Source organism: Spinacia oleracea, chromosome 1 (assembly GCF_020520425.1).
Source record: "Spinacia oleracea cultivar Varoflay chromosome 1, BTI_SOV_V1, whole genome shotgun sequence".
Taxonomy (NCBI): Eukaryota; Viridiplantae; Streptophyta; class Magnoliopsida; order Caryophyllales; family Amaranthaceae; genus Spinacia; species Spinacia oleracea.
In genome coordinates, this window is record NC_079487.1 from 39,477,763 (window position 1) to 39,621,941 (window position 144,179).

At 37.4% G+C, this 144,179-nt stretch overlaps 6 protein-coding genes across 13 annotated transcripts; 4 read left to right on the plus strand and 2 right to left on the minus strand.

Moving 5' to 3' along the window:
• Window positions 1-13,391: 13,391 nt before the first annotated feature.
• Window positions 13,392-14,979, plus strand: LOC110792991 (protein JINGUBANG-like). The gene has a single exon (XM_021997820.2). It carries the CDS (start codon window positions 13,433-13,435, stop codon window positions 14,807-14,809), a length of 1,377 nt encoding a protein of 458 aa, XP_021853512.2. The 5' UTR covers window positions 13,392-13,432; the 3' UTR covers window positions 14,810-14,979.
• Window positions 14,980-15,246: 267 nt separating this feature from the next.
• LOC110792988 (glycosyltransferase-like At2g41451) lies at window positions 15,247-19,935 on the minus strand. 2 transcript variants are annotated; one of them, XM_021997814.2, is made up of 11 exons: window positions 19,127-19,935; window positions 18,062-18,103; window positions 17,888-17,940; window positions 17,366-17,474; window positions 17,112-17,246; window positions 16,955-16,999; window positions 16,567-16,754; window positions 16,285-16,426; window positions 16,134-16,180; window positions 15,929-16,016; window positions 15,247-15,844 (listed from the first exon to the last, which is right to left on the minus strand). In XM_021997814.2, the coding sequence occupies exons 1-11, from the start codon at window positions 19,499-19,501 to the stop codon at window positions 15,545-15,547; spliced, it is 1,524 nt and encodes a 507-aa protein (XP_021853506.1). In that variant the 5' UTR covers window positions 19,502-19,935; the 3' UTR covers window positions 15,247-15,544. The 2 variants fall into 2 exon arrangements, with proteins under 2 accessions (XP_021853506.1, XP_021853505.1); XM_021997813.2 differs by having other exon boundaries at window positions 18,062-18,211; window positions 19,127-19,850.
• A 28,192-nt stretch (window positions 19,936-48,127) lies between these two features.
• LOC110792990 (folylpolyglutamate synthase) lies at window positions 48,128-77,318 on the minus strand. Of its 7 annotated transcripts, none has more exons than XM_021997816.2 (17): window positions 77,160-77,318; window positions 76,618-76,780; window positions 74,253-74,464; window positions 72,332-72,397; window positions 71,655-71,764; window positions 70,692-70,752; window positions 65,765-65,848; window positions 64,480-64,536; window positions 64,244-64,304; window positions 60,211-60,257; window positions 59,983-60,060; window positions 58,964-59,110; window positions 57,741-58,067; window positions 57,523-57,601; window positions 56,726-56,878; window positions 56,229-56,434; window positions 48,128-48,475 (listed from the first exon to the last, which is right to left on the minus strand). In XM_021997816.2, exons 2-17 carry the CDS (start codon window positions 76,766-76,768, stop codon window positions 48,416-48,418), a joined length of 1,899 nt encoding a protein of 632 aa, XP_021853508.1. In that variant the 5' UTR covers window positions 76,769-76,780; window positions 77,160-77,318; the 3' UTR covers window positions 48,128-48,415. The 7 variants fall into 7 exon arrangements, with proteins under 7 accessions (XP_021853508.1, XP_021853507.1, XP_056691277.1 ...); XM_021997815.2 differs by having other exon boundaries at window positions 58,952-59,110; XM_056835299.1 differs by lacking the exon at window positions 65,765-65,848 and having other exon boundaries at window positions 58,952-59,110.
• A 4,025-nt stretch (window positions 77,319-81,343) lies between these two features.
• On the plus strand, window positions 81,344-104,764 carry LOC110792992 (protein FAR1-RELATED SEQUENCE 5-like). Its single transcript, XM_056833234.1, has 5 exons — window positions 81,344-81,455; window positions 81,543-81,608; window positions 82,021-82,586; window positions 103,410-103,824; window positions 103,956-104,764. The coding sequence occupies exons 1-5, from the start codon at window positions 81,344-81,346 to the stop codon at window positions 104,762-104,764; spliced, it is 1,968 nt and encodes a 655-aa protein (XP_056689212.1).
• A 21,299-nt stretch (window positions 104,765-126,063) lies between these two features.
• On the plus strand, window positions 126,064-126,927 carry LOC110780154 (uncharacterized). Its single transcript, XM_021984576.2, has one exon. It carries the CDS (start codon window positions 126,064-126,066, stop codon window positions 126,925-126,927), a length of 864 nt encoding a protein of 287 aa, XP_021840268.2.
• A 76-nt stretch (window positions 126,928-127,003) lies between these two features.
• On the plus strand, window positions 127,004-127,510 carry LOC110780153 (uncharacterized). The gene has a single exon (XM_021984575.1). It carries the CDS (start codon window positions 127,004-127,006, stop codon window positions 127,508-127,510), a length of 507 nt encoding a protein of 168 aa, XP_021840267.1.
• Window positions 127,511-144,179: the final 16,669 nt, after the last annotated feature.

A 144,179-nucleotide genomic window follows, 5' to 3' on the forward strand; every position in this document is an offset into this window, starting at 1 on the left:
CTATGAAGAGAATGGAGGATGGTGTCTACAACCATTTCCTGAGAGAATTGCCGATCCAGCCGACTCATATTCTCAATGAGTCCAATCATTTTGAGAACATGTGGACTTACGGGCTCGCCTTTCTTAAGCTTAGTCTCAAGAATTTGCCTATGAGTCTCGAATCTTTCGACTCGAGCCAGATCTTGGAACATGTTCTTTAACTCACTGATGATCGTGAAAGAATCTGAGTTGATGAACGTTTTCTGTTTATCTGCACTCATGGTTGCAAGCATTAGACATTTTACATCCTTGTTGGCATCAATCCAACGATTGAGGGCTGCCTGAGTGACCCCGTCGCCTGCAACTTCGGGCATCGCCTCTTCCAGGACATACTCCTTTTCTTCCTGCATAAGAACAATTTGCAAGTTCCTTTGCCAGTCAAGGAAGTTTTTCCCGTTCAACTTCTCCTTTTCGAGAATTGATCGGATGTTGAATGAATTGTTGTTTGACATAGTTAAAACTACAATTGAAAAAGAATAAACAAATAAATAACGATTCACATTTACTCTTAATAAACTTAAATTCTAGCATACATGCATAATTTATCATTTATTAAGCATTTTATTCAAGTCATGTGTTTCGGCAGGTGTGAATAAAATGATTCCAAGATCCTTAAATCATTGAAGAATTAAGCACATTATGTATTTAGACTCAATTCTAAAATATTTTTGGTAAGCAAAGCCTTTGCTAATAGTCTAGAAACTACTCTTGGTTGATAGGTACGTCTAAGAACTTATTAGGTAAACCTATCTCATTTGCCACGACATAAAAGGACTCCTTACTTATATCGCTGAGTTTTACCAAAACTAACATGTACTCACAATTATTTGTGTACCTTACCACTTTAGGATCAATAAGTAACACTTCGCTTAGGCGGAAAACTATTACTAAGATTGATGTAAAGGTTTATCTAAGTAAGTGTTATTTTGGTATGGCACCTTTTAACTCAATTTTTAAAGTTTGGAACTTAAGGCTCTTACTATGTTGGTTAGATTTTAAGTGAACTAAAATCCTTAATCATGCAACATAATCAAGCCATAATCTCATGCATAATTAAGACATATTTAAAGCAATAAATAACTTAAAGTATGCATAAGATATAAATGTGATCTAGTATGGCCCGACTTCATCTTGAAGCTTCAACTTCAAACTCCGTCTTGAAAATGGATTGGAAACTCCGTCTTGAATTTCACCATGGGAGGCGCCATTTTCTTCAAATAGGATAAGCTATAATTTAAACTAATTACAACTATTTGATGGTACGCAGACCATATTTAAAGCAATAAAATTTGGTACTTTAGACCAATATTACATTCAAATTAATGGTACGCAGACCATATTTACTATCCTATTTGGGCCAAACTAGTCACTTTCAATAACCTGCAAAACATTACATATACAATATATACCATTCACCCATTCATTTATCAATGAATGACCCACATGGCTGGTTAGTAGAACATATTATGCATCACATTTGCAGCAATTAATCAAGGCTTCCAATAATCTACCAATTATTCAATCCTTATTAATTCTAATCAAGTTGTTTTAACCTTAAAAGAATGTAGACCTAATCAAGAGTTTATGACTAAAAGCTCCCACTTAAACCAATAAATTTACATGCTTTACTAATTTTAAACATAAATTGTATTTCCTAGTCTAACCGGAAACATACAAATTTAATTAAAATTTAAAGCTCATATAAATTAATATTTGAATCCTTTAATTTATTTTCAGTTTATTAAATTAATAAATTTAAATTTATTCAAGGTTTTAATTTTAGTAAAATAATTTATAAATAAAATATATAATAATTAGATTATTCAAAATTAAATTCCGAGAGAAAATTAAATTACGAATTTTAAAATTAATTAAAATCGTTTTCGAACTGAAAATTCAAAATTAAATTCAAAACGCATCAATCGGATCAAAACCAGGCCATGGGCTTGCGCCCATGCCCCGTCGAGTGCACGAGGCAGCAGCGCCCCTCGACTGATCACGCAGCAAGGCACGAGCAGCAGCCACGCCTAGACGCAGCAATCCGAGCCACGCCTAGGCGCAGCTGTAGCTCGTTCGCTGTGGCGCAGCAGCGCTCGCTGTGGCGAGGCAGCGCTCGCTGTGGCGCAACATCCCTCGCTGCCCACGCGCGCCTGCCTGCTCGGCTTGTGCCTTGCCTCATCGCCCCATCGCCCATGGCTCGCAGCACACCCGCCCAGGCAGCCCACTGCCTTGCACGCATGCCACGCTCGGCTCGTTGCTCGCTACATTCGTACCGCATGGGCAACGAGCTCCCTTGCTCGTCGTCGCATGCCTGCACTATACAACACCCCTTAAGGGTAACACGTAGCGTCCATTGCTTTTTGCGTGCAAAATTCATGAGCGAATTATATAAAAATTAAAACTTTTTAATTCAAATTTATAGACAAATTAATAAATCATATTAATTTCATAAATTTAGGGCGAAAAATCAAAATTTTATTATTCAATTAATCTCCGATTATCATGGATTCAAATCTAGGTCATAAAAATTCAAAATTTATCAAAAATTAACAATTTTTATGGTGGTTTTTTAATCATGGATACCTAATTAAATTGTCAATTAATTATGAAAATCAAATCAAATTCTAAATTATTCGAATTTCAACAAATTAATTACAATTACAAATTAGGTTGTATAATTAACAAGCTTAGGCATATAAATTTGTTAAACATATACAGTAGGTCAATCAAAAATTCAAGATTTACAAACAAGAATCGCAAATATTTAATTAACATCTTAAAAATTACAAATTTTGCGTTCAAAAAACTAAAACCTCCAAAAAGTCATAGTTAGGCTTCGAATTTGGGAATTCTGGGTTCGGCATTAAATATTTGATTTTAGTCAAAATTTTAAAACGTCGTTTACATGCGAAATACACTATAAAATTATACGATTCCGACCATTATTAACATATAATTAAATAATCGCACGAATTTGCAATTAATTACCAAAAATTGAAAATTTCGAATTAATCACCCCTTTAATTCATTGCAAATTTATAAATTTTAACCATGTTAACTAATTATTATGGAATTAATTAGAGGCTCATGATACCACTGTTAGGTTATGATACATATAATTGAATATAAATCATGCGGAAAAACCATAAAGCCAGAAATCCAAATTAATTGCCACATAACAATTAGCATAATTTAGGACACATACACTTTGTAGCGTGCCCTCCCTAGCTGCGCCCGAACCGAACAAGAACAAGTCTAGGACTCCAAATGTCGTCCCTCCGTAGATAGTCCACAACACGCTCGGATCCGCCTTAGATTTAATTAACTAGAATTGCACCTAAGGTTCTATGAATATGTTCGAATATTTTAGGCAAATATTAGACTTAGTTTTAATCCTTAAAACTAGGTGAATAATTGAAATTATGTTGTACATAAATTTGTGAATGCCATCACATATTTATAGAGTAGGAATATGGATTTAGAAGTCTACTAGGATCAAGTATTCTAAATCTAATAGAATTAGAGTTTACTTAAAACTAGTAACTTAGAAAATTAATCTTTTAATCTAATCCTAATCGCTTAAGGATTTGATGCATGCACAAACTCCAACACGCGCACGAGCACGGCCCACAAGCGAGCAGGCCATGCCCGCGCGCGCGAGAAGCCCGCAGCAGGCTTGCAGCCCACACGCAGCCTCGCAGCCCGCGTTGCTCGCAGCCCAAGGGCTTGCGCTGGGCCTTGCGTGCCTTTGGCTTGCTGCGTTGCCTGTGCCTTGCGCGTTGGGCTTGCTAGGCGTGGGCCTGGCTTCGTGTCGGGCCTTCGTCTAGCAATGCTCGTCTGATGCTTATTTCGTACGACGCGCTTCCGATTAATTTTCCGATTCCGGAATTCATTTCCGAACAATATTTAACATTTCCGATTCCGGAATTAATTTCCGTTTCGAACAAATATCTAATATTTCCGATTCCGGAATTATTTTCCGATTCCGATAATATTTTCGATTCCGGAATTATTTTCCGATTCCGATAATATTTCCGATTCTGACAATATTTTCGTTTCCGGCAATATTTCCGATTCCGGTAATATTTCCATTTCCGTTAATATTTTCCGATACGTACCATGTTTCCGTTTCCGGCAACATCTACGACTTGGATAATATTTATTTTTCCGATACGATCCATATTTCCGTTTCCGGCAATATCATCTTTTCCGGAGTATCCATAATTTGCCTTTGACGATTTCTGCTCCCACTGGAACCGAGATCCTTCGATTCCGAATATTCATAAATGGAGTATTTAATTCCATTAAATACTTGATCCGTTCACATACTATTTGTGTGACCCTACGGGTTCAGTCAAGAGTAAGCTGTGGATTAATATTATTAATTCCACTTGAACTGAAGCGGCCTCTAGTTAGGCATACAGTTCACTTGATCTCACTGAATTATTAACTTGTATAATTAACACTGAACCGCATTTATTAGACTTAGCATTAAATGCATACTTTGACCAAGGGCATTATTTCCTTCAGTACCTTACCAACATCATCATGTACATCATCAAGTACATCTTCAACATTCTCATTTGCTGGCTGAATAACAGGAGGAGTAGAAGTAGAACCATTAGTAGTATCAAAAGACAGATCTGAAGTAGAAGTGTACCTTATACTCAGAAGATTTGCACCCTTCTCGTGCTCGAATAATTCTACATCTCTGCTTCTCACTATCTTCTTATTTTCTGGATCATAGAGTCTAAAACCATACTCTTCATCCCCATACCCCAACAAATACACATGGATTAGATTTTGAATCAAGCTTTGACCTCTGCTCTTTAGGCACATGCATGTATGCCTTGCTGCCAAAGACTCTCAAATGCGAATAAGTGGGATCACGTCCCTTCCATGCTCTATCTGGAATGTCAAGACCAAGAGGAATCGATGGAGATCGATTAATCAAATACACGGCACATTGCACTGCTTCGGCCCAAAATGTCTTAGGAAGATCAGACATTTTAAGCATGCACCTCACCTTCTCTACAATGGTTATGTTCATCCTCTCAGAAACTCCATTGTGTAGTGTGCCGGGCTCTGTCTTCTCATGTCTACTGCCATGTTGTGAGCAATAATACTTGAACTCATTCGAAGTATACTCACCACCATTGTCAGATCGAAGACATTTCAACTTTCTTTCGGTCTTCCTTTCTACCATGGCATGAAACTTTTTTAAAATCTCGAACACTTGGCTTTTTGTCTTCAACATATACACCCTATTTCTTAGAGTAGCATCATCAATGAAAGTGACAAAATATCTATTGCCACCAAAAGACTCCACCTCAATAGGACCACAAACATCGGAGTGAACTAACTCCAACTTTTCTTGCCTTCTGGTGGACTTCCTAGAAAAGGAAGCTCTATGCTGCTTACCTGCCAAACAATGATCCCAGTGGTCAAGAGAAACTGATTTATCAACAGGAATAAGAGATTTACCTGCTAACAGTTTGATCCCCTTGTCACTCACATGCCCTAGCCTCCGATGCCACGAATTCGGAGAATTCTTTTCTTATCCAGCTCACCAGAACATACACTCAAGTATGTCTTATACAAAGAACAACACAACTCGCCACGAGCAACTGTCATCGAGCCCTTAGACAATTTCCACTTACCATCACCAAAGGTGTGTCGGTACCCTTCTAGATCAAGAACATTTGCAGACAATAAGTTAAGGCGTAAATCAGGAATATGGCGCACAAAATTCAATGTAAGAATGCACCCAACACTTGTCTTCACACAAATATCACCCAACCCAAAAATGCTAGATGAACTCTTGTTCCCCATCTTCACACTACCAAAATCACCAGATTGATAGTTCATGAAATACTCCCTTTTGGGAACACAATGATATGAAGCACCTGAATCTACAAGCCACTCTGTGTCTGAACTCCGTACATGATGACACTCACTAGTTGCACAAATCAAAGCGACACCATCATCATTCTTAGAAGCGGTTGCTGCAGTATTTTTATCATCTCCCTGCTTTTGTGAGTCTTGCTTCTTACCTTGTTCTCTCTTCCAACGGTAGCAAAATTTTTTGATATGGCCAGACTTGTTGCAGTAATGATATTTCCTAGTCTCTTTGTCTCTAGACTTGGACCTCCCCTTTGAGTTATCACGGCCTTTGGAACCCTTACTCTTGCTTCTTCCACGATTCTCAACAACAAGAGCATGTGAATTATCAACTCCCATCCACTTTCTTCTAATCTCTTCATTGAACATGCTTTCTTTGATCACGTCCAAAGATAGAACACCTTCTGGAGCAGAGTTACTAATAGTCACAACCAAGGTTTCCCAACTATCTGGTGATGTGGCCTAAACTAAAAAGTGACATATGGCCTTCTTATGTTAGCCCAAAAGGCAAGCCCCACTCAGGAAGGTCCCCTTAGCTCTAGAAGGCATCCTCTAAACAGACTCATGTCCTGATGTGGCCTTGGCGTATAACCATAATGAGCCATGCGACTTGCGTGGCCAACTGGAGCCTACCCCAAATTCATACAGGCCCAATGTTCTTATCTTGGTCCAAGAGGTTCACTTGCTTGGTAAAAGTCCCAAGTTATCCATGATTAAAGCCCAAGCTTAAGGGGTCCGTCAGGTTTAATCAAGCCTCCTACTATTGGACACATGTTCCAATCTCAGAGAACATACAATCATGCAGCCAGGGTTTAGGGATCAATTCCCAAGAAACCCTAGCACTATAAATAGTGAAGATCCCTAGGTAAAAGGGGCATTCAATTCATTCCCACCTACCTAAAACTATCTTTGCTTTGCCTTCTTTCTACAAATTACTTCTCTCTCTAGCCAATACTTACTTAAGCATCGGAGGGAATATTTCTACGGGAATATTCTTGTTTGGCAGGTTGCAGGAAGATCGTGCCAGCGCATACTTCATACCTCCGAGGAACGCGTGACAAGTCATCGCCACAAAAGATCCCACAACATTTGGCGCCGTGTGTGGGGAGGTATAGTATCATGGCCGAACCGCAATCTGAAGGTGAAGAGTACAATGGTGAATCAGAGGAGCGACGGCCCCGGGAAAGGAGTCAACACCATATAGATTGTGTCGCCAATGCTGGAAGAAAATCGAGTCTCCAATGCTGGAAGCACACCGCGCCGAGTCCAAGAGGTCGAGCTAATTGTTGAGGAGGAACCAGACGTCGAGGCACCTCCACCAGGCGGCCATCTAAGTCCCAGCGTCAGGGACGCCGTGCTGGATGAAAATTTGGACCTGCCTGTCTCGGTAGGATCGATGCGTGAAATTGTAGCAGGGTTCCAACAAATGAACCAAACTTTTCGACAGCAGATGAGCACCACGTTGCAGGATGAAATACGAAGGAACATGTTGATCTATAACACTGAAAGGACGGCTCTGCAAAGGCCTCTCAGCCTAGGCGTCAATCGGATAACAAGATGCCACTCAGATCCAACGTCTGGAGAGCAGGAGAAAGTTCCCGTCCTCAAGCTAGCCGAGGAGCCAGTCCTTTGGCAGAACGCTCAGAGATTGACCGCGACCATCAAGCTTTTCCGCCTCGGCGTGAGCAGGCCACACGGCAACCCTCCCGAGTAAATCCGCCGGCCATTCTGCGGCCACCCTCGAGACGGCAAGAGTACTATGAAGCCGAATCTGAATTATCTGACACTGGATCTACTCCGGTTATGGAAGATCCTCCACTCTACCCCTCTACTCGAGGACAAACTCAGATGACACCAAACAGAGTGAGCATGCGTCCTCGTATGGTCTCAAGCCGCCGTGAACCAACTTATCATATCCAACAAGGATTGAATAACTTGACGTTGAGACACTTGAGCACTCCCTTCTGTGAGGTCATAATGAACGCCACGAAAGAACCTAAAGTCAAAACTCCTACCATTGAAGCTTATGACGGTACTACAGACCCAGACATGCACCTAGTTGCATACCGTCACCACATGTATGTTCAAGGAACCAATGAATCCACATAGTGCAAATACTTCCCAGCTACCCTTAAAGGAGTAGCGTCCAAATGGTTTGAACGGCTGCCGCCAGGATCAATTGCTTCCTTTAACGAGCTGCAAACCTTGTTTTCCACCAGGTTCATGGAATACAAGAAAGAAAGGAAAACAAGCATGCACTTGGGACACATTAAACAAGGGAAAGACGAGTCTTTGTGAAGCTATGTTAAACGTTTCAATCTGGAAGCAGGACAGATCCCAAATCTGCCCGATGGCGTCTCCTTCGATAATTTTATCAGAGGACTGAAGAAGGGATCATTCAAGTTTGACTTGGTTAATAAAAGTGTGTGAACGATGGCAGAAGTCCTGGACGAGGTCGAAGCCTTTATTCATGCAACGGAGATATGCAGTGCGTCCAAGGATGGAAAGGATGGAGAGGAAACAGACTTCTCTGGGAAGAAACAGAAGATAGACAGGAAAGTCCCACGAGTAAATGGTACTTGGGCTCTTTCAAAAGAACATGATACCAATTCTCCCGGGCAAAAGAGAGGACGGACGCAAGAGAGGGAATATTTCGAATACAATACAAAGCTTCTCACAATCCTAGTGGACGTAGGGACCAGGTTTGACCTTGAACGGCCCTTTCCAATGAAGTCTCCTGCTGAGAGTCGAGATCCTAAGCTGTATTGCCAGTTCCACGAAGATATAGGTCATGACACCAAGGATTGTAGAAGCCTGAAGAGAGCCCTAGATGGCCTATCTTCCAAGGGGCACCTGGAGAACTATCTGCAAAGAAGCACTCACGGCACGGGAAAAAACCAGTACAAGAAAAACAAGTCATCTGTCTCAGCTACATAAGGAAATCACAGCGAAGGGGGATTTGTAGCCGTCATATCAGGAGGACCAGCTGCTGGAGGACCAACCATGAGGGGACAGAAAGATTATGCCCGCCGTCTAGGTCCGGTAATGTTATCAGGGAAATCACCAGTGGACCAATTCATATAAATGGCTTTGATGTCCTTATTTAATGTTTTAAAGTTTTAGAGTTTAATACTTTGTAAAACGTTATTGGTTAACAATTCATATAAATGAATAGAATTCATTTTCCATTTAATTTGTGGTTTATTAAATGATGAATCCCTTCAATTTGACGATATATTCAAGATATACTGTCAGGACCAGTCGTGTGACTAAGAAATGTCTATCAAGTGAACTTGAATGTCAAAAGTTGAAAAAGGTCCCTGGTCGGAAGTTTTCAATAAAGGTGGACGCATAGAAAACGCTAGACGACTAAAATTCAAGATGACTAGTAGTTCTGTTTCTTGAACTATGTGGACATGGCAATGTCGCAATTATCATAGATACTTACTTTGAGAAGACTAGTATCGGACATACCTATGAAACTTTACTGTAAGAGATGAAAATCTGTCATAAGTAAATTTCATTAAAATTATTAGACATTAATCCTCAATACCTGAGTGATTTGAGATTACTTGTTTGAGAACCAGTTACTTTGACGTTGTCAACCGTCGCACCGTAAAAGGAGGCTATAACGGCAACGCTCGGGTAATCACCTATCAAACGAAGTCTAATCTCAAAGATCGCAAGATTGGGATTGTCCTCTCATAAATCGGGATGAGATGCTGAAAGTTGTACAAGGCCACTCGAAGAGCTAGAAACTGTAAAATGCATGGCCGTGCTCAGATGAATCATAGGCTATGATTATCTGTTGATTTGATCAGTTGAACTCTGAAACCGAAAAATACCTCTGGATATAATAAGGATGACAACTCTTACCTTATGTTCATGAGCAAGCATCGAGCGACAAAGGAATTAGGCAATGCACACTTGTCCCTAAGGACAAGTGGGAGACTGAAGGAAATAATGCCCTTGGTCCAAGTATGCATTCAATGCTAAGTCTAATAAATGTGGTTTAGTATTAATTAATTATGCAACTTAATAATTCAGTGAGATCAAGTGAACTGTATGCCTAGCTAGAGGCCGCTTCAGTTCAAGTGGAATTAATCATATTAATCCACATCTTACTCTTGACTGAACCCATAGGGTCACACAAATAGTACGTGAACGGATCAAGTATTTAAGTGAATTAAATACTCCATTTATTGATATTCGGAATCGTCGGATCTCGGTTCCAGTGGGAGCTGAAATCGTCAAAAGGTAAATTATGATTACTCCGGACACGATGATATTGCCGAAAACGGAAATATGGATCGTATCGGAAATATAAATATTATCCAAGTCGTAGATGTTGCCGGAAACGGAAACATGGTACGTATCGGAAAATATTATCGGAAATGGAAATATTGCCGGAATCGAAAATGTTGCCGGAAACGGAAATATTACCGGAATCGGAAATATTATCGGAATCGGAAATAAATTCCGGAAACAGAAATATTAAATATTAGTTCGAAACGGAAATTAATTCCAGAATCGGAAATATTAATTATTTTTCGAATCGGAAATGAATTCCGGAATCGGAAAATGAATCGGAAGCGCGACGTACGAAATAAACATCGGACGAGCTTGCTAGACGCAAGGCCCAGCACGAAGCTAGGCTCACGCCTAGCGAAGCCCGCGCAAAGCGAGCAGCACAGAGCAAGCAGCCCGCCTCACCAAGGCAGGACCAGCCAAGCGCAAGGCAAGGCCAGGCCCAGCCAAGGCGAGGCAGCAGGCTGGCGCGCCCAGCATGGGCCGCGTACCAGCTGATGGGCCGTGCGCACGGACATCGCCCCTTGTGGGCTGTTCGTGTGTGTCGTTATGTTCGTGCATGCTTCGAATCCTTAGGCGTTTAGGATTTGTCCGGTTAGATTGTTTTCCTAAATTCACTAGAGTTAGTCATTTAACTAAACACTAAAAACAAAGGTTTAATTTAAGTCTAATTCTAATTGAATTAGATAAATTGAATCCTAGTGCACTACAAAATAATCATTTTATAGAGACGAGGAATTTCGTCTCTATATAGTCCAAATCCGTCTCAACATGATGCTTAGAGACGGATTTGAAACGAAAATAAGGCGTCTCTATAGAGAGCGTCTCAAAACAACTTGAGACGGAATTCTTGCAAATCCATTACAAATTTGAGACGGAATTTTTGAAACTCCATATACAATTTCATCTCAATTTTAATTTAGAGACGAAATTTAGTAATCCGTCTCTATTTTGAGACGTTTGTTGTATCCGTCTCAAAATCCATCTCTAATTGATGCATAATTTTGTAGTGGTGGATTTCTAAGTCCGATAATTCCACCCTATAAATAGGTGATGAATAATCACAATTTATGCATCATATTCTCAAGTATTCATATAGTTTTAAGATTAAACTACGCTTAATAATTTGCCAAATAATTAAGTACGAATAACATTAAACCTTAGACTATATTCTAGTTAATTGAATCTAAGGCGGATCCGAACGTGTTGTGGACTATCCACGGAGGGATGACACTGGAGTCCTAAACTTGTTCTTGTTCGGTTCGGGAGCAGCTAGGGAAGGCACGCAACACATGTATGTATCCTAGATTATGCTAATTGACTATGTGGCAATTAATTTGGATTCCTGGCTTTATGGTTTTTTCGCATGAAATATATGTTTTATATTTGTCATAACAATATATATATATATATATATATATAAGAAATTGTTATGCATTAAATTATAAGAAATTGCTGAAGTCAAAAATGGGTATTTGTAAATAATGTGGATATCATTTGAAAATAAGTAGTTCAGATAGAATCGAACTTCTGATTGATCCGGGTACTTGGAATCCAATGGATGACGATATGGTCTCTATGGATCCTATCGGATTTCAATCGGAGGAGGAAGATTATAAATGTCGTATTGATTCTTATCAAATAAAGACGAGTTTAACTAAAGTTGTTTAAACCGGTATAGTCAACTAAACAGTATTCCTGTAGCAATTGGGGTTATGGATTTTCAGTTTATGGGAGGTAGTATGGGATATGTAGTAGGGGAAAAAATAACCCGGTTGATTGAGTATGCTTCCAATACATTCATACCCCTTATTATAGTATGTGCTTTCGGAGGGGCACATACAATAAACTCTTTATTACTTTCCTATGAGGCCACTATTACAATAAACACTCTCTCTCTCTATTTTAATTATAATACTTTTCCTACCATCTATTTTGTATTTGTTAATTACTCATTCTGGTTACCAGCGGATTTTTTGCCCATACCCAGGGGCAAAATCATCTTTTCACTTAATTAGTTGAAAAGTCAAACAAAGTACTAAGTGTCCGAAATAAATGACAGTATTCAATATAACAATGACAATATTCAATACAACAATGACAATATTTATACAAACAATGACATAGTATATGTAACACGTTTATCCAGTCATTTAAGTGGTCCCTTTACTATTTTTGTTTCATTTCGTTTTCTTCTTTTTGGATGATTATGACAGAGAGTATATGTAACACGTTTATCCAGTCATTTAAGTGGTCCCTTTACTATTTTTGCTTCGTTTCGTTTTCTTCTTTTTGGATGATTATGACAAATTTTAATACAACAATGACAGTATATACACAATAATGACAGTATTTATCTAACCTTTGACAGTATATAGCAAGTTCGCAACATTTTTACCATTTATTTAAGGGGTGGGCCATCATTGCAATTTATTTTCTTTTCACTTTTTTTTTTTGGTGGGTATGGGGCAGATACATTGCTGGTGCCTCCCTCCTCATTTCCCACTTGCTTTATTATAATACATTCCAACTCTCCTTTCTTAATACTTGTGTTGGTCAACATGTAACCCCTAAAACATACAGAGGAGTATAATGGATTAGCTAACCGGAGTTGGTCTATCGTTTTTGTCATTATAAAAATAAAAAATAAAAAAACTAAAAACAAAATAGGAAAATTGTAAAAAGTAGTTTCCAATTTTCAAATTCAACCTGATTAATTATTAGAAAATAAATATGATTATTTTTTATTTCATAATTAAATTTAAATCATACGAGTAACCATAAAATCAAAAAATGAAAACTGACAGTAGGTGATACCAAACGGAGCACTTATAACTCAATATATTTTTTTTCAATTGTTTTGTTTTTGTACATGAATAGCTAGCTAATCACAATTGTCAACTTTTATAATGAATGCATCATTATAGATGCAATTTAACAAGTGGGAGCGTTATGATGTATAATGGTCCTTTAATCTAGGACCATATATTATACATCTCCTTAGGTATGATTATACTTAAAACTAGTTGTGCGTACACTCTAATTTTGACCGTTTACGTAACAATTACCTACCTCTTTTTATGGTAATTAAATGCATGGTTATAATAATACATGCTTAAATATCCCACCTGAAAAACTGAGTTTTCTTCATCATCTTCCTCCTTTTTCTCTTACAATACAAAAAATGAAGCGCCAATTTAGTACGAAGAAATCTCTTTCTATCTTATTAGATGAAGATAATAATAATAATAATAATAATAAGATAGAAGATCAATCACCTAGCTTTCATCACCTCTCTTTAAATTTACAACATAATGAAAGCCCTGAATCATTATGGAGTCGTTCTCCGATATCGAGCCCTTGTAATCCTTCCCTTCTCTATTGTTGTATCTCCTCTCTTCGACACGATGGAGATGTTTACTCCATCGCGGTATCAGGAGACCTAGTGTTAACCGGCTCGAGTAGTCGTCGAGTTCATGCATGGTATTCCCTTGACTGCCATTCAAAAGGTTGTTTACAAGCTAGCTCTGGCGATGTCCGAGCCATGGCGGCTCAAGGTAACATGCTCTTCACTTCCCATAAGGACCACAAGGTTAGGATATGGAACATGAAATCAAATAATAATGATTTTAAGCCTAAAAAACTCACTACCCTACCAATTTCAAACAATTTCAAGAATTTCATCTTAAGACCAATTACCCCACAACATAAGGACATTATATCTTGTATGGCTTATTACAATATTGAAGGGTTATTATATACAGGGTCATTTGATAAAACTGTTAAAGTTTGGAGGTTAAATGAGAGGAAATGTATTGATTCTTTTGTAGCTCATGCTGATAATATAAATGATATGGTAATTAACCAACAAAATGGCTATCTTTTTACTTGTTCTTCAGATGGGACAGTCAAAATGTGGATGAGGGTTTATGGGGAGACCTCTCATGTTTTAATTAAGGTCCTTTGTGTTAATAAATACCCTATTTACGCCTTGGCATTGAGTAATACTAGTATGTTATTACAATCACAAAATCAGATTAGCAGCTTCTTGTATTCAGGGTGTTTTGATGGGTGTATTAGTTTCTGGGAGCAAGAGGTTTCTTGCCAGTATAATATGGGAAGCAGGTCTTTACAGGGGCATCAGTTCGCGGTTCTCTGCCTCGTGGCTCTTGAGAATTTGGTGATTAGTGGGTCTGAGGACTCAACAATCAGGATATGGAGGAGGTCGGAGGAAACAAGAGTTGCGTGTACTCATGAGTGTATCGCGGTTCTAGAAGGACACAGAGGACCTGTCAAATGTTTGGCTGCTTTGTCCTGTAAGGACAAGTCTGTTGTAAGCTTTTTGGTGTTCAGTGCTAGCTTAGATCAAACATTTAAGGTGTGGAGAGTAAAACTCTTGCAGGAAATGAAGAATTCTTCCGCTGATTATTGTTGTATTAATGAAAATGATGATGATGACATGGAAGTAAGAAACACTAGAAAGTCTATGGAGGTTGAGCGAAGCACTGTGTTGTCACCTTCATGGGTGCGGAGGAAGCTTCACTGTCGTAGTATTCGCTAATTAGCTAGCTTAATCATGAGTTTTTTAATGTTTTGTTAACAACATTGTATGTTAAAATAGCTAAATATTATTCATGTTGTAACAATTTAACAAAACAGCTAATGCAAATTGTATAACTTTCTGATTTATTTTCATAATCGCCTAATTTGCTGTCAATTTTATGTACTGAACTATTTTAACTTTAAGATCAACTGGGACCAGAACCACTGAACCAGCCCATGGCATGGACCAGTTGATTTTAGTTGGCAGACTTGAACTACCAGTTGAAACTATTTTATGTACTGGACCAGTTGATTATGAGTCTGTCCATTTTAGTTGGCAGACTTGAACTACCTCGGCTTAGAGGTTAACTGGCAACCTCCTTCCCTGGTCTTGTCCCTGTACCAATGGCAATTTCTAAATCAAAATATTATGACCAAACATTTAAGAACATAAAGTAGTAAGAATACTCTATCATAATATCTCCTGTTCTGAAAAATGAGTTAGTTGTACAGGGTTATAATCTTTTTCTATGGTTACTGCTATGAACAAACTCTATTGTTATCAACTTTTGTATTTTTCATTTCCAACTTGTCTAAAATACTAGTACTGCACAGTAATGTATCATCTAACCTGAAATGTACATCTGGTTTCCTCACTATGACTCAAGTCAATGAGGTCAAAAGAATGTGAACCTGTCAAAATTTGTACTATGATTCTGAGACTATTTTTCTTTTTCTTAACATTTTTTCTACATCATTGTTGTCTGCAAAGTAATTGTTTCTGTTGGATTGAACGGTCTGGTGCTGATGTGATTGCATCTTGCATCAGGATTGGGGGTGACAAGGGTGGGATTGCTTGAAAGTTATCACGTCCTCCAGTTTCTTCCAGGATCCTTCGCTTGGTTTTTGGAAATTTCAGGCTATGCTTTCTTGTAAACATTTTTCCTACATCAAAATTGTCCTCAGAGTCATTGTTTCTTATGGATGGACCGGCCTGTGCTGATGCAATTACAGATGCAAAGACCCCAGATTCTCTTAATCCCTGAATTATATCCTGCCAAAATAATTTCTTTTTCTCTTGAGCTACAAATGGTTAAAATATGTTAGGAAGAAAATCATTTTTGGGTATTGGACTCACCATGGGAGCATATATGCGTAGAAAAAGGCCAAACTTCAACAGTTTGAGTTTCGCAGTTGCATCACTCCACACTACATGTTCCTGATACCTACATCAAAAAGTAAATTTTCTTTTTCAAGATTAGTAGTTTTATTTTATTTTTAAACACTGATAAATATGAAAAAAATGCAATCTTAAGTTGGAGTACTACAGGTTGAATTCTCACCATAGGAGCATTTCTTCTTCAGTAGCCGTTGAAGCAATAATGAATGCCTGAAATTTGGAAGTTCCATTTGTTAGACAACACCAAATCAATGGTATATATCAAGTTAAGAATAAGCAAAGAGGAAAATTATGAGATGCACCGTATAACTTACAGATCTATCAAATTCCAACATGAAGCATTTTTTCACATCCTCCTTTGTAGGTTTGCATCCACACCTATCACGTCTTGATGTCAAGTCAGAGAACTTAGAGTATGTGTAGTGCAAAACTGCAGCCTCTTCCATTTTCAGTTCTCTGCAACAATTGTCAGAAGTTTGATCATAAATTTTATATAGGACCATAACAGTTATTCAATAGTATGTGGCAACCATGTATCCATAAAACAAAACATGAATACATCAGTTTCTGTGAAAAAACAGGATAAAAAAGGCTACTTTGGTGTTTGATTGTAGTTATGCCATCGATGGGCACCATTAGGGCGAAGGTGATCTTGAATTCTTGCAGCTGCTTTTCCATTTCCGTAAGTTAGAAAATAGTTTGGGTTTCCTCGAGTTGCATCCTTGTAGAGTTCAAAGTAAGTTTCCTTAGGAAGATGGTCATAGTTCTTCTTGAATAGTGAAACCTGAATCAAACATTCAGAGAAAAGTGATTGGTAGAGGGTATGACTTCTAAAGGAAAGGAAAATAGTTAATCTTCGCAGCTGATAGTTAACAATAAAGAAACATCCGGTTTGTTAAAAGAAATGAAGTGAGAATCAGGTAGAAACACCCTGTAATTATGAGTACTAAAACAAACATGCACATCTTCAAGCAGAAAAATTACCTCACTGAAAGGTTCATTGATGTCATGTCGTTCAACAGCACTTTCCTGAAATTTAAAAGCAATAGTAAAATGGATGATCACGCGAAAACAACAATGACAGTAATAATAAAGCATGCCATCTACAGAATTAAAGTAATAACATTAACAAATCACTCACATAATTAGGAAAAACAACCATGTCAACATCTGTTGGAACTTCCGTAAGTAACTCACTCACAGTATACTCTCTAGTTCCGGCAGGATGCAGGAGCTCATCTGTGTCAAGATGGAAGATCCACTCCATGCCAGCATCCTAAATAATATCAAACCACAAGGCAAAGTAAGGCATTAGAGAAGAGGTTATGGACGAAGAACATGACATTGCATATCGTGAAATGAAATGATTCGATTGAATAAGTTGATGATCCATACTCTTGCCATGACAATAGCCATTTCCATGTTAAGGGTTTGTTTCACAAATAGCTCATTGTTGCACGGTTTGTAGAAGAAGCTTGAAAGCCATGTCTCACTCCATATTCGGCTGATTACCAAGATTAGAAGCAGTGTAAGCATCTGAATTTCTCGTACTTGATACATAACAGTGAAGATTGAAGAACATGGACTAGTAATTTCTCCTATGGTATCAGACTCTTCTTTTCCCCTCAAGTACCAAGAAATGATACTCCAGGATCGCTATGGGCAACTAACACTTCAGTTTGGACCAAATTCATGGAAAATTCTTTATAAACAGACAAATATGATACTTAAACATACACTCGTGTCTGAGTAACATAGTATTGAACCAGAGAACACGAGGATAAAGAAGGAAACGTTAACAGAAAAGAGCACTTTGGTCTTCCAGACAACACGCTCCCAGACTTGAAAACGAAAAAGGTTGTAAAATACAAAAGATCAAACTGCAATATTACCTATCTGATTTAAATCAAAACTAACCTCTTAGCTTGTTGTTCCTCTAATTCTTTTGTTCTGTAAATCACATGTACCCCCTGTGAGAACATGGGATAAAACGTCAGACTGTAATCCAGCAAGAGCAGAATGAACTAAGTGAAACAGCTTAGGAAATAGGAAGCCACATTTAGCCCTAGGTAAGATGATAAGTAAACTCACAGGAATCGACTCAAGGACTCTGGAGACATTGTGGCTCGCGGCCTTCCCTTCCACAAAGAGGAAAAAGTTTGTAAAGCCAATAACCTTATGATAAAAGATCCATGGTAGAATTTGTTCTAGGCCAGCTGAAGTGGTTGACGTAATACATACCTAATGCAATGCAGAGAATATTACTACTTGTTATATTGCATCATTTTTGTAGATAACAAGATAAACACATCATTTTTGTAAAATTACTCTCCATCGAATTATATAAAGAAGCTACTTAAGTACCAGGCTTAACACATTACACATTTACACATGTTATTGGCTATTGCAAAAATATGACACTCCTTTATCAGATCAAGAAGGACTCGAGGTGAGAACACTTTTTAGAGTCCCTAATTACCGGTACTTATACAATTCTACCAAATTAACACAAACAAATTACTCTTACAAAAGATTTGGTGTTAATCATCAGTAATGAATCTACCCAAACATAACAGCTATTCTTAATCTCCGTGCAAATCCGAGGTGTGAATGGAATATTATGGAACTAGCCAATTATCAACAACAAGGCATTCTTGTAATGCACAATACACCCTTGTTCTCCGCATTTTATAGTAATTATTATTATTTCTGACTTCAACTACCAGGAACCTTCTTATCTGACACCTTTACGCTGCAATCAAGATTCTTACCGATTACTCGGAACTGAAGAACTTATTTGAAAACGGCAAAAATCAGAAATTACTGAAAGAAGAACTAACATGAAGATTACTGTAATTTCACGAATGTTTAATTTATTTACAATTGAAAGAAATGTCATTAAACATATTAATAGGGGCAAAAATAAAACCCTTAAAAAAAACAAATTTGATCTAGAAACACAAAAACTGGCCAATATTTACGCAAGATTCAATAAACCCAGATAGACAAAAAAACCCAGAAATGAAAATCATCCACAATAGTTAACACAAACCCAGACAGAGAAATGATTGAAACTATGGGTTTTACGAAAAATAATTTTAAAAAAACCCAAAAAAATGACGTAAATTTGAATAAGAAATGTGTAGAAGAACTAACCTTGGGACTACGAGTAGAGTCATTATGATTAAATGTCCAACCTCTGAAGTATGGAAAAACAGGGGAAGTAGTAGTCTGACGCAACACATTATTGGAGCAATTATTTTTAGCATTAACAGAAGCTGATGATTTAATAACAGGGGAATCAATCATTCCAGGAAATTCGCCATGTCGATCGAAAGACCACCGAGTTATCGGGTCGATAACGCCACCTCCGCTGCCTCGCCATTGAAGGAAGAAGGCGAACAGAGCAAGAAAGATGGGGAGGAAAGTAAGGAAAAAGATGAGTTTGTAGAGGAAGTGTTGTTGAGAGGAGATAGAAATTATGGAAGAAAAAGATGAATTGGGTCTTAAAGATTGGGGAAACCCCGCCATTTTTGGAGGTTTTGAAGATCAGAAAAAGACAAGTGTTACGCCATTAGAGTGAGAGAAATCAAAGAGGGTATTTTGTTTTTGTTTTTGTTTTTGTTTTTGTTTTTGAAGGAGGGAAACGTAAAATATTGAATAGTAAAGTCGTTTTGTCGTTGGGACTTTATTTGATTTTATACTACTGTATTATATATTATCTGAATCCTGAATATGTAAAAAGTTGGATAAAAGCACTAGCATTGACATGGAAAAAATGGAAAATGACTAACATTTAAATCAAGTGCTTCTTGTAAGCTTAGTGGTGAAGGGATCATAATTTCCGTCTACAAGGATTGTTCTGCGAAATTAAATGTTGTACGTAGTTCTTACTTGTTACTCATCAATATGTAATAGTTGTGGTTGCAGTATTACGTACTAAGTAGATGCTGAAAATGAGTTATAAAAAAGGTTTAGTGTTTGTTATGTTCGATCTATTCGAATTAGATGTTGTTACATAGTATGGAGTAGTAATTCTTACTATATCCGTTTTAAAAATTTACATTTTTTCACTTATTTTATTTCATAATATTTTTTAAATTGTATTTTATTCTATTTTTTACATAAAAATTTACTTATCTTACCCCTCTTACCCAACAACATTTACACATTTTCACTCACTTTCTATTCTTTTATTTATTTATTTTCTTACCACCTACCTTTTTAAACAATTACTCCCTCCGTCTCTTTTTGTTCTTTACGTTTTCCTTTTTGGTATTTCAAAATGTTCTTTACATTTCTTTTTATATTATCACATAAATGACTTAGTATTCTATCAAAATTTGTGTCCAATTATTATTTTAACCAATTAAATTCATTGAGTCATTTAATATCTCACACTTTTACATTGGAACATTAAATTTTTCTCATATTCCCAATATCAGAATTTTGATAAAAGTGAAAACATTATAAATAAACGTAATTTATCTTGTTTAAATAAAAAAATTGAAGAATCTCGATGCAAATTAATTAATCGTTAAAGCGCGTGAAAAATGTCAAACGTAAAAAACAAAAAGAGACGGAAAACTTATTTTATTATATTCAATTACATTTTCACACACTTTCTCTATTTTATCTTAATATTTGTGCAAATAGTAACTGTAAATATCATTTTGAAACAAATGTAGTATTTGCTAATGGTGAATGAATGTTAAAAGAGAGCTATATGACGGATCCAAAACAATACATTAATAGGTGCAAAGTATTTTTTTGATAATTTAACTGGGTGGAAATTTTATAGAAAACTTACAAAAATTTTAAATTTTATTAAATAATTTTTTAAATACAAGCTGCAACTAATAGGTGCAAAATAACTCCATACTTCACATAGTAGCTTTATCCCTGTCTATAAAAAATGTTTAGCGTTTGTTATGTTGCGGTCAATCCAAACGCGTAAAACACCGATTATTTCACGCACAAATGACCACGCCATTTTGAAAATTTTGGAGTACTTTTGAGTGTTAATTAGTTACTTATGGCTTTCATCATTTAGGTTTAAAAATGTTTAGTGTTTGTTATGTTCCGCTCAATTCAAACGTGTAGAGCACCGATTATTTCACGCATAAATAACTACACCATTTTGAAAACTTTGGAGTACTTTTGAGTGTTTATTAGTAACTTATTGCTTTCATCATTTAGGTTTAAATAGTCAATGTCGTAAATTTGAACACAATTTGAATTATTATTTTTCTTCCTTAATTACTATACGTTGATTATAAGTTAGAAAAAAAAAATACATCAATTATAGCCAGTCATTAACTAGTGCACGTGATTACATTTAATAATACAAGTTTGGTCAAACAATGACTTGTTTGATAGTTTAGCTAAGTAAACTATGAATTATGAACTTTTATATAAAAGTAAGAAATAAGTAATCCAAGTGGCAGTTTGATGGATATTCATCAGCTTCGATTGACAAGATTAATATGCTTTATGATTCATTGTTTACTGTTTAATCTTTTCTTAAAGTCTTACACGTAGCATTTTTTTTATATCTATTACTATATACTAAAAGAGACACCAGGAATGACACGTGTCAATTCCTGGTGCGATTTTTTCCCGCCAAAATCACTTTCCCAAAAAAAGTGTATCTGTTTTATTTTATTTTTATTCTCTACCTTTTTTTATAAACTATTTATGTTGGAAATAAAATTTAGTTTATAAATTATGGCAATAATAGATACGACGTAATAATAATTATTCTAAATTGGTAACATTTTAGTCAAATCGCTATATTAATAATGGAAAATATATCACTCAATATTTTAGTCAAATTAACACATTAGCATTTTAAATATGCATATTAGATGAATAAACTTAAACGAGTATGTTAAATACGAAGTATGTTATAACTATGCAGTAATTTGGGGATATTCATTTAAATATTTTGTGAAATTATTTTATCAAAATCCGTGCGTGCACGGGATCTAATCTAGTAACAAATAATTGAAAGTGTTCAATCAATGTGTTTCTTAATACTTACTCGTAGCTTTCATTTGCACATGTGCCACTAAACCATTTTACTTTGCTTTCCCTTATGCTGAGATCAAGGAGAAGGACAAAAGTGACATCCATGGTAGAGCTGTCAAAACGGTTATTCGAGTCGGGTCCGGGTCTGGTCATCTCGGGTCTCGGGTCATGAACTGGTCTGGTCGTGTCGGGTCATTATATCACCGGGTGCAGGTCGGGTTCAGGTCAGGTTCGGTCAGGTTGAAAATTTGTCGGGTCATGTCGGGTTATTTTTCCATTTCGGTTTAGGTCGGGTTCGATTCGGGTTCGGTTCGGGTCTTTTTCTAGCCGGGTACAATTATGGGTTCGGGTCGTAACGAGTCGGGTCAAGTTCGGATCGGATAATTACCGGGTCGGTTAAAATTCAGGTCGGGTTAAGACCGGGTACGATAGCTATCATGATTAGCCAAGTTTTAACCTTATAATTAATTTTTATAAATTTGGTTTAACGCTTTTCACTTGTTCTAGATTAGGTAATTAAAAAAAAATATTAACTTGATTTAAGTTATTATTTAGTTAGGTCAATGACAAATCTGGTTGTCAACAGGTCGCGTAAATTCAGGTAACGGGTTGTCACGAATTGAGTCAATAACAGGTTTCATGGAATTATAATCGGTTTCGGGTTGATATCGGGTCGGGTCTTGAATCAGGTTCGGGTCATTTTTCGGTCGGGTAAGCTGACTCAGTTTTATTATCGGTTATATTTCGGTCGGGTATCAGGTTCGGGTTCGGGTCATGCATTAACGGGTCGAAATCGGTCGTCGATTTTAACGGGTTGGCTATGGTCGGGTTACGGGTTTCCTATTTTAACAAAATTTCGGATCTCGGGTCGGGTCCGGGTCCTTAAAAATACAGGTCGGTTCAGGTCGGTTTCTCTGGTCGGGTCAGTTTTTGACAGCTCTAATCCATGGCATGGTCCATATTCAGTGGCGGAGCTAGACCCCCCAAAAAAACTGGAAAAAAAAACTTATAGATGAGAGCTAAGAGACCTGGTATTATAGAGAACCGATCTCTTGGGTTATACAAGTATACTATAGAGATAATCCTAAGAGAACAGTCTTTAGAAACAACCGTTTCTTAGAATTTTGAATAACTACAGGGGGGGGATTGTCTTAAGAGAGCAGTCTTTAGAAACAATTGGTCTCTTAGAGTTTTGAATTTAAATACCCGCTCTCTTTAATTAAGTTATTCTTTTCCGTTTTCACCACACATATAAAAACCGTAGAGAATAATTGTAATAATTTTGTACGATTGTAATATGAATATTGATTAATTTAAGGACGATACATTTTTTTAGTAATATTGTGTGTTGTGGAGGATCACCCGACACAATACTCTAAAAATCCTGGGAACGTCACTGTCGAGTGTCGACACCCCAAAAAAAAATTCCTGGCTCCGCCACTGTCCATATTATTTGTTATTTATTTTTATTTGTGTACAAGAACTTAGAGCTAGTAAACTCTGACATAATATGACAATATGGCACTAACCGAACACGAAAAAGGCGGATTAACATACAAACCTTTTTATATATTATATATTTTGTATTACAATATGTAAGTAAAAAAAAGGAAAAGAAAGAGTTTACGACATTTTTAATTGAACGAGTTAACATAATACCATAAGTTTAATTAAATAGGTCAAGTTGGTGTTGAGATTCCCAATACGAAATTAACATGATTTAATCCGACTACAACAATCAATAATGTTAATGTAGTTGGCGATAACTTTATTGAACCAACATCGCACGGAAAAAAATGGGTTAGTGTCAAAGGTTTCAAATACATTTAATTAAACGTATCAACACAAGACTACACGACACATTTAATTCAGGCTAGATTAACTTTGAGATTTTTTTTCAATCAATTTACACTCGATTTGAACACAAACACAATCTGACACGAAACGTTTGCCTACTCTACGAGTAAGTCCGGGCTCCTATTTCAGCCATAAGAACATTCAATTCTTACCACTAGGATAAATTAAATTTGGTACATACTTTTACCGTGATGCTCCCTTGGACTAATTGGACGACTATCTAATGTCATGTGTTACTCTGGTATAGGATGTGCGGATGACAATGGATCGGATCAAATTATACTAATTCTATATCAGACCCACCAGTATCTAGACTCAATTCTTTTAAGTCGGATTCAGTCTCAGATTATATTTATCGGATTTGTGTCGGATTACTTTGCATCGGATTGAGTCGGGTTTGGATTACTTAGCAATTAAAATTGTATAAAATATTTTTAGGCATTTACTACCTTAAAAATACACCACTTTTGTATTTACTACCTTAAAAATACACCACTTTTGTATTTACTACCTTATGAAAATTTTGTTTTAATTTACTACCATAAATTATGTTTTTTGTTTGGAATCACTACCATTTTACATTTTTCTCATTTCAAAAGTAATATGTCTCTTTTGCTTCTTAATTGTTTAAAGTGATTTGAAACTCAATCTTCTCATTTATGGGTAAGGATCCCATACAGATCTTGCTTTCAAAATTTGGTAAAAGGTAAAACGAATATTTGTAAAATTTTAAAATATTTGTAAATTATCAAACGAATTGTTTGAAATGTCTTTTGCAATGAAATCCCTATAGAAAAAGAAAAATGATGACACTTGAACCACTTAAACGATTAAGAAACGAAAGATAATATCTTAAAATGAGAAAGTTGTAAAGTGTTAGTGAACTAGTGATTCTAAATAAAATAATAAATTAATTAAGGTAGTAAAATAAAATAAAATTTTCATAAAGTAGTAAATACAAAAATGGTATATTTTTAAGGTGGTAAATACCAAAATTTTCTTACATAAATAAGAGTCCTAACACATTATAATGTAATTTTAATATATTTGTTGATAAGGTGACAGTAGAATTCAGATTCTGGTCGAATTTTACACAAACTCTACCTCCTACAGGGTCCAGATCGATTTTCACTTTTTCGAATTCGAATCAATTTTATTTTTGCTGGATAATTCCCCGTACATTTATAAAGTTAATTAGTATAGTTTTACGTATAATTAATTATATTTAAATTATATTGGTGAATTTTAGTAGTAAATATACATATTTAATGTATATTTATTTATTCAAATGCATTTTAAATATTTTAAGAATTCGTGAAATCAAAAATAATTTTAGAATTTTATTTTGAAAAGAATTTGAATTACAAAAACGTTTTGATTTTGGAAAGCAATCCTAATGGGTTTGGATTCAAACATCAAAACCCAATCCTAATCATAGCCCAAGTAGTAAAGCCCAAGTAAATAAACCCCAAACCCCAAAGTTGCTCACAATAATTCTCTCTCCTCTCAACTCACAAACCCACAAAACAATTCACGTAAATCACTCTTTCCCTCACGTACTCATTCACGTGAACCTGTTGCTCGTCTCCTTGGTTGTTTCAGCGCCGCCGGACTACCATAGCTGCGCCACCAGTCCTCCTCCGCGTCGGTACTCCTCGTCGTCCTCCTCCTCCTTCTTCCCTTCCGTTTCTTTTTCTCTTTCTTTTGTTTTTCTTTTTCGCTCCTACTAACTTCGTTGTTTTGTTTCTCGGGTCAGCCACCACCGCACGACCAACGTGCCCTGGTGCCGACCATTATTCTCAACCACCGCGACCACCCACCACCGATGTGCTGCACAGTCGATTGCTGCTTTTCCCAGCCGACTCTCCTCCTCCTCTCCCCTTTCTTATTTTGAGTGCTACCACCACCAACGCACGCCCACCAACGCAGCCACCACCCTGCTCCACCATCGCGCCGCCACCCTCCGCGACCAGTCGTGTTGCTGCCGCGCAGTCCACTGCCGCCAACCTCTTCTTTCTCTTCTGTTTTTGGTAAATTTTTTACCCTTTTATTTAATTAATGTAATATTTATGTTTTAATAATTTAATTAAGGTTTTCATGATTTAAATTATTAGTTTTGAGAATTTATATTTAGAATTCAAATTATATGTTGATTTTATAAACTAATTTAATTTTCAGATTATATAATTGGATTGAAATAAGAATTTTAATTATTAAAGCATGAATTTTTAAGGTTTTAATAGTTTTAAAATCATAGTAGGATGATTATAAATTATAAAGTTATTATTTTGATGATTGTAAGCATGTTGGATATATTTTGCAGTAGTTGGAAACTATTTTATATTGCTGGAATTTGTAAATTGCGTGTTATATTGGGATTTGTGATAATTCGTGACCGTTAGTGAAGTAATCACTGTGCTAGGAGATTTAGTACTTTAGTTTGGATATTGAGGAATGTTCTAAATATGTTTATGATGTATTTAGAATACGTGATTATTGTTTTGAATATTGGAAGTTGATTGGGAACCTTTATTGGTTGTTTTAGGCGGAGAATTCTCTGTAGGCGACTTTTGAAAGTGTTAAAGTGGCCTATCAATTTGTTTACACAAGGTACGTACATACCTGTGTGTTTGTGGATGTGTATTATTGTTGAAACCATGTTGAAATGTATTTATGAACTTGTTTATGTTGGAATTTCCTGTTCAATGTCGTTGGATGAATGCGTTGAGCATATATTGTATTATAAGAATTATAACATGTTAGCATGGATGTTTGTTGCAAGCATGTCAGCTGGGAACTTTATATTATTTAATATATATATTGGTTTAGATCGATTGACTGTTGTTCCCTTTTAGCATTTCACTACTTTATGAGGGCCGGGGACCTTGTTTAGTAAGTTGATATTTTACACCTACATAAAGGTGGTTAACCATTATTAAAGAAAGGATTGAATTAATTGGAATAAATTCTTGATTGACAGCTTTGTGATCACTTATTTAATTCCAAGATTAAAACAGTTGTGAATACTTGTTGATTGTATGATTTATGTGATTGATGAGTCATAACATAGTATTAATCTGTAAATCATGTAAAGTGAAACTGAGTAGCAATAGCTTTAGACTGTGCACGTCTAAAGTGACGGACAATCAGGAGTTGGGGTCATGGGTCGCCTATGGCTTTTTCTGGGGCCAGATTGATCACCGGTTCTATTTTATTCAAAAGTTCCTCGATATCGCAGGTCATTGGGGTTACGGAGTCGCGCCTGTACCTCGTCTTCCTTAATAATGAAGACTTCTAGTAGACAACTCAGTCCATTGACTATTTCAATTAAAGTAATGTTAATGATACAAAGGTCTAGTCCAGTCAAATATAGTCTTCAAGCTAATATGTTTTGGTTATCCTTACTTATGTTTCATTAGTATCATGTTGGGGTTGTTCGTTTAATAAAATCATGTTATGATTATTATTGTTTTAGTATGTAGTACTCAACTTTGATGATTACGTGCTTTGTTTGTGTGTGTTGATCATGGCTATGCCTTATTGATTCTGTGATGACCCATTTGGTGAGCAATCTCTAAGGATCAATAAGCGTTGCCCATCTACAGGTTTGAAGATGATGCATCATTGGAATCGGGATTAGAGAGCTTGTATTTATTTTGATTTTCTAAGTGACTTGGGTTTGTTAAATTGGACTTTAAACTTGTCGTACTATCTACATTACTTTTATTTCGTTTATTGGTTTTGGGAATTAACTTTGTAATTGATTATTTATAAACCTAAAGTTAGTTTTATGTTTTCCGCTGCAAAATTCTGAATAAGCCATTACTTTGAGCTATAGGTTTATCGGTTTATAGATAATTCTCTATAGTTATATTTATAAAAAGGGTTATTCTAGAAAAAGGAGAATTGTCGGGGTGTTACCAAGTGGTATTTTCGAGCTATAGGTTTATCGACTTTTCATGTCTACTTTTTAAATTTTTAGGCGCCTAACTAATAAATTATTTATTTAAAACGAATTTCCTAGAATTGAGCTCCTACTCATTATATCATTCAAAAATGCATACTTTTTTTGGGGGGACCAAATTCATTTTATTTTGTTTGAAAGTATATTAATATTTATTATTTAAGTTCTAAATTAATTTATTTATTCGAAATTTTCGTTTATGTGAATTAAGTACGTTTTTTTTCTTTTCGAAATTAAATTATATATATTCGAAATATAAATTTAATTTTTTTTTTAAAAATCTTATTATGTTTATCATTTATTATTTATTCGTTTAACAAAAAAATTATTTCTTATTAATCGTTCTTGCTTTATTCCTTAAGTGTTTCAATGTTTTACTTATTTTGATTTATTACGAGAGATGGGTAATATAGGAAAGGGCATATAAGATAGAATTATATGTGCATTAGTAGTTAATTGCTAGCCTAAGAGGTTAATTGCTACGTGCATGTGTTAAATGTTTAAGTGTTGCATTTAAATGTGCATAGAAATTGTTTGATTCCACCAAACTTATTGTTTTATTGAATCCTAATTATGCTTTGGGTGGGAAATCGTTAGTAAGACCTTAAGTTGTCTCTTTCAGGAATAAAATGTTTCTTTCCAAGTACACCAACATAGGATCCCTTGAGAAGACCGACGAAGAGACCGCACGTCTTTTTGTGAAGAAGGTTGTGTTTGGATGTGAGTATTTTGCTAAGATACAAAACCAATCCATCTTAATGAAGGAAGACACCATAGCATCCACTATCGTTCATTGCTTACCTAACAAAATATCATACCTAGAGCTCAAGAATAGGTTTAAAGATATGCATTTTGAGGATGGAACACCAAATTTGGCCAAGTATAGGACTAGGAATGGTAGGTGGAGATACGACTCAGAGATTATGACCACCATTATTGAGGCAGTAGAAAGTGGTTTCAAGAAGGGTAAAGACATAGGGAGTCATGCTTGGGACACATTTATTGAGGAGCCTATGGGAGTTGGTGTAAACAACGATCTAGAAGGAAATGATGTAGCCGTTGAGAATGAGAATGTAGGGATTGAGGCAGAAAACCCTAACCCAGAGGTCCATGAGCCTGCCATTGAGATCTCTAGTGATTCAGATGTGGAGCCTGAAGCTGATGGTGAAATGACAAGTGAGCCTCATCAAGATGAAGGCATGGAAGAAGACTCAGACCCGGAGGAAGAGTTCGATGAATACCGAAGAACAAGTTTCCAAGGAAAGAACGATAGGCAAGATGCCTTAAACATTTGAAGTTGTAATAGTTAGTTAGTTCTTTTATATTTTAAAGAATACGTAGCAAAGCTACATCAGTTTAAAGTTAAAGCAATAGAAGTTTGATTATTCGTTATTCTTTTCAAGGATGTAATAAACCTTTATAGAGTTAACAATAAAAGTTAAATTATTCGTTTCCAATTTGAGAATTCCATAATTCGCCAATAATAGTTTATGTTTATATCATAGAACCTTTAGGTTATTTTGAGGACAAGTGCGTTATTATGGTTTAGAAATTGTTATTAACACTCTTTTGAGGAATAAAGGTTAAGATTATTGATTATCCAAAGGATCAAGAGTTTATTTTGGGACGCAAGGGGAATGTTTTCTTCCTTTTATTCTACCTTATTATTCGTGATGATTGGATTTTGTTCCTTGTTCCTCAATTGAATATCCTTTATGTGAATATCATTCATAAATGATCGAGGGGATTACCTTGGTAAATAATTGTTGCACATTCGTAAATGTTTGTTTATTTTACGTGAATTTTGGTTGTTAAGATGATATTACGTTGCTAGGACACTATTAAGTGAGGTTTCCAACCTAAAGTAGAATATATTCATTTCAGGTCGCACTCTAGGATGGCCAACAATAATGACCTAGCTGCTGCTATTCGCCTCTTGGCAGAAAGGTTAACCCAGGAAAGAACTGAGCGTCCCGATTCTGCAAGGTACATATTTGAAAGGCTTGCGAAAGTTAAACCCCCAAACTTTAAGGGGCAAGCAAATCCGACCTTCCTAGAAAACTGGATTAAGGAGTTCGAAAAACTATTTGAGGCGGTAAACTGTCCTAAAAACATGAAAGTAGGTCAAGTTGTCATTTACCTAAAAGATGAGGCTGATCTGTGGTGGAAAGAGAATGGAACTAGGCTAAGTGATGTTGAAGGCTTTAGTTGGGACTCGTTTTTTGTTGCATTGAGGGAAAATTTTTATCCTCCTTTCATGAGAAAACAAAAGGCACAGGAATTCATCAACCTTAGGATGGGGAGTATGACCATCGCTGATTACTATAGAAAATTTATAGCGTTGTCGAGGTTTGCACCTGAGGTTGTAGCCACAGAGGAGCTAAAGGCTCAGAGGTTTGAGCAAGGGTTGACCGATGAGATCCAGCTGGGATTAGGTGGAGAAAACTTTACATCTTTAGATATTGTGTATGGGAGAGATGCCCATATTTATGGTTTGCAATCCAGAAGGGATAAGAAAAATGTTGTTGGGGAGAAAAGAAAAGAGTTTAATGCGGGGGAAAATCAAGGGAATTTCAGAATGAATATGAATGAGAATAGGAATGGGAATGGAAATGGAAATGGAAACTTTCAAGGAAGGAACAATCAGGGGCACAACAATAGGAACCAATCTAAGAGAGTGCATCACTGTAAGATGTGCAGTAATAACCATCCTGGTAGAAACTGCAAGGGAGAATTAGTGACTTGTAACTATTGTCAGGAAAGGGGGCATAGGGAGTATGAGTGTTTCACTAAGAAGAAAAAGGAACAAAATAACAATGGGAGTCATAACCAAGGGAAGTCAGGGCATAACCAATCCGGAAAACAGAGTTTGAAGCCTGTAGGGTCAAAAAATAACCAGGGAAACCACAATAAGTCTGCCAATGAGAACAACAACCATAATAAGGCTCCGGGTAAACTGTTCGTGATGACTAGAAATGAAGCTAAACATTCTGCAGACGTAGTTCATGGTACTTTTTCTATTAACTCCATGATAGTTAAAACGTTGTTTGATTCAGGAGTAACTTATTCTTTTGTTTCGTCATCTGTTGTTAAGAGTCTGAATTTAGTAGATTTTGAGGTGATTGATTTACTTTTTAGTATACCTACTGGTGTAACCTTAAGGTGTACCAAGTTGTTTAAGAACTTGCCTTTGAAGATAAAAGGTTGTGTTTTTCCTTCTGATTTGATAAAGTTTAATCTGAGGGACCTAGATGTAATTCCGGGGATGGACTGGCTAAGTTTGTACAATGCTAAGGTAGACTGTGAAAATCAGAAAGTAAATTTAAGGAACCCTATTAGAAGGTTGACCTCATATAAACGTTTTGAGAAGTCCAAGAACCTTTAGTTATTTCTGTAATGCAAGTGAGGAAATTGATGAATAAGGAGTGTGAACTAATTTTCTGTAGTGTGTTAGAGGTGAGTAAAGAAGTTGGAGTAAAAATCGAGGATGTTCCCATTGTGAATGGATTCATTGCTGTGTTTCCGAGTGAAATTGCAAGTATGTCACCTGCTAGAGCCTTTGAGTTCACTATAGAGTTAAATCTTGAAACGACACCTATATCTAAAGCACCTTATAGCATGGCACCTCTTAAAATGAGCGAATTAAGACACAGTTGCAAGAGTTGTTTCGTTAAGGGGTATATTAGGCCTAGTGAATTACCGTGGGGAGCTCCTGTGTTGTTTGTTAAAGAGAAATATAAGAGTATGGAATCGTGCATCGATTTTAGGTAGCTAAACAATGTTACCATCAGGAACAAGTATCCTTTACCTAGGATAGATGACCTATTTGACCACTTGAATGGCGGGAGTGTGTTCTCGAAGATTGATTTGTGTTCGAAGTATCACCAATTTAGGATAGCTGATAAGGATATACCAAAGACATCAGTAAGACTCGTTATGGGTATTCTGGGTTTATAGTAATGCCTTTTGGGTTAACCAATGCACCTGCCATATTTATGGATTTGATGTTTCTATGAATTCCTAAATAAGTTCGTTGTTGTATTTATTGATGATATCCTGATTTATTCAAATAATGAAAAGGGCGTTGAAAGCTTGAGGATTATATTAGAGACACTTATAAAGAATCAATGGTATGCCAAGTTCTCTAAGAGAGAGTTTCGTTTGGAGAAAATAGCATTTTGGGGTCACTATGTGAGATCCAAGTCGTGAGTGAGTGACCTATTCCAAGAACGGATCCGATATTTGAAGTTTTCTAAGCCTAGATGAGTATTATAGGAGGTTGTGAAAGAATTTTCGAAGAAAGCAAAACCAGTGACCAACTTGTTGAAAAAGGAATCGAAATTCAAGTGGAGTGAGAAATGTGAGGAAGCTTTCCAGATTTTAAAGGAGCGTTTGACCTCCGCACCTGTTGTCGTGTCAATTGAAACCTTATGAGGCTAATTACCCTACCCATGACCTAGAGCTAGCTTGTATTGTGTTCGCTTTGAAGATTTGGAGACATTACCTTTATGGGGCAATTTGTAGGTCCTTACCGACAATAGAAGTATGAATCTTGAGGACAACATTGAAAGTGAGTACTGCCTTCAACCCTGCAACCGATAGTCAGCCTGGTAGGACTAACCAGACTACGGAAGATATGTTGAGAGCCTGTGCTATTGACTTTAAAGGTAGTCGGGAAAACCATCTAGATTTGATTGAATTTTCTTACAACAATAGTTACTATGCGAGCATTAAGATGACACCTTTTGAGGCATTGTTTGGAAAGAAGTGTAGAAATCCCATTTACTGGAATAATTTTCGTGAAAATGTTGTATTGGGAACAGATTTCGTTGAAGTAGAAATTAAAGGAAATAATGCCGTTGGTCCAAGTATACATTTAATGTTAACTCTAATAAATGCGGTTCAGTATTAATTAAACAAGTTAATAATTCAGTGAGATCAAGTGAGCTGAATGCCTAGCTAGAGGCCGCTTCAGTTCAAGCGGAATTAATGATATTAATCCACAGCTTACTCTTGACTGAACCCATAGGGTCACACAAATAGTACGTAAACGGATCAAGTATTTAATGGCATTAAATGCTCCATCTATGGATATTCGAAATCGACGGATCTTGGTTTCAGTGGGAGCTAAGATCGTCAAAGGCAAGTAAAAGAATACTCCGGAAATGATGATGTTGCCGGAAACGGAAATATGGATCATATCGGAAATATAAATATTATCCAAAGTCGTAGATGTTGCCGGAAACGGAAACATGGTACGTATCGGAAAATATTATCGGAAATGGAAATATTTCCGGAATCGGAAATATTGCCGGAAACGGAAATATTCTCAGAATCGGAAATATTATCGGAATCGGAAAATAATTCCAGAAACGGAAATATTAAATATTTGTTCGAACGGAAATTAATTCCGGATCGGAAATGATAAATATTGTTCGTATTGGAAATGAAATCCGGAATCGGGAATTTAATCGGAAGCGTATCGTACGAATTAGCATCGGACGAGGCTTACTAGACGAAGGCCCAGCATGAAGCCAGGCCGTCGCCCAGCAAGCCACACGCATCAACACACGCCAAAGCCTCGCCAGGCCTAGTGCAAGGCCAGGCCCAGCAAGGCATGGCGCACGCGCTCAGCGAATGGGCTGCGAGCATTGGGCCAAGGTGCCGTGCAGCTATCGTGGGCCGCGAGGCATGCGCGCGGGCTCTGCGGTGCTCGTGTGCGTGTTATACGAATCCTAAAGCTATCGGAATTCGTGCTATGATTAAATCCTAATCCTAAGAGATAAAAATTAATTATTTAGAGTTCTGAAAGGATTCTAATTAATTAATTAGTATTCTAACAGGATTCGAAATCCTTTTCCATGGTTCTATAAATATATGCCTAGGGTCATACATTTATACACGAGTTTTTTAACAAGTATTCATACAATAAAAAGCTGTGATTTTTTAGCAGAAAATTAGTCACATTACTTGCCCATATTAGTCGAAATGCATAGTACCTTAAGGGCGATTCTAGTTGGTCAATCTTGAGGCGGATCCGGACGTGCTGTGGACTATCTACGGAGGGACGACACTTGGAGTCCTAAAGACTTGTTCTTGTTCGGTTCGGGCGCAGCTAGGGAGGGCACGCTACAAAGTGTATGCATCTGAATTATGCTCACTGATTATGTATAAATAATATGTTTCCTGGCATTAAGGTTTTTCCGCATGATTTATGTTTTTCATATGTATCATAACCTAACAGTGGTATCACGAGCCTCTTATTATTTACATAATCTAAATTGCATGACATGGTTAAATTTTACAAATTTGCAAAGAATTAAAAGGGGTGATTAATTTTCGTAATTGTTAATTAATTGCAAATTGCGTTTATTTAATTATATGTACGCAGTTTTTCGGCAGTTTATTCCTTACTAATCCAAATCGAGTGATTTTTGTGTCAATTCCGCATGTAAAAGGCATTCTAAAATTTTGACAAAACCACTTTTTTCGGCCGAATCCAGAATTCCCAAATTCGAAGCCTAACTATGACTTTTCGGAGGTTTTAGTTTTTCGAACGCAAAATTTTGTAAATTTAAGATGTTAAATTGAATATTTGCGATTCTTGTTGATAAATCTTGAATTTTTGATTGACCTACTGTATATGTTTAACAAATTTGAATGCCTAGACTTGTTAATTATACAACCTAATTTGTAACTATGATTAATTTGTTGAAATTCGAATAATTTAGAATTGATTTGATTTTCATAATTAATTGATGATTTAATTAGGTATCCATGATTAAAAACCACCATAAAAATTGTTAATTTGTGATAAATTTTAAATTTTTATGACCTAGATTTGAATCCATGTTAATCGGAAATTAATTGATTAATAAATTTTCGATTTTTCGCCCTAAAATTATGAAATTAATATGATTTATTAATTTGTCATTAATTTTAAATTAAAAAGTTTTAGTTTTTATATAATTCGCTCATAAAAGTTGCACGCACAAAGCAAAGGACGCTATGTGTTACCCTTAAGGGGTGTTGTATAGTGCGGGCATGCGACGACGAGCAAGGGAGCTCGTCGCCCATGCGGTACGAATGTAGCGAGCAACGAGCGTGGCATGCACAAGGCAATGGCTGCCTAGGGGCTGTGTGCTACGCGTGTGGGGCGATAGGGCGATGGGCAAGCAAGTGCAGCGAGCAAGGCAAGCACGCGTGGGCAGCGATGGATGCTGCGCCACAACGTGCGTTGCCTCGCCCAGCAGCACGCCAAGGCTGTAGCCAAGGCAACGACAAGCGCAGCACAACGTGCACGCGGGCAGCGTTGGCTGGCCTGTCCAGCAAGCGTTGCCCAGCAGCGCGCCAAGGCGATGGACGAGTGGGCTGCGCGCAAGCGTGGCTCGCTGGGCCTGACGATTTGGTGCGTTGTTGCTTGGGCTTTGCGGTACGATCAATCGAGTGACAAGGGGTTTGTTGCTTGTTGGACTTGACGAGGCATGGGCGCAAGCCCATGGCCTTGTCTTGACCCGATTGGTTCGTTTTAATTTTAATTTGAAATTTTCAGTTCGGAAATAATTTTAATTAACTTTAAAATTAATAATTTAAATTGTTTTCTCGGATTTTAATTTTGAATATTATAATTACTATAAATTTTTATTTATACTAATTATTTTACTAAAATTAAACCTTGAATTCATTTAAATTCTTTTAATTCAACTGAAAATAAATTAAACGGATTCGATTATAATTTTATATGAGCTTTAAATTTTAATTAAAAATTTGTATGTTTCCGGTAAGACTAGAAATACATTTTTATGTTTAAAATTAGTAAAGCATATAAAGTTATTGGTTTAAGTGGGAGCCTTTAGTCATAAACTCTTGATTAGGTCTACAAATCCTTTAAGGTTAAAAACACTTGATTACAATTAATAAGGACTGAATAATTGGTAGATTATTGGTGCCCTTGATTAATTGCTGCAAATATTTATGTGCTGCATAACATGTTTTACTAACCAGCTATGTGGGCCATTCATGATAATGAATGGGTGATTGGTATATATTGTATATGTACTGTTTTGCAGGTTATGAAGTGACTAGTATGGCCCAAATAGGATAGAAAATATGGTCTGCGTACCATTAATTTGAATGTAATTGGTCTAATGCACCAAAGTTTGTTTTTCAATTCAAATATGGTCTGCGTACCATCAAATAGTTGTAATTACTTTAATTATAGCTTATCCTATTTGAAGAAAATGGCGCCTCCCACGGTGAAATTCAAGGCGGAGTTTCCAATCCATTTTCAAGACGGACTTTGAAGTTGAAGCTTCAAGATGAAGTCGGGCCATACTAGATCACATTTATCTTATGCATGCTTTAAGTTATTTATTGCTTTTAAATATGTCTTAAAAATGCATGATATTGTGGCTTGATTATGTTGCATGATTAAGGATTTTAGTTCACTTAAAATCTAACCAACATAGTAAGAGCCTTAAGTTCCAAACTTAAACATTGAGTTAAAAGGTGCCATGCCAAAATAACACTTACTTGAATAACCTTTTACATCAATCTTAGTAATAGTTTTCCGCCATAGCGAGGTGTTACTTATTGATTCTAAAGAGGTAAGGTACACAAACAATTGTGAGTACATGTTAGTTTTGGTGAAACTCAGCGATATAAGTAAGGAGTCCTTTTATGTCGTGGCAAAATCGATAGGTTTACCTAATAAGTTCTTAGACGTACCTATCAACCAAGAGTAGTTTCTAGACTATTAGCAAAAGGCTTTTGCTTACCTAAAAGATTTTAGAATTGAGTCAAAATACATTATGTGCTTAATTCTTCAATGGTTTTTAGGATCTTGGAATCATTTTATTCACACCTGCGGAACACATAACTTGAATAAAATGCTTAATGAACATTAAATTATGCATGCATGCTAGAATTTAAGTTTATTAAGAGAAACTGTGAATGATTATTTATTTATTCTTTTTCAATTGTAGTTTTAACTATGGCAAACAACCATTCATTCAACATTCGATCAATTCTCGAAAAGGAGAAGTTGAACGGGAAAAACTTCCTTGACTGGCAAAGGAACTTGCAAATATTTCTTATGCAGGAAGAAAAGGAGTATGTCCTGGAAGAGGCGATGCCCGAAGCCGCAGGCGACGGGGTCACTCAGGCAGCCCTCAATCGTTGGATTGATGCCAACAAGGATGTGAAATGTCTAATGCTTGCAACCATGAGTGCAGATCTACAGAAAACGTTCATCAACTCATATGCTTTCACGATCATCAGTGAGTTAAAGAACATGTTCCAAGATCTGGCTCGGGTCGAAATATTCGAGACTCATAGGCAAATTCTTGAGACCAAGCTTAAGAAAGGCGAGCCCGTAAGTCCACATGTTCTCAAAATGATTGGACTCATTGAGAATATGAGTCGGCTGGATCAGCAATTCTCTCAGGAAATGGATGTAGACATCATCCTCCATTCTCTTCAAAGCGGGTATGATCAGTTCAAACTGAACTACAGTATGAATAGTCTGGACAAAACGCTCATTGAGCTTCACGGTATGCTGGAGACCGCTGAAAAGACGCTCAAAAGTGATAAGCAAGATGTGCTTATGGTGCGTGGGGGCAAGTTCAAGAAATCTGGTAAGAAGAGGAATGCTAAGAAAGGTGGCAAGAAGGCCAGCCCGACTAAGCAAATTGGCGCCAAGTCTGAAAAGAGGAAGGTTAGTCAACCCACTTCTGAATCCGAATGCTTCTACTGCAAGAAGAAGGGGCATTGGAAGAGAGATTGCTTGAAGCTAAAGGAGGATCAGAAGAACGGAACAGTCGTTCCATCTTCAGGTATTTTCGTTATAGACTATATACTTGCTAATTCAACTTCTTGGGTATTAGATACAGATTGTGGCTCACACTTATGTTCCAATTCAAAGGGACTAAGAAGAAGTAGAAGGTTAAGCAAGGGTGAAGTCGACCTACGAGTGGGAAATGGAGCAAGGATTGCTGCATTAGCTGTAGGAACTTATTATTTGTCGTTGCCCTATGGGCTAGTTTTGGAACTGGAAGAGTGTTTCCATGTTCCAAGTCTTACTTAAAACATCATTTCTGTTTCTTGCTTAGATGTTAAGGGATTTTCCTTTTTAATAAAAGACAATAGTTGTTCATTTTATTTTAAAGAGATGTTTTATGGATCTGCTAGATTAGTCAATGGACTTTATTTATTAGATCACGACAAACAAGTTTATAACATAAATACCAAAAAGGCCAAAAAGGAGGATTCAGAACTCACCTATCCGTGGCATTGTCGATTAGGCCATATTAACTTGAAACGCATAGAAAGACTTCAAAAGGAAGGAATTCTAGAACCATTTGACTTAGAGGATTATGGTAAGTGCGAATCATGTTTACTTGGCAAAATGACAAAGCAACCTTTCTCTAAGGTTGGAGAAAGAGCAACTGAACTATTGGGTTTAATCCATACAGATGTGTGTGGACCATTGAGTACAAATGCTAGAGGTGGTTTCAGCTACTTTATCACTTTCACTGATGACTTCAGTAGATATGGTTATGTCTACCTAATAAAGCATAAGTCACTGCGGTCTGACAGAGGCGGTGAATATTTGAGCTATGAATTTGATGACCATCTGAAAGAATGTGGAATTCTATTAGAATTGACTCCTCCTGGAACACCACAATGGAACAGTGTGTCGGAACGGAGGAACATAACCTTACTAGACATGGTTAGATCAATGATGGGTCAGGCTGAACTTCCAATAGAATTTTGGGGACATGCACAAAATACAGCTGCACTCACTATAAATAGAGCTCCGTCTAAAGCTGTTGAAAAGACTCCATATAAGTTATGGTTTGGAAAGCCTCCAAAAGTGTCTTTTCTTAAGATTTGGGGATGTGAAGTATACGTCAAACGATTAATTTCAGACAAACTTCATCCAAAATCTGACAAATGTATCCTTGTGGGCTACCCAAAGGAAACAAAAGGGGTATTACTTCTACAATACATCTGAGAACAAGGTATTTATTGCTCGAGATGGTATATTTTTGGAAAAGGATCACATTTCCAAAATGACAAGTAGGAGAAAAGTAGACCTCGAAGAAATTCGAGTCGAACAACAAACTCTAGAGAATGCTCAAGATGACATTCAGGATGAAACTCAGAGATCTTTAGAAGTATCTGGTGAGAATCATGGACAATCTAGAAATGTAACCCCGCATAGATCGCAAAGATATAGATCTCAACCGGAAAGGTACTTAGGTATTTTGACGAACGAGAGCTATGACGTTCTATTACTTGAAAGTGATGAACCTGCGACTTACAAACAAGCTATGACGAGCCCTAGCTCCAAGCAATGGCAAGAAGCCATGCAATCTGAATTAGACTCCATGTCAGAAAACCAAGTGTGAGATTTGGTCGATTTGCCAGATGGCTACCAAGCCATAGGAAGCTAATGGGTTTTCAAACTGAAAAAGGACAAGGATGGGAAACTTGAAGTTTTCAAAGCTAGATTGGTTGCAAAAGGTTACAGGCAAGTCCACGGTGTGGATTACGATGAAACCTTTTCACCAGTTGCAATGCTAAAGTCTATTCGGATAATGTTAGCAATTGCTGCATATTACGATTACGAAATATGGCAGATGGATGTCAAAACCGCTTTCTTAAACGGAGTTTTAACAGAAACTGTGTTTATGACATAGCATGAGGGTTTTGAGGATCCAAAGAATGCTAAAAAGGTATGCAAGCTTAAGAAATCAATCTACGGATTGAAGCAGGCATCAAGGAGCTAGAATATACGTTTTGATGAAGCAGTCAGTGACTTTGGTTTCATCAAGAACGCAGACGAATCTTGTGTATACAAGAAGGTCAGTGGGAGCAAAATTGCTTTTCTAGTATTATATGTCGACGACATATTACTTATCGGAAATGACATTCCTATGTTGAACTCTGTCAAGATTTGGCTTGGGAAATGTTTTTCGATGAAGGATCTAGGAGATGCACAGTACATACTGGGCATCAAGATCTACAGAGATAGATCTAAAAAGATGATTAGACTTAGTCAGAGCACTTATATCAATAAGGTGCTTGAAAGGTTCAAGATGGCAGACTCCAAGCAAGGCTACCTACCCATGTCTCATGGAATGACTCTAAGCAAGACTCAGTGCCCAAAAACACTTGATGAGCATAGACGAATAAGTGGGATTCCATACGCATCATTGATTGGTTCAATAATGTATGCTATGATATGTACACGCCCGGATGTTGCGTATGCACTCAGTGCTACGAGCAGATACCAGTCAGACCCAGGAGAGGCACATTGGACTGCTGCCAAGAATATTCTGAAGTACCTGAAAAGGCACAAAGATGAGTTCCTGGTCTATGGTGGAGATGATGAATTAATTGTTAAAGGCTATACGGACGCAAGTTTCCAAACCGACAAAGATGATTTCAGATCACAGTCTGGGTTTGTCTTCTGCCTCAACGGAGGTGCAGTAAGCTGGAAAAGTGCTAAGCAAAGCACCATTGCGGATTCTAAAACTGAAGCGGAGTACATTGCTGCACATGAAGCAAAAGCTATATGGCTAATGAAGTTCATAGGTGAACTTGGTGTAGTCCCCTCCATTAAAGGACCAATAGCCCTGTATTGTGATAATAACAGAGCTATTGCACAAGCAAAGGAGCCTAGACACCACCAAAGAGTCAAGCATGTACTTCGTAGATTTCACCTTCTACGAGAGTTCGTTGAAAGAAAAGAAGTCGAGATAAGCAAGATTGGAACTGAGGACAACATCTCAGATCCGTTAACTAAACCTCTGCCGCAGGCGAAGCACAACTCGCACACTACAGCTATGGGAATCAAACATATTGGAGAATGGCTTTGATGTCCCTGTTTAATGTTTTAAAGTTTTAGAGTTTAATACTTTGTAAAACATTATTGGTTAATCATTCACAATAAATGAATAGAATTCATTTTTCCATTTAATTTGTGGTTTATTAAATGATGAGTCCCTTCAAATTGACGATATATTCAAGATAGACTGTCAGGACCAGTCTTGTGACTAAGAAATGTCTATCAAGTGAACTTGAATGTCAAAAGTTGAAAATGGTCCCTGGTCGGAGTTTTCTATAAGGATGGACGCATAGAAAACGTTAGACGACTAGAATGCAAGATGACTAGTAGTTCTGTTTCTTGAACTATGTGGACAATGGCAATGTCGTAATCATTTGCATAGGTACTTACTTTGGGAAGACTAGTATCGGACAGACCTATGAAACTTTACTGTAAGAGATGAAAATCTGTCATAAGTAAATTTCATTAAAATTATTAGACACTAACCCTCAATACCTGAGTGATTTGAGATTACTTGTTTGAGAACTGCTTACTTTGACGTTGTCAACCGTCGCACCGTAAAAGGAGGCTATAAAGGCAACGCTCAGGTAATCACCTATCAAACGAAGTCTAATCTCAAGATCGCAAGATTGGGATTGTCCTCCCATAAATCGGGATGAGATGCTAAAAGTTGTACAAGGCCACTCGGAGAGCTAGAAACTGTAAAATGCATGGCCGTGCTCAGATGAATCATAGGCTATGATTATCTGTTTATTTGATCATTGTGAACTCTGAAATCGAGAAACACCTCTGGACATAATAAGGATGACTACTCTTACCTTATGTTCAAGAGAAAGCATCGAGCGACAAAGGAATTAGGAAATGCACACTTGTCCCTAAGGACAAGTGGGAGACTGAAGGAAATAATGCCCTAGGTCCAAGTATGCATTTAATGTTAAGTCTAATAAATGCGGTTCAGTATTAATTAAACAAGTTAATAATTCAGTGAGATCGAGTGAGCTGAATGCCTAGCTAGAGGTCGCTTCCGTTCAAGTGGGATTAATGATATTAATCCACAACTTACTCTTGACTGAACCCGTAGGGTCACACAAATAGTACGTAAACGGATCAAGTATTTAATGGCATTAAATGCTCCATCTATGGATATTCGGAATCGACGGATCTTGGTTTCAGTGGGAGCTAAGATCGTCAAAGGCAAGTAAAAGAATACTCCGGAAATGATGATGTTGCCGGAAACGGAAATATGGATCATATCGGAAATATAAATATTATCCAAAGTCGTAGATGTTGCCGGAAACGGAAACATGGTACGTATCGGAAAATATTATCGGAAATGGAAATATTGCCGGAATCGGAAATATTGCCGGAAACGGAAATATTGTCAGAATCGGAAATATTATCGGAATCGGAAAATAATTTCGGAAACGGAAATATTAAATATTTGTTCGAAACGGAAATTAATCCAGGAATCAAAAATGTTAAATATTGTTCGTATCGGAAATGAAATCCAGAATCGGGAATTTAATCGGAAGTGTATCGTACGAATTAGCATCGGACGAGGCTTGCTAGACGAAGGCCCAGCACGAAGCCAGGCCGTCGCCCAGCAAGCCACACGCATCAACACACGCCAAAGCCTTGCCAGGCCCAGCGCAAGGCCAGACCCAGCAAGGCATGGCGTGCGCGCTCAGCGAATGGGCTGCGAGCATTGGGCCAAGGCGCCGTGCAGCTCGCGTGGGCCGCGAGGCATGCGTGCGGGCTGTGCGGTGCTCGTGCGGTGCTCGTGTGCGTGTTGTACGAATCCTAAAGCTATCGGAATTCGTGCTATAATCCTAATCCTAAAAGATAAAAATCAATTATTTAGAGTTCTGAAAGGATTCTAATTAATTAATTAGTATTCTAACAGGATTCGAAATCCTTTTCCATGGTTCTATAAATATATGCCTAGGGTCCTAAATTTATACACGAGTTTTTTAACAAGTATCCATACAATAAAAGCTATGATTTTTGAGTAGAAAATCAGTCACATTACTTGCCCATACTAGTCGAAAATCATAGTACCTTAAGGGCGATTCTAGTTGGTCAATCTTGAGGCGGATCCGGACGTGCTGTGGACTATCTACGGAGGACGACACTTGGAGTCCTAAAGACTTGTTCTTGTTCGGTTCGGGCGCAGCTAGGGAGGGCACGCTACAAAGTGTATGCATCTGAATTATGCTAACTGATTATGTGTAAATAATATGTTTCCTAGCATTAAGGTTTTTCCGCATGATTTATGTTTTTCATATGTATCATAACCTAACAGAAATATCATGAATTCGTTTTCTTTTAAGGGGGTAGAATGCGATAGAAATTTGCGCTTTTTACCTATTTTTATGGTGTTTTATGCAATTTTATGCTTATTTTTAGCAAATTATACATGTTGATGCAAGTAAATGGATTCTCCGCATAAGAAAAAGGTGTTCATGAGTAACACAAGCAACTTTAAGTTGGCAAAAGGAGTGCACATGAGTGGCACAAGTATTTCGCTAGTAAGAATGAATTAAAGACTTTCGAAAATGTGTGAGTTCTTGTGTCAAGTTTCCCGACGAAACTTCTTTTAAGAGGGGTAAATTGTAATCCCCCGTACATTTATAAAGTTTATTAATATAGTTTTACATATAATTTATTATATTTAAATTATATTGGTGATTTTTAGTAATAAATATACATATTTAATGTATATTTATTTATTCAAATGCATTTTAAATATTTTAAGAATTCGTGAAATCAAAAATAATTTTAGAATTTTATTTTGAAAAGAATTTGAGTTACAAAAACGTTTTGATTTTGGAAAGCAATCCTAATCGGTTTGGATTCAAACATCAAAACCCAATCCTAATTCTAGCCCAAGTAGTAAAGCCCAAGTAAATAAACCCCAAACCCAAAAGTTGCTCACAATAATTCTCTCTCCTCTCAACTCACAAACCCACAAAAAAATTCACGTAAATCACTCTTTCCCTCACGTCCTCATTCACGTGAACCTGTTGCTCGCCTCCTTGGTTGTTTCAGCGCCGCCGGACCACCATAGCTGCAGCACCAGTCCTCCTCCGGGTCGGTACTCCTCGTCGTCCTCCTCCTCCTTCTTCCCTTTCGTTTCTCTTTTTCTTTCTTTTGTTTTTCTTTTTTGCTCCTACTCACTTCGTTGTTTTATTTCTCGGGTCAGCCACCACCGCACGACCACCGTGCCCTGTTGCCGACCATCGTTCTCAACCACCGCGAGCAACCACCACCGATGTGCTGCACCGTCGATTGCTCCTTTACCCAGCCGGCTCTCCTCCTCCTCTCCTCTTTCTTATTTTGAGTGCTACCACCACCAACACCCGCCCACTAGCGCAGCCACCACCCTGCTCCACCATCGCGCCGCCAGCCTCCGCGACTTGTCGTGTTGCTGCCGCGTTGTCCACCGCCGGCCAACCTCTTCTTTCTCTTCTTTTTTTGGTTAATTCTTTACCCTTTTATTTAATTAATGTAATATTTATGTTTTAATAATTTAATTAAGGTTTTCATGATTCAAATTATTAGTTTTGAGAATTTATATTTAGGATTCAAATTATATGTTGATATTATAAACTAATTTAATTTTCAGATTATATAATTGGATTGAAAAAAGAATTTTAATTATTAAAGCATGAAGTTTTAAGGTTTTAATAGTTTTAAAATCATAGTAGGATGATTATAAATTATGAAAGTTATTATTTTGATGATTTTAAGCATGTTGGATATATTTTGGAGTAGTTGGAAACTATTTTATATTGCTGAAAATTGTAAATTGCGTGTTATATTGGGATTTGTGATAATTCGTGATCGTTAGTGAAGTAATCACTATGCTAGGAGATTTAGTAATTAAGTTTGGATATTTAGGAATGTTCTAAATATGTTTAGGATGTATTTAGAATACGTGATTATCGCTGTGAATTATTGGAAGTTGATTGGGAACCTTTATTGGTTGTTTTAGGCGGAGAATTCTCTGTAGGCGACTTTTGAAAGTGTTAAAGTGGCCTATCAATTTGTTTACACAAGGTACGTACATACCTGTATGTTTGTGGATGTGTGTTATTGTTGAAACCATGTTGAAATGTATTTGTGAACTTGTTTATGTTGGAATTTCATGTTTAATGTCGTTGGATGAATGCGTTGAGCATATATTTTATTATAAGAATTATAATATGTTAGCATGGATGCTTGATGCAAGCATGTCAGCTGGGAACTTTATATTATTTTATATATATATTGGTTTAGATCGATTGATCGTTGTTCCCTTTTAGCATTTCACTACTTTATGAGGGTCGAGGACATTGTTTAGTAAGTTGATATTTTACACCTACATAAATATTAAAGGAAGGATTGAATTAATTGGAATAAATTCTTGATTGACAGCTTTGTGATCACTTATTTAATTCCAAGATTAAAACAGTTGTGAATACTTGTTGATTGTTTGATTTATGTGATTGATGAGTCATAACATAGTATTAATCTGTAAATCATTAAAGTGAAACTGAGTAGCAATAGTTTTAGACTGTGCACGTCTAAAGTGACGCACAATCAGGAGTTGGGGTCATGGATCGCCTATGGCTTTTTCTGGGGCCGGATTGATCATCGGTTCTATTTTATTCAAAAGTTCCTCGATATCGCAGGTCATTGGGGTTACGGAGTCGCGCCTGTACCTCGTCTTCCTTAATGAAGGCTTCTAGTTGACAACTCAGTCCATTGACTATTTCAATTAAAATAATGTTAATGATACAAAGATCTAGTCCAGTCAAATATAGTGTTCAAGTTAATATGTTTTGGTTATCCTTACTTATGTTTCATTAGTATCATGTTAGGGTTGTTCGTTTAATAGACTCATGTTAGGATTATTATTGTTTTAGTATGTAGTACTCAGCTTTGCTGATTACGTGCTTTGTTTGTGTGTGTTGATCATGGCTATGCCTTATTGATCATGTGATGACTCATTTTGGTGACCAGTCTGTAAGGATCAATAAGCGTTGCCCATCTACAGGTTTGAAGATGATGCTCATTGGGATCGGGATTAGAGAGCTTGTATTTATTTTGATTTGCTAAGTGATTTGGGTTTGTTAAATTGGACTTTAAACTTGTTGTACTATCTAAATTACTTTATTTTCGTTTATTGGTTTTGGGAATTAACTTTGTAATTGATTATTTATAAACCTAAAGTTAGTTTTATGTTTTCCGCTGCAAAATTCTGAATAAGCCGTTACGTTTTCACACGGGCGATAATACTTTTTTAATTCTCTATAGTTATATTTATAAAAAGGGTTATTCTAGAAAAAGGAGATTTGTCGAGGTGTTACAGATTCGAATTCGGATCAGATTCAGACCGAATTGCCATCGCTACTTTGAGCCCCATTGTCTTCATGTAAGAGAGAAACATTGAGCAAGTTAACAAGTCATCTTTTAATAATTAGGAGTACTCCATCGGTCCTTAAAAGATTGCCCCATATTCTTTTTTTGGATATTCCTTTAAGTTTGCCCCATACCTTAAAGTAACATTTGCTAATTACCACCTTGGTGTTTGGTGGGTTTTTCAATTATGTTGTTAGAATTTGTCAATTACTACCCAGGTTTTTAGCTATTGTTGTTAATTTCTAGCTTATCTCATTTTCCGGTCAATTGATCACTAATAACATCATAATAAACCGGTAATCATAATTTAATTATTTTAATTAATTAATAAAGTTTAAATTTTTTCAAAGAAATTAATTATTCAATATAGTCATTTCCTCTTTCATGGAATTTTAGGTAGTAATTGACAATTTCCGTAACTTAAATGGTAAATCTTCCCACTTGTTCTCTTTCTATCTCTCTTCTCACGGATCCACTTTATCAACTCATGTGCAAATTTTACATTCAATCTATTACATTATACTAAAACATACACCACAATGACACATGTCATTTCGTGGTACAAAATTTTCCCGCCAAAAATCTCTTTCTTGAAAAGACATACCTGTTTTTTATTTCTCTTCTTTTGTATGAATTGTTTATGTATGGATAAAAAAAATATAAGATTATAGAATAAGACAGTATTAGATGATTTTTGGTAATATTTTAGTCAAATCGTCATATCAATAATAGAAAATATATTTACCCAATATTTTGGTCAAATTAACAATATTGAGGATATCGAATATTTCGGTCAAATTATCATATTAAACATATAAAATATATAATATATGTAACACGGTGGAAGTTGAATATTAGATGATTAAATGAGTACATCAATATTTATTAATTACGCATTTTCTTTAAGGGATAAATATTTCGGTTAAATTCTTTATAAAAAGATGGTCAAATAATAACTTTTGAATATCTGTGTTTGCACGGGACCTAATCAAATTCCAAACAAACTGATGTTTGACTTTGAGGCAATTTAGAGTATTACTCCCTCTGTATTTATTTAAGGGAAACACTTGATTTTTCCGGCCGTATTTATTTAAGAGATATACTTGCCATATTTAGTAATTTATCAACCACACCATCTAATTAAATAATATATCTACACCCCATCCCCACCTCCACTCCCTAAAATGACATGGTCCCCTTTTGTTTTTCTTATTAAAATACCTACTCAACCCCACTTGTTTTATTACTTTATTTCATTCCATTCTTTTTCTTAATACCCGTGTCCGGCCAAGTGTATCTCTTAAATAAATACGGAGAGAGTACATCAAATCAACATTTTTTTTTAAAAAAACGCCTTGATCATCTACGAAGTACTCCCTCAATTCATAAAAGTTATTTTTGTTTTCCGAATAGGCGTTTCTTTTTGTTTTTCTCATTATAAATCTTTTCCTTTTTGGACAAATTTTTTTCCCCAATACCCTCATTCTACAACTTAATTTCCTAACATATCCTACCTTTATTTCATTTACCTAACCCATTATTCTCATTGATTCCCTCACCCACCTTATTTAATTAATTCACACACCTTATTTTATGACTTTTTATAATAAAATATCTACCCTTTCTTTATTTATTCATTTCTCTCTCTTTCATTTATTTTAAAAGTAGAATCTTGTAACTTTAATCATTAATTCTACATCCAATCATATCAAGATTTCATTTTTCTTAATCCCCTACCCAATTCCAACTAGTAAGAAACTAAGAACATAAGGGAACGGAAGGAGTAGAATAGAGTAACTTAAGTTTCCAGTTTAATAAGGGTCTATTAATCTTTGCGCTGTAAAAAATGACATATTGAGAGGCGAACTTCCAGCAAAATTTCAAGCATCACTTATGTTGTGAGCAAGAGCTGCCCTGTATTTGTGCATTGTGAAATCACATGATGCCAGGAGTAGCAAGAAGAAACAAATAGGAATGACAGACTATCTTGCATCCACTTCACAGTAGCCTCCCGTACTTGATGGAAAAATGTTCGATAAAGCCGAAAAGCTTTGGTAAATATGTAGATGCAGACTTCTATCGAGCAAATGAATGTCACGGCAACATGAGATCCAGATCCTTATACATATAAATATAAATATATATGGAAAATGAAGAAGACGGTCATTTAAATTCACGACAGTATGCAAATCCAGATCCTGATACCTAATTATGGCATTTGTAAACTCAGACACAAGCTGTTTCTGTAGAACGGTGAATAATACCTGAGGTTTGTGTCAATGCTGAGTGGCAAATCCGCAGAGGAAGTACGACATGCTAAGACCAGAGCTTATAAGAGTTATCTCTTTAGCAGCCTCAAAACGTCTCCTACTAGATGTAATGATCCTGTTACAAGAACCTGTTGATCCAAAATGGTATTCATTTAAGATATATTGGAATAAGAGAGACAGCCACGAGCATGACACATTCATAAAAAGCAGGAAAATGGAATTATTAACATGTGATCTGAGAAAGCTAAAGAACACGAAGTAGAATATTGTAGTTGACCCAGTTAATAGAAACAACGGTTTTTTCATGAAATACCCCCGAGTTTTGGCGTAATTCACCAAATGCCCCTCTAGTTTCAATAATACATAAAATACCCCTATTTCAAAACTTAATACATAAAGTACCCCTATTTCAATACTTAATACACCAAATGTACTTAATGACGTCATCAACTCCATTATCAACCAATTAACGTTTAATTAACCCATCTAATCCCTAATTAACACTCCTAATCTACCCACCCATTCACAAAGCTAATTAAGTAATCCATTAACCCACTAACCCACCCATTTCTTTTTCTTTTCTCTCTCCCCTTCCTTCTTCCATCAACTCACCATATCTCTTTCCCTTCCTTCTTCCATTAACCCCTCAAAAATCGAGCAATCCATATTGCAGATTCCTCCACCATCACACCCACCGTTTCACTTCTTCTCTCTCCTCCTCCCGCCACCGTAACAACCACCACCACCACTGTTAAAAACCCCTCAAAAATCAAGCAACTCAGATTCACGAATTAATTAATGATTTTATTGAAATCAAAATATCAAATTGAAGGAAAAATCAAGGAGTAATGAGGTCTAGATACTCAGACGAGATTCAGCAGCCCTTGGTGTTGTCAGTAGTGGAAGGTTGGAAAATTATGGTGATGTGGCTGCATACGTATGTCGATGCTCAAGGTCTTGGTTCTTCCTTGCGGACAAGAGAGATCTTGAACCAACCAAGAATTTGAGATTATCATGGTGGTTATTGATTAAGTTGTTGTGGCTATCTCTCATGATGCCATCCTAGAGGAATCACAACTCATGAGAGATCAATTGGCAGAAATTTAACCCTCGGGTTTGCAGAAATCTCTCATCATCGCCGGCAACCGCATCATCCCCGACAATCACAATCGAAACCCAATTCTTTAACCCTCGGGTTTGCAGAGATTTGCAGAGAGGAGGAGATAAGAAAGAGCAGGGAGAAGGAGAGAAGGGAAGAGGGAGTAAGGGGGAAATCAAATTCCGACCATTTGGGGGTTTCTGGGATTTTGGAGGAGGTGATTTATGGGATTCGGGTTCGACGATGACGAAGGACAGAGCAACAACAAGCCAACAAGATAACTTCCATGGAGGGAAGGGAAGAAGGAAGGGGGTGAGAAAAAAGAAAAGTAATTAGGGGAAAAATAGGTTAATGGGTGGGTTAATTAGGGTTAATTAGGGTTGATGACGTCATAAGGGTATTTCATATATAAAATTTTGAAATAGGGGTATTTTTGAAAGTCGAGGGGGATTTGGTTCAAAACTCGGGGTATTTGTTAAGGGGGAAATTATGTTACAACGGAATGTTGTTTTAGTTGTTCTTAGCTTAAGTCCATCTGATTAGTTAATGCTATAAATACATGTAATCATCCTTGTAAACATTTCATCTCAAAGAAATAAGAAAACTCCTGCTTCTCTCTCTAGTTCTATCTCTGATTCTTTCTCTTTTCTCTCTGAAGTTCTGTCTTCTCTCTCTCAACTTCATCTTGTCCTCTGTCATCTCCATTGGAGAATTATCCGCAGTTAAGCTAAACTCCTGCAACATAAACTCTTGCAACATTGGTATCAGAGCCAACCTACTGCAAATTAAGTGATTTGACTCAATTGTAGTTCTATCCTTCGATTCTGGAGTCAGCAGCTCTCGAAGTTCTTGAAGCTGGGAATTAGTTGGGGCTAGAAATCGGGTCAAACTGTTGAAGAAATCTTGTAGGAAAACAAGAAGTGTAACTGATTCATTGCTCAATTTCCAATCCTCTACACGTTTTTCTGCCATTATTACAGCTTGATTTCCAAGATTCTTGAAGTATTTTTCATGCATTCAAAGTGTTTGATAAAATGTCAATCAGAAACCCAATATGAATTTAACCAAAATCAGTTACAATAAACTTCCAGGATCGTTTCCTCTACACAAAGATCACTAAACCAAATTCAATTTCTGAATTTGGAGTCCAATTTTTGTACACCCAATTTCTGCAAGTCTAAATGGCAATTCAAGATTATAGGGAAAGTTGAAGAGATTCTACAAATTCTTGTTGAGATGAAGGAATTAGCAGCATGAAGAAGAGGCGGTGAATCTGTGGAGTCGTCTACTGTTTTTGAGATCAATTCAACCGGGTCTCATGGGTATGTACCTAACCCTGTTTTTCCAAAGTTTTATGGGTCTCATCCTAGGACATGGTTAAACAATTGCAACAAGTATTTCACTCTTCACGACATTCTTGAAGATGGTGTTAAAGTGGAATTAGCTTCTCAAAACATGTTTGATAAAGCTAAAAAATGGTTTGATTCGTACTTGTTTGGGAGGAAGTCTTACATTGATTGGACATACTTCTTTTTTGACGTGTCTGCAAAATTAAGAAATGATGCATCTATAAAAGTGGAAGACTGGAATAGTTATATACCCAAACAAGAATTATTAGTTGAATCAAAGTTAGAATTTCATGGTTGTGATAATGGGTTACTAGTAACCAAGCCTAGAGGTTTTAGTTATGAGCCTGTTTCCAATAATGATAGTCGATCATGCAAGGCTCTTTCAGTTGATAGTTCGTGTAGTTACTTGAATTCAAGTTCTTGTGTTGTTGCTTCCATGGTGGATGAAGAGCAAAAGGAAGCAGTGGAATGTGTTGGGCTGTTGGAAGAACAATTGAAATGTTCCCCTGTATCACATTCTTCTCTAGTAGAAGCTGTCACCTCGTTTACAAACACACAGAACCACTAATTCTTCCAACACCATCAACTGAAAATAACCATTGATCTTAACCGAAATCAAGCCAAAACAGTCCGTCAGTTTTTAGGATTCTGGATTCTGAGTATGTTTCAGCTAATGTTCGAGCTAATGTTGAGGTGAAAATGAAACATTTTGTGATCTTCCTGTTAAGTTCCTAAGCTTGGGTATGTTGCAAGATTTAGGGATGGAAAGTGTTTAAACAACAACTATATGATAATACACAGCATGAGGGCTGCAAGGTGTATGATAAAGGTAAGCTTTTTGTCAATTTAGCACATGTAGGATCTGCTGCTGGACATATAATGGTTGATCTTAAAGAAGACAAAGCCTCTGCACTATATTTTGATACAAGCTTTGAGAAAACATTCAAAAGTGATGATATATCTTCAGTATGTCATTATGAACTACTTGCTGAAAAAGGTGGGCTGACTTCCTATATCAGATGAAGGGAAGGGGAAAATATTATGCAGTGATTTGATAACATTCTGCTTGAAGATGAACTAACCAACCGGCCAGAAACTAGCAAAGAAGAAGTTGGGATGTCTAAATCATATGTTACAGCAACTCGGCGTTTCAATGATCAATTTGGCAAAACAACTGCTGATGAAAGGCATGGGCAACTCTATCAGACCACTTCCTAAGCCACCTCCTTTACATTCTCCACCATGCTTGATGCTTGAAAAGTGTTTCCAGTTGATAATTAGCAGTGGTTTAGTGTACTATTTTGGCCCAATTAGGCTACTTTCATCTTGGTGTAGACTTGAGGACAAGTCTTTCATAAGGAGGGAGGAATATTAAGGGGGAAATTATGTTACAACAGAATGTTGTTTTAGTTGTTCTTAGCTTAAGTCCATCTGATTAGTTAATGCTATAAATACATGTAATCATCCTTGTAAACATTTCATTTCAAAGAAATAAGAAAACTCCTGCTTCTCTCTCTAGTTCTATCTCTGATTCTTTCTCTCTGAATCCCTCTCTCAACTTCATCTTCTGTCCTCTATCATCTCCATTGAATAATTATCCGCAGTTGAGATAAGCTCCTGCAACATTATTTCATGAAAAAACCGTAGAAACAATGGCCTTCTATATCCCAGGTTTGTTAGTTATTGATTCAAAAATATCTACCTAATCTGATTTTTAGGACTTAGGAGTATGCTGTTAGTAGATCATGGGATCCTTTAGTTTGGTGAGGTCATGTTGGATCGAATCTTCATTCCGGAGGAGGGACTACGGGAATGAGTGTAGTAGTTTGTACTTAGGGCCGTGCTAGACAAAATAAAGGGTAAACGATCCCAGCACTCACTCCAAACAAAAGGCGGGAGGAGAGAAGAACAGCCATTTGCACTGACACGTGACTGCACTCTTGATTTATATATCTTATGACCAGCCACGATTATGGTCTCATTACATATTTGATTATTTCCTCTTGTAATATAGTCATTTATATCTTAACGGAAACATCCAACCTTTACCTAAATAGCCTCCATAAACTAATTTTTTTTTTTTTTGGTGTGAAAGAAGGAAATACTCCTTGAAAGAAACAAGAAACTACAAAGCTAGAAATTACGAAACAGCTACTAGAACAACAAGCAAAATAACGAAAAAGAAACAAAACTAGCTACTGCTACTATGCCGCAAGAGCGGGCACCATTCGAGTAATTGTAACACCTCCCAAGTCCTCCAATAAAATAGCACGAAGATCCACCGTGATCGTCTCAAATGTGACCATTTTTTGGGCTAAGTTCACCCCATGATTTGCAAGTCATTCAGCCGCACGATTCGCCTCAAGATATATGTCGAACCGTCACTTCTCAGCCCGGACTCGCAATCAAACTCTTACATCTCCTGATTAAATGAAAGAAGGGAGTATTCGGAATACTAGTGTCAGTTAGGAGCCTCACAACTACTTCTGAATCCACCGTAAGTTGTGTTGGAAATTCTCATTGGGAAACACAGAGGAAAAAGAGAGTGAAAAATAAGAGAGTCCCACATGGAAGAAACTCTTGTTTATTAATTAGGGAATGGGTGTAACTCTTGTTTAAGAAAGTGTGAGAGTGGTATGGGTGGACACATCACACACACGCGCGCGCCGGGTCGAGCTGGGCCGGGCTCGGGCCTTGGGCTCTTGGGAATGCGGTTCGCGGGCGTGGGGTGGGTTTTCTGGGCCAACCCTATTCTTTTTGGTAACTGGACCGTTTTGGTTAAGTTATTGTTACGGGAATGTGTATGGATTACGTAACCGTAGGATTAATTACCATTAATTGCGTCCGTTACAACATTGATTATTTCTGACCGTTTTTGGCTGTTGCGATCCTCAAATCAGAATTTCGGATTCTTTCAAAACACAGAAAATATCATTCAAACACTATTCCCAGAAACTCGAAAACACATTCTTTCTCTCACAATAACTTGCTCTCGGTTTTGGGCATATGTTCTGACTCCATCCGGCTTTGTGAGTGCACACAACGTCAGAGTTGCGCTAATCCTGGAGGGCGACCGCATTTTGTTCTTCTGCACCGGGAGGTAGCGCGAAATCGTCTTTTAGAACAGTGGGTGTCCACGACGCAACAATTGTTCTTCATTCAGTTCATCGAATCAGATAAGTTTGTTCTAATTTTGGTTTAATCGCAACAAGTTGGACATATTTATGGCCACTATTCCATGCTATAGCTAGACCATGAAGTACACCCAAAAACTCAGCTTTTGTACACGAACAAGTCCCACAGTTTGCAGCAAAAACTTCGAACAACTCTCCCCTATGACCTTTAATCAGACCACCACAACCTGCTTTTCCCGGGTTACCCTTCGAAGCCCCATCCGTGTTAAGTAGGGGTGAGCGGAACCGGGTACCCGGTCGATTTTCCGGGAACCAGAACCGGAACCGGTCAGTACCGGGTCCAAAAAATTAGAACCAGTCCCGGAACCAGTTAGTACCGGGTCCTCATCTCTAGAACCGGTCCCGGAACCGGTGGGAACCGGTTCCAAAACCGGGTACGCGGTCTAATTCTAATAAATAAAAATGCTGATGAACTATTAAAAATAAATGTAGTGCTCATGGAGTCATGGATAGATAAAAAAGCTTCATATAATATAGAATTACCCAGGAAAAGAGGGTTCTTGCTTGCCTGGACGTTTAACAAAAACAATGGCAATACTCAACTTGTTTTTAAAGATCAAAATCCCAAGAAAACCCCATCTAATCACATCTCCTTTCTCTCTTTTGACCCCATTAGTTTAGTACCCTCCTTGAAGCCAACCTTACATAAATGTTGGTAGGTTCAAAATTGAGAAAGTGATCTGAATGGTGAGGAGTTGAGGTGAATGGGTGGCTGCGTGATATGAGGAATGACTTAGGGTTATTGAGATTTTGTTTTTCGTATACACAACAGTACAGAAGCGCTAGTTGGATAATAATCATTGGGCTGGGCTTAAATAAATTTGAGAATTTCTGTAGTTGATTAACAAATGGCACTGGATATTCATATTTAGACTGTTACTACCGGGTAGGCGGGTACCCAATCGGTACCGGGTCCAAAATCTCAAGAACCGGAACCGGAACCGGTTATAAGCGGTTCCCAAATTTTGGAACCGGAACCGGTCCCGACAGCACCGGTTCTGAGTCCAGACCCGCCGGGTCCGGTACCGGGTACCCAAACTTTCTGCTCACCCCTAGTGTTAAGCATTACCAAACCTTCTCTTGGATATGCCCAATGGACAAAGATTTCCTCTCGATTTCGTTTACGTTTACCGAGCAGCAGGTCCTCCTTCATCATGGCTCTCTTGATTAGGCCAACTTGTGACATAATGAAGCTCACTTGATCACATGGGATCGGTTCTCTACCAAAGCATCGGTTATTACGCCACCTCCAAATCCACAAAACTATTGCCCAGTCAATATCCCTCAAATTATACTCCAACCAACCTGCCAGTGGCTTGTCAAAAAGCTCTTGGTCATGGTACTTTTTCATACTACTACTGCAGCTGGGCATCTCCCAAGGACATGGTCAAGATTTTCTTCCGCCTCCATAAACTAAATTACTTTAAGATTTAACAAATAAAACTAGTTTCCTCCCATTTCAAAATCAATAAAGATGCCTCGTCACTTTATCATGAGCATAAGCGAGTAATAGCAAGAAATAGAGTTCAGGCCAACTTAGTTAGAGTATGCCTTCAACCACAAAGACTACGTTTCAGATATTGCCCAGACTGAACATATGAAAGTCGTACACTATGTTACTCAGACTAGGTTTACTGGCGAAACCTAGGTACAAGGATTAGATTTGACTATTTCATGAAACATTTCCATAATAATAAAATATTGGTCCAAGATGAAGGGTCAACCGTCTAAACCCATGTTCAAGTGTCAAGGCTCCGACACAGGTACATGCGATACAGTGAAGAGGCCGAGTTACATAACAAAAAACAAACACCAACCACAAGACTGAGAGACATAGTTTCTTAATTCCTCTCCCTACAAGTTTTCTTTCCTAATTCTCAATGTTAACAGCAACGCAGCAGATGCAATTTGAGCAAGAAAAAGAAAGATTGATTTTCTATTTTTCTCCCTATAAATGTTTTCTCCAGTAATGCTGGTTCGGGAAAAAGCTTCAATTTATGCAATTTAAGAGAATGGAGTTGGAATCATAAAAGAATAGCTAATAGCAATATACAAGTTTGGTGAACAATAATAAAATGCATTATCATTGTTGTGAACATCTTAAGTTAGATTCGGTATGGTTCTTGATTCTCACTGGTGTTTAGTCCTAGACTCAACAAAGCCAGGAAGACGGGAATACAATACAACTTAAATTTCCAGGTAAATTTATAAGAAATCCTCGTAAGTAGATAAATCTTACCTGCAGTCTGATAGAAGGGTTTTCCCTTGCACAATCCCTCAACAATTTTATTGCTGATGACAATGAAGGAACAACCGCACTGCTACGGAAGGAATCGCCAGGAAAGTCACGATAACCATCACCGTGAAGAAATTCAAGAGGTGGCAGGGCATCAGTACTCTCATTCTTTATGCACTCTGTCATGCTGTTTCTGTCCAGATCAAAATCTGCTTGAACGTACAATACTATAATTAGGGGAAAAAAGAAGGAATACCCCGGGGTATAAAGAGAGGAAGAAAACAGCAGAGAGAAGATTGATATTGTAATAGCAACAGAGAGAAGATTGTCCAGCTCCAACTATATTAATACATCTGGGGATCTGGAATAGTTTATGAAAAGTAAACAACAAAAGCAACAGCCAAAATTAACAAAGCATAGGTGAATCGTTATATAGAATATTGATAAAATAGTAAAAGCACAGGAAGGCAAAGAACATGTTTCGTAATCACAAAGACTACCTTTCCCATTGACTGTCTTCTCCCATATTCTCTGCAGATTAAATTGCCAAGACAGGTTTCTCAAAGGTATGTTTGAAGTGATTGAATAACCAGAAACAACTTTGTTGTACGTGGATATACTAGGAACAAATAACGCTCCAGAGAAATGAACACCTGAAAAATTGGAGGATTCTTCAGTAAAGACAGAAGTAATAGAGGATTCTTCAGTAAAGACAGAAGTAATAATTGGAGGATTCTTCACCTGAAAAATTGGCGTATACTAACTAGTTAGATCAAACATGCAGAACAGAACTATGTAATCACCAAGCAATTCGTGAGGCATAACCATGACGGTGAAACATGACTTAAAAGCTACCCCCGGAGGCCAGACATCTTTGTAATTGTATGTCATGTAGTTTGAGCAATGTGGAAGGTAATGCTGACGGTAGTTTTTGACATGGTTACTGTAGGAAGTTTTCTATATATGGAAGTTTATAAAGGGCAATTGCATGACCTGCCCCTTTGGGTCAGATTTGAAAAGGCAATAAGTACAAAAGTAACAAAAAGGTGCAAAAGATACACAATCTGAGGGAACTTTTGGCGACAAAAATAACAGAAAACATGTAAGCCATTTGGTTCCAAAAGGCAAAAGCAACCAAATTATTACAACAAAGATAAATGACGAGTCCAAGAAGATATAGACAAGTAGCAAAATTTAGTTAGGTATAACCTACAAGTCGAAGATAATAAATCATCAAAAATGAATCTGTGGGAATATTTTGATGAACGCATCACAAAGGTGCAAACAATAACAGTACCTGAGGAAGCACAGGTCCCAATAAGCTTTGGAAGCAGGATTTGTGGATTTCTCACCTCCATGCAATTGAACAAAAGAATCTACAGTCATACATGACCGGTAGAATCAACAAGTTAAGACAATGCCCAGTAATAGAAGTAAGAGAATTTTTCCCCTCATGCAAGCAGGACTCCTTAAAAATAGATGTATGTCGAAAGTAACTTTGAGGTATTTCCATACCTGCTTGGAAATTTTGTCACAATTTCCCTTTTCTTGTTTGGTGAAACCATTTTTGCTTACTGCTTCTCCAAGCCCATTTTCACATGATGATTTAGAAGAGGATAATGGTGTTGACTTGTGATCGCCTTTCGCCATCTTGGAGAACCATCTAGCACAGGCATCCATGCTTTCAGGACTGTGTGCTCCATCCAAATAATACACCAGGTCTCCTGTAGCTGTATCGGAGGACCTGAATATGGCATCATGGACAATCTGAGCTCTCCCAGGAAGACGTGCCGACGAAAGACCTCTCAAGAAAGCATCTGGCATATCAGCTTCACAACCATCCTGGTTACATCTTACATTTATAAGAAACCAAAAAAAGAATAAGGTGAAAGATCAACTACTGAAATATACAAACTTTGCAATATATATGAAACAAATATAAATTTTTTAACAATACACCTTCTTTGGTAAATGGATTCTGCTAGCATTCTGGTAGGACTTTGGCTTTTTCATCTGTTCGGAAAGCCAAAAGTTTGTTTGGTAAATGGCTTTCAAGTCGAAAATAAAAACTGCGTGGAGTAGCCTTTTTTCTCATTGGTTTTTGGCTCTTTTGAATATAAGTTGTCTATTTTGTACGAACAGCTACAACTCTATCATCTGAATTTACTAAACATCTTTGCAAATGCTATTACTAACAGCTGGCCCAATTTATTACTGAGTTGTCAAAAAAAAAACAGCTGGCCAATACAAACAGCTAATACTATCAGCGGTCAGACAGGCCAAGTGAACCAGCTAACAGCAGATAGCTAAACAAAGCCATAATCAACATTAGTCACTAACAACGTTCATCTTGAATATCACATACCAAACTAACCTTAGAAACCCAAAATATTACAGACTTCACTGGCAGAATTTGTAGTACACCCAATTCAGCAATGTGGAGTAAGAGTACATCGTCAATCACCCTAGTAAATTGATTTACATGAAGGAAACTAATTACACATGCATCAACTACATAGTTCCAACTTCCAAGTGGGTACTCATACCAGCCATACTAAAGCCAAGGTTACATAATAAATTTCTTTGCTGATGAGAAACTGGTGGCAGGGCCCGCAGGAGTCAAAAGCACATTGGGAGATACAAGTACGCGAGTTAATCATGGTCACTGAAGTTCTAATTCATGTGAAAAAATACAACAGAAAAAGAACAAACAGCAGCCAACCTACATTCGTAAACACCTTTTCCGAGTTCCCTGTATGTCGAAGCCAAGATTTACAGAGGGAAACAGCAAGGCTAGCATTGACAAATTGATGATCACCAGCCAAACTAAGTTGTAATCCATTTAACTCTCCGCGGGTAAGAGGTTGCACAACTTCCAATGGAATCTGCAATAGGTGAGAGAAGAATAGACAGATCAAATGACAACGGGACATGGCATTTCATAAGAGTCCAACTCCTGTTTGTCTAATATTTTACAAGGCAGCAAGCAACCATTAGTCTAGTTTTATTGCTTTAAGTATGTTAAGCATGTTTTCTATAGCGGCAAGCACATGCCTGCTAAGTAAAAATCCGTAATGAAGTGGACAGCCATAAGATTCATATTTTGAGACTTTTTAAGTTTTTGGTCATTAGAAACTGAAATGCGATTAGAAGATTCGGCGAGTTTTTTAGTTCATCGTTTAGTTTGTTGATTTTGTTTTTCGTAATGTTTTTTGATCAGCAAATTCTTCATAGACTAGACCGGTATAACTTGCCAGATCATGAATACGAATTATTCAGCAATTATTTATGAGACGGCTAATTACGGTGGACATATCGGTACTATGTGATAATTGATAAGCTTAACAGTGTGGATATGAATCTGTTGCAACATATTGATGGACATTAAGCAATCTAGGGTTACGTAGCTTTAGCATTGAGTGGCACTAGGTAAGTTGGTATAGGCACAAGTGGGATATACTCTTTTGGATCTCCAAGAAATTTTTAGGGGCATGAGAGCGTCAGGAGGGAGTGATGAAAAAAATATTACTTACCTATAAGACGATAAGCTGATAGTCCCAAGAATACACTAGCTTAGTGAAACCTAGTTTATGAGGACGGGGAAAGGTAAAGTAGACAAGAAAAACCCCTCATATACTCTACTTGTTATAAAACTTGGGATTTCAAGGTAAAAAATGAAAAGCCAACCACAAGACCAAACCAGTGTTGGTACTACTGCTTACGGCTAATTTATTGTGGTAATGAAAAACAACCTTACCCTTAATAGCTGAGCTTTTTGACTGATAACATTCATTGCTTCAGGGAGCTGGGGCACTGTAAATGCTGGTACATTGGGCTTTTAAGAGCATAGAAGATATAATCCAACTCAGTGACCATTTGAAAATACAAACTGCTATCCCATCATACACAACAAAACCTGAATAGATAACTTATCAAATGGAAAATATTTAAAATAGACAAATTCCCCCTTAGCAGGGATTTATACCTTAAAAATACCAGCCTTGTGTAAAGCAATTTTTCCCAAAGTGTCTCCTGCAAATATGTTGTTCAACAGAATCAACACTTTCAAGATCAGCATATATTATCAGAATAACTTTATGCAGGCCGTCTCTGGAAATTCAGAGGCTCTGTTCTTTTTTTTAATGTGGAGGCCCTTTTCTTAATAAAATGATTAGTAATACTGAAAAGCAAAAAAAAAATGTACATATTGGGAGTTGATCCCGTTTTGTACAATTGATCCAAAAACAAATTAAGTATCTTCTATTTGCACGATTTACTATATAACCAATAATTGGGCTATGTGAGTTAAAACTAATTTTTTTGGGCCCTAAAAATTTAGGGCCTTGCTGGAGGTCTTATTAGACCTCCCTATAGACGGCCCTGACTAACTAATGAAATTTGTACATCTAGAAGAAAAAATTACAGGAAGCAGGCACAAAGAATCCATATCTGCAACATAGAAAATTACAGGAAGCAGGCACAAAGAATCCATATCTGCAACATAGAAAAACTTTTATCTATACCGAGGAAGGAGGTTAGAAATAGTTAAGAATTTAGGTTCAATGATATACAATTCGATAGTATAGCCCTATAGGGGACTGGAATGCTAATGGGGGTCTTACCCATGGTTAATGAAGTACAATTTTTTTTACGGAAAGGGGTTTAAGGTTATCTAAGCAAGGACTTATTTTCTTCCTTAATCATAAATGACTTAAGTAAACCATGGCAAATAATACTCCGACATTCCGTAACATATTTGAATGTTGAAATGATAGAAATGCACCACTAAGTCACTAACCATAGAAATGGCTTTATTAAACCAGGACTTCTTAAAAGTTATGAAGTAGCAACTTGCATATCCGGTTAATAGTCAATAAGAAACCATCTTTACGTTCTCAGACTTATCAATTCACAAAGGTAAGCTGCATGAAACAGACATGTTGAGCTAATATAGTTTTGATGATGACATATTGAGCTAATAAGAAACAGTCTTTACGTTATGAGACTTAACTAACATGGTTTTCATGTTGTATGTGTGAAAGGATAATTAATGAAAGGTTGTGCCTATGTGTTAGAATCCAACCTTCCTTTACTTGTATTTTGTTTATCTATTGCTTTCTAGGACCTTCTGAGTAGATTTCTAGGCTTTAGATAAAATTATTATGTTTATGTCAATCCAGTGAACTTTCCAAATAAACCTCTATGAGGGTATGGACCAATACCTCTCATCATAAGTTGTATTTGCTTAATTAAATGTGTTGTTGTTAGCCTTTATAGGTATTGTGTTGTCACATGTTTTTAAGCTTCTCAAGACTCAACAAAGTCTCCCCAAAACAGATACATTCTCGTCGTCGATCCCGCTCTTGCCTGTTGTGCGCACACAAGCACCCCGATCGACCCTAGCTCTTGTCACCGATAGACAAGAGTGCTCATTCTGAATCCAACACCGCTCGTGCCCCAAGCCCCTTGCCACCCAATAGGCAAGAGCGCGTCACACGATCCGGTGTCAAAACACGTGGACCGTGACAATTGGTATCAGAGCCAAGGTTCAAACCTAAGTATCAAGAGACCTGAGCAAGCAATCTATGGGATCAATCGAAGAAAGATTAGCCTGGCTAGTGGGCAAGTCAAAGAGCTGGACCCGAATCGAGGAAATTGTGATTGGTCAATCAAAAGAAATAGAAAGACCCGAGAATGCAGTCAACGAGCTATGCAAGAGAAAGAAGCACTTCAAGAACAACTTAGCTATGTTCAGGGGCAAACTGAAGAAGCACAAGACAAGTGCGCGACCCTGATGCGCGTTGTAATGAATGACTCAGGAGGAGATGGTGCTATGAAGATCAAAACTCCAAAGCCTCGACTCGAAGTAAGTTGATAATTTCCTCTTCGACACGGAGCAGTACTTCAGAATCTGTCAGTTGAGCCAAGGTGGATACTGCGACCATGCACTTGTCAGATGATGCGAAGCTATGGTACCTAGAAAGCACACTGACATCGAAGATGGGAAGATCAAGATAGATAAACAGGAGGAGATCAGAAGGAACTCAAATAACAGTTTTTCCTGAGAACACCGAGTTTGCCGCCCGAATGAAGTTGCAGGAGATCTGTCACAAGGGCTTCATCCGCGACTATGTCAAAGAATACTTGAGTTGTATGTTGGACATCCGAGACATGAATGAGAAGGACCAGTTGTTGAATTTTGTTCACGGGTTGAAAGAATGGGAGCATTGTGAAGTTCTAAGGGCGAAGGTTAACACCCTCTCGGCCGCCATGACTTGTTGCAGAGCGACTAATGGACTACTCAACAGGGAAGGGCCATGGCTCAATAAAAGAACCAAGGGACGCCTACAAGTCTGGAGGTCCCGGCTCAAGGCTCAACCAAGAGTGCAAGAAATGACTCAAGGGTGTCGTCCAACTTAGTCGGGGGATTCAAGAAAGGAAATGGGGGAGGGGACTCGCGAAAATCTTGGTCGTCACCTTCCCAATCAACAAGAGATTCCAAGGTCAGTACGTCCTCGGAAAACATTAACTGCTTGCTATGTCGAGGTACACACAAATGGTGGGAGTGCAAGCACAAAGGGAGATCGACAATCTGCAGAGAAAGTTGTCGGCCATGTCCGTGGAGAATACCCCGAAAGAAACCGAAGAAGAAGCATGCAATGAGGACGAAGAGCCCCATAGGCCCCTGAAAACGAGAAAGTACTCCACAAACCTGATGTTGTGGATATCTTAGTGAATAGGAGCAAACCTCGAGCCATGGTTGACTGGCGCCTCCCACAATTTTGTCAGCGAAACATAAGCCCGGGTATTGGGGTTGGTACTCAAGGAAAAAGGCGGTAACATGAAATTCGCCAACTCTAAAGCCAAGCTGATTCAAGGTGTGGCAAACAACTATAGAGAACCTGAGTTCGTAGAGTAACTCAAGGTTCGAGGATCTAATAGCCTAATAGGTTTGTAACTGAGTTGTTATTGCCCTATTATAGTGAAGAGTTGTAGAAAAAATCACGAGTGGGTCGAGGTTTTCTTTGTAGTTGGGTTCTGAAGAGTTTCCTCGCGAAAATCTCTCTTGTGCATTGTGTTCCTATAGCTTTTGTTTTAAATTCCGCAATTATTTTGGCTACAAGTTCCTAGTACATTTCACCCCCTCTTGTGGTGTTCCATCCGAGTAACACTGGCCTCTTCTAAGGCCAATACCCTTTCGGCAGCCATGGTGTGAACTTTTATTACGGAACTAGGAAGTGCTTTTTTTATAGTCAACAGTCAGAAGGCTCGAACTAAAAAATCGTTATGTACAAATGGGGTGTTTGGCACATTGTTATTTAGAGTGCATTTTATTCACTTGATTCGCCAAAATAAACTTGGATAGCGCCTTATTTTATTGAACACTAGCCCTTGAAGCAATGAAGTAACAATTTTCTATGCTCGGGAATTTCAGTTTCTAGTTAATTAGTGCTTAAACACTATATTGCAATTTTTAGAACGACAACTCTTTGATAAATTCATAACAATAAATATTTGGTGAATGAGTGAATCTCACTAACAGCCAAAATAAAATAAAAAAACCTTTGGTAAACATAATTGTGGGTGGTAGTTTCCAGATAATTGTTAACATAAAAGTCAATGACAGTTGCAAAGCCCAGAATCTTTGTACAGCCTTGTTACTAAACAAGATGGCAAATGTGCTTTTTAAAAAAAGAAGTGGCCAGCATCCAATACATGACGGTGCAATGGTGCATAAAGTAGAACAAATACTTTAGTGATAATGAGCTAACATAGATTTATAAGTTAGATAAATAGAAATGAAGAAACTTTTATCAATAGCAGGTTAGCAGGGAATTAAATCTCGACCACAAAGCCACACATTATGGCTGGATTGTAACGGTTTTTGAGCTTACCGCGACCATGATATTAGGCCGTGACAGCCGCAAACCATCCGCATTACGCTGGAAAGTGGTTTTCCAATTGCAACCGCAACCGAGATTTGACTCCCTGATCAATTGAACAACGGGAAGAAGTACCTAAGGAGTCCAAGTGGTCCATCCCCAATGAAGAGATTCCGCAAACAACAGGTTCTTTAATCTGCATAACCATGGAAAGCAAGATTTACACGTAAAGACATCAATGAGAATTTTCATTAAATATAGTTTTCAATTTAAAACTATTGAGTAGGTTTACTTGAAATTTTGAACTTTTTATGAAATAGAAGTGGTAGTTAAAGAGCTTCTAGGCTGAGATCACTACCAAAGATGCATACCACGTTTGTGGAATCCTTTTCCCCTCCAAGGCCAACTTCAAAAATTCCAACATCAACCTATCAAGAACAGTAATAAGATAGATATCTCAGTTCATGATTAATTAAGGAGCCATGATTAGAATCTCATGAAACAGGAAACATTTTATTTTTTGGTAAATCAAAGAATTTTACATCATCCAAAACTTCAGCCATTGCTATTGCATTCAACCAAGCCATGTGTGTGGTTGCAGTAACATTATTCATAAAGGAGATATCACAAAATACTCCATCCATCCAACAAATATTTTCACAATTAGAAGCATACATTTTAAGAGTTTCAGTACCGTAATATTGGTTATTTTATAGATAGTGTAGAAGTAAGAAATTTTTTTATTAAAAGAGAGAGAATGGAGGGGTCCCTATAACATGGTTGATGGAGGTAAACTTTCCATATTAAGTAATAAGAAATTGATCAGTGGAAAACCTAAAAAGGAATACAGCCATACAGGAGAATTTCAAGTCGACGGAGGGAGTACTAAAATTCCAAGTGTTGTTTCTCGGAGTCAAAAAGGTTTTCTTTGGTCCTGTGATTGGTCTTTTGGCCACCAATGAAAAGAGGATAGTCTCCTCACGCCTACAACTGATAATGTGGAACAAAACGAATGCCTCTCATATGGTTTAATATGCAGTGAATAGTGAATCGTAAAACTGAGAGTGTGTAGTAGACTAAGCGGGATTTGCCAGCCAAAAAACGCTATACTAGCAAGAAGGTAGCTTTAAAAAGTCATGGAACTTGCTAAGACACAACATGACAGACTCGAACAATATATAGTACTAACCATGGTTATAAGAATTGTGATTCAAATCGTAGAATCATAATGTCATCAATTCGATTTACGATTCTGCACTTATTTCTTGACTAGCGAATACCTCGTAAATTTAAATCATGTTCAGAAAGTTATTAATAGATATATTGTTAATTATTGCTTATTTAGCTATTAAACAACTATATTTTTCAATTATTAAGTTTTTACCTACGATTCTACTTGTTATTAAATGAATTTTTATTATACTTGTTCGTAGAATCGTCTACGATTCTATGATTCGATTCTAAGAGTCCCTTCCGATTCAAAGTAGAATCACGATTTTGACAACCTTGGTGCTAAGTTGCTAACCGTAGCCAAATTAAGTTAAGAATAAGTTACCCAATAGACTCAATCATAGCGCATAAACTATGAGAGATAAATCCTCTCAAAGACCCTGTACAAATATCATTGCGCATAGGCAATAAACATCAGGAACTTACTTTTTCATCAATGAATATCTTGAATGCCAGAAGAGTGAGAAACTGAAATAGGGGAGGCATAGGCAAATCCTTGGTTACATTATCCTGCAATGCAGATTTGACTGTCAAATTTCAAAAAGTGGCTCAAGTTGGAAGAGGATTACCATCTAACATTTTTAATGAGAACCTTGGCAAGATGAGATCAAGTAAACATGAATTTTGATTTCCACCAAGAAAGCATAATAACTATAGGTTCTTGACTCACTATAATTGAACAATTCTACACAAATGCTATATGTTACTCAGAGTTTTTATTACATGTGTAACTCAAGGGCGGAGAAAAGGGTGGGGGGCACCAGCCCCTATTAAAAAAAATCAACAATTATGTTACCTACTCAATTTGCGGTCTGTAGCAACAGTCATATAGCAGTAGTCGGCGTGTGGTTCAATTACAACTATCAACAAATTCTTCCTGTTTTTTTAATTTGTTTTATTTTACTACATTATACTAGTATTTTTTTTTTTTAGAAACTAGTATTCTATACCTCTATTTTGTTTTAAAGTCAAAGCTTTCAATTTAAGTTAGTGTTTTATCTTATATTTGTTATCCTACTTATCAAGATATTTAATTATTGTCAAATAATTATATTTCTTTATATTTTATGGGACTATTTTTGGTTCTTTAATTTTTTGGCAAATAATAGATTTTATTAATCATCAAAGTAAGAGTTACAACTGATCACCATAACACCAACTACAACAGAAACACAGTAAAGCTAACCACAGAAGGAAAGCAAGAACAACACTTAACTTCTACCAGCTACATTAAACAAAATTCTTATATTTGTTATCTGGCTAGGATCAAGCTGATTTGAGAAAAATTTGGAATTCCTTTGCAAACAACCAGAGACGCAGTTTCAATAAACACTCTGCTACAGGTTATGTTTTTAGCTTTGTACGTCTGCTCATTTTCTAAGCCCACTGGAGCTCCTCATTCCAGGAAGCAATCTAATTCCACTCCTGTGAAGAACCCTGACTCCAAAGAAAAGGTGGGGCAGGACTGGCATAACCACAAGTGCCATCAATGTTCATATTCAAACTCAGCATTGGTTTGAACTGCAAGCCAAGCAATGAAGGTACTCTTTGGGCTAGCTTTAGCTTTGCTATTACCCATGAGCCTCATCCAGCTAACAGGACTGCTTTGCTGCCTTAAGTGCTTGTACATTTTCTAAATCTCCTAAACCTTATAAACTCACAAACCTCAGAGGACCACCAGCCTGAGTCAATGCCTCTCTTTGTTGCCAGATCTTCCTCAAAGACCAAGAGAGACCATTAGGGACTAGCATTGTCCAGAAATTCCTATGCTTAATGTAATAGGTGTGTATCCACCTTGCCCACATTCTATCTTCTTTCATGGATAAAGACGAACAGTGCTTTGTCACAGCAGCTTTGATCACTAGTTCCAAGTGATCAGCTCTTTCAAGTTCCACCCTCCACAACTTTTAGGAAGACACATCTGCTCCAAAACAACAGGAGCTGTCCTTGAGCTACAATCTGAACCTATCTAAAATAAAGCATCTCTCCTTCATTACTTTCTTTGGCATGACAAAAATCTGACACCAGTATAACTGAATGTCAAACAGTAGTGATTTGATCAGTTGTAGTCTACCTGCATAAGATAAGAGCCTTGCAGACCAACTCCTCAGTCCTCACCCTAGCAACAGTTTTTTCAATTAGGGGCTTGCAATCAGTATAACTCAGCTTCCTAGTTGTGAGAGGAACTCCTAGATACTTGAAGGGAAAAGAACCCCTTGAAATACCTAGTTTGTCAATAATAGGATCAGCAACTGAATTAGGAACACCAGCCATGTACACTTTCCTCTTGTGCAAATTAGCTTCAAGGCCAGAAGCAACAGAAAACTTCATGAAAGAAGCAAATAATAAGGAGGACAGAGAAGGGTCATCAGCCATGGAAAATAATATCGGCAAACATCATGCACCTTGGATGGAACTTGAATTGAGGGTCAGGAGAGAAGAGAGACACCTAGATAGACACTACATCCCCAAAGAAAACATGAAAGGAGACATGGGACTTGTCTTAAACCTTTCTCTGCTGGAATGGGAGAAGAGGGAAAACCATTCAACAAAATTGAATAGGAGACATAAGATAAACAGCACATTATCCACTTCACAAACTTTGAAGGGAATCCCAATCCATGCATCATAGCATGTAGAAAAGGTCATTCCATTCCAGAGAATCATAGGCCTTTTTAAGATCCACTTTATCATACACTTTGGAGAGACATACTTCCTTGAGTAGCACTTGATCAATTCAGTTGCTAACAGGATATTATCTGAAATAGCTCTAGTTTGAGCTGAGTTGACAACATCACCAATCACAACCTGCATCCTATTGGTAAGGATTTTAGAAATCAGCTTATAGATCACAGTACAGAAATAGGCCTGAAATCTTTCACATTGGAAGCATTGCGAATTTTAGGAATAAAAGTTACTGCAGTGTTGTTCACATGTTTCAGAAGAGTTCATGTATGGAAGAAATCATGTACAACTGCATAGACCTCTTCCTTCACTACCCCCCAAGCTTTCTTGAAAAACATGTTATTCAGCCCATCTAAACCTAGAGCTTTATTCACATCAATGCCTTTCAAAGCATCATCAATCTCAAAATTGGATACAGGCTCAACAGTAAGTTGATTCCCATTCCTCACAACCTCCACATCAATACCAGTGAGACTATGAGCAGCAGAACCAATAAGATTCATATAGAAACTTTTGGTTTCTTCTTTAATTTCAGTAGTAGTTGTCAGCTTGGTACCAACACTATTATACAGAATATTAATACTGTTTGTAGCTTTCCTTTCCTTCATTGCACTGAAAAGGAATTTTGAATTTGAATCACCCTCCTGCAACCACTGAATTCTAGATTCACTTAGAATTTCTTCTACCTTAAGCTACACCCCATCTCCCTCTCCTGTAAAGTAGAATCAGAGTGAGGAGATTGAACACCATCTAACGCCTGGGGAGCTCAATTCTCTTTTCTAATCTAGCAAACTCCTTATGGTGGAGAGCTTTAAGGCCACCTTTTACTACTTTCAACTTCTGTCATGACTGGAACATAGGAGTTCCAGAACAGTTTGTGTTCCACCCTTCTTGCACTACCTTGAGAAAGTCTACATGCTCAGCCATGTAGTTGAAGAATTTAAGGGTCTGCCCCCTAGCGGGATATTCTTTTTATAACTCAACACAAAAGGAGAAAGATCAGACAAGCCAGGGTTTAGATAATCCACAATACCACAATAGAATCTGTGAAAGTGTTGTCAGTCAATGTTACCAAAAGCCCATTCAATTCTTGAAGAAACTCTCAAAGTTTCCATGCCCCTTGTTACTCCAAGAAAAAAAATGACCACAACTTTTCAATTCAGTAAGGTCATTGGACTCAATGCAATTCTCAAAGTCTCTAGTTTCTGCATCAGTAACAGTATTGCCATTACCCTATCTCCAGAGTATAAGACAGCATTGAAGTCACCCATAGCCATGGGCCATTATTGGTAACACTCAGATGAGCTAACAACTCATTCCATAAAGGTCTTCTAGGTACCATGAATCAGCTGCTCAGATTTCATCATCACCTCGAATGTCACCAAGTTATGCTTCCACCCAACCCAAATCCTACCTTTTGGACTTTCTTGTAATTGCTAGCATTTCCCAATTTCCTTGGACTTTCTTGTAATTGCTAACCTTTACTTTTATGGGACTATTTTATAACTCTATAATTTCTTAATATTTTTTGGGTACTATATTAAACATTATAACGATCTAAAATTTGCCGACTTCAACCGTACAACTTCAACAACCTCCCCCCCCCCCCCCCCCCCCCAGAAAAATAAGAGAAAAAATTATGCTGCCACATTCCGGCATGGGTAAGGATTCTTGACATTTCATTTTGAACCAAAAATTAAAAGAATTTTTTTTCGTAAAACAGCGTAGTTCAATGCCTAAACACCTAACAAAGTCAGACAATAGTAACCAAGTTCAAGTAACAGACTTATTTTTATGCTGCCAAGTGCCAAGCTCTGAGTCACTGACAAAAATGCGTATGTTTGTCAATGCAACACTTCACATACAAACTAGTAGAACTGGCAATAATAACTAGTAAATTACAGTTATACGAAACATTCCAGGGGCAGTACGTTATATTTATTATATCAGGCTCCATTAGAGTATAGCCTCTCAATTAGAAAGACTACTCGAACATCCTTAACCACAGCTTCAAACTCTGAGCATCTGGGCCTCTAGGGGGATGCGAAGTTCTTCATTTCTAGTCCTCCATCTCAAAAATGTCCACAGGTACCTCTGAGGTCAAAGTTTTATAACTTGGACCATAATTACATACTAAGATATGTTGACGTAATGTAATAAGTAAATATTTCCCTGTTAGGTTCACTTTTTACAAAAAAAATTGGCTAAGAGCATAATTTTAAGATGCTTAATGGTATACAAAGTGTACATCAAACACAATATGGCATTAAAGACCAACCGTAAAAGTCCAAAATTTGCAAACAATTGGACTAGGTAATGATACTGATTTTACTTCCAGGCCACCTAGTGACTAATAAGAGAAACAATGTTTTGTTAAGATACAAAAGGGAACATGGCCTTTCTATCAGTAGAAGAAAGTGTCCAAAATGATCTACTATAGCTTAGAGTTTTAGGTCAGCTATCATCAAGAAAAAACTAAGATTTTGATCTACATCTTCCTACGATAAAAATAAATAAAATAAGGTTTTTTCTTTACAGCAATGAAAAGGGAATGGTGTAAAAAGCAAAAGAGAGTTAAGGTCAGAGAATCGAGATTTAGAGGGGGGTTGGGGGGGTGGGGGTGAACTGGATGAATCATATATGTACCAAGAAAGTAGAAAATTTGTACCCTTAACTGATCCCAGCAGTCCCAAAAGTACTGCAAAAACTTCTCTTCGGCAATGTCAATCCTACACATGCAAACTCAAGGTAAACATTTGTACAGTTTGTGGAGTAACCAACATTGGTCACTGGGTATGTTAAAAACATGGAGTTGCTTCAAGTTAAATTGAATGAAGAAAAAGCCATCTTCAAGGAACCACTTCCAAACAGACAAAACATTATGCAACATTCAAGAACAAGAAGATTAGATATGCAGTTGTAATGTACCAGTCATCTGACTCCTCTACATAGTATAGAAAAAGAGATAATGATTAGAAATAAACTGATATGACTTAAGTTCATAACAAAGACATAAAACAAATCAAGGCTTGATATAGTGTAACATCCACATTATTATACTAACCCACAAAACCCATATTGCACTTCATTCGCATCCAGTAACACGGCTTCTAAAATCACACCACACCTCCATTATAGGTTGTTCGTTACCACATCCGTAATTAAAACCCTTTATTAATTACTAAGGCCATTCCACCTGCTGATGCCATAAAATTCCATGTGCAGGAGAACCCTCAACCCATATTATATTCACAAAAAATGACAGAACCTCCCATTTCTTCCTTAATAACAGAGCAAGGCATTGGAACTTAGAAGTTATATTTTCAAGTATAACATAGAAAGTACGTAGAATAGTTTGAATAACTTTTTCCAATTTGTCAATTCAAAATGTGGATCATGACCAATGAACCAATGGCTAATGACGACAGCAATTACCAATATTCCAGAGTTTTAGCTGTTTGTAAAATGTTTTGAAAATGCCTATCTGTCTACATTTTTTTGTACAAGGAGAGCTATTACCTCCTTATTCAATATTGGTGAGACTACATAAACTGGAAAGAACATATTCTGTATTAAAGATGAAATTCATGAAACACAATGACAGAAAAATTATATGGAAGAGCATGCTAACCCATCAAGTCGAAATCTCTCTCTCACATCAATTAAATGAGGTGATGTGAAAAGGCCAGTCTTGAAACCACACTCACGTAAAATTGCCTCAGAGAAAGCGCATGTTGACCCCTGGACCAAGAACGTCATTTTGTGTTAGGGGAAAAGTAAGAAAATAAAATCATCTATTCTAAGAAACCATTCTCCGAGTTGACCTATGGTCTTCCAGAAAAGAATTTTACGTCCTCCAAAAGGTTGTCAAAAATAATTTTGCCTCCACCATCATCCCCCGACACTCACGTAAAATTGCCTCGGAGAAAGCACATATTGACCCATGGACCAAGAACATCATTTCATGTTAGGGGAAAAGAAAGAAAAGAAATAATCTATTCTGAGAAACCCATTCTCTGATTTGGCCTATGTCTTCAAAAGAAGAATTTTATGTCCTCCAAGAGGTTGTCAAATATTATTTTGCCTCCACCATCCCCCCTCCCCCCTTCTCTCCCCGTAAAACACATCAAGATCAACAACTCTGTTGGGTTTGATACTTTGATATGAATCGTTTATTTGACTACCTCTATAGCAGGGACGAAATCCAAAGTACTGATATAGGTGAAAGCCAATGACAGTTGATATCATCGTCATACTATGCCCGATTCTCAGAGAAAAGCCAAGTGAAAAATGGAAATGGATCAGTACCTTCCCTTTTGTTCCAGCAACATGGATAATGTTCAGTCCGGCTATATTTTCTTCCAATCCTAATATCTGGATCAGAAAGGAAGGAAAAAAAAAAAACAGAAAAATTTCAGGATGCTACTTTTTGATAGGTGAAAGCACGCATCTTGGTGAAAACTTGAGGCATACAGGAACATCTTTCAGAAGATTGCTGTCTAAACTGTAAAGCATCAAACCATTTGAAGCATTATTGCAATATTCATTACGCATCAGTATTATTCATCACTCTTGACTCTTCAACCCTTTTTGTCTGGCTAGGTGGTGTTTTAACATCTCCAGCCTTCAGCAATACTTTGCACCAATAAAGGATGAAGAGGTTCTCTTTTTTTTAGCTGCAATCGATAAGGACCTTAATACAAAAATCAATACACATATAACTGGTGGGCAAGAAACAAACAAAGATAAACACATCAATTACTTTGTAAGTTTATATATCCAACCATACAAAGAAGCAATTTCACTTCTGTTTTCTTAGAAACAAACCAACCCTAATCTCTGTTAATTGAGGATTTGAGGCTCTCTTTACTTTAGTTGCAATCATTAAGGACCATAAACAAAGAACCATAGACATATAACTGGTGGAAAAGAACAAAGATAAACACATAAAATACTGTGTAAGCACATACATCCAGCCATACAAAAAAGCAATATCACTTGTATTCTCTTAGAAACAAACCCACTAGGTCTCAATAAATTGAGGTAAAGGCAGCATCTTCACCTCCTAAACACCAACAACAATGGCATGCATGCTAAGTGATCATTATATAGTTTAAGCAGTGAACTCCAAAAATCTGTCAATAGTCTTTTAAGCTCAGAATACGATTAAACCTTGTTCGGCCTAGAAACATAGGCTAGACAACTCGCTACAGCAGCGTAACTCAGCAGTGCAGATTCTAGTTTCTACAATGCACAACCGGGGCACAGACTCAATAACTCAGCCATAATCCCCATAGGATCCAAATGTTCTTTTGTTCACCACAAAAAAGCTACTAAATCTAAATCCATTTAACACCACTCCAAGAAGCATGTTCGTCCTTTTCTTTAAGGATTTCACGGTCGTGGACATAACTAAGGTAAACATTATATAATAACAAGATTACAACTCACATCCAGAGCAAACTCTCTTACAAGAACTATATATGACAAACTCCCTTCTGTATACAGTTTTTAAACACTTTGAAGCTGGTGTGTACTCTAAAGTCTAAACACCGAAGATCCACGAGAACTGGATACACACCCTGCTATTTCCTCATGCAGATAAAAGTTAGAACAAGAACCCAACACGGTATCCATTTAGAGGGTTGGTACGCCAATTGACAAAAGCAAAATGGGTTTGCAGTTAGCTAGGGGAAACCAATAATGAAAATTTCATGCTAACATTAGTTGAATAAAGACATAATAAACAAAGAGGACATGAAGAAATCACTTTCTATACATAGCAGCAGCATAGCATGGAGATTGTATTGTTCTTATCTCAATACTGGCTATGGTTTGCTTGAAGGAGTTTTCGTACTTTAACCTCTTGACATTGCAAGTCGTTTTTCCCTTATAAGAACCAATAATTCTACGTCCTAATAAACTTGTAAAGTACAGACTACAGTCATCAGGGTGGGTAAGGGCGTAAGGCAAAAAAGGAAGAGAAACTCTATTAGTCTAAGTTAAATGGTTCCTTCATAATTATCCCTGCATTCTTAAAAATAACACATTTAAACTACTCTTTCTAAGCTTAAACCACTCTAACCATGCATGTGGCATGATCATATGGATATAAAATGGTACATGGTTTCTCTAATTAGGTCATAAAGGAAGTTATATTTAACGTTAAAGATTCAAAACCAACCACAAGAATACATCATCAATTTAACTACTCATATTAGTATATTACCTTCAGATACATTGTCATGCGTTCCAGCTTAGTGTATTTTCCTCCAATAGAAGGCTTTTCGCCACGTTTCCGACATGTAATGAGGGAAGAAAGTGCTTCCATGACAGTCTCATAAGAGCGTGAATGGGTCAAATCCCAAGAGTATTCCTCAGTTACTTCAATCCTTGTCATGTTTTCTACAATTTCAGTTGGTATCATCCCAGATCTGAGACCTGAGACATCATACAGAAAATGTTGGAAATCAAAGATCAAATAATAGCACAATATATACATGGATATAACATTCCCACCCACCCCACCCCACTACCACCCCCACCCCCACCCCACCCACAAAAAAAAACAAGTCAACTTGTAATGAATGAGCCAAAGTTGTATTTTATATACTACGATAGAACTCACAGGCTCACGGCCACAGCAAAACTACATTTCCTATGCCAAACCAATAAGCAAAGCCATCAAGCATGTAGGTGGAACAGTAATACAAGTACCATAGGGCTATAACTATGACATATTGGAAATGCTTAAAGCCATAAACTCTTAAAGTCTATGAAACCTCCAGCTTGAGATAGTTTTAGCAAAATGTATATTGTCTTGTTGGGAGAAAAAGTGAGAGGAGGAATAAAAAATATGGCATGGTGTGTGTGATTGTTGTGTGTACATGTTCAGCAAAAATACAATGACCAAATCAATAAGCAATGGGGTTACATTATCATTCTGTTACCTATGCTTCGCGTTACTAGTTAGTAACCATCACATCAATAGCCAGGACCAGGAGAAACCCTCCTCTGTAACCTTCTGCCATCCCCAACTTGACGCCCAAACCAATAAAGGATATGAGACCTACTAGAGATAATAGGTCAATAGGGTAAAAATGTTGCAACCAAACATAGAAACTCCAGGGTTTCTGCCTCTGTCCAAACTCCAAAAGATGTAAATTTTATATATTTAACCTTTTTTGCTGTTGTCATGGGTTCAACTTCAGAACTCTGAATTATTGGAGAATCCACCAGGTCAATTCCGTCAACATGGTATACAACATCCCCGATAATTAGTTCCAAGTTCCTACATCAATGGTGGCTAAGCACAAATGGGGTGTTTGTTTAGTGGGAAATGTTGTTGAGGATGGGAATTTTTATCCCCGCTTGGTTTAATTTCTTACGTTTGTTTAATGGGAATGGGAAATAAAGCCATCAATTCCATCAACATACCAAAGAAGGGATTATCAATATTTCTATGAATTCCCCATTACCAATTCCCAAATCCTATCCCGCTCTCAATTCCCCAATTTCCCATTCCTACATACCGAATGCCCTCTTAAAAGTTAGAAATATTGAACATGCTTAATTCAATGATCCAAAAGATACGAGACAAAGGAAAGGAAAAGGGTGAAGATAAGAAGACACTGCTTCAAATATAACCCTCCCGAAGAGTAGAAACGGAAAGATGCGGTAACAACTAACAACTAATTTGTGATAATTAACAATAAGAAAGCATGAAGAACCATGATGATGATGAATTACAAAGATTGCAATCTTTCAGAGCACCGTGAAATCTCCCACCTCAAACTCTCTATCTCTTACCTAAACCCTAAGTGTTTGAGATTTATAGAGGCTACATCTTTTCTCATTCACATCCCTTGATACAAAGTTTTAAGCATGAGCATATACAGTGTAGGTCTTTCAATACAATCTAACAGACAAGAAGAGACCAGTAGACCACATCGCACAAAACCGTAGATAAACTGAATCAGCGAACCCGCTGGTTCGGACAAACAAGCACAGTTTGATGAACCAATCACTATATGTGGGCGAACAGGCCTTCAGCCCCTTTCTTTGCTTCGAGTTCGGACGAACCATCAACTGGTCCCCCTTCTTTCCTCCAGATTATGCCTTGAACCTATCCTCTACACCATTCAAACCCAACAGATCCAAGCCTTCAAGAGCTGGTTTAACGAGGAAGCAACAGCCCATGTTTCTCGGACACAAATATTGGTGCCAAACCCTGGTACATGTCAGTACATACACCTAGTTTTTGTTTAATTAGTCCAAAAGCGGACCACTGGCACACCAATTTGCAAGCCTTGGATTGCAATTCAAAGATGGGTTAGTAAATTAGGTGACGTTATAGGTCCAAGGCTCAGCTATGATATGAAAAAACATCCATGAAATATTTGCAGGCAGGCAGTTTCAACCAGATATAGAGGTAATACTGCAAGAAGCCAAAAACTGAGGACATTCATGAGTAGCTCCCCACCCCACCCCAAAGAAAAATCCATCTACACCCATTTGCAACCATACAACAAGCACAAAGGTAAATATAGGTAACCATAAATAATAGCAATGCAAGTATTAACCCTTAAACTCACCTGGAGCAAGAGGATCATGTTTGTTCAAACAAGAAGGTAAACATGAAACTCCACGAGCTGCAACACCACGTAACCGCCATCGCCTCTCGCAGAAGCAAGAAATTCGAAACAATCCATGCCTCAGGAAACTACTTGATTGAATGTGCAACATAAGTTAGAAATCCTGCAACATCACCAAAACCAATTAATCTAGACACCCATAAATTTCAAGACGGAAACAAAACCGAAACCAATTCCTCACCGGAATTATCATAACACATAACCAATTTATGTAAATACAACCCTTTCGAAATTTTTGCGGTAGCTATCATAAATTCAAGGACTAGAGAACTCTGAAAATAATTTATAAATAAAAACCCATTTTGAAGGCAAAAGAAGTCTAAATTTCTACAAACAGTCTCTAAATAAAAATCCTTTTACAGTATTCAGCAAATATGATCAATGATCAAATAATCATTTGCAACAATAGAATTTCAATTTAGGATTACAGAGGTAAAAGGTTTGCTCCCTTTGCCACAAAAATTAAAGGGTCAAGAAATTACCTGCGGACAGAGAAAGGCCTCGGAAGCTCTGAAGCAAGTATTGGTTCTTCAACTTCACCACAGAAAACGCAGAGGTGTAAAAGTTGAGGAGAGGGAATATTTTTGTAAAAACGTCTAGTGTGCGACTGTGCGTAGCCACTGCTTTTCCTCCTCTTTTCCGAGGAATTAGTAGAGTAGCCGTGCAAATACGCGATTTAAAAAGTTTAAAATTTAAGTTTTCACTAAATTATAAATATAAACTAGTATCGAAGCCCGTGCGATGCACGGGTTTATCAATTTTCGTACATATTTGTCTTATTATACCATCGCATACAAATAGTTGTTTTATAAAGTATATGTATAATAGAAAGTTAAAATAGGTCTCATTTCAAATTGGAGTATAAATGTGTTCTTAATATTTAAAATGTTTATGAATAAGGTATTTATAGGAAAACCGAGTTATCAAATGGTTAGTTCAATAATGGTAAAACTCGAGTTAGTTATTCATGTGTTCTCTACAAAATTATTACATATGCTTTGTATAAGTATAGTCGTGTAGACTCACTCTGCCCTTATTTTTTTCGCCCCATATTCTGTTTAGTCCATTCGGTTGCTTCATTTTTGTATGCTGTATTAAATTTACCCTATAAACCCCATTTACTTTGTATTAAGTTTCCTTTAATATAACGTTAAAAAAAATATATGGAAAAAGTAAAAGTAGGATAAATTTACGTTGAAATCTACTATCCTTTTATTTGTTATCATCTTTTTAAATATTTATCTTATCACTATGGGTAATATACATGGAGTATAAAACATGGTAGAGATATTCGTATGGAGTGTTTTAAAGTAATAATAATTCTATGTTAATTATCATCTTTTTTAAAATTTATCTTATCATTATGGGTAATATATTATAGAGTATAAAACATGGAAGATATAGAATATGAAATAATGCAAGTAGAATTCTATTATAATATAAATTAATCCAAATATCAAAGGTTTAATGAAATAAAATCTACTATATATTTCAGTAAAAATTTGCAAAAAAGAATAAAATAAATTAGAATAAGTGTTTGACTATTTGGTACGGAGTATAACAATCTCAAGGATCTTTTTGTGTACGTATTGATATTTTCCATCATTCCATGTTATTTTGTAGCAATTAAACCCATGGCCCTTAATCCTTATCGCATAATGAAAACGGTATGTACAAAATATGGGAAAAGTAAAAGTATGATAAATTTACGTTGAAATCTACTATCCTATTATTCGTTGTCCTTTTTTTAAATATTTATCTTAATATGGGAAAAGTAAAAGTAGGATAAATTTACGTTAAAATCTATATATGTATGGAGTGTTTTAAAGATAATAATAATTCTATGTTAATTTGTGGAATCTATGTTTATCATTAAGTAGTCAATAATGTCAAGACTCTAATATTATTTATTTAATTAGTTAATAATTTAATTATATATGATGACATTTCATTACTAATTCCGAAAATCAATTTTTTTTTTATTGCGGCCTAATAAAAGGTCGTAGCTGATCATTCAAAGTAATTTTATTATTCATCAAAATGACACTGAAGATTTACTTGATACTTAAATTAGGATGATGAGTTAGATTGGACAATTGAATATTTTCCTATGTTAATCATATTATTATATGTTTCAAACTCTAAAGAATTGAGAATAGGAGATTCGATCTAATAATGCCTTCTCCTTACCAACTCTAAGTATGACTTATCCTTATAGGTGTCTCGAATATGCACGATAAGAAATATTAATTCCGTACTTCATATAAGAAAAAGTGAATTGTTTTATAGCCATTTATTTGCCTTCCTCGTGCCTCATATAGTTATATCTAAAGACTTTATATAATGTAAAAACTACAATGTATCCGTACAGTCAATCCAATTTTGTTAAAAGAAAGAAACTTTTTGTTCAGGGAGAGATTAGAGTTTGTCTAGTTGCATGGATTTCGTTGCTGATTGTGTTTGTTGGTGGGGGTTGAATATTAAAAGAGACTAAAAAGGGAATTGAAATTACAATCACCACTAAAAAAATTTAATAACATCTAACTTTCAAAATTCTTGATGCAGAGCGATCTTGCGGGGTTGGTGTAATTTTCACACCTATATAGTTTGTTGTGTCGGATAAAAGACAACCTTTTGTAATCAATGGAACAATAGCAATCTACTATAATTTGTTGCATTAATCGCAAATAATAATGACGTCTTGACCTAGTGGTTAAGACTGAAGACCGGTGTATAATAGGTCTCAAGTTCAAATCTCTCCGCCTGCATTTATAGTTTGTATTGCCTATAGAACTAATTCGCACTAATTGGCTACATATATAGTGCTAACATAAATAGCAACAATAATTGACAAAACAAACAAAAAAAAAAAATCACCCATAATCAAATAATTGATTATGTGGTTTGTCCTCCATTAACATAGAACATTAGAAGCGAAGTATTATTTAGTGTTGTTTAGGGATCACTACGAATTAGACTATCCAAGAAACTCGTTCACCGTCTTTAGCTTGCAACGATTTCATTATTGCTTTCATATTAATTAATTGTAGGGTTTTTGTTTTGGTTTTATGATCTATCTCTAAATCAATGTTTGGTAAAAGTGTTTATATACTAAATGTACATGTTTATCATATTAGATCCGACCTTGCTAAGCACACCTTCACGTACAAAAATTATTGAAAAGAGTGTATATTTCATTTTCATATATGTGAAGTCATGGGTATTGAAAAGGAAACATATACGTAGTATAAAACAAAGTTGTAATAAAACATCAACTTAATTATTAAACCAAATAAGATCATAATTGACTTGAATCTGCGTAATTAGTTCAATAGTTCATCGTTTGACTTCCATTGATCTCAATTCCTTGCTCGTCTTATAACATGTAGTATTGAGGTTGTTCTTTCAATATTTTCGGGCCCTATAATTCTTGTGTATCATCCTTTTCTTCTTTGTAACCGAGCTTGTTTTTCCTCGTCTTAATTGGCAATAATCTTCGCATCCATATCGAATATCATCATCATCATTATTGTCGTCCGTAATATAAATCCAGATGATCGCTTTCATCGGCAAGATCATCATCATGATCATTAACCCTAATTAATGCATTATGAAGATATACTGGCTCGAAACAATCCATCATCATCCCTGCTCGATTTTCGTAATGGTATAAAAGTGGTATACGTAGTTAACATTGGATAAAAGTTAACAACGTACCATTCCAAGTTAGGAAAACAAACAATATTCACAATCATCATCCAAACAGGTATTATATCATATAAGAGAATACCAAATAGCAACTGCATCAATACTAATCCTCATACTAATCATAATCACAGATCAATTGATTAACAAACAATTAAACAAAGCAGCCAAATTCAATGAAATTATAGTACTCCGTACATGCTAAAAACAGCGAAATATTAGCGTAATATAAAAAATTCGAAGACTACCTATCACACCGGAATTATTTTATTTTGTTTCGTGAAGTTTATATGTATATATATATACAAAAGGGTAGAAGTTTGTGGAATCTATGTTTATCATATTAAGTAGTCAATTACGTGAAGACTCTAATATATTTATCTAATATTATTTATTTAATTAGTTAATATTTTAATTATATGCGATGACGTGGAAATCCTACGTGGACGCTCCGAAATCTCTTGAAAAAACTCCCCTTTATATATATATATATATATATATATATATATATATATATATATATATATATATATATATATATATATATATATATATATATATATATATATATATATATATATATATATATATATATATATATATATATATATATATATATATATATATATTAGACTAGTTTGTGGCCCGAGCGTTGCTCCGGATTTTACTTTTAGTGGGATTTACTTATTTTAAAGAAAAATTCTTGTGTGGACCTGGTCCACCATTATTTACTGTGGACCCAAGGCCCACACGTGCCAAAAAATAAAAGGGCAGCCGCATACCTCAATTACACGCAATCACCTTCACCAAATTTTCCAGCTCTCTGCTTTGCCTCCAACTCGCGATTCTCTCCTCCATCTCTCTGCCTCTCAAGCTCGCGATCACCTTCCTCTCTCCTCCAACTTCTATGAATTTTGCGATCACCTTTTTACCGGAAAACGAATAAGAACATCGAAGAGCAATGGAAAATTCTGAAGTCATTGAGAATCAATCATCAGAAATCACACAAATTGATCTTAACAAAACGATTTGTGAATCTGAGTCAAGTGCGAATTTACACATTCATAATGGAGGTAATCAATTATGCAATAACAAATTTATTAAATTATGCTATTTTTAAACACAACTTCATACATTATATTGTAAAATTCAATTTGCAGATCAGGAAGATGAAGAAGTGAGAGAGGTTGAAGATGACCTAGTTTTGATTTCTGCAATCACAGAAGGTACCTATACATTTTCGTATTGATTAATGCGATTTTTTTTTTGCGTAAACATATAATTCTGCGATTTTGTGATTTTATTTTCTTCGTGAGTTAATTCTGCGATTTGTGTAAACTATGCTATTAGTATCGAGTAAATTGATTATTATTATATGACCATAATTTTTACCTTGAAGTTAAACACTACTATGTTGTGATAGAGTGTCACTATATCTATTTTGTGAGTTTTATACCTTGTCTATTGGCGTTTTAATTGCATAAAGGTAACTACGAAATAATAAAAGGTTACTATATGTATTTAAAGTGATAGACTATAGTATTTAAATAGATAATAGGTTAGTTTTGTATATAACATGGTATTGTAAGTTGGTAGCACAGTTACTTATTTACACAATAATTGATGAACTAATAGCAGAGAGTACGGCTAACGCAACAAATAATGGTGAAGAAATTTATGGTTGGTTGGTTGGAGAAACTAGGGCAAGTCTTACAGAAATATATGATTTGTATTGCCAACATGCGGCTGGTGTAGGTTTCAGTGTAAGGAAAGCAAATCAAGTACGAAAAGTTGGAACTACACAGGTCACAACAAAGTTGTTTCTGTGTTCAGCAGCTGGGAAAAGAAACACTGTGTTGAAAAAAGACCAAAAACAGGAGAAAGATGAACTTGAAGGTCTACTAAAAGAGGAAAATACTTCTGTGAAAAAACAGAAAAGAAAACCAAGAAGAGTTGCAATAACTAGGACAGGTTGTAATGCTTTGATCAAAGCAAAACTGAATGATGGAGGTCAATTTGAGATAGTACAGCATGTTATGGCACACAACCACCCCCTGACAAGACAACAATGGAACCATTTACACCGCTCAGAACGTGCAATGACAGTACCTAAGGAGCAAGCAATAGAGGCTATGCACGAATCAGGTTTTCGACCTAGTGAATCCTTTCGATACATGTCAAACGAAGCTGGTGGAGAAGATGCTGTGGGACATTTGTTAGGTTATGATACATATGACAATTCATAAATCATGCGGAAAAACCATAAAGCTAGGAAAGCATATTATTTACACATAATCATTTAGCATAGTTTAGATGCATACACTTTGTTGCGTGCCTTCCCTAGCTGCGCCCGAACCGAACAAGAACAAGTCTTTAGGACTCCAAATGTCGTCCCTCCGTAGATAGTCCACAGCACGTCCGGATCCGCCTTAAGCTTGACCAACTAGGATCGCCCTTAAGGTACTTAGAATTTTCGACTAATGTAGGCAATTATATGACTGAATTTTTGCTCTCAAAAATCACTTTGAATACTTGAATCGTCTTTCCAAATAATGACCCTAGGCCCTTATTTATAGAGGTATGGAAAAGGAATTGTAATCCTACTAGGATGTGGATTTGTTAATTAGAACTTTATTAGGACTCTAAATAACAAAGCAAATCTAATAGGATTAGGATTTTAATCTTCGCACGAATCCTAATAGGATTATGATTTCCCGCACACGCATCGTACAAGCCGTGCACCCGCGCAGGCCTTGCGGCCCACGACAAGCGCACAGCCCATGTGCGGTGCTGCGCGCGCGCGCGCCCTTGACTGGGCCTGGCCTTGCGCTGGGCCTGGTCGAGGCGTGCGTTGCTGCGTGCGGCTCGATGGGCGATGGCCTGGCTTCGTGATGGGCCTTCGTCTAGCGGGTCTCGTCCGATGCTAATTCGTACGATACGCTTCCGATTAAATTCCCGATTCCGGAATTCATTTCCGATACGAACAACATTTAATATTTCCGATTCCGGAATTAATTTCCGTTTCGAACAAATATTTAATATTTCTGTTTCCGGAATTATTTTCCGATTCCGATAATATTTCTGATTCTGACAATATTTCCGTTTCCGGCAATATTTCCGATTCCGGAAATATTTCCATTTCCGATAATATTTTCCGATACGTACCATGTTTCCGTTTCCGGCAACATCTACGACTTGGATAATATTTATATTTCCGATACGATCCATATTTCCGTTTCCGGCGATATCATCGTTTCCGGAGTATTCATTTCTTGCCTGTGACGATCTCAGCTCCCACTGAAACCAAGATCCGTCGATTCCGAATATCCATTGATGGAGTATTTAATGCCATTAAATACTTGATCCGTTAACGTACTATTTGTGTGACCCTACGGGTTCAGTCAAGAGTAAGCTGTGGATTAATATAATTAATTCCACTTGAACTGAAGCGGCCTCTAGTCAGGCATTCAGCTCACTCGATCTCACTGAATTATTAACTTGTTAATTAATACTGAACCGCACTTATTAGACTTAACATAAAATGCATACTTGGACCAAGGGCATTATTTCCTTCAGTCTCCCACTTGTCCTTAGGGACAAGTGTGCATTTCCTAATTCCTTTGTCGCTCGATGCTTGCTCTTGAACATAAGGTAAGAGTTGTCATCCTTATTATGTCCAGAGGTGTTCCTCGGTTTCAGAGTTCAACTGATCAAATAAACAGATAATCATAGCCTATGATTCATCCAAGCACGGCCATGCATTTCACAGTTTCTAGCTCTCCGAGTGGCCTTGTACAACTTTTAAGCATCTCATCCCGATTTATGAGAGGACAATCCCAATCTTGCGATCTTGAGATTAGACTTCGTTTGATAGGTGATTACCTGAGCGTTGCCTTTATGGCCTCCTTTTACGGTGCGACGGTTGGTCAACGTCAAAGCAACCAGTTCTCAAACAAGTAATCTCAAATCACTCAGGTATTGAGGATTTAGTGTCTAATAATTTTAATGAAATTTACTTATGACAGATTTTCATCTCTTACAGTAAAGTTTCATAGGTCTGTCCGATACTAGTCTTCCCAAAGTAAGTATCTATGCAAATGATTATGACATTGCCATGTCCACATAGTTCAAGAAACAGAACTACTAGTCATCTTGCATTCTAATCGTCTAACGTTTTCTATGCGTCCAATTTTATAGAAAACTCCGACCAGGGACCATTTTCAACCTTTGACATTCAAGTTCACTTGATAGACATTTCTTAGTCACAAGACTGGTCCTGAAAGTCTATCTTGAATATATCATCAAATTGAAGGGACTCATCATTTAATACTAAACCAAGATTAAATGGAATATGAAAATACATTTCATATATGATAAATGTTCAACCCCAATGTTTTACAACCATGGGCCTCAAACCCATCTTTAAAACAGTTCATGGAATTCAAAGCTATGCTTGATTTCCAGTGCTACAACGTGAGTGTTGCTTCTCACTTGTTGCATAGGTTTAGTTATCATGCTTTGCCAATCTTAATATCCTTTTCATCGAATGTTCTTCGAGATATGATGATAAGATCTTTTCGAGTTTGTTTATTATGTGATCTAGTCTTTCTTACTTTGATGGTGGTTTTACTCATTTTGCAATGAAGAACCATCAAGTTAGCAGACGTTTTTCTTGCTTCAAGAGTGGTTCTACGCATTTTTCAATGAAGAACCATCAAGCCAGCAGATAGGTGATCTACCCAAGTTCATGTTAGGTTATGATTCATATGACAGTTCATAAATCATGCGGAAAAAACCATAAAGCCAGGAAACATATTATTTACACATAATCATTTAGCATAGTTTAGATGCATACTCTTTGTTGCGTGCCTTCCCTAGTTGCGCCCGAACCGAACAAGAACAAGTCTTTAGGACTCCAAGTGTCGTCCCTCCGTAGATAGTCCACAGCACGTCCGGATCCGCCTTAAGATTGACCAACTAGAATCGCCCTTAAGGTTCTAATATTTTCGGTTAGGTAGGCAAGAATATTGGCTGATTTTTCTGCTTAAAAATCTTAGTTTTGAATACTTAAAACTTGTTGTATAAATAATGACCCCTAGGCCTTTATTTATAGAGTTATGGAAAAGGAATCGTAATCCTAGTAGGATACGAATTAATTGAAATTAGAATCCTACATGAATTCTATTTAATTAATTTATCCAATTAGGAATAGAAATTTAATCATACACTGACTCTTGTAGATTTAGGAATCACGCATGAGCACAAACTCACACACACACGGCAGCCACAAGGGCTGCCCATGCGCGTGCGAGCAGCAGCCCACGCAGCGCGGCCCACGCATCCGTGGCCTTGGCGCGCGCTGGGCCTGCCTTGCGGTAGGCCTGGGCGCTGCCTTGGCTGCGCGCGTGCTTGCTGGGCGATGGCCCGGCTTCGTGCTGGGCCTTCGTCCGGCAGGCCTCGTCCGATGCTAATTCGTACGATACGCTTCCGATTAAATTTCCAGTTCCGGAATTTATTTCCGATACGAACAATATTTAATATTTCCGATTCCGGAATTAATTTCCGTTTCGAACAAATATTTAATATTTCCGTTTCCGGAATTATTTTCCGATTCCGGTAATATTTCCGATTCTGACAATATTTCCGTTTCCGGCAATATTTCCGATTCTGGTAATATTTCCATTTCCAATAATATTTTCCGATACGTACCATGTTTCCGTTTCCGGAAACATCTACGACTTGGATAATATTCATATTTCCGATACGATCCATATTTCCGTTTCCGGCAATATCATCATTTCCGGAGTATTCATTTCTTGCCTGTGACGATCTTAGCTCCCACTGAAACCAAGATCCGTCGGTTCCGAATATTCATAGATGGAGTATTTAATGTTATTAAATACTTGATCCGTTTACGTACTATTTGTGTGACCCTACGGGTTCAGTCAAGAGTAAGCTGTGGATTAATATCATTAATTCCACTTGAACTGAAGCGGCCTCTAGCTAGGCATTCAGCTCACTTGATCTCACTGAATTATTAACTTGTTAATTAATACTGAACCGCATTTATTAGACTTAACACAGAATGCATACTTGGACCAAGGGCATTATTTCCTTCAGTCTCCCACTTGTCCTTAGGGACAAGTGTGCATTTCCTAATTCCTTTGTCGCTCGATGCTTGCTCTTGAACATAAGGTAAGAGTTGTCATCCTTATTATGTCCAGAGGTGTTCCTCGGTTTCAGAGTTCAACTGATCAAATAAACAGATAATCATAGCCTATGATTCATCCGAGCACGGCCATGCATTTCACAGTTTCTAGCTCTCCGAGTGGCCTTGTACAACTTTTAAGCATCTCATCCCGATTTATGGGAGGACAATCCCAATCTTGCGATCTTGAGATTAGACTTCGTTTGATAGGTGATTACCTGAGCGTTGCCTTTATAGCCTCCTTTTACGGTGCGACGGTTGGTCAACGTCAAAGCAACCAGTTCTCAAACAAGTAATCTCAAATCACTCAGGTATTGAGGATTTAGTGTCTAATAATTTAATGAAATTTACTTATGACAGACTTTCATCTCTTACAGTAAAGTTTCATAGGTCTTGTCCGATACTAGTCTTCCCAAAGTAAGTATCTATGCAAATGATTATGACATTGCCATGTCCACATAGTTCAAGAAACAGAACTACTAGTCATCTTGCATTCTAATCGTCTAACGTTTTCTATGCGTCCAATTTTATAGAAAACTCCGATTAGGGACCATTTTCAACCTTTGACATTCAAGTTCACTTGATAGACATTTCTTAGTCACAGGACTGGTCCTGACAGTCTATCTTGAATATATCGTCAAGTTGAAGGGACTCATCATTTAATAAACCACAAATTAAATGGAAAAATGAATTCCTTTCATTTATTGTGAATGATTAACCAATAATGTTTTACAAAGATTTAAACTCTAAAACTTTAAAACATTAAACAGAGACATCAAAGCCATTCTCCAATATGCTTGATTCCCATAGCTGCAGTGTGCGAGTTGTGCTTCGCTTGCGGCAGAGGTTTAGTTAATGGATCTGATATGTTGTCATCAGTTCCAATTTTGCTTATCTCGACTTCTTTTCTTTCAACGAACTCTCGTAGAAGGTGAAATCTACGAAGTACATGCTTGACTCTCTGGTGGTGTCTAGGCTCTTTTGCCTGTGCAATAGCTCCGTTATTATCACAATACAGGGCTATTGGTCCTTTAATGGAGGGGACTACACCAAGTTCTCCTATGAACTTCCTTAGCCATATAGCTTCCTTTGCTGCTTCATGTGCAGCAATGTACTCCGCTTCAGTTGTAGAATCCGCAATGGTGCTTTGCTTAGCACTTTTCCAGCTTACTGCTCCTCCGTTGAGGCAGAAGACAAACCCAGACTGTGATCTGAAATCATCTTTGTCGGTTTGGAAACTTGCGTCCGTATAGCCTTTAACAATTAATTCATCATCTCCACCATAGACCAGGAAGTCATCTTTGTGCCTTTTCAGGTACTTCAGAATATTCTTAGCAGCAGTCCAATGCGCCTCTCCTGGGTCTGACTGGTATCTGCTCGTAGCACTGAGTGCGTACGCAACATCCGGGCGTGTACATATCATAGCATACATTATTGAACCAATCAATGATGCATATGGAATCCCATTCATTCGTCTACGCTCATCAAGTGTTTTTGGGCACTGAGTCTTGCTTAGAGTCATTCCATGAGACATGGGTAGGTAGCCTCGCTTGGAGTCCGCCATCTTGAACCTATCAAGTACCTTATTGATATAAGTGCTTTGACTAAGTCCAATCATCTTTTTAGATCTATCTCTGTAAATCTTGATGCCCAATATGTACTGTGCTTCTCCTAGATCCTTCATCGAAAAACATTTCCCAAGCCAAATCTTGACAGAGTTCAACATAGGAATGTCATTTCCGATAAGCAATATGTCGTCGACATATAATACTAGGAAAGCAATTTTGCTCCCACTGACCTTCTTGTATACACAAGATTCGTCCGCGTTCTTGATGAAACCAAAGTCACTGACTGCTTCATCAAAACGTATATTCCAGCTCCTGGATGCCTGCTTCAATCCGTAGATTGACTTCTTTAGCTTGCATACCTTTTTAGCATTCTTTGGATCCTCAAAACCTTCAGGCTGTGTCATAAACACAGTTTCTGTTAAAACGCCGTTTAAGAAAGCAGTTTTGACATCCATCTGCCATATTTCGTAATCGTAATATGCAGCGATTGCTAACATTATTCGAATAGACTTTAGCATTGCAACTGGTGAAAAGGTTTCATCGTAATCCACACCGTGGACTTGCCTGTAACCTTTTGCAACCAATCTAGCTTTGAAAACTTCAAGTTTCCCATCCTTGTCCTTTTTCAGTTTGAAAACCCATTTGCTTCCAATGGCTTGGTAGCCATCTGGCAAATCGACCAAATCCCATACTTGGTTTTCAGACATGGAGTCTAATTCAGATTGCATGGCTTCTTGCCATTGCTTGGAGCTAGGGCTCGTCATAGCTTGCTTGTAAGTCGCAGGTTCATCACTTTCAAGTAATAGAACGTCATAGCTCTCGTTCGTCAAAATACCTAAGTACCTTTCCGGTTGAGATCTATATCTTTGCGATCTACGCGGGGTAACATTTCTAGATTGACCATGATTCTCACCAGATTCTTCTAAAGATCTCTGAGTTTCATCCTGAATGTCATCTTGAGCATTCTCTAGAGTTTGTTGTTCGACTCGAATTTCTTCGAGGTCTACTTTTCTCCCACTTGTCATTTTGGAAATGTGATCCTTCTCCAAAAAGACACCATCTCGAGCAACAAACACCTTGTTCTCAGATGTATTGTAGAAGTAATACCCCTTTGTTTCCTTTGGATAGCCCACAAGGATACATTTGTCAGATTTTGGATGAAGTTTGTCTGAAATTAATCGTTTGACGTATACTTCACATCCCCAAATCTTAAGAAAAGACACATTTGGAGGCTTTCCAAACCATAATTCGTATGGAGTCTTTTCGACAGCTTTAGACGGAGCTCTATTTATAGTGAGTGCAGCTGTATTTAGTGCATGTCCCCAAAATTCTAATGGAAGTTCGGCCTGACCCATCATTGACCTGACCATGTCTAGCAAGGTTCTGTTCCTCCGTTCTGACACACCGTTCCATTGTGGTGTTCCAGGAGGAGTCAATTCTGATAGAATTCCACATTCTTTCAGATGGTCATCAAATTCATAGCTCAGATATTCACCGCCTCTATCAGACCGCAGTGCCTTGATCTTCTTGCCTAATTGATTCTCTACTTCACTCTGAAATTCCTTGAATTTGTCAAAGGATTCAGACTTATGCTTCATTAGGTAGACATAACCATACCTACTGAAGTCATCAGTGAAAGTGATAAAGTAGCTGAAACCACCTCTAGCATTTGTACTCATTGGTCCACATACATCTGTATGGATTAAACCCAATAGTTCATTTGCTCTTTCTCCAACTTTAGAGAAAGGTTGCTTTGTCATTTTGCCAAGTAAACATGATTCGCATTTACCATAATCCTCTAAGTCAAATGGTTCTAGAATTCCTTCCCTTTGAAGTCTTTCTAAGCGTTTCAAGTTTATATGGCCTAATCGACAATGCCACAGATAGGTGAGATCTGAATCATCCTTTTTGGCCTTTTTGGTATTTATGTTATATACTTGTTTGTCGTGATCTAATAAATAAAGTCCATTGACTAATCTAGCAGATCCATAAAACATCTCTTTAAAATAAAACGAACAACTATTGTCTTTTATTATAAAGGAAAATCCCTTAGCATCTAAGCAAGAAACTGAAATGATGTTTTTAGTAAGACTTGGAACATGGAAACATTCTTCCAGTTCCAAAACTAGCCCAGAGGGCAACGACAAATAGTAAGTTCCTACAGCTAATGCAGCAATCCGTGCTCCATTTCCCACTCGTAGGTCGACTTCACCCTTGCTTAACTTTCTACTTCTTCTTAGTCCCTGTGGATTGGAACATAAGTGTGAGCCACAACCTGTATCTAATACCCAAGAAGTTGAATTAGCAAGTATACAGTCTATAACGAAAATACCTGAAGATGGAACGACTGTTCCGTTCTTCTGATCTTCCTTTAGCTTCAAGCAATCTCTCTTCCAATGCCCCTTCTTCTTGCAGTAGAAGCATTCGGATTCAGAAGTGGGTTGACTGACCTTCCTCTTTGCAGATTTGGCGCCAGTTTGCTTAGTTGGGCTGGCTTTGTTGCCACCTTTCTTAGCATTCCTCTTCTTTCCAGATTTCTTGAACTTGCCCCCACGCACCATAAGCACATCCTGCTTATCACTTTTGAGCGTCTTTTCAGCGGTCTTCAGCATACCGTGAAGCTCAGTGAGCGTTTTGTCCAGACTATTCATACTGTAGTTCAGTTTGAACTGATCATACCCGCTATGAAGAGAATGGAGGATGGTGTCTATAGCCATTTCCTGAGAAAATTGCTGATCCAGCCGACTCATATTCTCAATGAGTCCAATCATTTTGAGAACATGTGGACTTACGGGCTCGCCTTTCTTAAGCTTGGTCTCAAGAATTTGCCTATGAGTCTCGAATCTTTCGACTCGAGCCAGATCTTGGAACATGTTCTTCAACTCACTGATGATTGTGAAAGCATCTGAGTTGATGAACGTTTTCTGCAGATCCGCACTCATGGTGGCGAGCATTAGACATTTCACATCCTTGTTGGCATCAATCCAACGATTGAGGGCTGCCTGAGTGACCCCGTCGCCTGGAGCTTCGGGCATCGCCTCATCTAGGACATACTCCTTTTCTTCCTGCATAAGAACTATTTGCAAGTTCCTTTGCCAGTCAAGGAAGTTTTTCCCGTTCAACTTCTCCTTTTCGAGAATTGATCGAATGTTGAATGAATTGTTGTTTGCCATATTAAAAACTACAATTGAAAAGAATAAACAAATAAATAACCATTCACAGTTTCTCTTAATAAACTTAAATTCTAGCATTCATGCATAATTCAATGTTTATTAAGCATTTTATTCAAGTTATGTGTTCCGGCAGGTGTGAATAAAATGATTCCAAGATCCTAAAATCATTGAAGAACTAAGCACAGTTTGTCGACTTAATCCTAGAACATCTTAGGTAAGCAAAAGCCTTTTGCTAATAGTCTAGAAACTATTCTTGGTTGATAGGTACGTCTAAGAACTTATTAGGTAAACCTATCGAATTTGCCACGACATAAAAGGACTCCTTACTTATATCGTTGAGTTTCACCAAAACTAACATGTACTCACAATTATTTGTGTACCTTGCCCCTTTAGGACCAATAAGTAACACCTCGCTGAGCGAAAACTATTACTAGATTGATGTAAAGGATATCCAAGCAAGTGTATATTTTGGCATGGCACCTTTTAACTCAATTTTTAAGTTTGGAACTTAAGGCTCTTACTATGTTGGTTAGATTTTAAGTGAACTAAAATCCTTAATCATGCAACATAATCAAGCTTTTGATCTCATGCATTTTAAGACATATTTAAAACAATAAATAACTTAAAACATGCATAAGATATTTGTGATCTAGTATGGCCCGACTTCATCTTGAAGCTTTGACTTCAAAGTCCGTCTTGAAAATCTCCGTGGGAGGCACCATTTTCTTCAAATAGGATAAGCTATAACTAATTACAACTATTTGATGGTTCGCAGACCATATTTGAATTGAAAAATAACTTTGGTACTTTAGACCAATTACATTCAAATTAATGGTACGCAGACCATATTTTCTATCCTATTTGGGCCATACTAGTCACTTCATAACCTGCAAAACAGTACATATACAATATATACCATTCACCCATTCATTATCATGAATGACCCACATAGCTGGTTAGTAAAACACATTATGCATCACGTAAACATTTGCAGCAATTAATCAAGGGCACCAATAATCTACCAATTATTCAGTCCTTATTAATTCTAATCAAGTTGTTTTAACCTTAAGGATTTGTAGACCTAATCAAGAGTTTATGACTAAAAAGCGCTCCCACTTAAACCAATAAATTCATATGCTTTACCAATTTTAAACATAAAAATGTATTTCTAGTCTAACCGGAAACATACAAATTTAATTAAAATTTAAAGCTCATATCAATTTATAATTGAATCCAAAAATTTAATTCAATTTCAGTCGTATTTAAATTAATTCATGATTTTAATTTTAGTAAAATAATTAGAATAAATAACATTTATTATAATTATAATATTCAAAATTAAAATCCAAGAAAATAATTCAAATTATTAATTTTAAAATTAATTAAAATTACGTGAACTGAAATTTTCAAATTAAACATTCAAAACGATCTAATCGTAACGCAAACAGCCTACGCGTTGCACGCCCATGGGCCGTACGCACACAGCCATTGCTGGCCATGTGCGCGCAGCCCATGCGCTCGTCGCATAGCTGCTGCTTCCCTATCGCAAGCCTCCGCACGCACTGATGCTCGCTGCGCGCGCCAGCGCTCATCGCATGCGAGCTATCGCTCGCAGTGCGTGCGCGCGACATCGCTCGCTGGGCGCGCGACATCGCTCGCTGGGCGCGCGAGCCATCGCTCGCTGCGCGCGCGACATCGCTCGCTGCGCGCGCGACATCGCTCGCTGGGCGCGCGACATCGCTCGCTGCGCGCGCGACATCGCTCGCTGCGCGCGCGAGCCATCGCTCGCTGGGGCGCGACATCGCTCGCTGGGCGGGCGACATCGCGCGCTGTGCGCGCGAGTAATGCTGGGCGCAGCGCTCGTGGCACGCGAGCTTGCGCTCGCTGCGCGCGAGGCTGCGCGCCCTTGTGCGAGGCAGCGCGCGTTGTGGCGCAGCTCGCTTGCTGCCCACACGCGACTGCCTTGGCTCGCCCTTCGCCCATGCCCATTCGTTCATTGCTTGTGGCACACGACACAAGGCAGGGCTGCTGCCTTGTGCTCGTGCACTACGCCCTTGCTCATTGCATTCGTGCCGCACGGGCGGCGAGCTCACTTGTTCGTCGTCGCATGCCCGCATTATACAACACCCCTTAAGGGTAACACGAAGCGTCCATTGCTTCGTGCGTGCAAGTTTTATGAACGAATCGCATAAAAATTTAAAATTTATATTTAAAATTAATGACAAATTAATAAATAATATTAGTTTCATAATTTTAGGGCGAAAAATCGAAAATTTATTATCCAATTGATTTCCGATTGTTATGGATTCAAGTCTAGGTCATAAAAATTTAAAATTTATCGTAAATTTACAATTTTTATGGTGGTTTTTAATCATAAGTTTCTAATTAAATTACAATTAATTATGAAAATCAAATTAATTCTAAATTATTCTAATTTTCAACAAATTAATCATAATTACAAATTAGATTGCATAATTAACAAGACTAGGCATTCAAACTTGTTAAACATATGCAGTAGGTCAATCAAAAATTCAAGATTTATCAACAAGAATCGCAAATATTTAATTTAACAACTTAAATTTACGAAATTTTGCATTCGAAAAACTAAAACCTTCGAAAAGTCATAGTTAGGCTTCGAATTTGAGAATTCTGGGTTCGGCAGAAAAATAATATTTTTGTCAAAATTTTAGAATGCCTTTTACATGCGGAATTGACACAAAAATCACTCAATTCGGATGAGTAACGAAGAAACTGCCGAAAAACTGCGTACGTATAATTAAATAAACGCAATTTGCAATTAATTAACAATTACGAAAATTAATCACCCCTTTTAATTCTTGCAAATTTGTAATATTTAACCATGTTCATGCAATTTAGATTATGAAAATAATAAGGGGCTCGTGATACCACTGTTAGGTTATGATTCATATGACAGTTCATAAATCATGCGGAAAAAACCATAAAGCCAGGAAACATATTATTTACACATAATCATTTAGCATAGTTTAGATGCATACTCTTTGTTGCGTGCCTTCCCTAGCTGCGCCCGAACCGAACAAGAACAAGTCTTTAGGACTCCAAGTGTCGTCCCTCCGTAGATAGTCCACAGCACGTCCGGATCCGCCTTAAGATTGACCAACTAGAATCGCCCTTAAGGTTCTAATATTTTCGGTTAGGTAGGCAAGAATATTGGCTGATTTTTCTGCTTAAAAATCTTAGTTTTGAATACTTAAAACTTGTTGTATAAATAATGACCCCTAGGCCTTTATTTATAGAGTTATGGAAAAGGAATCGTAATCCTAGTAGGATACGAATTAATTGAAATTAGAATCCTACATGAATTCTATTTAATTAATTTATCCAATTAGGAATAGAAATTTAATCATACACTGACTCTTGTAGATTTAGGAATCACGCATGAGCACAAACTCACACACACACGGCAGCCACAAGGGCTGCCCATGCGCGTGCGAGCAGCAGCCCACGCAGCGCGGCCCACGCATCCGTGGCCTTGGCGCGCGCTGGGCCTGCCTTGCGGTAGGCCTGGGCGCTGCCTTGGCTGCGCGCGTGCTTGCTGGGCGATGGCCCGGCTTCGTGCTGGGCCTTCGTCCGGCAGGCCTCGTCCGATGCTAATTCGTACGATACGCTTCCGATTAAATTTCCAGTTCCGGAATTTATTTCCGATACGAACAATATTTAATATTTCCGATTCCGGAATTAATTTCCGTTTCGAACAAATATTTAATATTTCCGTTTCCGGAATTATTTTCCGATTCCGGTAATATTTCCGATTCTGACAATATTTCCGTTTCCGGCAATATTTCCGATTCTGGTAATATTTCCATTTCCAATAATATTTTCCGATACGTACCATGTTTCCGTTTCCGGAAACATCTACGACTTGGATAATATTCATATTTCCGATACGATCCATATTTCCGTTTCCGGCAATATCATCGTTTCCGGAGTATTCATTTCTTGCCTGTGACGATCTTAGCTCCCACTGAAACCAAGATCCGTCGGTTCCGAATATTCATAGATGGAGTATTTAATGTTATTAAATACTTGATCCGTTTACGTACTATTTGTGTGACCCTACGGGTTCAGTCAAGAGTAAGCTGTGGATTAATATCATTAATTCCACTTGAACTGAAGCGGCCTCTAGCTAGGCATTCAGCTCACTTGATCTCACTGAATTATTAACTTGTTAATTAATACTGAACCGCATTTATTAGACTTAACACAGAATGCATACTTGGACCAAGGGCATTATTTCCTTCAGTTCAGTGAGGAACTCTTTAACATAAACAACCCTGTTTTATTGCTTCTTAGGCAATAAGTACTTTTACTTCAACTTTATAGGTTGCTAGTGATGCTTTGTTTGGAATTACTTATCCAAGCAGTTCACAGATATGTGGAATACTTTCCAGCTGTATCTTAGAACATAGAAATTAATATTTTAATATCCCACGCAACAACTCATAGTCTCCAATCCATGTTGCCATTTCAAAACACGATGCTCTATAGCTCGTCCTTATCAATGGTTAACTCCAAAGGGTCTTGCTTGATCCTTTGCCAGTGTTTATGCGTGTAGCATCAATATTTAGCATATCTTTATTTCCTTGAATCAAGAACTATTCCTATGTACCTTTTCAAGTACCATAAGTATTCTTGATCTCAATCTAGTTGATCTTCACTTAGATCAATAGAGATTGGTATATGTTCGTCATGCCTAAAGTCATACGATACGTTTTTGGCGATCCTCATATTATATCATACATGATAAATTCTTTTGCAGAATAATTCCCAATTGAATTCTATTCATGTAACTTTAGCTTATCTAGTTTCAGTAGATACTAAATTCAGCTAAATTCTTTGATATATAATATAGGTTAAGAATCTCATTTAGACTCTTTGATGTTTAACTTAGTAAATGCTTATACATAGTTCAAACATCCTTTACTCAGATTTATTCATATGGGACGAATATCTCCAATGGAGTCTTTCGTGTTTGATTTAGTAAATGCCATTACTTAATCCAAAACAATATTATAAGATCTTTGTAAATAGATCTTAATACCCAGTATGTACTAAGTTTCGCCATGGTCCATTATTGATGAATAATTTCAAATCTAAGTCATTAACATTTGAATGTTATTTCACAATAGAGAGATATGTGTGTGATACACATAGGACCAATTAAGTTATTATGTACTCCCACTAAACTTCTTATATATTTATAAGAATCATGTACATTTTATGAAACTAAAATACTTATTAGCTTCACTAAAATACAATTCCAATTCCCAATTGCTTGCTTAAATCTGTACTTAGATTTCATTTCAAGCATTATTTGGATCCACAAATCCTATGACATGCCATGTACATAGTTTTCTTCCATCATTTGATTGAGGAATACGTTTTGTCATCCAATTGCCATATGTACCAATATGCAATCATTGCTTGAATTATAGACTTAAGCATTACGATTTTGCATGAGGTTTCAACACAATCCACACTGTGAATTTGCTTGTAACCTTTAGCAACTAATCTAGCTTTGTGTGTGAACACACTTTCATGTTCGATGGTTTTTATCCTTAAAACAAACTTGCAACCAATAGGTGTGAAACTATTCTTGCAAATCAACAAAATTTTAATTTTGTCATCAAAACATTGAGTATGTTTTATGGCCTCTAGCCATTTAAAACATTTGAGTCTATATATGGCCTCTAACCATTTTAGGGAATCTGGGTTTCGTCATAGCTTTCTTACAAGTCACAAACTCATTAATCTACATGATAATAGTTTGACTGCAAGTTGTAGGTTTCTTCACTATCTAATAGAGGAATCTCATAGTTCCAGTGACTTGAACTCTATGCCTACTTGGGTATAGAACATCAAACAATAGAATATCAACAGGCACTTTGAGAGTCCTTTGAATATTCTATTCTCTTTGAAGCACTTGTAAAGTCTTCTAAGAGATGTCTATTCTTTAAAGCCACTTCTAAAGTCCTTAAAGAATAAGTTCGGTTTTTCTGAAGCACTTCGAAAAGCCTCCGGAATGTCCGTTTATGTTTGTTGTTCGCCTCGAAGACTTTCGAGGTCTATTTTCTCCCACTTGTCATTTTGGAAACGAATCTCCAAAAGGACATTATTTCGAGCAAACAAACATTATGTTCTCAAAAATTCGTGGTAGAAACAATACCCTTGTGTCTCATTTGAATAAATCACAATGAAACATATATCTAGACTTGGGCCTTAGTTTGTTGAATAACAAACACTAAGCTCCCACTGAGTTTAGCAATTCTTTAGATATATATAATTGAAAAGATATCCTGAAATTACTTTTCAATAGTTTTGACGAATTTGGTTTAGTTTGGTGGTAGCTGAGCATTTTGTTTTAGAAATTATAGGAAAAGTCTTTATGATTCATCATTGATCGAATCAAGTACTAATTGACTTCGATTATTCCAACTAAGATATGCCATATCTTATGGACCTAGATTGTGAAATTACAACACACAATCATTGATGATCATATTTGGTCTCAAGTAATCATCAACATGATCTAACCTAGATCTTTATGATTTCTTGCCAAGTGGATTTTATACTTCTGAATCTTTGAACTAGCCAAACAGATTCAACTTATATCACATTTGAGTAAATAAACCTATATTCACTCAAATCCATGTGAAATAATAAAGTCATAAATTCTTTAGCTTTGAACTCTATTGTCTAGGCGTTCTAACAATAGTTCATATTTTTTGTTACTTTCAACAAGTAAGACTAGTTGTCTTAAAATGATCTAGAAATCAATCAACTTTCAAAAGTCCATCAAAATAGAGCTTTTGAATGTTAACTTGTTGATATGGTCTAAGCAACAATGCTAAAGATTAGTGGAACTCAAATCAAGGGGTTGATTTGAACCTAGTAAAGTTCTTATTTGTTAAAGAGTTGTTTGTTTTAATCAAGCATATTGACTCAACCCGTAATTGACCATATCATTCAAATAAACAAACAAACAAGCATTGTTTTCGTTCTTCTGAATGTGAGTCTTTCTGTGTTTGAAGCAGAAATTTAGGTATGCTGATTATGGAACAAAATAGCCATTAAGTTCCAGCCTTTGAAAGGACTTAAAACAAACTAGATGACCCTACAACTAATGTAGCATTGCCATGCTTCATTTCCCACTTGTAGGTCATTAGTGTATCCTAGCTTCCATTGTTTGAGTTATTACCGAAGTAAGAACCTCAAGCGGTATATGATACCAAGGAAGTTTGATTGCTAGGTCACTTCTCTTTAAACATAAACTTATAGGTAGAAACGGAATCGTAAATTCCTTTCATTTGTTCCTTGCTTTCCTATTTCTTGTACCCTTTCTTATAGTCTTAAGAATTGAATTCTATAGTGTTGACTTTTATACTTTGTTAGACATGTCCGATGTCATTCCAACAGAGTTCTTACCATTTTATTTATGTTGAATATTCTGTTTCAACTAGATGATCTTACCAGAAGCTTCTAAAGTTCTCTAAGCATCAATCTATTCGAATGTCTAGGGACTAGACTCATTCGAGAATTAAATGGAAAAAGATTTTAGGTTGTTAACCATTGGTAAAGCTGAGTGTTTAAACTCAATGCTTTATGATCTCAAAACTACATTGTATTTTGAATTCACAAGCACCAATCGGTTTGCCATTCGACTTTGATACTCGAAAACAACCTTAAAAGTCGCTAAAAGAAACGTACATTTTAAATCGCTCATTTTCTCTCATTTCCGTGAATTGTTCTTGAATTCACTACCAATCGAGAAAATTTACTATTACCTTTCTAAAAGGATTTATTGCAGTGCAAGATATTTAATTATAAACAATAATTAAAACATACATTGAAGCATGCAAAGTCTAAACATTTATCATGAATAATAACTTGAAAATGAAAGCAATCATGCAATTTAAACAAGTCATTAGCATTTTATTCGAATTATGTGTTCCGACAGGTGTGAATAAAATGATTCCAAGATCCTAAAATCATTGAAGAACTAAGCACAGTTTGTCGACTTAATCCTAAAACATCTTAGGTAAGCAAAAGCCTTTTGCTAATAGTCTAGAAACTAATCTTGGTTGATAGGTACGTCTAAGAACTTATTAGGTAAACCTATCGATTTTGCCACGACATAAAAGGACTCCTTACTTATATCGTTGAGTTTCACCAAAACTAACATGTACTCACAATTATTTGTGTACCTTGCCCCTTTAGGACCAATAAGTAACACCTCGCTGAGCGAAAACTATTACTAGATTGATGTAAAGGATATCCAAGCAAGTGTATATTTTGGCATGGCACCTTTTAACTCAATTTTTAAGTTTGGAACTTAAGGCTCTTACTATGTTGGTTAGATTTTAAGTGAACTAAAATCCTTAATCATGCAACATAATCAAGCTTTTGATCTCATGCATTTTAAGACATATTTAAAAGCAATAAATAACTTAAAACATGCATAAGATAAATGTGATCTAGTATGGCCCGACTTCATCTTGAAGCTTTAACTTCAAAGTCTGTCTTGAAAATCTCCGTGGGAGGCACCATTTTCTTCAAATAGGATAAGCTATAATTAAAACTAATTACAACTATTTGATGGTACGCAGACCATATTTGAATTGAAAAACAACTTTGGTACTTTAGACCAATTACATTCAAATTAATGGTTCGCAGACCATATTTTCTATCCTATTTGGGCCATACTAGTCACTTCATAACCTGCAAAACAGTACATATACAATATATACCATTCACCCATTCATTAACATGAATGGCCCACATAGCTGGTTAGTAAAACACATTATGCATCACATAAACATTTGCAGCAATTAATCAAGGGCACCAATAATCTACAAATTATTCAGTCCTTATTAATTCTAATCAAGTTGTTTTAACCTTAAGGATTTGTAGACCTAATCAAGAGTATATAACTAAAAAGAGCTCCCACTTAAACCAATAAATTCATATGCTTTACTAATTTTAAACATAAAAATGTATTTCTAGTCTAACCGGAAACATACAAATTTAATTAAAATTTAAAGCTCATATAAATTTATAATTGAATCCAAAATTTAATTTAATTTCAGTCGTATTTAAATTAATTCATGATTTTAATTTTAGTAAAAAAATTAGAATAAATAAAATTTATTATAATTACAATATTCAAAATTAAAATCCAAGAAAATAATTTAAATTATTAATTTTAAAATTAATTAAAATTACGTAAACTGAAAATTTCAAAACGATCTAATCGCAACGCAACAATCCCACGCAACGCACGCCCATGGGCCACACGCACACAGCCATCGCTGGCCATGTGCACGCAGCCCATGCGCTGCGTCGCATCGCTGCTGCTCACCATCGCAAGGCATCAATCGAACACGCGAGCTGGTGCTCGCTGCGCGCGCCAGCGCTCGATGCACGCGAGCCATCGCTCGCTGCGCTCGCTTGCCAACGCTCGATCTATGCGAGCCATCGCTCGCTGCGCGCCTGCCTTTCCCGCACGCGAGCTTGCGCTCATCGCACGAGGCAGCAGTATGCGAGCTGGCACTCGCTGCGCGCGAGCCATCGACGCTGTGCGTAGCGCTCGTGGCACGCGAGCTTGCGCTCGCTGCGCGCGAGGCTCCGCATGCTTGCGCGAGGCAGTGCGCGCTGTGGCGCAGCACGCTTGCTGCCCACACGCGACTGCTCGTGCCTTGCTCTCGCCCCTGCCCACACGCCCATGGCTCACAGCCCACGACACAAGGCAGGGCTGCTGCCTTGTGCTCGTGCACCATGCCCTTGCTCGCTGCATTCGTACCGCATGGGCGACGAGCTCCCTTGCTCGTCGTCGCATGCCCGCACTATACAACACCCCTTAAGGGTAACACGTAGCGTCCATTGCTTTGTGCGTGCAAGTTATATGAGCGAGTCGCATAAAAATTAAAAATTTATATTCAAAATTAATGACAAATTAATAAATAATATTAATTTCATAATTTTAGGGCGAAAAAATCGAAAATTTATTATTTAATTGATTTCCGATTAACATGGATTCAAGTCTAGGTCATAAAAATTTTAAATTTAACATAAATTTACAATTTTTATGGTGGTTTTTAATCATAGGTATCTAATTAAATTATAACTAATTATGAAAATCAAATTAATCCTAAATTATTCCAATTTTCAACAAATTAATCATAATTACAAATTAGATTGCATAATTAACAAGGCTAGGCATTCAAACTTGTTAAACATATACAGTAGGTCAATAAAAAATTCAAGATTTATCAACAAGAATCGCAAATATTTAATTTAACATCTTAAATTTACGAAATTTTGCATTCGAAAAACTAAAACCTTCGAAAAGTTATGGTTAGGCTTCGAATTTGAGAATTCTGGGTTCGGCCGAAAATTACTATTTTTGTCAAAATTTTAGAATGCCTTTTACATGCGGAATTGACACAAAAATCACTCGATTTGGATGAGTAACGAAGAAAATGCCGAAAAACTGCGTACGTATAATAAAATAAACACAATTTGCAATTAATTAACAATTACGAAAATTAATCACCCCTTTTTAATTCTTGCAAATTTGTAATATTTAACCATGTTTATGCAATTTAGATTATGAAAATAATAAGAGGCTCTGATACCACTGTTAGGTTATGATACATATGACAATTCATAAATCATGCGGAAAAACCATAAAGCCAGGAAAGCATATTATTTACACATAATCATTTAGCATAGTTTAGATGCATACACTTTGTTGCGTGCCTTCCCTAGCTGCGCCCGAACCGAACAAGAACAAGTCTTTAGGACTCCAAATGTCGTCCCTCCGTAGATAGTCCACAGCACGTCCGGATCCGCCTTAAGCTTGACCAACTAGGATCGCCCTTAAGGTACTTAGAATTTTCGGCTAATGTAGGCAATTATATGACTGAATTTTTGCTCTCAAAAATCACTTTGAATACTTGAATCGTCTTTCCAAATAATGACCCTAGGCCCTTATTTATAGAGGTATGGAAAAGGAATTGTAATCCTACTAGGATGTGGATTTGTTAATTAGAACTTTATTAGGACTCTAAATAACAAAGCAAATCTAATAGCTAGGATTAGGATTTTAATCTTCGCACGAATCCTAATAGGATTAGGATTTCCCGCACACGCATCGTACAAGACGTGCACCCGCGCAGGCCTTGCGGCCCACGACAAGCGCACAACCCATGTGCGGTGCTGCGCGCGCGCGCGCCCTTGGTTGGGCCTGCCCTTGCGCTGGGCCTGGTCGAGGCGTGCGTTGCTGCGTGCGGCTCGCTGGGCGATGGCCTGGCTTCGTGCTGGGCCTTCGTCTAGCGGGCCTCGTCCGATGCTAATTCGTACGATACGCTTCCGATTAAATTCCTGATTCCGGAATTCATTTCCGATACGAACAACATTTAATATTTCCGATTCCGGAATTAATTTCCGTTTCGAACAAATATTTAATATTTCTGTTTCCGGAATTATTTTCCGATTCCGATAATATTTCCGATTCTGACAATATTTCCGTTTCCGGCAATATTTCCGATTCCGGCAATATTTCCATTTCCGATAATATTTTCCGATACGTACCATGTTTCCGTTTCCGGCAACATCTACGACTTGGATAATATTTATATTTCCGATACGATCCATATTTCCGTTTCCGGCGATATCATCGTTTCCGGAGTATTCATTTCTTGCCTGTGACGATCTCAGCTCCCACTGAAACCAAGATCCGTCGATTCCGAATATCCATAGATGGAGTATTTAATGCCATTAAATACTTGATCCGTTTACGTACTATTTGTGTGACCCTACGGGTTCAGTCAAGAGTAAGCTGTGGATTAATATAATTAATTCCACTTGAACTGAAGCGGCCTCTAGTCAGGCATTCAGCTCACTTGATCTCACTGAATTATTAACTTGTTAATTAATACTGAACCGCACTTATTAGATTTAACATAGAATGCATAATTGGACCAAGGGCATTATTTCCTTCAACATTCATATAAGGATCATATGAATTTCTGTTATAAGCTGAAAATTAAGGCTATTGAAGGAGGTGATTCTCAAGTTGTATATGACAAACTGCAAGATGCTTATTATGAAGATCCTAATTTCTTTTTCAGAATAAGGTTGGATAAGGAAGGAAGGGTTTGTAATTTGTTTTGGAGGGATTCGATGATGCTAGAAGATTACAAAATTTATGGTGATGTTACTGTCTTTGACACTACTTACAGAACAAACCGTTACAACCTCATCTGTGCACCGTTTGTGGGGATTAATAACCACTGGAAAAATACTATGTTTGCGTGTGCATTCTTAGGAGATGAGAAAACAAAATCCTTTGTGTGGCTGTTTGAGACTTTCAAGAAAGCTATGGGTGACAAAAGTCCAATCACACTCTTTACTGACCAAGATGCAGCTATGGCTAGAGCAATAAAGAAAGGAAGTTGATAATCATTTATGTAGTGACCTTTTTCAAAGATAATAACCATGATTTTAGGGGGATAGTAACTGTATTGATTCTTGCAGGTATTTCCAACCACAAGGCATAGACTTTGCCTGTGGCATTTGATGCAGAATGCAGTAACACGATTTGGGTCCTGAAGAGTGATGCAACATTCAAAGCTGCTTTCAACAAATGCTTGAGTGGTTGTCTGAATGAAGCTGAGTTTAACGCATGTTGGGAAGCAATGGTCATAAAGTACAAACTAAAGGAACACAAATGGTTCATCCAAATATATAAATTAAGACACAGGTGGGCAACGGCTCTGAGTAAGGACTTCTTCTCTGCTGGGATTTTGTCATCACAAAGGAGTGAGAGTACGAATAATGCTGTGGGTTTCAGAGCTACTAAGAAGACTAGTTTAACCGAGTTCTATCATATATTTCAAGAAACGATAAAGAGATGGAGAAGGACAGAAGATATTGATGAATTCAACACCACCAAATCTATTCCAACTTCACACTATCCAATGACTTCTTTATTGAAACATGCTGCTCAAGTCTACACACATACACTTTTCAGGGATTTTGAAGAAGAATTTAATCTTGCTGTTGCATCGCAAGTACAACTCATTCACACAAATGGACCGAAGATGATTTATCGAGTTTACCTTGAAGATAGAGCTGGCTCCGCACAATCTGTGATGTATGATCCGCCGAATGAGATCATTATTTGTCCCTGCAAGAACTTTGAGGAGTCAGGTTGGTTGTGCTTTCATTGTACTCGTGTTCTGCATCTGTATTCTGTTCAAAGAATCCCAGAGAAGTACATCTCCTTTAGATGGACAAAGTTCGTAAAGGTTGAGGTGTGGAACAAGCATGAGGCACAGCTAAAAGCTAAAGGATTATTGAACAGTTTCACCCCCTGCGCTTACACATGCTGAGAAAATACTACAGTCTGATCCTTAAGAGCCATACAATAGAAGAGGCTAGAAAAATACTTGAAGAAAGCTTCAAGAAAGATTCAGAAGCTATTCAAACAATTGTTACAGCTGCAAGCAACAATGAACAGAACACAACAAATACGACAACAGAGAATGAGAATTATGTTCAAGTTTTGGACCCAGCTCATGCCAACACTAAAGGAAAGTCAAAAAAGAGGATTCCAGGGAGTTATGAAAACTTTAACAAGGGGAAAAGGAGAAAGCACAGGGAATTTGGCTCCAAAACTCCTAAGCATTTATTCTGATTCTTTAGTTTATATTCTATTTTGGTAATTTAGTTTTGTAATTTAGTTTCTATTCTAGTAACTATACTTTCAATGAAGGTCACTATGACTGGAGGAATGACTACTTGTTGTTTTTTGGTAATTAATCCAATATTCATGTTATGCAAAGCAGACTTCACTATCATTGTGTGAACTGACAGAACAGGGAGTCCAACTGAATTGATTTTATTTTGATGATGCTATAGTTGTCTCATAGTGACCCTTTTTTTATATATAGTTCTTGCATAAAAGTATATATCCTACGTTGAAAATTCTTATAGACAAAAGATATAATTGGTTATATTAATACTGGAATTTAGATTTATTAACATTGGGAAGCTTCTTGTCCCATAAAATAATAATAAAGGCCGAAAATACAATTAAAAATACTTTTCCGTAAAATAGTGACCTTTTATGATTATATAATAACCGCAAAAACTGCAATACACCAAAAGTCAACGCAAGTCAACTTAGGTTTGGAAAAAGTTGACATATGGGTGCGTATTTGTTATAGGATTAGGCTATTGTTTGACAATACACACCTAAGCAAAACAAAAATCCAAACAATCTTTTTTTGCAAAATAGTGACCTTTTCACATATTATAATAACCTCAAATGGCAATTAGTACCTTTACAAAATTTAATTCCAAAATATTAGTCAACTTAAATGTGGAATTTCCACTTACATAACCAGTGCGCAAAATGGTTAACTGTCCTACAAAATACAGCTGCAAATTAATTGTTTAGTTGATTCTGATTACATTTAACTGCTTGTTAATTCTGTTCAAAATATTCATTGTGCTGCTTGTTACCTCCTCTGTACTTCATTGAGTAGAAACCTTGCCCTTTCCTTTCCTTTTCTTGTCCAATTCTTTTGCAATCTGCTCTCTCCGAGGACGAAACTCTGCCATTTTAGTCAGCACATCTAACTTGCTTGTGTTCATATCAGAAAGCACCAAAGAAGCACCAATTTGGGCCCGTAGAAGTCGCCTAATTGGAGCCTGACAAATTTTAAAATATATAAAGTTAGAACACGTTTAAAAACATTTGAAACAAAAAAATAAAAATCACAAAGAACAAAAAACTCAACTGTTCTCAAAGCATCACATTTGAACTCTTTATCTCCCTCAAAGTAGAGCATGCTTGCCATCACATAAACTGCATCATCAAAGTTGGGTTTTCCAGTTTATCGTTGGACATTCCATGGTGTAGCCTAACATGTCTATTGCGGCTTGTGGAAGCTTTTCATCAATAAATGTACTAAAATTTTCACACTTCAAGAAAATAAAAACAACATTAGGTTCAACACTACATGTACTATGGACAAGTTTAACTAAGAGATAGAGAAGTACCAATACACCCGCCAACAATGCAAAGTCTTTAAGCTTGTCTTTATTGTAACTCCTACTGCCAAGACACTACACTTTGCCTTCCTTCAAATTTAAGACAAATAGGAAACAATGCTTACAATAATCCACGGGAACGAATACCTGCACAAACGCATTTTAATTACATAGTGACTATTTTAATTATATATATAGACCCTTTTTGCACATTTAATAACCTGCTGTTCTATCTAGCTCATTCACCACATTCACCAGACACTTAATTCAGGTAACTAGCTTATAAGTGCACACAACAATATTAAATTCCATCCTCTTTCCATACCCTCCCTCAAACAAACAAAACATAAAAACATTTATCCCAATATCAGTCCAACTAATACACACGAGTATGCATCCAATAACAGTCATTATATATTATGAAAAGGACACTATGTATAAGAAAAACGTTTCACAGTTTTGAATTACATATGTATAAGATTGTTACCAGTTCAAGCTTTGACACATCGAAGTTGTTTGAAGGCAATTGAATCCAATTCCTCCAACTCTGATGTAGAATGTCTATTTGTTGTGACTCAACTTCCAATGTAGATAGTATGTTTTTTTGCTACTTCTAGTAAATCATCCTTCAACAAACAACATGAAAAAGAATTTTATTAAGGCAAAATGATACACTAACTAGTTAGTAGTAAGTTGTTTTAAACTATTAATTTAATAAAAAAAAAACTCACACTCATTGAGACACCGAGATATAATTTTGTAGCTCCTTCCTCACGATTCTTCTGGTTTTCATTAAGAAGAAGAGCCCAACAATCAATGATATTACCGTCAATATCTCCAGAAGATTCTCCTAATGACCAAAACTCATTTCTTGGAATCACGTAGTCATCATGAAATGAAACCAATTGCTCACTGGAAATTAGAGTAGATGTAAGAAGAAGAAACAAAAAAGGTCACTATGGTTTCCCTACAGGTGTCTATATATATTGAAAGAGTAATGATCTGATAAAACAATGTACTTACTTGGAAACCATGCATCCATCATCAACAAGGCAATAGTCGACGAGTTCTTGGACGAACTCGGAGAGAAACTTCATATCTTTGATATTGGACTTCAGAAATGGTGTAACTAAAGTATTGCCACCATCAGAAGCCTTCCAAGTTACATCCGAACGTTTGGCACCAACATTTTCCAAAAGATGCTCGAATCCGATTGTGGGTATTATAACATCCTCAGTATTATTCTCACCAATATCCATATGAGGATTGTTAAGATTGTCAAGATTAGGCTCCTTACGATTAGGCTGGTCAAGTTTCGGCTCGTCAGAATTAGGATGTTGGTTTCTGTTGTTCTGAAAGAAGTAGTTAGTAATCAGTCAGTAGAAGAAACAAAGTAAAAACCAAAAAATTAACAATAAATAAAGGTAACTATAAAGCTAAAAAGGAACACTATCTTGTAGTAAAAGGACTTTTTAGTGTTAAATATGAAATTCATGTTATAGTAACATTTTTTTAAAATATAGTAACCCATTGTTAACATATAGGAATAAATAAAGGTGAAGTGAGTGTTACCATGCAGTTACCAAAAGCCGCAATATTATCCAATCCACCAGGCAGTTTGGTCACCCAAATGACAAGCTCTGCAATCTCATTAACTATTGCATGCACACGAGGATCACTAAAAAATGCATCAGACTGGGATATTTGGGGAGACGAAAAATTGGGCTCATGTTGCATTGAGCAAAGAAGCTCTTTAATCTGGTCCATGTAGAAGTTTGAGACTATTTCCATATCCCTTCTCATGAACAAGAAGTTCTCATATACTTTCTGCAAAAAGAAATTGAGCAGAAAAAGTGAATAATAAATGTAAAACAAATATACAAAATAAAAATTAAATAATCATAGACGAAAGAACTTACATCAACAGCAATTGCACGGATGTCGTCATCTGACATAGAACCAGGGGGAAGCCGGAAACAGATTTCCCTTTGACGAGCATGTAGATCTCCTCTTCCCTCATCATTTGAAGCTTGGTTAGCTTGGTTAGCTCGGTTAGCTTGCAAAGCAGCATCAACATCATCTTCTCCCGTGTAAACTTGGCCATCCACAAACACTAACTTCTCACTTACAGGGTAGATCCTAGAATCTAGAAGCCCACACCCAAAACTCTTACAACTCATCTCAAGTTTTACTCTATTTCTAACAAGGTCATTGGTCCAATGTTGAATTAGTGGTAAAGTTGAGTCTAGTGCAACATTCCTAAACTTCAAACGGTGGAAATAAATGATTTCTAACATGACAACACAACCACAACACCATTCAGGAGACTCGGCAGAAGGTTTAGGCTTTTAAGACCTTTATAACTTGCAACAGCTTCACTAAGTCTGTCAAGTACATATTTAGACCAATTATATGTCTTGATTTCATTCACATCAACTACACTCTTGGCTATCCTCAAATCAACGATTCTGTTTGCAGTAGGGGCTAAAAAGGAGGAAAGAGCATGCATAACAAACAACTGTTTGAACTCATCCATACGATCGTCAGTCAAAAGAGGAATCCTTTCCTCAACCAAATTCAAAGGTATTGACTCATTATGGTCATGCCCAAACTTACGTCTCCACTCAAGCTTCAAGGGGTAATCGGGGTTGGTTTCATTAGCACTACGAGAAGTTTCTACAACCTCTTTCATGGGGTTCAAAGGTAAACAAAAAACATCATAAACATCAAAATCTGAAACAACGAAATCTCTCATTGAAGGAAATAATGCCCTTGGTCCAAGTATGCATTCTATGTTAAGTCTAATAAATGCGGTTCAGTATTAATTAACAAGTTAATAATTCGGTGAGATCAAGTGAGTTGAATGCCTAGCTAGAGGCCGCTTCAGTTCAAGTGGAATTAATTATATTAATCCACAGCTTACTCTTGACTGAACCCGTAGGGTCACACAAATAGTACGTAAACGGATCAAGTATTTAATGGCATTAAATACTCCATCTTTGGATATTCGGAATCGACGGATCTTGGTTTCAGTGGGAGCTGAGATCGTCACAGGCAAGAAATGAATACTCCGGAAACGATGATATTGCCGGAAACGGAAATATGGATCGTATCGGAAATATAAATATTATCCAAGTCGTAGATGTTGCCGGAAACGGAAACATGGTACGTATCGGAAAATATTATCGGAAATGGAAATATTGCCGGAATCGAAAATATTGCCGGAAACGGAAATATTGTCAGAATCGGAAATATTATCGGAATCGGAAAATAATTCCGGAAACGGAAATATTAAATATTTGTTCGAAACGGAAATTAATTCCGGAATCGAAAATATTAAATATTGTTCGTATCGGAAATAAATTCCGGAATCAGGAATTTAATCGGAAGCGTATCGTACGAATTAGCATCGGACGAGGCCTGCCAGACGAAGGCCCAGCACGAAGCCGGGCCATCGCCCAGCAAGCCAAGCGCGCCACACGAACAGCCAAGGCCACGCCAGACCCAGCGCAAGGCCAGGCCCAGCTGGCCGTGGCAGCGCGCGCAGCTGCGAGCAGTGGGCTGCGAGCATTGCTGCAGCTTGCGTGGGCTTGTAGCTCGCGTGGGCCGAGCGGCCTTATGGGCTGTGCGCGGGCATGGCCTGCACGCTTGCGGGTCATGCTCGTGTAGAGTTTGTGTTCACATACGAAACCTAAAGAGTATAAGATTTGTTTAATGATTAAAATTCCTAATCCTAAAAGATAAATTAATTAAATAAGAATTCTATTAGGATTCTAATTTAATTAATTCGTATCCAAGTAGGATTCGATTACTTATTCCATGGTCTATAAATATGAGTTAAGGGCTCATAATTTATATCGAGTATTCAAGTATTCAAAGTGATTTTTGAGAGCAAAAATTCAGTGATATAATTGCCTACAATAGCCGAAAATTCTAAGTACCTTAAGGGCGATTCTAGTTGGTCAAGCTTAAGGCGGATCCGGACGTGCTGTGGACTATCTACGGAGGGACGACACTTGGAGTCCTAAAGACTTGTTCTTGTTCGGTTCGGGCGCAGCTAGGGAGGGCACGCAACAAAGTGTATGCATCTAAACTATGCTAAATGATTATGTGTAAATAATATGCTTTCCTGGCTTTATGGTTTTTCCGCATGATTTATGTTTTGTCATATGAATCATAACCTAACAGTGGTATCACGAGCCTCTTATTATTTTCATAATCTAAATTGCATAAACATGGTTAAATATTACAAATTTGCAAGAATTAAAAAGGGGTGATTAATTTTCGTAATTGTTAATTAATTGCAAATTGCGTTTATTTAATTATACGTACGCAGTTTTTCGGCAGTTTCTTCGTTACTACTCCAAATCGAGTGATTTTTGTGTCAATTCCGCATGTAAAAGGAATTCTAAAATTTTGACAAAAATAGTAATTTTCGGCCGAACCCAGAATTCTCAAATTCGAAGCCTAACCATAACTTTTCGGAGGTTTTAGTTTTTCGAATGCAAAATTTCGTAAATTTAAGATGTTAAATTAAATATTTGCGATTCTTGTTGATAAATCTTGAATTTTTGATTGACCTACTGTATATGTTTAACAAGTTTGAATGCCTAGCCTTGTTAATTATGCAATCTAATTTGTAATTATGATTAATTTGCTGAAAATTGGAATAATTTAGAATTAATTTGATTTTCATAATTAGTTATAATTTAATTAGATACCTATGATTAAATACCACCATAAAAATTGTAAATTTATGTTAAATTTTAAATTTTTATGACCTAGACTTGAATCCATGTTAATCGGAAATCAATTAAATAATAAATTTTCGATTTTTCGCCCTAAAATTATGAAATTAATATTATTTATTAATTTGTCATTAATTTTGATTATAAATTTTTAATTTTTATGCGACTCGCTCATATAACTTGCACGCACAAAGCAATGGACGCTACGTGTTACCCTTAAGGGGTGTTGTATAGTGCGGGCATGCGACGACGAGCAAGGGAGCTCGTCGCCCATGCGGTACGAATGCAGCGAGCAAGGGCATGGTGCACGAGCACAAGGCAGCAGCCCTGCCTTGTGTCGTGGGCTATGAGCCATGGGCGTGTGGGCAGGGGCGAGAGCAAGGCACGAGCAGTCGCGTGTGGGCAGCAAGCGTGCTGCGCCACAGCGCGCACTGCCTTGCGCAAGCATGCGGAGCCTCGCGCGCAGCGAGCGCAAGCTCGCGTGCCACGAGCGCTACGCACAACGTCGATGGCTCGCGCGCAGCGAGCGCCAGCTCGCATACTGCTGCCTCGTGCGATGAGCGCAAGCTCGCGTGCGGGAAAGGCAGGCGCGCAGCGAACGATGGCTCGCATGGATCGAGCGCTGGCAAGCGAGTGCAGCGAGCGATGGCTCGCGTGCATCGAGCACTGGCGCGCGCAGCGAGCACCAGCTCGCGTGTTCGATTGATGCCTTGCGATTGGGAGCAGCAGCGATGCGACGCAGCGCATGGTCTGCGCGCACATGGCCAGCGATGGCTGTGTGCGTGTGGCCCATGGGCGTGCGTTGCGTGGGGTTGTTGCGTTGCGATTAGATCGTTTTGAAATTTTAATTTGAGATTTTCAGTTTACGTAATTTTAATTAATTTTAAAATTAATAATTTAAATTATTTTCTTGGATTTTAATTTTGAATATTGTAATTATAATAAATTTTATTTATTCTAATTATTTTACTAAAATTAAAATCATGAATTAATTTAAATACGACTGAAATTAAATTAAATTTATGGATTCAATTATAAATTTATATGAGCTTTAAATTTTAATTAAATTTGTATGTTTCCGGTTAGACTAGAAATACATTTTTATGTTTAAAATTAGTAAAGCATATGAATTTATTGGTTTAAGTGGGAGCCCTTTTTAGTCATAAACTCTTGATTAGGTCTACAAATCCTTAAGGTTAAAACAACTTGATTAGAATTAATAAGGACTGAATAATTTGTAGATTATTGGTGCCCTTGATTAATTGCTGCAAATGTTTATGTGATGCATAATGTGTTTTACTAACCAGCTATGTGGGCCATTCATGATAATGAATGGGTGAATGGTATATATTGTATATGTACTGTTTTGCAGGTTATGAAGTGACTAGTATGGCCCAAATAGGATAGAAAATATGGTCTGCGTACCATTAATTTAAATGTAATTGGTCTAAAGTACCAAAGTTGTTTTTCAATTCAAATATGGTCTGCGTACCATCAAATAGTTGTAATTAGTTTTAATTATAGCTTATCCTATTTGAAGAAAATGGTGCCTCCCACGGAGATTTTAAAGACGGACTTTGAAGTTAAAGCTTCAAGATGAAGTCGGGCCATATTAGATCACATTTATCTTATGCATGTTTTAAGTTATTTATTGCTTTTAAATATGTCTTAAAATGCATGAGATCAAAGCTTGATTATGTTGCATGATTAAGGATTTTAGTTCACTTAAAATCTAACCAACATAGTAAGAGCCTTAAGTTCCAAACTTAAAAATTGAGTTAAAAGGTGCCATGCCAAAATATACACTTGCTTGGATATCCTTTACATCAATCTAGTAATAGTTTTCGCTCAGCGAGGTGTTACTTATTGGTCCTAAAGGGGCAAGGTACACAAATAATTGTGAGTACATGTTAGTTTTGGTGAAACTCAACGATATAAGTAAGGAGTCCTTTTATGTCGTGGCAAAATCGATAGGTTTACCTAATAAGTTCTTAGACGTACCTATCAACCAAGAATAGTTTCTAGACTATTAGCAAAAGGTTTTTGCTTACCTAAAATGTTTTAGAATTAAGTCGAAAAACTGTGCTTAATTCTTCAATGATTTTAGGATCTTGGAATCATTTTATTCACACCTGCCGGAACACATAATTCGAATAAAATGCTAATGACTTGTTTAAATTGCATGATTGCTTTCATTTTCAAGTTATTATTCATGATAAATGTTTAGACTTTGCATGCTTCAATGAATGTTTTAATTATTGTTTATAATTAAATATCTTGCACTGCGGTAAATCCTTTTAGAAAGGTAACAGTAAATTTCCTCGATTGGTAATGAATCCAAGAACGATTCACGGAAATGAGAGAAAATGAGCAATTTAAAATGTACGTTTCTTTTAGCGACTTTTATGGTTGTTTTCGAATATCAAAATCGAATGGCAAACCAATTGGTGCTTGTGAATTCAAAATACAATGTAGTTTTGAGATCATAAAGCATTGAGTTTAAACGCTCAGCTTTACCAATGGTTAACAACCTAAAATATTTTTTCCATTTAATTCTCGAATGAGTCTAGTCCCTAGACATTCGAGTAGATCGATGCTTAGAGAACTTTAGAAGCTTCTAGTAAGATCATCTAGTTGAAACAAAATATTCAACATAAATTAAAATGGTAAAGAACCTTGTTGGTGACATTGGACATGTCTAACAAAGTATAAAAGTCAACACTAAAGAATTCAATTCTTAAGACTATAAGAAAGGGTACAAGAAATAGGAAAACAAAGGAACAGATGACAGGAATTTACAATTCCGTTTCTACCTATAAGTTTATGTTTAAAGAGAAGTGACATAGGAATCAAACTTCCTTGGTACCATATACCGCTTGAGGTTCTTACTTCGGTAATAACTCAAACAATGGAAGCTAGGATACACTAATGACCTACAAGTAGGAAATGAAGCATGGCAATGCTACATTAGTTGTAGGGTCATCTAGTTTGTTTTAAGTCCTTTCAAGGCTGGAACTTAATGGCTATTTTGTTCCATAATAAGCATACCTAAATTTCTGTTTCAAACACAGAAAGACTCACATTCGAGAAAAACAAAAACAATGTTTGTTTGTTTATTTGAATGAAATGGTCATTTACGGGTTGAGTCAATATGCTTGATTAAAACAAACAACTCTTTAACAATAAGAACTTTACTAGGTTCAAATCAATCTCTTGATTTGAGTTCCACTAACCTTTAGCATTGTTGCTTAGACCATATCAACAAGTTAACATTCATAAGCTCTATATTGATGGACTTTTGAAAGTTGATTGATTTCTAGATCAATTCAAGACAAGCTAGTCTTACTTGTTGAAAGTAACAAAAGATATGAACTATTGTTAGAACGCCTAGACAATAGAGTTCAAAGCTAAAGAAAGATTTTATGACTTTATTATTTCACATGGTTTTGAGTGCATATTGGTTTATTTACTCAAATGTGATATAAGTTGAATCTGTTTGGCTAGTTCAAAGATTCAGAAGTATAAAATCCACTTGGCAAGAAATCATAAAGATCTAGGTTAGATCATGTCGATGATTACTTGAGACCAAATATGATCATCAATGATTGTGTGTTGTAATTTCACAATCTAGGTCCATAAGATATGGCATATCTTAGTTGGAATAATCGAAGTCAATTAATACTTGATTCGATTAATGATGAATCATAAAGACTTTTCCTATAATTTCTAAAACAAAATGCTCAACTACCACCAAACTAAACCAAATTCGTCAAAGCTATTGAAAAGTAATTTCAGAATAACTTTTCATAAAATATATCTAGAGAGTTGCAAAACTCAGTGGGAGCTTAGTGTTTGTCATTCGACAAACTAAGGCCCAAGTATAGATATATGTTTCATTGTGATTTATTCAAATGAGACACAAGGGTATTGTTTCTACCACGAATTTTTGAGAACATAATGTTTGTTTGCTCGAAATAATGTCCTTTTGGAGATTCGTTTCCAAAATGACAAGCAGGAGAAAATAGACCTCGAAAGTCTTCGAGGCGAACAACAAACATAGACGGACATTCCGGAGGATTTTCGAAGTTCTGTAGAAAATCCGAACACGTATTCTTTAAGGACTTTAGAAGTGGCTTTAAAGAATAGACATCTCTTAGAAGACTTTACAAGTGCTTCAAGGAGAACAGAATATTCAAAGGACTTTCAAGTGGCTATTGATATTCTATTGTTTGATGTTCTATACCCAAGTAGGCATAGAGTTCAGGTCACTGAATCTATGCGATTCTTCTATTAGATAGTGAAGAAACCTACAACTTGCAGTCAAACTATTATCATGTAGGTTAATGAGTTTGTGACCTGTAAGAAAGCTATGACGAAACCCAGATTCCCTAAAATGGTTAGAGGCCATATATAGACTCAAATGTTTTAAATGGTTAGAGGCCATAAAACATACTCAATGTTTTGATGACAAAATTGAAATTTTGTTGATTTGCATGAATAGTTTCACACCTATTGGTTGCAAGTTTGTTTTAAGGATAAAAACCATCAAACATGGAATTGTGTTCACACACAAAGCTAGATTAGTTGCTAAAGGTTACAAGCAAATTCATGACATGGATTGTGTTGAAACCTCATGCATAATCGTAATGCTTAATTCTATAATTCAAGCAATGATTGCATATGGCAATTGGATGACAAAACATCTTCCTCAGTCAAATGTTGGAAGAAACTATGTACATGGCATGTCATAGGATTTGTGGATCCAAATAAATGCTTGAAAAGAAATGCTAACTTATGAAATCTAAGTACAGATTTAAGCAAGCAATTGGGAATTGGAACTGTATTTTAGTGAAGCTAATAAGCATTTTAGTTTCATAAAATATACATGATTCTTATAGATATATAAGAAGTTTAGTGGGAGTACGTAAACTTATTTGGTCATATTCAAATGCGAATGACATAGGTTTGAAATTATTCATCAATGATGGATCAAGGCGAAACTTAGTACATACTGGGTATTAAGATCTATATACAAAGATCTTATGATATTGTTTAGTAATGGCATTTACTAAATCAAACACGAAAGACTCCATTGGAGATATTCGATCCATATGAATAAATCTAAGTAATGAATGTTTGAACTATGTATAAGCATTTACTAAGTTAAACATCAAAGAATCTAATGAGATTCTTCACCTATATTATATGTCAAAGAATTTAGTTGGATTCAGTATCTACTGTAACTGAATGAGCTAAAGTTACATGAATAGAATTCAATTGGGAATTATTCTGCAAAAGAATTTATCATGTATATAATATAATATGAGGATCGCCAAAAACGTATCGTATGACTTTAGGCATGACGAACATATACCAATCTCTATTGATCTAAGTGAAGATCAACTAGATTGAGATCAAGAACACTTATGGTACTTGAAAAGGTACATAGGAATAGTTCTTGATTCAAGGAAATAAAGATATGCTAAATATTGATGCTACACGCATAAACACTGGCAAAGGATCAAGCAAGACCCTTTGGAGTTAACCATTGACAAGGACGAGCTAAAGAGCATCGTGTTTTGAAATGGCAACATGGATTGAAGACCATGAGTTGTTGCGTGGGAAATTAAAATAATAATTTCTATGTTCTAAGATATAGTTGGAGAGTCTTCCACATATCTGTGAACTGCTTGGATAAGTAGATCCAAACAAAGCATCACTAGCAACCTATACAGTTGAAGTAAAAGTAATTATTGCCTAAGAAGCAATAAAATAGAGTTGTTTATATGAGTTCTTCATTGAACTTGGGAAGATCACATGTCTGTTGACTTAATGGTTCTTCATTGCAAAATGCGTAGAACCACTAATGTAGCAAGAAAGACTAGATCACAAAATAAACATACTCAAAAGTTCTTATCATCATATCTCGAAGAACATTCGATGAAAAGGATGTTAAGATTGGCAAAGCGTGATAACTAAACCTATGCAACAAGTGAGAAGCAACACTCACGTTGTAGCACTGGAAATCAAGCATAGCTTTGAATTCCATGAACTGTTTTAAAGATGGGTTTGAGGCCCATGGTTGTAAAACAATAGGGTTGAACATTTATCATATATGAAATGTATTTTCATATTCCATTTAATCTTGGTTTAGTATTAAATGATGAGTCCCTTCAATTTGACGATATATTCAAGATAGACTGTCAGGACCAGTCCTGTGACTAAGAAATGTCTATCAAGTGAACTTGAATGTCAAAGGTTGAAAATGGTCCCTAGTCGGAGTTTTCTATAAAATTGGACGCATAGAAAACGTTAGGCGATTAGAATGCAAGATGACTAGTAGTTCTGTTTCTTGAACTATGTGGACATGGCAATGTCATAATCATTTGCATAGATACTTACTTTGGGAAGACTAGTATCGGAGAAGACCTATGAAACTTTACTGTAAGAGATGAAAATCTGTCATAAGTAAATTTCATTAAGATTATTAGACACTAAATCCTCAATACCCGAGTGATTTGAGATTACTTGTTTGAGAACTGGTTGCTTTGACGTTGACCAACCGTCGCACCGTAAAAGGAGGCTACAAAGGCAACGCTCAGGTAATCACCTATCAAACGAAGTCTAATCTCAAGATCGCAAGATTGGGATTGTCCTCCCATAAATCGGGATGAGATGCTTAAAAGTTGTACAAGGCCACTCGGAGAGCTAGAAACTGTGAAATGCATGGCCTTGCTCGGATGAATCATAAGCTATGATTATCTGTTTATTTGATCAGTTGAACTCTGAAACCAAGAAACACCTCTTGACATAATAAGGATGACAACTCTTACCTTATGTTCAAGAGCAAGCATCGAGCGACAAAGGAATTAGGAAATGCACACTTGTCCCTAAGGACAAGTGGGAGACTGAAGGAAATAATGCACTTGGTCCAAGTATGCATTCTATGTTAAGTCTAATAAATGCGGTTCAGTATTAATTAACAAGTTAATAATTCAGTGAGATCAAGTGAGTTGAATGCCTAGCTAGAGGCCGCTTCAGTTCAAGTGGAATTAATTATATTAATCCATAGCTTACTCTTGACTGAACCCGTAGGGTCACACAAATAGTACGTAAACGGATCAAATATTTAATGGCATTAAATACTCCATCTTTGGATATTCGGAATCGACGGATCTTGGTTTCAGTGGGAGCTGAGATCGTCACAGGCAAGAAATGAATACTCCGGAAACGATGATATTGCCGGAAACGGTAATATGGATCGTATCGGAAATATAAATATTATCCAAGTCGTAGATGTTGCCGGAAACGGAAACATGGTACGTATCGGAAAATATTATCGGAAATGGAAATATTGCCGGAATCGAAAATATTGCCGGAAACGGAAATATTGTCAGAATCGGAAATATTATCGGAATCGGAAAATAATTCCGGAAACGGAAATATTAAATATTTGTTCGAAACGGAAATTAATTCCGGAATCGAAAATATTAAATATTGTTCGTATCGGAAATAAATTCTGGAATCGGGAATTTAATCGGAAGCGTATCGTACGAATTAGCATCGGACGAGGCCTGCCAGACGAAGGCCCAGCACGAAGCCGGGCCATCGCCCAGCAAGCCAAGCGCGCCACACGAACAGCCAAGGCCACGCCAGACCCAGCGCAAGGCCAGGCCCAGCTGGCCGTCGCAGCGCGCGCAGCTGCGTGCAGTGGGCTGCGAGCATTGCTGCAGCTCGCGTGGGCTTGTAGCTCGCGTGGGCCGAGCGGCCGTATGGGCTGTGCGCGGGCATGGCCTGCACGCTTGCGGGTCATGCTCGTGTAGAGTTTGTGTTCACATACAAAACCTAAAGAGTATAGGATTTGTTTAATGATTAAAATTCCTAATCCTAAAAGATAAATTAATTAAATAAGAATTCTACTAGGATTCTAATTTAATTAATTCGTATCTAAGTAGGATTCGATTACTTATTCCATGGTCTATAAATATGAGTTAAGGGCTCATAATTTATATCGAGTATTCAAGTATTCAAAGTGATTTTTGAGAGCAAAAATTCAGTCATATAATTGCCTACAATAGCCGAAAATTCTAAGTACCTTAAGGGCGATTCTAGTTGGTCAAGCTTAAGGCGGATCCGGACGTGCTGTGGACTATCTACGGAGGGACGACACTTGGAGTCCTAAAGACTTGTTCTTGTTCGGTTCGGGCGCAGCTAGGGAGGGCACGCAACAAAGTGTATGCATCTAAACTATGCTAAATGATTATGTGTAAATAATATGCTTTCCTGGCTTTATGGTTTTTCCGCATGATTTATGTTTTGTCATATGAATCATAACCTAACACTCATCTGGTCAATTGTAAACATACAGCTAATGGGGTCAAAACTATCTACCAACCACCCTAACATAGAAGTTTCTGTCCGGGTCAATTGTACACTCAGCAACCCCCCAAACCCAATGTCAACAACAGCCTTTTTCTGGTTTTCAGATAAACCAGAAATAAGTTCAACCAATTTTGCAGGCCTACACCTTGTCTTGAAAGTCTTGCTGTAAAACAGAAAGTATAGAATAGATGATTTAAAAAAACAGAACTAGAACTTCACAAGTGACACAGAAGATACAATATATATAGAGATAAGGACACTATGTACTAGAAAATATATGCATATTAATGTTACTATTATTCCTTAATTGTTTAATTGAACAAAGGTTATGAAGTTGAATAGGGAAGCAGCAAATAAGATGCTATGACAATCTATGCACACCACAGTTTGGAATTTTGCGCAATTAAAGACATGACAAACACAAATACACAATGCAACACAGACGATACTATAAAAAAAATAAAGGACACTATGTACTAGAAAAAGAGTAATAAAATGTAAAAGCTTACGTCTGTGCATCAGATGGTTTTGTTTCAACATTATCAGCATCACCACCAGACGTGTTAGCCGGTTCTTCAAATGTGACAGCCTTTCTCTTCTTAGTTGGTGGTTTCACTGGTGGAACATCTTGTTGCGGAACCACTGGCCGTGGCCGTTTCTTAGTTGCTACTGTTTTCCTTTTTCCCAATTCCTTTCACAATATTCTTCAATGGCACATCATCTACACAATACATTAACAGAAATCAGTGTGCAAAATAAATATTCCAAAACAATACTCTACTACTTCCTATAGTGACCATCACTGAGAGTATAGTAACCAATAAATTTATTACAACTACAATTACATCAATTATACACAATAATACTTAAAACAATAGCATAGTGACCTTTAATTAGTGAATGTGGACAATAAATAGGTATAATCAAACCAATGAACCACACAAATAAACAACAAAATGCATAGAAACAGTAATTCTGACAATATTCCAAAACAATACTCTAATACATCCTATAGTGACCATCACTGAGAGTATAGTAACCAATAAATTTATTACAATTACAATTACCTCAATTATACACAATAATACTTAAAACAATAGCATAGTGACCTTTAATTAGTGAATGCGGACAATAAATAGGTATTATCAGAACAATGAACCACAAAAATCAACAACAAAATGCATAGAAACAGTAATTCTGAAAATTAGTCAAATTCAACACTAAATCATGGCCACAAAACTTCAAATTATGAATGTTTACAACAACCTAGCTATGATTATACAACAAAAATCAGCAAAACATGCTTAGAAACCCTAATTTTGAAAATTAGGGACACAAACCCTAATCCGTGAACGGAAAAACTCATATCAAACAAAACTTGAAAAACCTCTAGTAGAATATCAAAATTAAATCAATGCGAGGTAATTGAACACATAAAAACATGAAAGAGCAAAAAGTAAATCGTAAAATTGGCGAACGAAAGGTAAAGGAATTAAAAAAAAATTGGAAATAGAAAAATAAACCTGAATTTTCGACTGATTTAGGTGAACTACGGAGCGTTCTTCCACTTCCAGCTGAAGTACCTCCACTTTTGAATCCTCCTCGACCTCGAGATGAACTATCTCCCCTACCGAGTCCTCCTCGAGTTCGACATGAAGGACCTCCCCTGGTTCTTGGCGACATTGATAATGGAGGAGAGACGAATTGCAGAAAATCGAGAGAAGAAGAAGGAGAAACGGAGGAGAGAGAAAGAGGAGAGAGAAAACAGTGGACGAGTAAATGAAAGAGAAGAGGAAGAAACGAGTAATATAATTTGGGCTTAATTCATTCACACGTATGAATAGAATTAGTAGGTGGATAACCTTCCTTTATTGGGATTGGTCCACAATAATAATAGGTAGACCAGGTTTATTTAAGAAAAATACTATTTTAAATATGTGGTGTTATTATTTTATTTCCATGCAAGATCAGTGGCCGATCAACAAACTTCCTTCCCATATCCGAAAATAAAAACAAAGTCGAGTTCTCTTCTTCATGATTAGTTGATTATTATACTCTTGTCAATGTTTCCCTCTTCTGCACTCATAATTACACTCCATTACCCTAAGTATTTTATTTTTTAAGCTTAAGTTGAGAAGAGAAGAATTGTACATTTATAAGTTAAGTAATTGATTCCCTTTTGTTTGTTTTTTTCCTTTAATTCATTATTATTCATTTTAAAAAAGTTGTATTCATTATTTAAATAGAAAGATATAACATCATTGTGGCTAGCTAAGATGGTAAGAATGGTAACTTTTAATTCAAGGGGTCTAGTGTTCAATCCTTGCTACATGCTTTTTGGTTGTCAACTACATGCCATGATACTTAGTAGTGGTGATGTGGCGTAATAAGGAGGGATCTACGTGGCACATATACGTTCTTATAAACGCCTTTTAATATATTAGTATAGATATTTAGTTACTGATGACACGAAATATTATATACGTATATGATTATATTGCATGTGGGCATACAAGAAAGGATCATTTGAGGAATGAGATTATTAGGTAGAAATCAGGGGTTGCACCGATTGAATTTAAGATGATGGAAAATCGTTTAAGATGGTTTGGACATGTAAGCAGAAGATCACATGATGCCTCGGTTAGGAGGATAGAAGGGTGGCGGAGGAAGGTGATTGAGCACGATATGAGCTTTCTTGGGGATTGAGGAAAATATGGCGTTGGATAGGACAGAGTGGAGGGAGAGAATATATATTGATGACTTTATTTGACTTATACAACTTCAATGTTTCTGATTCTCTTTATTTTTATTTTTACTTTTGTTTTATTTTTTAAATTCTTTAAATTTTTATCTTTTTTTTAAATTTCACATGCTATTTTGAAATACTTATTTTACTTATTCATTTATTTTAAATTTTACTTATTTTATATTATCTCTTACAATATTTCTTCTATAATATATATATATATATATATATATATATATATATATATATATATATATAATATATATATATATATATATATATATATACATTTTTTCTCTTATCCTACTTTCATTAATTTCACTTTCTCTTCCTTGTTTTTTCTTTTTACTTCCCACTCCTTTCTGGTTTGATTGGTGACAATGACGATCTCCTACGACGATTCATGTTTACCGACCCCAAATCATTTTGGGACTAAGGCTTTGTTGTTGTTGTTGTTGTTGTATATGATTATATAATTAAAACGTTATTATAACTTAGCAAAAGAATCAAAATTTTACGCTTTAATTTGTAGGTAGTGCTACCTGTTGCAACACAAAAATCATAGCACAAATATGCGTTACTTTTTTTTAATGCAAACTTGGAACACATTAGATTAAGAGATCAAAGATACAAAAACGACATAAAAGTTCATGGAGGCCTATCCTCCATCAAAATATCCAGAACAAACTCTGGTGCTTGCTCAATAATACATATATTATGATTAGCAATAATATCAGTTCTACACATCCTTGCCATTCTATCAGCAACTTGATTGGTTCCCCTGGCTTCAAATTCCAACTTGATATCCCGCATCTCCATAAGGAGATCCCTGCATTGTTGCACAATAATGAAGTTAGCATCCCTTATGATATGCGTTACTATTTACGTTATTAGTTTGTTTGTTTTTATTTTAATGTCATAAAGGATGTTATTGTGTACTCCGTATAAGTTTCAATAATTGTTTCAACTAAGTATAAATTCATTCGTTCTATAAAGTTTCACAAAATTTACTATTTATATGGATAAAGTTTTTAAATTCTGGATGTGACTGATAGTTACTACCTCCGTTTCAAAATGATCTTTAAACGTTATTAGTTTTTAAAAAGTGAAAACATTAGTATGAAGTATTAAACTTCAAAATGTACAACACTCTCCTTCCCTGCGAAGTTTACACTTCAAAATTGCAACAAATTACAAAATACATACTACAAAAAATTAACGAGTATATACTACAACAAATTACATCTCTATTTAAACTACAGCCTTCAACGATCAGTTTTCAAATTCACCTTTTTACCAACGGTACTATTGAGTTATTGTGCATAAATAAAAAATTCTACAAGTTCGGTTTGCATTTCACTCATTCCTCTTAAACTCAATATGACTATTGTCCACAGAATTACTCCTCCATCGTCGAAGTCACTTGCTGGTAGCTCCCCTAGCAGAAGCCCATCCATTGTATGTTGTTATCATGATTATCCAGCACTACTCCAGCTCTGTAAACATACTAGAAACAGAGGGCAAAGTTTTTATTCATGTCCAACATGGCAGGTACACTAATGAAGTTTATGTAGCTGATAGCAATCAATAATGCAGTTTAGTTAACAATAACAATCAATTATGTGTTGAGTCGCATCTCTAATCAATGAATTAACCCTTGTTCCTACTCCATTTACCCGACAAGATCCAGATGAAAATTGTGGATTCTTTGAATGGGAAGATGAACTTAATGGCAATGCTGAAAATATGCTAGTAAAGCAGATTGTTGTCTTAAAACAAGAACTTATGCGAGAAAGGATTGAAGTTGAGCATTTGAGAAAGGAAAATGAGATTTTGACCAACAAAAATGGTGGTAAGGACATAAAGACGGAAAATTCATATGAAGAAGGACCGACTCAAGAGGCATTTCTTATGCAGATGATGATTAAGATCGTAGATGCTGCGAATTATGACAAGTTAATATCTAGCGCCATATTTATGGGGTGTGTATGTGTTATTATCATGTTTGTAATTTGTTTTATGTGAATGTATGGGGGTGTGTATTATTATTATTATTATTTTATTACTATTATTTACTATTATTACTATTATTACTATTATTACTGATGTGGCCTGGAGAGCGCCACCTGGCCGTACTATGATAGCCCAGAAAGAAGGCCCAAAGGCCCATCACGAATCGTCTCATAAACCCACATACACCTCCAGGTCCAAGGCCCATCAGTAGGTCATGAGACCCATCTGCTCAGGAAGATCCTGATCCGCTATACCCTAAAAAGCCCAAACGCTCAAGAGGCCCACCAGGCCTAAACCAAGTCTCCAATATAGCAGACACGTGTCCTAATCTTACAAAGCACCCAATCATGCAGCTATGAGGGACCAATTCCCAAGAAACCCTAGCACTATAAATAGTGTAGATCCCTAGGTAGAAGGCAATCAATTCATTCCCACCTATCTTAAAACTATCTTTGCTCTTCCTTCTCTCTAAAATTACTTCTCTCTCTAGCCTATACTTACTTAAGCATCGGAGGGAATATTCCTACGGGAATATTCTTGTTTTGCAGGTTGCCAGAAGTTCGTGCCAGCTCATACTTGATACCTCCGAGGAACGCGTGACACGTCATCCCGTAAAAGATCCCACAACATTTGGCGCCGTCTGTGGGGAGGTACAATATCATGGCCGAACCACAGTCCAAAGAAGAGTATAATGATGGAGAGGAGAGATGGCCTCGCGAAAGGAGTCAGCGTCACATAGAGGAAGCCAATCGAGTCGCAAATTCCGGAAGCACACCACGTCGGCTGCAGGAGGTTGAGGTAATCGTAGAAGAAGAACCAACCCTGGAAGTATCTCCGCCGGGTGGCCACCTAAGCCCCAGCGTCCGAGATGCCGTGCTAAACGAGAACTTGGACTTGCCAGTATCAGTGGGATCGCTGCGTGAGATTCTAGCAGGATTTCAACAGCAAATGAATCAAACCTTTCGACAACAGATGAGTACCAAATTGCAGGACGAAATTCAAAAGAGCATGTTGATCTACGACACTGAAAGGATGGCCCCGCAAAGGCCCCTCAGTCTAGGCGTCAATCGGATAAGAAGAATGCCTCTTAGATCCAATGTGTGGAGGGCCGGAGAAAGCTCCCGTCCGCAAGCCACCGTGGAATCAGTCCTGTGGCCGAGCTCTCAGAGATCGACCGCGGCTTCCAAACCTTTTTGCCTCGAAGGGATCAACTCGCGCGACCGCCGTCTAGGGGAAACCCACCGGCCGTCTTGCGACCCTCCACAAGACGTCAAGAGCACTATGAAGCTGAATCTGAACTGTCAGACACTAGGTCCACCCCAGTGATGGAAGACCCTCCATTTTACCCCTCTCCTCGAGGACAGACCCATATGACGCCTAACAGAGTAAGCCTGCGCCCCCGCATGTTTTCCAGCCGTTGTGAACCTACTTACCACATCCAACAAGGGATTAATAGTCTGACGCTGAGGCCCATGAGTACTCCTTTTTCCGAGGACATAATGAACGCCCCGAAAGAACCCAAGGCCAAGACTCCTACCATTGAAGCCTAGACAGTACCACTGACCCAGATATGCACCTAGTTGCTTACCGTCACCACATGTATGTTCAAGGAACAAATGAAGCCACTTGGTGCAAATACTTCCCTGCCACCCTTAAAGGGGTGGCGTCCAAATGGTTTGAGCGACTACCCCCAGGATCAATTGCCTCCTTCAACGAGCTGCAAACCCTGTTCTCCACTAGGTTCATGGCACACAAGGAAGAAAGGAAAACGAGCATGCATTTAGGACGCATTCAACAAGGGAAAGATGAATCATTAAGGAGTTATGTGAAACGTTTCAACCTAGAGGCCGGGCAGATCCCAGACCTACCCGACGGCGTCGCTTTTGATAACTTTATCAGAGGACTGAAGAAAGGGTCCTTCAAGTTTTATTTAGTTAAGAAGAGTGTGCGGACTATGGCCGAAGTTCTAGACGAGGCTGAAGCATTCATTCACGCAACGGAAATATGCAGCGCGTCCAAGGATGGAAAGACAGGTGAAGCAACAGACTCCCCAGGAAAGAAGGATAAGATAGACCGAAAAGCTCCACGGGTAAATGGCACTTGGGCTCTGTCAAAAGAGCATGATAACTCTCCTAGGCACAAGAGAGAGCGTCCGCAAGAAAGAGAATATTTCGAGTATAACACAGATCTCCTCACAATCCTAAAAGACGTTGGGACACGGTTTGATCTTGAACGGCCTTTTCCTATGAAGTCACCTGCTGAGAGTCGAGACCCTAAGATGTATTGCCAGTTCCACGAGGATATAGGGCATGACACCAAGAACTGTAGAAGCTTAAAGAGAGCCTTAGACGGCCTCGCCTCTAAAGGACACCTCAAAAATTACTTACAGAGAAATGCTCACGGCTCGGGAAAGAGCCAATACAAGAAGAACAAGTCCCCTGCCTCACCTACAGAGGGAAACCACAGCGAAGGAGGATTTGTAGCCGTCATTTCTGGGGGGGCCAGCTGCTGGAGGACCCACTATAAGGGGACAGAAAGACTACGCCCGCCGCCTAGGACACGTGATGTTGTCAGGAAAGTCATCTGTAGACCCGTTCCCTCGGATTAAGATATGTGAGTCGGATGGCGGACGGGTAGCCACCCCACGTGATGATCCTCTAGTGGTCGAAATCAAAATCTCCAATATGAGAGTCAAGCGTATCCTGATAGATACAGGGAGTTCGTCCGACATAATGAGCATGGAGTGCCTCAGTCGTCTAGCTCACGATCCAAAGACAATTGAAAGCATACACTACCCCATCATCAATTTTGGAGGAAGCATAATACATCCCGTGGGCGTCATCAACTTGCCGGTTCGGATAGGGGATCGAAAAGATGGACGAAAGATGGGAGTAAACTTTTTAATTGTCAAGGACTTGACAGCATACAATGTCATCTTGGGACGTCCCACCCTGAACAAGATTAAAGCAGTAGTTGTCACCCATCTCATGCTCCTGAAGTTTATATGTGATGATGGGGCAATAGGAACTATACATGGAGACCAACAGCAAGCAAGAGACTGCTACCTCACAACCCTCAACCCGTCAGCATGGAAGAAAGATTTGGCCGAAGTGAGGACCAAGAGAAAACTTGAGGAGGAACTACCTGCTGCCAATGAGAATATACCAGCCAAGATAGAAAAAAGTGGCTAAAAATAGAATGTCATTAGAGTAGTATAAATTATGTAACTCGAGCCTACTAAACGGCCTAACAATCGTGTCAGAGCCTACAATACGGCCTGTAATGCCTGCCTACAAAGGGGCCAATTTAGTTTTGCTACTTAGTGAAATGATAATCTCTATGATAATGTTTCCTTACCTGATGAACTAATGACTCAATAAAGTCACTCAAAAACTAAGGGGTGAAACACCCCCACATTGAACAAACCCTAAAGGGGTGACGTCACTAGTGGCCAAAATAAATGACGGCCTGAAAAGTGACCTGTATTAACAAAGACGTAAAAAGCACAAAACAAAGCTCAAACAAGAGAAAAATACACCTTCTCCTTTGAAGGCGTCTCAAAGAGACTAATCGGTTGACGGCCTGAGAAGTGGCCTAGATTAGCGCCCCAAATTAGGATGATCACGTAAAACACTGGGATAACCGTCCACATATGGACCAAAAAGTACGTTCCTAAAATATCAGTAATAAACTGAACTGGAATAAAAAGCAAAGTACACAGGAGGCACTAAATATTCTTACATGCGCACAAGGCGCAACAAAACCAAATAAATAATTCCCAAAAGGCACCAATGTTATTACAAGCGCTCACGGCACCACTCAACACCAAATAAAAACCCCCTATGAGTGAGGAGCTGTGGAGCTCCCGTCCTGGACATCCTGGCCTTCCGGGGAATTCACCTCCTCTTCCTCCGCGTCCTCATCCTCCCCCTCGCTAAAGAACTCGGGAGGATCTAGGCCAAGGCGTCTAGCATTCGAGACGGCCATCTGATACGAGATGCGACGTTTAAACCAGGAGAAGTCCTTCCCATCCATTGATTGGTCCCATGCCCGACGAGCATTCTCCAAGATGGACTCTTCCCCAAGCTTGAAAGAGCTAGCGGCTTCCCCCCCGCACGGTCTCAATCTCTTCCTGGGTAGCCTTGAGTTTTTTCTCTAAGGCGTCCACTTTGGAGGAGAAGTTGGTTACTCGCTCCGAGACTGAGGAATACCCCTTCCTCAACGCAGCCAACCTCTCCTCATGCTCCATCAACTTTCTCTCATACTCCTGGGCGTCTTCCTCAGCTTTCTTCAGAGCGTCCGTCTCCGACTTGATCTTAATATCCGCATCTTCATTGATCTGTCTAGCCTTCTTCCCAGCATACCTCTCATGATTTTCAATCTGGTCCTTGTGCTTCAACATCTCCTTATGCATATCAAAGAGATAATGCCGACTCTCGGCACAACGGATGAAGAGCCGCCATAGCCAAAAATGCACTTAGTTCCACAAAAAAAAAAAAAAAAAAAGAAGAGAAGAAGAAAACAGTAAAGCATATCTTACAACAAGAACAAGGGACTGCATGGCCCCAAAATACCCCAGATCAAATCCAGGAAGCGAGGTCACATACTCCTCAGGAATTGCAGCGTAGACGTCCGAAAGGATTTTGTCCTTTTCTTCTGAACTATATCCACCTGATGAGGAAATGTTCGCCACTTCAGCACGCCGCATCCGCTTGAACATGTCAACTAAACAAACATCAAAATGTCAAATGTAGTACTAAAACTACCAATCATGAAACCTGAAGTACTAGACCACTAACCAATCGAGGGAGCTGGTGGCCGGAGGAATGGGGGCATCCCCGGCAGAAGGACCTTGAGACCTCTTTCCCTCCTCCTCTCTGGATGAGGACGAAGAAGCCCCTCCAACCTTTGCAGCAGCGCCAAAGGCGACAACCTGGTCAGCGACCCCTTCGTCCACGGCCGCTTTGAACGCGGAATCTTCCTCAGCGGCCGCATGGGGAGATGCTTCTTTGTGCTCAGGAGGAGGGCTGGATGCCTGAGGAAGAGGGACTCCTTTTTCAGCTAATGGGGCGGACGGCTTCACTAGTGACGGTTTCGCGGCAACATCAGCAGTGCCCAGTTTCTTGAAAAAGGGGCGCTTGGGCTTAGGAGCCGCCGTCGAAGACCCAGGACGTTTCCTCGTAGCCGACGAAGTAGGCTCCTATAAAATACAACCGGTGAAAAACCGAGCATAGGCCTTAGAGCAATGCAGAAGAATATCAAAGAACAAACAGAACATACCATGGCGACGTCATCAGAGGCACCCTTGTCGGACTTCTTCGAGGAGTCCTTCTTCTTAGCCTCCACGGCCTTGAGAATATCATCTGTATACACCTGGGACAACCAGGCAGGCACGTCCACCAAACCCTTGTCTTCAGGGGACAGACGATCCATGGCGGAATCTACACAGAACTAGGAAGGTTAGTGAAAGAAAAGAAAACAAGGTTTTGGTAAAAAGTCTATAAAAACTACCTCTACTCAGATAAGGACAGAGACCGACGACCGCGAGAAAAACCATGTTGGTAAATTGACCCACATGGGGAAGCCAAGTATTGGGAACCCACACGTGACTCTTCAAAAACAGCCTATACATTTTGGCCTGAAGTAAAGGCTTTATGAGCCTCCAATCCCTCGATAAAAGAAGAGGGTAGGCGTCACCTCTAGACAAATAACGGGGACGGCAATTCCACCAGGAAAGACGCCCTGAAAGGGAGTGGTCCTCCATTCGGATAACAGACAACTTCTTCCTCCACCAAACCCAGCTAGAGGTCTTACCCACCACCGTTTTATATCCCCGCCGGCTATATAGGGTGAACCATGTTAGGTTATGATACATATGACAATTCATAAATCATGCGGAAAAACCATAAACCCAGGAAAACATATTATTTACACATAATCATTTAGCATAGAATAGATGCATACTCTTTGTTGCGTGCCTTCCCTAGCTGCGCCCGAACCGAACAAGAACAAGTCTTTAGGACTCCAAGTGTCGTCCCTCCGTAGATAGTCCACAGCACGTCCGGATCCGCCTTAAGATTGACCAACTAGAATCGCCCTTAAGGTACTATTATTTTCGGCACTTTATAGGCAAATGTGTGACTGAATTTTTCTCTCAAAAACTCACTTTGAATACTTTGAAACTTGTGTTATAAATTGTGAGCCCTAGCCTCATATTTATAGCGGTATGGAAAGGGAATCGAAATCCTATTCAGATACAAATTAATCAAACCTAGAATCCTACAAGAACTCTAATTTAATTAATTTATCAAATAGAATTAGGAATTTAATCATTAACCGAACTCTGCATGTTTTAGGAAACGTGTACGAACACAAACACTTGCACACACACGCACGACAGCCACGATGGGCCTCATGCGTGCGCGCGAGCAGCAGCCAACTCAGCGCCCGCGCGCGCTGCGCGCTGCGCGCGCTGTGCGCGCTGTGCGCTGCGCGTGCTGTGCGCGCTGTGCGCGCTGCGCGCTGCGCGCAGCCTGCTGGGCCTGGCCTTGCTGTTTGTGCGGCGCGCTTGGCTTGCTGGGCGATGGCCTGGCTTCGTGCTGGGCCTCGTCCGGCAGGCCTCGTCCGATGCTTATTCGTACGATGCGCTTCCGATTAAATTTTCCGATTCCGGAATTCATTTCCGATACGAACAATATTTAATATTTCCGATTCCGGAATTAATTTCCGTTTCGAACAAATATTTAATATTTCCGTTTCCGGAATTATTTTCCGATTCCGGTAATATTTCCGATTCTGACAATATTTCCGTTTCCGGCAATATTTCCGATTCTGGCAATATTTCCATTTCCGATAATATTTTCCGATACGTACCATGTTTCCGTTTCCGGCAACATCTACGACTTGGATAATATTTATATTTCCGATACGATCCATATTTCCGTTTCCGGCAATATCATCGTTTCCGGAGTATTCATTTCTTGCCTGTGACGATCTTAGCTCCCACTGAAACCAAGATCCGTCGGTTCCGAATATTCATAGATAGAGTATCTAATGCCATTAGATACTTGATCCGTTTACGTACTATTTGTGTGACCCTACGGGTTCAGTCAAGAGTAAGTTGTGGATTAATATCATTAATTCCACTTGAACTGAAGCGGCCTCTAGCTAGGCATTCAGCTCACTTGATCTCACTGAATTATTAACTTGTCAATTAATACTGAACCGCATTTATTAGACTTAACATAGAATGCATACTTGGACCAAGGGCATTATTTCCTTCAGTCTCCCACTTATCCTTAGGGACAAGTGTGCATTTCCTAATTCCTTTGTCGCTCGATGCTTGCTCTTGAACATAAGGTAAGAGTTGTCATCCTTATTACGTCCAGAGGTGTTCCTCGGTTTCAGAGTTCAACTGATCAAATAAACAGATAATCATAGCCTATGATTCATCCGAGCACGGCCATGCATTTCACAGTTTCTAGCTCTCCGAGTGGCCTTGTACAACTTTTAAGCATCTCATCCCGATTTATGGGAGGACAATCCCAATCTTGCGATCTTGAGATTAGACTTCGTTTGATAGGTGATTACCTGAGCGTTGCCTTTATAGCCTCCTTTTACGGTGCGACGGTTGGTCAACGTCAAAGCAACCAGTTCTCAAACAAGTAATCTCAAATCACTCAGGTATTGAGGATTTAGTGTCAAATAATTTAATGAAATTTACTCATGACAGATTTTCATCTCTTACAGTAAAGTTTCATAGGTCTTGTCCGATACTAGTCTTCCCAAAGTAAGTATCTATGCAAATGATTATGACATTGCCATGTCCACATAGTTCAAGAAACAGAACTACTAGTCATCTTGCATTCTAATCGTCTAACGTTTTCTATGCGTCCAATTTTATAGAAAACTCCGACTAGGGACCATTTTTAACTTTTGACATTCAAGTTCACTTGATAGACATTTCTTAGTCACAGGACTGGTCCTGACAGTCTATCTTGAATAAATTGTCAAATTGCAGGGACTCATCATTTAATACTAAACCAAGATTAAATGGAATATGAAAACACATTTCATATATGATAAATGTTCAACCCCAATGTTTTACAACCACGGGCCTCAAACCCATCTTTTAAAACAGTTCATGGAATTTCAAAGCTATGCTTGATTTCCAGTGCTACAATGTAAGTGTTGCTTCTCACTTGTTGCATAGGTTTAGTTATCATGCTTTGCCAATCTTAATATCCTTTTCATCGAATGTTCTTCGAGATATGATGATAAGATCTTTTGAGTTTGTTTATTATGTGATCTAGTCTTTCTTACTTCGATGGTGGTTTTACTCATTTTGCAATGAAGAACCATCAAGTTAGCAGACGTTTTTCTTGCTTCAAGAGTGGTTCTACGCATTTTTCAATGAAGAACCATCAAGCCAGCAGATAGGTGATCTACCCAAGTTCAGTGAAGAAATTTAAACAACCCTTTTTTATTGCTTCTTAGGCAATAAGTACTTTTACTTCAACTGTATAGGTTGCTAGTGATGCTTTGTTTGGATTTACCTATCCAAGCAGTTCATAGATATATGGAAGACTCTCCAATTATATCTTAGAACATAGAAATTACTATTTTTAATTTCCCACGCAACAACTCATGGTCTCCAATCCATGTTGCCATTTCAAAACACGATGCTCTATAGCTCGTCCTTATCAATGGTTAACTCCAAAGGGTCTTGTTTGATCCTTTGCCAGTGTTTATGCGTGTAGCATCAATATTTAGCATATCTTTATTTCCTTGAATCAAGAAGTAATCCTATGTACCTTTTCAAGTACCATAAGTTTTTCTTGATCTCAATCTAATTGGTCTTCACTTAGATCAATAGAGATTGGTATATGTTCGTCATGCCTAAAGTCATACGATACGTTTTTGGCAATCCTCATATTATATCATACATGACAAATTCTTTTGTAGAATAATTCCCAATTGAATTCTATTCATGTAACTTTAGCTCATTCAATTTCAGTAGATACTGAATCCAGCTAAATTCTTTGACATATAATATAGGTGAAGAATCTCATTAGATTCTTTGATGTTAACTTAGTAAATGCTTATACATAGTTCAAACATCCTTTACTTAGATTTATTCACATGGGTCGAATATCTCCAATGGAGACTTTCGTGTTTGATTTAGTAAATGCCATTACTTAATCCAAAACAATATCATAAGATCTTTGTAAATAGATCTTAATACCCAGTATGTACTAAGTTTCGCCATGGTCCATCATTGATGAATAATTTCAAATCTAAGTCATTAGCATTTGAATGTTATTTCACAATAGAGAGATATGTGTGTGATACACATAGGACCAATTAAGTTTTATGTACTCCCACTAAACTTCTTATATATCTATAAGAATCATGTACATTTTATGAAACTAAAATACTTATTAGATTCACTAAAATACAGTTCCAACTCCCAATTGCTTGCTTAAATCTGTACTTAGATTTCATAAGTTAGCATTCCTTTTCAAGCATTTATTTGGATCCACAAAACCTATGACATACCATGTACATAGTTTTCTTCCAACATTTGATTGAGGAATACGTTTTGTCATCCAATTGTCATATGTACCAATATGCAATCATTGCTTGAGTTATAGACTTGAGCATTACGATGAGGTTTCAACACAATCCATGCCATGAATTTGCTTGAACCTTTAGCAACTAATCTAGCTTTGTGTGTGAACACAATTCCATGTTTGATGGTTTTTATCCTTAAAACAAACTTGCAACCAATAGGTGTGAAACTATTCTTGCAAATTAACAATTTCAATTTTGTCATCAAAACATTGAGTATGTTTTATGGCCTCTAACCATTAAAAACATTTGAGTCTATATATGGCCTCTAACCATTTTAGGGAATCTGGGTTTCGTCATAGCTTTCTTACAAGTCACAAACTCTACATGATAATAGTTTGACTGCAAGTTGTAGGTTTCTTCACTATTTAATAGAAGAATCTCATAGTTTCATTGACCAGAACTCTATGTTTCTTTACTATCTAATAGAAGAATCTCATAGTTCCAGTGATTTGAACTCTATGCCTACTTGGGTATAGAACATCAAACGATAGAATATCAATAGCCACTTGAAAGTCCTTTGAATATTCTGTTCTCTTTGAAGCACTTGTAAAGTCTTTTAAGAGATGTCTATTCTTTAAAGCCACTTTTAAAGTCCTTAAAGAATAAGTTCGGATTTTCTGAAGCACTTCGAAAAGCCTCCGGAATGTCCGTTTATGTTTGTTGTTCGCCTCGAAAACTTTCGAGGTCTATTTTCTCCCACTTGTCATTTTGGAAACGAATCTCCAAAAGGACATTATTTCGAGCAAACAAACATTATGTTCTCAAAAATTCGTGGTAGAAACAATACCCTTGTGTCTCATTTGAATAAATCACAATGAAACATATATCTATACTTGGGCCTTAGTTTGTTGAATAACAAACACTAAGCTCCCACTGAGTTTAGGAACTCTTTAGATATATTATGAAAAGATATTCTGAAATTACTTTTCAATAGCTTTGACGAATTTGGTTTAGTTTGGTGGTAGTTGAGCATTTTGTTTTAGAAATTATAGGAAAAGTTTTTATGATTCATCATTAATCGAATCAAGTACCAATTGACTTCGATTATTCCAACTAAGATATGCCATATCTTATGGAGCTAGATTGTGAAATTACAACACACAATCATTGATGATCATATTTGGTCTCAAGTAATCATCAACATGATCTAACCTAGATCTTTATGATTTCTTGCCAAGTGGATTTTATACTTCTGAATCTTTGAACTAGCCAAACAGATTCAACTTATATCATATTTGAGTAAATAAACCTATATTCACTCAAATCCATAAAGTCATAAAACCTTTCTTTAGCTTTGAACTCTATCGTCTAAGCGTTCTAACAATAGTTCATATTCTTTGTTACTTTCAACAAGTAAGACTAGCTTGTCTTAAGTTGATCTAGAAATCAACCAACTTTCAAAAAGTCCATCAAAATAGAGCTTATGAATGTTAACTTGTTGATATGGTCTAAGCAACAATGCCAAAGATTAGTGGAACTCAAATCAAGGGGTTGATTTGAACCTAGTAAAGTTCTTTAAAGAGTTGTTTGTTTTAATCAAGCATATTGACTCAACCTGTAATTGACCATTTCATTCAAATAAACAAACAAACAAACATTGTTTTTGTTTTTTTTTTGAATGTGAGTCTTTCTGTGTTTGAAAACAGAAGTTTAGGTATGTTGATTATGGAACAAAATAGCCATTAAGTTCCAGCCTTTGAAAGGACTTAAAACAAACTAGATGACCCTACAACTAATGTAGCATTGCCATGCTTCATTTCCCACTTGTAGGTCATTAGTGTATCCTAGCTTCCATTGTTTGAGTTATTATCGAAGTAAGAACCTCAAGCGGTATATGATACCAAGGAAGTTTGATTGCTAGGTTACTTCTCTTTAAACATAAACTTATAGGTAGAAACGGAATCGTAAATTCCTTTCATGTGTTCCTTTGTTTTCCTATTTCTTGTACCCTTTCTTATAGTCTTAAGAATTGAATTCTTTAGTGTTGACTTTTATACTTTGTTAGACATGTCCAATGTCACCAACAAGGTTCTTTACCATTTTAATTTATGTTGAATATTTTGTTTCAACTAGATGATCTTACCAGAAGCTTCTAAAGTTCTCTAAGCATCGATCTATTCGAATGTCTAGGGACTAGACTCATTCGAGAATTAAATGGACAAAGATAATAGGTTGTTAACCATTGGTAAAGCTGAGCGTATTAAACTCAATGCTTTATGATCTCAAAACTACATTGTATTTTGAATTCACAATCACCAATCGGTTTGCCATTCGATTTTGATTCTCGAAAACAACCATAAAAGTCGATATAAGAAACGTACATTTTAAATTGCTCATTTTCTCTCATTTCCGTGAATCGTTCTTGGATTCACTACCAATCGAGGAAATTTACTGTTACCTTTCTAAAAGGATTTATTGCAGTGCAAGATATTTAATTATAAACAATAATTAAAACATACATTGAAGCATGCAAAGTCTAAACATTTATCATGAATAATAACTTGAAATTAAAGCAACCATGCAATTCAAACAAGTTATTAGCATTTTATTCGATTTTATTGTTCCGGCAGGTGTGAATAAAATGATTCCAAGACCCTAAAACCATTGAAGAATTAAGCACAGTTTGTCGACTCAATTCTAAAACATTTTAGGTAAGCAAAAGCCTTTTGCTAATAGTCTAGAAACTACTCTTGGTTGATAGGTACGTCTAAGAACTTATTAGGTAAACCTATCGATTTTGCCACGACATAAAAGGACTCCTTACTTATATCGTTGAGTTTCACCAAAACTAACATGTACTCACAATTATTTGTGTACCTTGCCCCTTTAGGACCAATAAGTAACACCTCGCTGAGCGAAAACTATTACTAGATTGATGTAAAGGATATCCAAGCAAGTGTATATTTTGGCATGGCACCTTTTAACTCAATTTTTAAGTTTGGAACTTAAGGCTCTTACTATGTTGGTTAGATTTTAAGTGAACTAAAATCCTTAATCATGCAACATAATCAAGCTTTTGATCTCATGCATTTTAAGACATATTTAAAAGCAATAAATAACTTAAAACATGCATAAGATAAATGTGATCTAGTATGGCCCGACTTCATCTTGAAGCTTTAACTTCAAAGTCCGTCTTGAAAATCTCCGTGGGAGGCACCATTTTCTTCAAATAGGATAAGCTATAACTAATTACAACTATTTGATGGTTCGCAGACCATATTTGAATTGAAAAATAACTTTGGTACTTTAGACCAATTACATTCAAATTAATGGTACGCAGACCATATTTTCTATCCTATTTGGGCCATACTAGTCACTTCATAACCTGCAAAACAGTACATATACAATATATACCATTCACCCATTCATTATCATGAATGGCCCACATAGCTGGTTAGTAAAACACATTATGCATCACGTAAACATTTGCAGCAATTAATCAAGGGCACCAATAATCTACCAATTATTCAGTCCTTATTAATTCTAATCAAGTTGTTTTAACCTTAAGGATTTGTAGACCTAATCAAGAGTTTATGACTAAAATACGCTCCCACTTAAACCAATAAATTCATATGCTTTACTAATTTTAAACATAAAAATGTATTTCTAGTCTAACCGGAAACATACAAATTTAATTAAAATTTAAAGCTCATATAAATTTATAATTGAATCCAAAAGTTTAATTTAATTTCAGTCGTATTTAAATTAATTCATGATTTTAATTTTAGTAAAATAATTAGAATAAATAAAATTTATTATAATTACAATATTCAAAATTAAAATCCAAGAAAATAATTTAAATTATTAATTTTAAAATTAATTAAAATTACGTGAACTGAAATTTTCAAATTAAACATTCAAAACGATCTAATCGTAACGCAAACACCCTACGCGTTGCACGCCCATGGGCCGCACGCACACAGCCATTGCTGGCCATGTGCGCGCAGCCCATGCGCTCGTCGCATAGCTGCTGCATCCCTATCGCAAGCCTCCGCACGCATTGGTGCTCGCTGCGCGCGCCAGCGCTCATCGCACGCGGGCTATCGCTCGCAGTGCGCGCGCGACATCGCTCGCTGGGCGCGCGACATCGCTCGCTGGGCGCGCGAGCCATGGCTCGCTGGGCGCGCGACATCGCTCGCTGTGCGCGCGAGCAATGCTAGGCGCAGCGCTCGTGGCACGCGAGCTTGCGCTCGCTGCGCGCGAGGCTGCGCGCTCTTGTGCGAGGCAGCGCGCGTTGTGGCGCAGCTCGCTTGCTGCCCACACGCGACTGCCTTGGCTCGCTCTTTGCCCATGCCCATTCGTTCATTGCTCGTGGCACACGACACAAGGCAGGGCTGCTGCCTTGTGCTCGTGCACTACGCCCTTGCTCATTGCATTCGTGCCGCACGGGCGACGAGCTCCCTTGCTCGTCGTCGCATGCCCGCATTATACAACACCCCTTAAGGGTAACACGAAGCGTCCATTGCTTCGTGCGTGCAAGTTTTATGAACGAATCGCATAAAATTTAAAATTTATATTTAAAATTAATGACAAATTAATAAATAATATTAATTTCATAATTTTAGGGCGAAAAATCGAAAATTTATTATCCAATTGATTTCCGATTGATATGGATTCAAGTCTAGGTCATAAAAATTTAAAATTTATCGTAAATTTACAATTTTTATGGTGGTTTTTAATCATAGGTTTCTAATTAAATTACAATTAATTATGAAAATCAAATTAATTCTAAATTATTCTAATTTTCAACAAATTAATCATAATTAATAATTAGATTGCATAATTAACAAGACTAGGCATTCAAACTTGTTAAACATATGCAGTAGGTCAATCAAAAATTCAAGATTTATCAACAAGAATCGCAAATATTTAATTTAACATCTTAAATTTACGAAATTTTGCATTCGAAAAACTAAAACCTTCGAAAAGTCATAGTTAGGCTTCGAATTTGAGAATTCTGGGTTCGGCAGAAAAATACTATTTTTGTCAAAATTTTTAGAATGCCTTTTACATGCGGAATTGACACAAAAATCACTCAATTCGGATGAATAACGAAGAAACTGCCGAAAAACTGCGTACGTATAATTAAATAAACGCAATTTGCAATTAATTAACAATTACGAAAATTAATCACCCCTCTTAATTCTTGCAAATTTGTAATATTTAACCATGTTCATGCAATTTAGATTATGAAAATAATAAGGGGCTCGTGATACCACTGTTAGGTTATGATACATATGACAATTCATAAATCATGCGGAAAAACCATAAACCCAGGAAAACATATTATTTACACATAATCATTTAGCATAGAATAGATGCATACTCTTTGTTGCGTGCCTTCCCTAGCTGCGCCCGAACCGAACAAGAACAAGTCTTTAGGACTCCAAGTGTCGTCCCTCCGTAGATAGTCCACAGCACGTCCGGATCCGCCTTAAGATTGACCAACTAGAATCGCCCTTAAGGTACTATTATTTTCGGCACTTTATAGGCAAATGTGTGACTGAATTTTTCTCTCAAAAACTCACTTTGAATACTTTGAAACTTGTGTTATAAATTGTGAGCCCTAGCCTCATATTTATAGCGGTATGGAAAGGGAATCGAAATCCTATTCAGATACAAATTAATCAAACCTAGAATCCTACAAGAACTCTAATTTAATTAATTTATCAAATAGAATTAGGAATTTAATCATTAACCGAACTCTGCATGTTTTAGGAAACGTGTACGAACACAAACACTTGCACACACACGCACGACAGCCACGATGGGCCTCATGCGTGCGCGCGAGCAGCAGCCCACTCAGCGCCCGCGCGCGCTGCGCGCTGCGCGCGCTGTGCGCGCTGTGCGCTGCGCGTGCTGTGCGCGCTGTGCGCGCTGCGCGCTGCGCGCAGCCTGCTGGGCCTGGCCTTGCTGTTTGTGCGGCGCGCTTGGCTTGCTGGGCGATGGCCTGGCTTCGTGCTGGGCCTCGTCCGGCAGGCCTCGTCCGATGCTTATTCGTACGATGCGCTTCCGATTAAATTTTCCGATTCCGGAATTCATTTCCGATACGAACAATATTTAATATTTCCGATTCCGGAATTAATTTCCGTTTCAAACAAATATTTAATATTTCCGTTTCCGGAATTATTTTCCGATTCCGGTAATATTTCCGATTCTGACAATATTTCCGTTTCCGGCAATATTTCCGATTCTGGCAATATTTCCATTTCCGATAATATTTTCCGATACGTACCATGTTTCCGTTTCCGGCAACATCTACGACTTGGATAATATTTATATTTCCGATACGATCCATATTTCCGTTTCCGGCAATATCATCGTTTCCGGAGTATTCATTTCTTGCCTGTGACGATCTTAGCTCCCACTGAAACCAAGATCCGTCGGTTCCGAATATTCATAGATAGAGTATCTAATGCCATTAGATACTTGATCCGTTTACGTACTATTTGTGTGACCCTACGGGTTCAGTCAAGAGTAAGCTGTGGATTAATATCATTAATTCCACTTGAACTGAAGCGGCCTCTAGCTAGGCATTCAGCTCACTTGATCTCACTGAATTATTAACTTGTCAATTAATACTGAACCGCATTTATTAGACTTAACATAGAATGCATACTTGGACCAAGGGCATTATTTCCTTCAAACCACCCCTGGGGAGAACGAGAGGAGGGGCCAATATCTACAAGCCTAATGAAAGCAGGGAAAGAAGGAGTGACGCCGCTCAATGCACACTTGGCAATGAACCCAAAGATGTTTGCCCAAGAGTTAGGGGTCAGCTGAGTAAGACCAATGTCATACCCCTCCAAGACGTCCATCACAAAGGGATGCAGAGGAAACCTAAGACCCAATCTAAAAGCAGTTGTGTAGACAGCGACCTCACCTAGAGAGAGTTGGTCTACAGAATGATGAGGACGTGGGCATCTAAAACTAAATCCTTGAGGCAGGAGTAAGACGCGCTCGAAGTCACGTCCCTACTCTCTCAGATACCTCAGCCATTTCATGCTGGGAAAGATGTCAGAAGGAAGCAAATCTTCATCTTCTTTTCCCCGAACCATAGGAGGAAGGTTTTTTGCAAAATCCTCGTCAGAAGAACTAGAGGAGTCGTCCTCAAAATCCTCACGAGGAACACGAGGACGGCGAGCCACGCTCTTCCTTCTCCTTGAAGAACGTGCCGCCCTTACAGCCCCGTCTCCCAAATGATGGGAGGAGCTGACTCCACCCCTATTTCCCTGGGACGGGCTCGAAAAAGGAACCATGTTGTCCCTCTCTCGTGGAGCTGCCCATGCACCCACATTGGTTGTTTGCCTAATTCGAGCCATGCCGTCCTGCATAAGGAACAGGACGTCTGACTTTAGCAAAAAGGAAGAAAAAAGTGCCGCAACTAACAGGACGCCTCCCCAAGAAATCGTAAACATAAAGGAAAATCTATAAACTGCAGAAACAAGAAGTCGATAGAAATGCTTACCAAAGAGTGATCAAACTGACAGAAAGACTGAACAAAATCGTCCAAGCTCCAAGAACACTGAATGAAGAATCCAAGAACACCAAATGAAAGCACAACAAATCTTTGACAAAGAATTCGCTTTCTCTCTCTACAAAATCACTTTGAAATAACAAAAGGAAAATGAGAGATTTCTGAAGGTTTTAAAGGGGTAAATTAAGCTCTGCAAAACAACCACACGTGGCACTCCACCATGTCAAGCAGCCTACCCCACATGGGCGAGGGGCACGCTCCTTGAGGGCAAAATGATGTGGCATGGAGAGCGCCACCTGGCCGTACTATGATAGCCCAGAAAGAAGGCCCAAAGGCCCATCACGAATCGTCTCATAAACCCACATACACCTCCAGGTCCAAGGCCCATCAGTAGGTCATGAGACCCATCTGCTCAGGAAGATCCTGATCCGCTATACCCTAAAAAGCCTAAACGCTCATGAGGCCTACCAGGCCTAAACCAAGTCTCCAATATAGCGGACACGTGTCCCAATCTTACAAAGCACCCAATCATGCAGCTATGAGGGACCAATTCCCAAGAAACGCTAGCACTATAAATAGTGCAGATCCCTAGGTAGAAGGGCAATCGATTCATTCCCACCTACCTTAAAACTATCTTTGCTCTACCTTCTCTCTAAAATTACTTCTCTCTCTAGCCTATACTTACTTAAGCATCGGAGGGAATATTCCTACGGGAATATTCTTGTTTTGCAGGTTGCCAGAAGTTCGTGCCAGCTCATACTTGATACCTCCGAGGAACGCGTGACACGTCATCACCGTAAAAGATCCCACAACAATTATTATTATTGTTATTGTTAGTCCTGTGTTGTATAATTTAATGGTTTTCCTCGGAAGTGTTCGTATGTAACAATGTATTATGTTTAGCAGGTCTAATATAACCTGAGTAGTCGAATCCATTATAATTGGTATTGTGTATTATTTAGAGGCCCAATCAATAAGTGCCACGTGTATGTGTATGTGGGAATTTCATTATATCTAAATTATTAAATATATTGAAGTGCCACCTGGTCTTAATAATAATGGATATTATGTTTACCAGCGAGTAGTCGATATTAATTACATTTGGTAATAAGTTTTTGCGCTAATAGCGAAAATGAAAAAACTATTTCCAATTAATTTTTTCCCCTACAAAATTGAAGGGTTGGGGATCAAACCCTCGACCTGACCAGACAGCAAGCCAACAACCAAATTTTAGCCCATTAATTTTTAAGCCACCTTCATTATTTGGGCCCATTTTCTGGACCGACTTAATGGCCAGGCCTGTTTGTTTATTTCCAGCAACAAAAATGAAGAGAATTATCTCAACTCACAAAAACGTACTGAAGGAAATTCGTCAATCATCATTCTCCATCGTGGACTTTTGATAGCTTGGGAGGAAGGCCATAAGAAAGTCCAACTTTCTATTGACTCTGAGGTTGTCATAAAGCTGCTGATAGAGAGAGTTCACCTAAACTCTCCTTATTTTCATATTGTAACAAGGTGCAAGGAGTTGTTGGAGAAGGCTGATTGGGAAGTAACTGTCAACCACTGTTACAGGGAAGCGAATATGGCTGCAGATTGGTTAGAAAATTATGGTGTCCGACTTGATCAAAAGCTCGAAATTCTGGAGGCGATCCCGAAGGATCTTTGTGCCGTTTTATTGGGGGACATTGGAGGTGTAACTAAACCAAGAATGGTGCCAGCAAAGGAGAGAGCTTGATTCCAAGCTGGAGCAGTAGAACTTAGCTGTTGTTTTTATTGCTTTACGTTTTCTTTACAGTAGCTCTTGTTTTTGTATTTTTATCTTTGGGCTTAGCCCCTCACTTACACCCAAAAAAAAAAAAAATCATTCTCCATCAATCTCTCCCGTATTTAATAGCAATGCTTTAAAGAAACTAATATTGAACAAGGAGTACTTGGGAAGGAAGTGGAAATTAAACGATATCTATTAAAAAAACAATAATCCTTACTGCACCCTAGCTCACACAGTCACACATTCCCTTCCTCTCTACAAACAATAGATTATCCATCCTTTGAACTTCAATGCTACACCACACACCATGCCTGAAACTGTATATAAGCACCTACACACAAATCGTAAAGAATATGCCTTAACCCTTAATTGAATATTTGAATGACGCTTAGTCCTCTAAGTGAATCCTACGAAGTCAGAAAAAACACTCTAAGTTTGCACGTCTGCGCATGGGCGAGTTACCTGGAAGATAACGAAATGTTGGGTGACAAAACTGTGCTTATATATGGTTGGCTACACGTTCCTATTTATATTCATCGGTTTAGGACTTTATGCGGGATCATTGATTTGTCGACTGTTCACCGTGCATGGAATCTAAAAATAACAAAGAACTAACATGGAGGTTGTCCATGACGTTAGAGTTCGACACTGGCTACTTGAATCATAATCAGTATGTTTTTTAATTTCTTTTATGATTTTATTATATTGTGGTTCATTATAATACACATTGAGCTGGCGGGCCTTGATTGGGCGACGAAAATTGTGGACCCTTCAGCTAATTCAAGTTGTGATATGTGGTAGTAAGAATAAAATTAAGAATTACGTCGTCACTCTCCGCTCTATTTTAATTCGTCACTCTCCGCTCTATTATAATTCGTCACTCTCCCCGGCCCTCTATTCTCACTCCCCTCTTTCTTTCTCTCTTCCATTATCAGTTTCATTGAGCAACTCCATCCCCAATTAAATTAAAAAATTGCGA

Excerpts from the sequence above, each read along its gene's own strand:
- LOC110792991 (XM_021997820.2), top strand. The coding sequence starts at position 13,433 with ATGAAGCGCCAATTTAGTACGAAGAAATCTCTTTCTATCTTATTAGAT.
- LOC110792988 (XM_021997813.2), bottom strand. The coding sequence starts at position 19,501 with ATGGCGGGGTTTCCCCAATCTTTAAGACCCAATTCATCTTTTTCTTCC. Across the intron at positions 17,941-18,061 it reads GAGTCCTTGAGTCGATTCCT|GGGGTACATGTGATTTACAG; the intron begins GTGAGTTTACTT and ends ATGTTCTCACAG. Across the intron at positions 16,181-16,284 it reads TGTTGGAATTTGATAGATCT|GCATTCATTATTGCTTCAAC; the intron begins GTAAGTTATACG and ends TCCAAATTTCAG.
- LOC110792990 (XM_021997815.2), bottom strand. The coding sequence starts at position 76,768 with ATGTTGCACATTCAATCAAGTAGTTTCCTGAGGCATGGATTGTTTCGA. Across the intron at positions 72,398-74,252 it reads GCATGACAATGTATCTGAAG|ATATTAGGATTGGAAGAAAA; the intron begins GTAATATACTAA and ends TTTCTGATCCAG. Across the intron at positions 64,537-65,764 it reads AGATATTCATTGATGAAAAA|GTTGATGTTGGAATTTTTGA; the intron begins GTAAGTTCCTGA and ends TGTTCTTGATAG.
- LOC110780153 (XM_021984575.1), top strand. The coding sequence starts at position 127,004 with ATGAGAGTCAAGCGTATCCTGATAGATACAGGGAGTTCGTCCGACATA.
- LOC110780154 (XM_021984576.2), top strand. The coding sequence starts at position 126,064 with ATGGCACACAAGGAAGAAAGGAAAACGAGCATGCATTTAGGACGCATT.
- LOC110792992 (XM_056833234.1), top strand. The coding sequence starts at position 81,344 with ATGGAAAATTCTGAAGTCATTGAGAATCAATCATCAGAAATCACACAA. Across the intron at positions 81,456-81,542 it reads TTTACACATTCATAATGGAG|ATCAGGAAGATGAAGAAGTG; the intron begins GTAATCAATTAT and ends TTCAATTTGCAG. Across the intron at positions 103,825-103,955 it reads TAGAGCAATAAAGAAAGGAA|AATGCAGTAACACGATTTGG; the intron begins GTTGATAATCAT and ends CATTTGATGCAG.